Source organism: Pistacia vera, unplaced genomic scaffold (genome assembly GCF_008641045.1).
Source record: "Pistacia vera cultivar Batoury unplaced genomic scaffold, PisVer_v2 Contig660, whole genome shotgun sequence".
Taxonomy (NCBI): Eukaryota; Viridiplantae; Streptophyta; class Magnoliopsida; order Sapindales; family Anacardiaceae; genus Pistacia; species Pistacia vera.
The window spans coordinates 1,169,003-1,283,230 of NW_022196513.1; the positions used below are offsets into that span (position 1 = coordinate 1,169,003).

At 35.6% G+C, this 114,228-nt stretch overlaps 8 protein-coding genes, 1 long non-coding RNA gene and 2 pseudogenes across 10 annotated transcripts; 6 read left to right on the plus strand and 5 right to left on the minus strand.

Moving 5' to 3' along the window:
- Positions 1-2,371: 2,371 nt before the first annotated feature.
- LOC116112340 (F-box protein SKIP23-like) lies at positions 2,372-3,930 on the plus strand. The gene is made up of 2 exons (XM_031398489.1): positions 2,372-3,302; positions 3,725-3,930. The coding sequence occupies exons 1-2, from the start codon at positions 2,372-2,374 to the stop codon at positions 3,928-3,930; spliced, it is 1,137 nt and encodes a 378-aa protein (XP_031254349.1).
- A 4,276-nt stretch (positions 3,931-8,206) lies between these two features.
- On the minus strand, positions 8,207-9,319 carry LOC116112341 (putative disease resistance protein RGA3). The gene has a single exon (XM_031398490.1). The coding sequence runs from the start codon at positions 9,317-9,319 to the stop codon at positions 8,207-8,209; it is 1,113 nt and encodes a 370-aa protein (XP_031254350.1).
- A 22,657-nt stretch (positions 9,320-31,976) lies between these two features.
- Positions 31,977-33,337, plus strand: LOC116112387. Its single transcript, XR_004125239.1, has 2 exons — positions 31,977-32,420; positions 32,619-33,337. It is a non-coding gene; the product is annotated as an uncharacterized LOC116112387 (long non-coding RNA).
- Positions 33,338-37,423: 4,086 nt separating this feature from the next.
- LOC116112355 lies at positions 37,424-40,319 on the plus strand (annotated as a pseudogene).
- A 331-nt stretch (positions 40,320-40,650) lies between these two features.
- On the minus strand, positions 40,651-42,614 carry LOC116112342 (putative disease resistance protein RGA3). Its single transcript, XM_031398491.1, has 3 exons — positions 41,670-42,614; positions 40,775-40,846; positions 40,651-40,695 (listed from the first exon to the last, which is right to left on the minus strand). Exons 1-3 carry the CDS (start codon positions 42,612-42,614, stop codon positions 40,651-40,653), a joined length of 1,062 nt encoding a protein of 353 aa, XP_031254351.1.
- A 612-nt stretch (positions 42,615-43,226) lies between these two features.
- LOC116112343 lies at positions 43,227-45,024 on the plus strand (annotated as a pseudogene).
- Positions 45,025-47,677: 2,653 nt separating this feature from the next.
- On the minus strand, positions 47,678-49,498 carry LOC116112344 (putative disease resistance protein RGA3). Its single transcript, XM_031398492.1, has one exon. The coding sequence runs from the start codon at positions 49,496-49,498 to the stop codon at positions 47,678-47,680; it is 1,821 nt and encodes a 606-aa protein (XP_031254352.1).
- A 13,786-nt stretch (positions 49,499-63,284) lies between these two features.
- Positions 63,285-66,873, plus strand: LOC116112360. Its single transcript, XM_031398502.1, has 3 exons — positions 63,285-64,749; positions 66,402-66,492; positions 66,599-66,873. The coding sequence occupies exon 1, from the start codon at positions 63,439-63,441 to the stop codon at positions 64,615-64,617; it is 1,179 nt and encodes a 392-aa protein (XP_031254362.1). The 5' UTR covers positions 63,285-63,438; the 3' UTR covers positions 64,618-64,749; positions 66,402-66,492; positions 66,599-66,873.
- A 1,639-nt stretch (positions 66,874-68,512) lies between these two features.
- LOC116112359 (cilia- and flagella-associated protein 251-like) lies at positions 68,513-70,506 on the minus strand. Its single transcript, XM_031398500.1, has 2 exons — positions 70,310-70,506; positions 68,513-70,224 (listed from the first exon to the last, which is right to left on the minus strand). Exons 1-2 carry the CDS (start codon positions 70,458-70,460, stop codon positions 68,807-68,809), a joined length of 1,569 nt encoding a protein of 522 aa, XP_031254360.1. The 5' UTR covers positions 70,461-70,506; the 3' UTR covers positions 68,513-68,806.
- Positions 70,507-85,931: 15,425 nt separating this feature from the next.
- LOC116112377 (3-deoxy-manno-octulosonate cytidylyltransferase, mitochondrial-like) lies at positions 85,932-89,200 on the minus strand. Of its 2 annotated transcripts, none has more exons than XM_031398520.1 (8): positions 88,873-89,200; positions 88,461-88,506; positions 87,854-87,928; positions 87,664-87,788; positions 87,253-87,392; positions 87,075-87,126; positions 86,834-86,944; positions 85,932-86,042 (listed from the first exon to the last, which is right to left on the minus strand). In XM_031398520.1, the coding sequence occupies exons 1-8, from the start codon at positions 89,098-89,100 to the stop codon at positions 85,950-85,952; spliced, it is 870 nt and encodes a 289-aa protein (XP_031254380.1). In that variant the 5' UTR covers positions 89,101-89,200; the 3' UTR covers positions 85,932-85,949. The 2 variants fall into 2 exon arrangements, with proteins under 2 accessions (XP_031254380.1, XP_031254379.1); XM_031398519.1 differs by having other exon boundaries at positions 87,854-87,940.
- Positions 89,201-102,187: 12,987 nt separating this feature from the next.
- Positions 102,188-103,516, plus strand: LOC116112365 (thioredoxin-like). Its single transcript, XM_031398505.1, has 2 exons — positions 102,188-102,545; positions 103,017-103,516. The coding sequence occupies exons 1-2, from the start codon at positions 102,302-102,304 to the stop codon at positions 103,328-103,330; spliced, it is 558 nt and encodes a 185-aa protein (XP_031254365.1). The 5' UTR covers positions 102,188-102,301; the 3' UTR covers positions 103,331-103,516.
- Positions 103,517-114,228: the final 10,712 nt, after the last annotated feature.

The following is a 114,228-nucleotide window of genomic DNA, read 5'->3' on the forward strand; positions in this document are numbered from 1 at the left end:
AGTTCTCAGTACATGCATCACTTTAAATAATGATTTACTCAACCTTAAGAATATGTTGGCGGTGCTTAATTAGTTGATATATAGCGTTTCCTGTCTGTTCGAGAGAGAAGAATATATTAGATATTCTCAAATGTGGGCATTCACGTTAAAGCTAAAAAAAAATTAATGATTGATACTTCAATGCATAAACAACAAAGCAAAATTTTGTTTTGGTGGAAAAACCAGCTGGATTGTATCATAAACTAAACTACAAGAAAATTTTGTTTTGGTGGAAAAACCAGCTAAAAAAAAATTAATGATTGATACTTCAATGCATGCTAGCTTCTACATGAAGGATGATTCATAATTTTCCATCCAGCTGGATTGTATCATAAACTAATCTTCTTTATAACTTCCTAAATTCCGTAATCATAAAGCTGTTTGTCACACATTTTGCTCCATGATTCCTCTTGCTCCGCAACAATTACAATTCTCATTCCCACACTTATTGTAACCACCGACTTCCTTAGAGGCCCAAAACCTACGAAAATGAGCTCTTTTGACTTCATGGAGTGCACTGTTTGCTCTATCGAGCCCCTTAACGATACCCAGATAGACTTTGGATCATTCACCTAATAATAGTTCCAAGAGACAATGAAGACCACTTCGTCCTCACCGAGTCCACTCTTCACGCCCTCCAGCCCTTTGACGACGAAAATATATAATATGTAGAGGAATATGTGTTGATCAGTTTATAAAACCCAGAGGAAAATGTTTGGATTGTTAACTTAAAAAGATGGCAAGGGTGGAAAACTCCCAGATTTTCTTGACTGTTTTTTCCAATCATTATCTTGGTTGAACCTGCATTCCTGCTGGGCTGGTTATCTTTAAATAACTGTCAGTGGGCATTGTCCCGACCGCTGTCCATGGGTGACCGTTTATCTGTTTCTTCTCCGTGACTTCATTAGTGGGAATATCCCACAACATGACCTAGTTTTGTTTGAACTTTTCGGCTGCTGCATAATTTTTCTTTTATTAAACTCGGTAAAGAGTACATGATTAGTACTCTCTATAAAGTAAACGGCTGATCTGTAGAGTAATTTTATCTGAATTTTGTCTCCGTTCCGAAGAGAAAATGGCTGATTCGTGTATGCATCCATGCATGGGTCGCGAGTGTGGTGACAACTGAATTGTGTAACGAGACAGTTTTGCATGATAATATATTGATTGAACATGGTGTTCATTATTTTTGCACCCCGAAACTTTATTCAGGCTTAATATGAACTTTCGTTTTGTTCTTTTCTTGCTGTATGATAGTCTGTGGACCTCAAAGTTGAATTACAGGAGTTCTGGAAGCTCTCTCCCAACATTTTGTGTGTCTCAAGGTGCTCTATTTCCGAAATTCTTTGCTTGCAGATTTTAGAAATTGAATACTTGTTATAAATCTCAAGAGCTGATTAAGTCCCATAGTTTAATATTTTTTAACATGGTGTACTTCTTTGTTTTTCATTATAGTCTCTATATGCATCTTCGTATCTTTTTTAGGCATAATATCATCTTTTATTTTGTTTATTTTTATACAATATTTCTTATACAACATGACATAATAAAAGATGATTGACTAATTTTAAATTGAAAATAAACTTTCACATAATCATTTTTTGTCACGTTATGTTATATGTATAGTATTACTAGATTGGACATACTAAATTTTTGAAAAAGACAAAAATCTTCTTAGAACTCCATAGTTCTCAGCAATTGATACGAGTGACAAGTTTGCAAATTTTACAAAGACACCGCGGAGTTTCTCAAAACTTAAAACCCCATCCCATCAAGATTCAAGAAAAGCTGAACATTTATATTTGCTTTCAGTCTTCGTCTTCCTCCTGCTTCTTCTTAGTGCACACATTATTCACCTTTATTTTTTGAGCATTAGAGTTGAATTTTTATATGTATTCGTTGATTCAATTTTCAGTAATGCAATGTTGATAAACCTTCTCACAAACGCAACGTGGTAGCTCATAATTGATAGACTCGCAATAGATCTTGTCTATCTAATAATAGATTTTATTGACCAATTGTAAGGTACCACATCATGTTTATGAGAGAAAGTGACTTGTATAAAAAAGTTTGTAAATACTAAGTTTTCGAAAAATAAAAAATCTTCTTAAAACCCCTTAGTTCTCAGGAATTGCATATGAGTGACAAGTTTGCAACATTCTCAAGGACACCCCGGAGTTTTTCAAAACTTAAAAGCGCATCCCATCAGGATTCAAGAAAAGCTAAAACATTTATCTTGCCTTCAGTCTTCGTCTTCCTCCATCAAGATTCAAGAAAAGCTAAACATTTATCTTGCCTTCAGTCTTCGTCTTCCTCCTGCTTCTTCTTTGCCATGGCCAGAGTCGAACCCGATTGGAGCACACTTCCTGAAGACCTCCTCTTCTCCATCGTAAAACTTCTCCCTACACAAATCGATATCCTCCGTTTTCGCGCCGTTTGTCGTTCATTTCGCGCCACAATTGCTGTTCCTTCAGAACAATACCCATTCCCACACTCGATTCTAACCACCACCGACTTCCTCAAAGGTACAAACCTAGATGAAAAAGACATCTTTGACTTCATGGTTTCCACTGTTTACGTCATCGAGCCCCTCAACAAAACCTCCCAAACCCACGACGAAGAAACTCCACAAACGTGGGTGGTCAAAGTCCAAGAACCGAGCCCAGGTACAGTCCGAATCATTGATCCTATTACTGGTTCAGAATGTCAAAACTTGTCCAATTGGTTACCAAAGTCATTAAATCTATTGGATTATCGGGTTACAGAAATAACCAAGTCATACGAACTTAAATCAACTGTTGAATTGCTTTCAAAAGTGATATTTTCTTCATCTCTTGATGAGAATGAGGATGAGTTTACTGTTATGGCGAGCGATAGTTATGGAAAAGAACTTGGAATCTGGAGAAATTTAGACAAGAAATGGAGTAAAATCGACATTGAACTTAAATTTCCCGAGTTCTTTGTTGAGGATATTTATCATGATCGCAAGTTTTATGCAGTGCTCACCATGGGCTATACTGTAACTGTGGATCCTAAATCTTTGGTTGTTACTCGAGTTGCGGGAAAGGTGCAGTTGTATTACGAATGTGCGATGCTATACTTGATCGGGCTGAATAATGATTTGTTTTTTATTGTTCAGTTCCAGGACGGCGAGGATGATTATGATGAGTATAATATCGCAATTTTTAAGCTTAATGAAGAGAACCAAAAATGGGTTCCAGTTGTGGATGGATCAGAGTTGGAAGATAGAGAGTTGTTTGTGGGTAAAGTAGTTATGCATATTCGTTTTCGATGAAGGAGGTCGCGGCTTGTGTGTAATATGCAGGTTTTAGGTCGATTGCCCATTACCCCGGAAAATATACTTGGATTTGTGACTGCAAAGATCATGTAGTTGGGGAACTCTCTGTTTTTCCAGGCTATTTGAACCTTTTCTAGTCTCCTCCAGCTTGGTTGAAGCAAACATTTCTCTTTTCTAGTCGTTTCCATTCCATTTCCACTTTCTCTGTGTTGCTCAATCTTGTATAGGTGTTGAAATGAGATGAAATCTGTCAATTATCAAGAATATTTTTCTGTGTTTCAACTCATGTGTTCTGTTTCTGAATTTTGTGTCGTTCCGATTTCCGAAGAGAAAACGGCTGATATATATGTGTAAGTTTGTATATATGGTTGTTAACTTCAAAAACAGGCAAGAGCTCACTGTCAATACTGGGGAGAAACAGAGAAGAGGCAGCGGAGATGATAGTGAGGAAACATCCCAAGCTTGTTGCTATGATGGTTAAAGAAGGAAGCATAGTGAACATTTGCGGATATGGTTTGATTGTCAGTCGACAAGCATGGAAGGGTGAAGCGAATGCCGCCAATCAAGCAGAGAATGGTGAAATGAATGCTTGACTTTCTCTTCCTACTTAGTAAGCAACAATTGGTTGTTAGTTTGTATAAAAATCTTGGGGGTTTGATGTTTCAGGTTTTTGTTAAAACACAACTTAATATGCATTTGTAAAGACAACTTAGTTTGCTCAAAATGGATATGGATATGCACCATAACGCCAAATTCTTGGCCAAAATTGGCACAAGCTCGTGGAGTTCAAAGAAAGTTCATGATGTATGTGTACTTTAGAAAATTCAGTAAATCATATATTATATAGTCAAAAGATTGTTTGAGTCGTAAGATCTTGGACAAGATGATTTCATTTTGCAGACAAAAAACGCACCAGAAAGATGCAACATTTTGAGGAGACAGTAATGTTGAGTACACAAATGGAAGATAGAATGTTGTTTGTGGGAGAAATTTGTTGTCCATATTCTCTTCGGTTAAGGAGTTCCCGAGCTTGAAAGAGGGCTGTGTTTATTAATTATTATGCAGGTGATAGTACTGATGATGGTTATCCATGCTAGGAGATCGTGCAGCAAAAAACATAAGTTCGGGATGAACAACATAAAAATAAGATTACACCACATAAAGAAACACGATATTTATATGATTCGACATAATCTGCCTACATTCACGGATGATAGAAATTCACTGTAATTTCATAAATATGATATACAAGAATACACAACACCATAAATCCAGTATATAAAACAGAACGAAAACAATTTTAGTTTCTAACCAGTACCTAGAACAGGAAAGCAAGTCACAAATATCCCAACAATCCGAGACAAGGTACTTGGATTTCTGACTTAAAGAATAGTATGGTCAGGCGCCTCTCGAAATTACCAAGCCATTTAAGCAGTTTCTGTCCTCCACCAGCTTGGTTAATGTAAGTATTTCTTTGTTCTACTTGTTTCGATTTCAATTGAAAATGTATGTTGATAAATTTTGTGTGTCTCAAGGTGCTCTGTTTCCGAAATTCTTTGGTTGCAGATTTTAGAAATTGAATACTTGTTACAAACCTCAAGAGCTGATTAAGTCCCATAGTTTAACATTTTTTAACTTGGTGTACTTCTTTGTTTTTCATTATCGTCTCTATATGCATCTTTGTAACTTTTTCAGGCTTAATATCGTCTTTTATTTTATTCATTTTTGTACAATATTTCTTATACAATATGACGTGATAAAAGATGATTAACTAATTTTAAATTAAAAATAAATTTTCATCCAATCATCTATTATCATATCATGTTATATATATAGTATTACTTAAAAAAGTTTGCACATACTAAGTTTTGGAAAAAGAAAAAAAGTTGAACATTTATCTTGCCTTCAGTCTTCGTCTTCCTAGGGTCCTTGAGGTCTTGACCGGCGAGTACCCGACTCTTCTACTCTCTCTTCCCCAGGCTCACTCACCCTCCTGAGCACTCTAGGAACTAATAATTCTCTCATGGATTTCGTGCGAGGCTGGCCACGTTGACTCATGCTGATATCTATAAAACATAAACACATTGTTTCTAAAAAAAAAACTCATGGACGGAAATAAACTTCATTTAGGGACAAATTGGCATGCGTAAAATTTTCAAAAAAATGCCCTTAAAAATCGAAAACCATGCTCTGATACCAAGTTGACACGACCCGTCCCGAATTTCCTCATCCCGTAGGATCCCAGCGCTCCCACAGGACTCGGATACCCGAGACGTGCCATATAGAAAAACTGTGAAAACTGTTAAAGAACTTACTTTTTCTGAATAACATCATAGTATTTTCATTTCCAACATCTCAAAAAAAAAACGTACACCATCTTTCGTTTTACAAAAGAAAAATTTAGGGAAACCTGTGGTACCAGGTTTTCCACTTATACAACACATTCTGAAACATAAAAAAAAAAAAAAGGAAATACATGATGGGAAACGTGAGTTTTTGAAACGAAAGTCCAAAGATACAATACGAGGTAAATGTAAAACCCACATAAAAAGATGTCGACGCGTGGCACAACCTTGAGCGGTGACTCATTGCTCGGCACGATCTCCTTGTAAACCTGGGGGGAGGAAAACATTTTTTTTGAAAGGGGGTGAGCTAAAATACTCAGTGAGTGGGGGAAAGGGGAAGTTTGCAAAACATTCGTCAAACAAAAGTTATGGTATGCAATGGTTCTTATAAAATACAGAAAACAACATGATTCCATGAACATTCTTTTATGGTGGTAGCTAATCATCCATGTATGCATGCATAACTCATTTCTAATTGTTCTAAGTATTATAATCTGATCAATTAAACTGACAACAATTTCTGAATCCTAGCTCATCACTAAATGCTGAAAATTCTTTTATGAGAACTTAAAGAATAGTTGTAAATGCTTATGCTTCTAAAGACAATGTTTTCTATAAATCATGCTACAAANCTCCAATTTGTGGTAGATGCCTATCTGTTGTAGACATTTCAAAATATCTGAGGCCGATCATTTTTCCCATATTATTAGGAAAATTCTTAAGCCTTGAACAACCAAGAAGTCTTAAGATCTGCAAACTCCAAAGTTTACAAATACTTGCATAGAGTTTCTTCAGACTTAAATTCCAAGATAAGTCAAGACATGTCAAATGTTTCAATGCACCGACAGAATCTGGTAGCCCTTCAAATTGTAGACCACTCAAGCACAACAACCTGCCGTACTTAAAATTAGATATCCATGTGTTAACAAAGGATTCAGAAACCTGCTCAAATTGGATACTTTGCATATTGATGGTCCGCAACTTGTTCGAAATGAATGAAACATTTGGAATACAATTTTCGCAACCAATAAATGACAAATGTCGAGCATTTATGGAACGATAATGGATTGTGAGATCTATCACCTTGCACTCTCTTTGTGCCACTTCCTTGACAAGATCATGAATGAAGTTATACATTTTAAATGTAAAATAATGACCATGAACTTTAATATCATGAAAGAAACACCTAAAAATCAATTCCTTCAAATATTGCAATCCAACATTTTCCAACTTTTCATTTTCATGGTAAGTTGCAACAAAACCATGCACTATCCAATGCTAGACTAGATAATCACTATTATAATAGTAGTCCTTCAGAAATAAGGAACAATATGCCAAACATCTTTGTAAATGCGATGGCAAATGAGCATAACTCAATTTCAACGCTGGTAGGATGCTATTTCCCTCCTGTACTGACTTCCATAGGTCGTGATCTCTGATTAGCAACCAATCATGCTTATTTATGTATCCATAAAGTAGGGTTCCTAAAATTCTTAGTGATATGGGAATGCCACGATATTTTGTCACAAATTTGTCAGCAATTTCATCGAGGTCTAGATTTCTTTCCTCTTCTCCATCGTGAAGGGCGCCTAGTTTACAAACTGGAACCGTGCCCGTTATTGATGCAACTTGGTCACTACGAGTAGTAACTATAATTTTACTCCCATTGGCTTCCTGCGTCAATAATTTTTTGAATTTGACCCATTTCTTTTTATTTTCATTCAGCACATTATCCAAGATGAGCAAATATTTCTTACCAACCAATGCCTCTAGCAAACGGTCTTCTAATTCGTGGATGGATAATTCAGTAGGATTTTGACCCGTTTGCAGAAGTATAAGTTTCTTTCATCAATCTAATTATATCAAAGTTTCCAGGTACACGTACCCACATTTTTAAATCAAAGGTTTCGNTTTCTTTAAATAAAAACAGCTTTCTGAAATTATTTCTGCCCCCCATTTTCTCTAAATTTCAGTTTAACCCCGCCACATAAGCTTTCCCTAGCAAAGATGTCCAAATTTTTCCCTCTTGATACATGCAAACCCATCAGGATTTATTTTTTTTCGATTTCACCCCCTTAACGCAGCTTTAAAAACTGATAGAAATACCCCTATCTTACCACAATACCAAAAATCAAATTAAAAAAAGAATTAATTAACTAAATACAATTCATGATCTAACTAAAATCAGGAATGGGGTTTTACATCTATCACCTTGCACTCTCTTTGAGCCACTTCCTTGACAAGATCATGAACGAAGTTATACATTTTAAATGTAAAATAATTACCATGAACGTTAATATCATGAAAGAAACACCTAAAAATCAATTCCTTCCAATATTGCAATCCAACATTTTCCAACTCATCATTTTCATGGTAAGTTGCAACAAAACCATGCACTATCCAATGCTGGACTAGATAATCACTATTATAATATTAGTCCTTCAGAAATAAGGAACAATATGCCAAACGTCTTTGCAAATGCGATGGCAAATGAGCATAACTCAATTTCAACGCTGGTAGGATGCTATTTCCCTCTTGTACTGACTTCCATATGTCGTGATCTATGAATTAGCAACCAATCATGCTTATTTATGTTTCCATAATGTAGGGTTCCTAAAATTCTTAGTGATATGGGAATGCCACGACATTTTGTCACAAATTTGTCAGCAATTTCATCGAGGTCTAGATTTCTTTCCTCTTCTCCATCGTGAAGGGTGCCTAGTTTACAAACTGGAACGGTGCCCGTTATTGATGCAACTTGGTCACTACGAGTAGTAACTACAATTTTACTCCCATTGGCTTCCTGCATCAATAATTTTTTGAATTTGACCCATTTCTTTTTATTTTCATTCAGCACATTATCTAAGACGAGCAAATATTTCTTACTAACCAATGCCTCTAGCAAACGGTCTTCTAATTCATGGACGGATAATTCAGCAGGATTTTGACCCGTTGCAGAAGTATAAGTTTCTTTCATCAATCTAATTATATCAAAGTTTTCAGGTACACGTACCCACATTTTTAAATCAAAGGTTTCGTCTACCCTTTTGTTGCAATACACCAGAGTTGCAAGAGTGGTTTTTCCCATACCAGCAGTTCTAACTATAGGAATTACAGATACCCTTACATCTTCTCTGTTTGGTTCCGTCAAAAAGCGTACAATTTTTTCATTATCTTCGTCTCTCCCAAAAACTTTGGAAGTACCCACAAAGGAATTGTTCATCCCCATCTCTCCTGAATAAACACGCCTAACCTCTTGCTTATTCTCATCATCTATAGACCTAATATCAGCTGCTTTTTCATCTAATTTTTTCCTAATATCCTTGATTTTTCCATAATATATGATAGCACTGAGTTTGCTTACCTGTTTCGCCAGTACTTCACACTTCAATTCATCCAACACATCCTCAGCGTCATACAACAGTTCTGAAAGCTTTTCAAGCCCAATATGCAGCTTGCAGTTTTGTGCCTGTTGTGCCTCAGCGTTCAATACTGCGTCTTTGACATCGCATAAGATTTGTTTGGCCTTCGTTATTTCTTTTCGAACCCTCGACGACAAGCGTATTTCTGCGAAAGCAAGAAAATCCATCTTCGTCAAAATGTTTGCTGCAATGGTGGACGGAAATGATTCTGCCATGTTCTTTGAGAGGAAGGAAAGATCGGGATAAATGAATTAGCTGATAAGTGAGAACTGATGATTTGGTTTTTTGATTATGTACTAGTTGACTTTTTGTCAACGGCCTGTTTACTGATAGAAGACAACGTACCTTATCAGCTCCAGCGGTCGGCTCACTTGCCTTGTGGATTATCATATCCCTAGAATTTACATATATGTAAAGAATTTAACTATCCTATTAGGCATAGCAAGCGTAACCGTCATTTACCCACCCAGGTTTGGCGAATCTATAGTATCCACCCATCGTTTCATAAATTCTAGATTCCCATCTTTAAATTAATAGACAATCATTTAATTTCATTGTTAAAAGGTAAAATGGTCAGCACACAACCGTCCCACCCCTTTCTCTCCCTCCTTTTACTCCTTCCTTTCTCTCACAGATTTTAGTTGGATTCCAGTCAGATTTTGCACCAAAATCTGGTGTTGATTAAACCACCTGACTCCATCATCATCTTCCCCTCACCATTCTCTTCAAAACCCCCACCAGTAGTACACCAACAGCTGTCATTTCCACTTTTTGCGACTATATCTCTCCATCGTGACACACGCCTAAGTTTGTTGTGTTTGTGCTATGTCCACCGTCCACTATCCACCGCCAACATCAATCTTCTCTCTTCACCCTTGACACACCGGTTACCATCTCAGGTCGCACAGTTTTTCGTTTCCTACTCGCAATCGTCGTTCATTTTCTAGATTTGTGAGTGGGTGGTAGGTTGTTGTTGAATTTGTGATTAATTTGGTGGTGGTTGTTTGGTGGCGGCAGGGTTGACTTTGTGGTTTAGAGGGATTGCGATGGTGGTGGATGGGTGGAATGGTGGTGGGCTCGGTTTGTGGTTGTTTTTGGATGGGTTTGCAGGTGGGTTTGTAGCTGAGTTTGTGGCTAAGTTTGTGGCTGAATTTGTGAGTGATTTGGTGGTGGCTGTTTGGTGGCAACGGGGCCGACTTTGGGGTTTAGAGGGATTGCAATGGTGGTGAATGGGTGGAATAGTGGTGGTGAATTTGGGGTTTTGGTCATGATCGTGTTGGGAGGTGGTGGTGGGTGGTGATGGTGGTGGTTGGATGGTGATGATGATGGTGGTTGGGTGGCGGTGTAATCAATAGTAAAGGCAGTATGGTAATAGCATTGTTTGCAACTGTGTTAGATGTCAAAATTCATTACCAGTGTTAATTTAACGATGAAAATCAAGAATTTATGAAACCACAGTGGAAACTTGCAGGTTTACCAAACCTTGGAACTTGCAGATTTGAGGAAATTTAGCTGCCCGGCCATCCCAAGTTTGCATTTAACAAAATGGCCTTCAAAATGCTTTTCCTTTTTTTTTTTTTAAATTTAGAGAAGTTGACTTGGCATATTTAGGCAGAGTTAAACATGTAAAATGAGTTAAAATGAAAAGATTAAAACATATTTGAGACAAATCATAAATAATGAAAGTTTTTAAATTTTCAAATTTTAAAATGAGCCCCAACTATTCACCTCGCTTAATCAAAACTCATTAGGGCAAAAAGCGATTTCTTGAACCTAATGGAGACTATGCGATTTCCAATCGAACCTGCAAATTTCCACCCATATTCAATCCTAAAATCAACTTCTTAAACCCTAAATGGAATATAGTCGTAATTTCTGGCGATACAGTCGCGATTTCCGATCGATTTTTTGAACCTAAGCGATTTCTTGAACCTAACAGAGACTGTGCAATTTCCGATCAAACCTGCAAATTTCCACACCATATTCAATCCTAAAATCAATTTCTTGAACCCTAAACGGAATACAGTTGTGATTTTCGGTGATACATTGCGATTTCCAATCGATTTCTTGAACCCTAAACATAATCTGTGCGATTTTCGGTGATATAGTCTACATTTTCGATTGAAATTGCAAATTTTGACACCAAATTCAATCCAAAACCATGGCTGACATTGACAATGAGGAGGAAAACCCAACGCCACTTCGAATCCTAGATTCCGGTAGCACAAGCAGTTCAATGGCTGCTGCGGTGGATCATCCGATCAATGAAAGTGGTCCACAGGTAGAGGAGCTGACGACAGCACAACAATAGAGAGAAGAATCGCAAAACGGTTCTGAAGAGGAGGAGTCAGGTGAGAATTCAGGCAAGGAGGAGGAGTCCAACGAGAATACAGGCCAGCAGGAGTCTTCCGAGGATTTAGGCAACGAGAAGGAGGTCGGCGAGAATACAGGCGACGAGGAGGCTGGCGAAGAAAGGGTGCATATGTTTTTTGGGAGTATTGCTCTGCACTGTCGCTTAAGCGATCATTTGTATCGCTTAAGCGATTAATCTCTTAAGTGATTAATCATTTGTTTTGGGAGTATTACTCATGGTCGCTTAAGCGATTGATTCAGTTTACTCTTTGTTGCTTAAGTGATTTCAGATCGCATAAGCGATCCTGTCTGAGGCAGAATCTAGATATAAGATCGCTTAAGCGATTCTTTCAGTTTACTCTTGGTTGCTTAAGCGATTTCAAATCGCTTAAGAGATCTTGCACGAGGCAGAGTCAAGATCTCTTAAGCGATCCGAAATCGCTTAAGTGACCACAGAGGTAATTTTTTGTTGTTGATATTTTGTTTATTAGTTGTTTTGGTTTATTTTTGTTGCTGACATGTTGTTTATATCGATTGTGCAGATTGTGTTGGAGCTTGTAAGCGATAATGTACCCTACTTCCCTGCCAGTGTGACGGTCAGGTCGAGTTGTGATGTTTTTGACAGAATAAAGGAGATTTTAGCTGGAAGTGCAAGAGATTTCGAAGACACTTGTTTCAGTCGGTTTTTAAGAATCGGAACATATTGGAAAAAGATGTTTTGGGGGCAGGGAGTGCATTACATGTTGCTGCACTCAGTAAAATGCAATAAAAATAAAGAAATGTGATTCGTGGTGGGCGGAAAGCCACTACATTTTGGGATGATGGAATATGCCTTGGGGACAGGCTTAGGATGTGGGAAATTGCCAGATAAGCGAGAGGCAAATGCAATAAGGAAGAGTGCGAGAGCCATAAAGTTTTGTAACAAGGTTTTGTAGGGGGCAAAGTCTATTACACGACACGGTTTAGAGGAGAGGCTAGAAACAGTTCGGTTTAATGATGGAGAGAAGATAAAAGTGTGCTTGCTATTGTTTTTACATTCGATCTTATTGGCTGGTGACTCAACAAAAGCTGTTGAGAATGATTGTTGTTGTTTGCAAGCGACTTGGAGTTCTTTAGTTCTTATTCGTGGGGACGGATATCATTTGAGCAAACCAGATATGGCGTTAAAGCAGTCCCAATGCGTCGGGAAGGATAAACCAAGCATGTATAATTTGTTTGGCTTCCCATGGGCAATGCAGGTAAATATTAATAGCTTTTTGTAATATATGTGTTTGAATTATGATATGGATTGTTTTTGTACAATGTAGGCTTGGATGTATGAGGCCGTCCCTGTCTTTGCTTAGGCGGGGGGGAAGGGGAAGAGTTAGGATGTGCCACAGCAAATTCCTAAGATGTTGTGGTAACATGTCGAGAAGTGTACCCATTGGGATTACGACCAAATAGACATTGAGATTGAAGCGGCTGGGGTAAGATTAAAGGATTAAGCTTTTGAATATGCAGTTGCTTTAAAATTTCACTTCAATCTGATTGATTTTATTTCTTATTGCACGGAGTTGTCCGTCCCTTTCTCACCTCTATTGGGGATGAAGCGGAAGAGGACTATGTCACATCTTTCAGTGCACTGGAGGATGAAAGGAATGAACAGATAGACCACCTGATGCGGGACCTATAAGGGGTCAAGTATGTGATGGCAGTTGCAGGGCCACTGATTGACAACGTGGTTGACGTCGAGGATGATGAAGCTCCAATCGACGAGAGGCCCGAGGAGGAGGAGGAGGAGGAGAAGAGGGAGGAAGAGGTTCGTATGCCTTAGCAAACCGGTACAACAAGTACCACTTTACCAAGACATTGGCATCGGTAGAATGAGGTGGTTGACCTCATAAACGGCTTGTTTCAGAGTTTTACAATAGCAGTTTATGACAGGTTTGACCAGATGGAAGAGTGCATGAAAAGGTTGGAGGAAAAAGTGGATAAGCTAGCAAAGAAAGTAGGTACAGTGGATGAGGAAATTGGTGGAGAATTAAAGGCGGTCGAAGCACAAACTGGGCAAAAAAGAGAGAGCCGAAAGAGCAAGTTTGTCAAATTTCCTTACATGATAGTGACACAGGCAAAGAAGAGGAAAATTAAGAAACAAATAGAGGAAGAACTAGAAATGGAGCAGGGTAGGGAGGTTGGTGGAGGAAGTGGGGCAGTGATAATGGAGGAGGGTGAGGTGGGAGGCGAAGGAAGCGGGGATGTAAAAATGGAGGAAAGGGGAGGAAGTGGGCATGCAGAAATGGACTCAAATGTCGATTTGTATAGGTCAATAGAGGAACAGAAAAAACTCTTCTATGCCTATTACAATGAATTAGGAAGTAATGCCCATATAAAGTGTAAGACAGGGGATTATCCCCGGGAATGGTTTGAAAAGTTGTTGACGATGGGCATGTGGCTTGAGGACTCGGTGAGTTATTTTCGCTTAATTTTCCTTATTTTTGCCTATGTTTTCCACACTTATCTTGTTGTTTTTATTTGATGCAGCACATTGATGAGATATTGGCACTGATGAGGCTACGATAGACTAGTGATGGTGATCTATTGTACCCCGACTGTGCTATCACCAATGTGGCATTTGGCCAAACGCTTGTTTCAACATATCGCACTTTAATTAAAAATGCTGTTGCTAGAGGTGCAGCAAAAGGAGCAAAGCAAAAACGATTGGCCCCAGAATAGTTGGATTGCATCCTTGATGATTTTCAGTTTGATGATAGGATTATGTAGTATGTACAAGGGGAAAGGCCCAAATACGGAACGGTTGGGCCTTTGTTAAAAGAGTCTACTGCATCGTCCTCGTCAGAAAGATGCACTGGATAGCAGTCGTTGCACATCTAAATGAGGGGTTGCTGAAGATCCTCGACCGTAACCCAACTATTTGTCGAGACAAGTAGTTGGAGGTCGAGTTGGAGCCACTGTCCAGGTTGCTCCCATGGCTGTTGCGTGACAGCCAGATGTTTGGGCACTTATGATCAAGTGCTAACCAAAAAGTGGCCACTTAAGCACTCTACCGTCCCAATAAATGAGTCAAGGTAAATTTTGTATAAAACTAGCTTACATAATACAATTGTTCTATAAGTTTATTCTAATGCTAATGTCTTCTTCCTATTGTAGTGCTGAATGTGGGGCATATACCCTGAAATTTATTCAGTTCGACATGACCAACACCCCAATGGACGGCTTAAATGACAAAACAATGAGAGACTATCGGGAGCCCTAGGCTGTGGACTGCTTCCATGGGCAGATGAATTCGTTTTGAGTGACCAAAACCCAATCAAAAGATATGAAAGTTGGACTTTGAATTTTGTAGTTTATGTGATGTTGATGTTGATACTTGAGTTATGGTGCTAATGTTGCAAGTGTCATGCTTATATGGAGGTTTACCGAAAGAGACGGACTGAGTGAACTTCTCACCTATCCGCTCTATAACTTTTTTACGTGTTTTTTTTAATTTACAAAACCTGAATTGTCTGCAGGTGTGTGCCGGATAATTTTGCAGGTTCTTGGCAAACAATGAGAGGAAACTTCTCAAAGGCTGGTTGGCAAAAGGAGGCATCCACAATAAATGCTGTTGGGAAGGCATGGTACCAAACAATGATCTTAGACAGGTTGCTGGCAAACAAAATTTGAAAACTTCTCAAAGGTTGGTTGGCAGAAGGAGGCATCTATAATAAAGGCTGCTGGGAATGCATAGTACCAAACAATGATCTGAGACAGGTTCCTGCCAAACAAAATTCAAAAACTTCTCAAAAGCTAGTAGGCAGGTCACAGGAGGGAAATGAGAATGTATGGAAGGGAAATGAGACGAAAAATGATACTTAGAATTGGGTTCTTCTTTGCAATTGTTTGGGTGGAGGACATTTTATTGCAATCACAACTACAGTTAAATGTCTGAGGAATTACTGTGTTTCGGCACTATTATAGATGATTTTAAGTTTAAACTTTCAATTACATTGATGTCTCTTATATTTTGATTTGTGATGAATTACATTGATATAAATTACTTAATTTTGCGATACAAATCCTTTTTGGATTTGGGAGGGAAATGAGTGATGTATAAATGTTTCTTAATCACAATCATTTCAAAATTAATTAACTTAAAGACAGGCATGGTACCAAACAATTACGTATATGACCGACTACATATATCTCTTAAACGACCAAGACTTTTCCATAAATGATTGCTTAAGTGATCTCAAATCACTTAAACGACCCAGAGTCTACTACGAAGCATTGCTTAAGCGATACATACGATCGCTTAAGCGATTACCCATCTGGGCAGATGTTCATTCTGCCTGGGAAAATATCGCTTAAGCGATCCTGAATCGCTTAAGCGATATTTTCCTAGGCAGAATGAACATCTGCCCAGATGGGTAATCGCTTAAGCGATACATAAATCGCTTAAGCGACAAAGACTCTTTTAGGAAGAATCGCTTAAGCGATACATAAGATGGCTTAAGTGATCATAGATCTGGGCAGATGTTCATTCTGCCTCAGACAAGATTGCTTAAGCGATCTGACGACCAAGAGTCTTTTACGAAAATCGCTTAAGCGATACAAATGGATCGCTTAAGCGACATAGATCTGGGCAGATTCATTCTGCCTCGGACAAGATCGCTTAAGCGATCTCAAATCGCTTAAGCGACCAAGAGTCTTTTACGAAAATTGCTTAAGCGATCATAGATTTGGGCATTTGCCGCCGACTAGATCGCTTAAGTGATTATCGATCGCTTAAGCGACCAAGAGTAAAAGCAAAGAATCGCCTAAGGGATACAGATGGACCGCTTAAGCGACCAGAGTAAAAGCAAAGAAAACTTAAGCGATACAGACATATCTCTTAAGTGACTAGAGTAAAAGCAAAGAATCGTTTCAGCGATCCTATGTGTTCGGATATTATTTATTGTATTTCAGAGCATCGATTAAGCGATTAACGCTATGCTAAACATATAGGGTTTACGATTCGTTTAGTGGACCATGACCATTATTATATTTATATTAAACATTTTGTTCTTTTACGTCAGTATGAAACATATAAGGTGTAGAATGTTTACGTCTATGCTAAACATATAGGGTTTACAATTCATTCAGTGGACCAAGACTGTTATTATATTTATATTAAACATTTTGTTCTTTTACGTCAGTATGAAACATATAAGGTGTAGAATGTTTACGTCTATGCTAAACATATAGGGTTTATAGTTCGTTCAGTGGACTTTTCCATCAGTCGACGGCTAGATCTGGCACTGTGAGTAGGTAGGGGTGTATGAAACATATAAAGTGTAGAATGTTTACATCTACGCTAAACATTTGGCCAGATGTGGACTTTTCCATCCATCGACAGCCAGATCTAGCAGTGATCTGGCCTTTTCCGGCCACATCCGTGGTTGATCTGGCCAGAAAAGGCCATATTGATGCCCTATGCGCCTAGGACATGATTGCTTACGCAATTTGAAATATTTTAAACAAACAAATATTTTGGGAATATTTTAAAATATTCCCAAAATATTTGCTTAAGCGATTCTGCCTAGGACATGATTGCTTACGCGATCTGAAATTGCCTAATGTTCCACTCAATGAATCGTAAACCCTATATGTTTAGCATAGACGTAAACATTCTACACCTTTTATGTTTCATATTGACGTAAAAGAACTATATGTTTAATATAAATATAATAACGGTCATGGTCCACTAAAGGAATCGTAAACCCTATATGTTAAGAGTTTGAGCAATAAAATGACTTCACATTTGTGATATGGATAAACAAGAAGATGGTGAAATGTTTAGAGCATTGATAAATATTAAGGCTCCGTTTGGTTCATTACTGGGTAGTTTTTAGAATAATCTTTTGAAAAAAGTTAAATTGGGCGGGTATTACGATGAGGATTTGGAAATTAACAAAAATACCCCCTATATTTGGTTATTTACTAAACACCCCTATAATAAAATTTTAAAAGTTAACAAAAACACCCCCAACCCATCATTAAATACAAACAGTGGCCACCACCGTCGGAGGGTGGCCGGAGTCGTCGTATCAGCGCATGACCGGCTGGATCTTGTTAGTTGTGCACTGATATGGCCTTTTTCGCCCAAATCCACGGTGGATCTAGCTGGAAAAGGCTAGATCTACGGCTAGATCTGGCCATTAACAACCAGATCTGGCTGCATTTGGTTGTCAATGACGGCCAAAGATACAATCGTCGTTGATGGACAACGATGATCATATCTTGGCTGTCGTTGACGACTTGCTATGACCAAAGATTTGGTCATTATTTGGTTGTAGATCTTGCTAAAAAAGGCTAGATCGGCGCACTACCGGCCAGCTTCAGTTGGTAATGCGCTATTATACTAGATTCCAGCCAGCTTCCGACAGTGGTTGTCGGAATTTGGTAAATGTGGGTTGTTGGGGTGTTTTTGCAATTTCTGAAAAAATACTTAGGGGTGTTTAGTTAAATTAATAAATTTAGCAGGGTTTAAAAAGAATTGAAAAATGTAGAATAATATTTGGAGAATAATGACATTTTATTGTTTCACTACAACATTATACATTTCTAGCCATGACGTTCATTGTAGCTAAAAGTATGAATTTGTGTAACTAAATGGTTTAGCTACAAATGCAATGTTTTGTAGCTTATCGTAGCTAGAAGTGGCGCAGCTAAAAGTTAGCCATGTAAGTTTTTACTTACGTAGCTAACAGTTTATATTTTTTGCTATGGATAAGATTAATATGTAACTAAAAACTTAATTGTTTTTGCCATAACAATAATAAATTTGTAGCAAAAACTTTGTCTTTATAGCCATGACAAATAGATTGTATAGCTATGTTTGCATTTTAGCTACATAAATATAAATTATAACTAAAAGCTTGAAAATTCCTGCTACAAAAAATAATACTGGTGGCAAATATATAGACATTTTAGTAAATAACACTAAATTCGTAGCTAAATAAAAAGATTATTTGTCACATATATAGTAAATTGGTAGCTAAATATTAAATTATTTGACGAAAATATAAAAATCATATCTATATATGAAAAGTATTGGATATAATATGTTAATAGCCAAATATTGAAATTACTTGCTATGAATACTTTTAATTTGTAACTAAATATTATAATTATTTGTAATGGAACAAATAATTTATATCAAGAATTTATAATTTATTGCTTCGATTAAAATTAATTGTAACAAATATGCTATAATTAACAAATTTAATAATAATACAAATTTATAGCAATATTTTACATTAAATAGAATATGACGTCTTAAGAAAATTCTATATAAAAAAAAAACATTATAAAGTCATTTTCAACCAAATAATTGTCTATTCATAAAATCCTTCATCCTAGTAATTTAAAATGTTATCAACTAATTTTTTTCTTACAAAATATGAATGCTTCAATGTCTAACAACCTTTCTGCCCATTTAAGAATTTTCATCAACCTGCAATATCAAATTTGAAAAAAATATATAAAGATTAATCATATATACTAATGTAATCATTGCATATCACTTTATATTAATGTAAAAGAAAATTGGTTTTCATAGTATATATACATTTTCAAATAACTTACAATTTCATCATAAGGGATTTGGTTATTTGTTGAAGATTGTTGACCTTGAGTTGTAAGCATCATCATGAACTTCTCTTCAAGTCTATTCATCTCCTCCATTTGCCTTTGACTCTTCTAATTTCTCATTTGCTTCCCTCTTGCGCTCTTCCACCCTTTCATTGCTTCCTTCCTATTGTTTGTACTTGGTTATACCAGCAAAAATACATACATGAACTGTTTCATATCATCATGAACTAGCCCAATGTTCCTTATCGTAACAGCAAAACCAGTCCTTCCACTTTGGTTTCAAGTACATATGTTTCCTCCAATTATTGTCGAACAAAGAAAGTGGAGAAAACTGTGAAGTTGTTGCTGGTCCAGATGACACGCATTTCAAACCCTTCATCATATCCAAAAGCTATACCTTCTTCTATCTTTTTCAATTTGCACCGTAGCATTTCTACGCTTCTGCAATTTTCCCAAACCTCTGCCAAACAACAAAAAAATAAAATATTGAATATTAACATGATTTTTTTTTTCAGAAGAGTTGCATAAGAGGTTAAAATCAAGAATAGTGAGATTTATCATAGCCTCATGACACTGCTTGATTCAACTGCATGTCACAAGAAGTAAATCATGCTTCTTAGTTCCACAATACCCCATAAAGCTTCGTGTGCATTTGCAAACTAATCTTTCCACTATTTCAATTAAATTTTCAATACCATTAAATAGTCACATTGCTCTTTCACAGTTAGGAAAAAGAAACTAATGCCTTGCCTTTACAATTTCCCAAAGTCAAACTACAGTGAGATACTACATTTCTTTAAGCCTAGTTCAGTTTCTTCATTAAAGCATGGATCCTTTGAAGTGTAGTGAAGACATCAAATATTTCCACATATGCTTTAAGAAACCATTCAGTAGTTCTTCATCTACTTTCATTTAATTCATATGAATGATAAATACTTGCTTATGGATTCAAAAAATCTGGTTAGATGTAAAAGGTTACAAAACAAATCAAATACTTTTTTCTGTCTCACCGAGATCTCTTTGGAGCAGAATAAAAGTGGTAAGTGTTATGAAGATCCCTTAACCTCCTCCTAAATCTGAATTATACTTTTCCGATAAATTACAGATAATAATTGATGTAATGGAAGATTAAGGAAGGAAAAAATCTTATCAAACATGACACACATATGCTCAATTCAAAAAGCACTCAGATTTACCCAACCTCCACTAGTAGTCTTATACTTCCAGCACAGCAATACTTAAATCAGAAAACGAAAGAAAAGCGTAGTAAAATGTAAAGAAATTAGGGGAAAAGAATGATAGTTTACTTTGTAAAGTTGATAAGAACATTGTCAAGAGACTCCTGAGAATCATAAGGGCAGAGAAGAAGAAAAGATTTGATCGCCTTAATGCCTCATCTGATCAAACTGTTTCATCACAACTGCCATGTCTTTCAGAGCACTATTAACTGGTCCCAGCATATGCAACCCAGAACATTGAAACTGCCTGCTTGGATCGTTGTCTACCAACTACATTTAAAGAACTGCAAATAGAAAGAGAATAAAAGAACAACATATACACAAGAAGTCTTTCGTTGAAGAACTCTAAAGCAATTATCTTAACAAATTATACAGCGGATACTCTTGAACATTTAGTCTATCAGTAATGATCACCTAAAATTTACCAAAAAAACACATAGCTCTTTTATTTGGAAAATATTCAACTCAGTAAATCATGCAACATATCATCCACTATAAAAACCTGTTCTCTATACAAGAGAAATTGCAGAAGACATAAAACTTCACCATTCTATATTTTTATTTTTCTCAATTTTCCCTTAAACCAAAGAAAGAGCTAAAATATGGGCAACCCTCCTATGCAAAACCCACTTCTACATGAAATTCAAAGATTTTTCTATAATCAATAGGATACAGTGTTTTAAAAAGTATAATCACACAAAATCCCATATTCTTTTAATAATTCAAGAACCAATTGTCATCACAAAATTACTCAAATCACCGAGAGCAAGAATTATAACCAAAGAATCAGAAACTGCTTGAAAACACAAAATCATGGAAATATAAAATAACTCTCTCTAATTTGTTCTAGCACTAAGAAATTCAATACCTTCAGTCAATATATCATTAACAGTTCTATAGCCCCCACTTTCTATCCAAAACTATATATTTCCATAGCCAAAAAAAAATAAAGTACATTATTAACTTTGACTGTTAAAAGTTATCAAAATCCCATATCTGTGGTTCAATTTAGAAGAATTCATTCTCTTTAGTTCGTTCTAACACTAAAAAGATAAAAAACACCCAAAAAATGTATTAAGATTCAAACTAATAACTTCTAAATCATAACCATCAAAACTCTTCTCTCGAGGCATTTCATCAAACACATAACAAGTTATTGCAAACTTCCAAAAATTAACAACAATCATCACCAGCTTCCAATTTCCAAATATCTAGCAAAGTCAACATAAACACACGAAGGATTCGTAACTAAGAAACAAACTAAAGAGAGAGGGAAAAAAAGAAATTTTTAGATTTGGAAAGAAATGCATACCTATACAATCGACGAATTGGGTTCTTTTCTGAGTTCTTGGCTTTAAATGGAGATGAGTGAGAATTCGAAAGTGAACTAAGGTAAGGAAGCAGCTATTGTGTAGGGTTTAACGAAAAGAGGTTGTGAGGTTTATGACGAAAAGAGAAATTTAATTTGATTTTAAGTGGTGCATTGTAATTTGAATTACAAATTTGGGGTCAAAAAGCTCGACGGAATAAACCTAATTTATGGTAATTGGATCAAAGGATTAAACCTAATTGAAAGGAAATAGAAAAACTGACCTTTGAAGACTGAATCTTGCCTAGGAATTCTTCCAAAGGTTTTAGTCGTTGCTCCTTGTTTTATATTAAACACTTCAAAAAAGAAACCTTACCAAAAAATAAAAAAAAGGCGCAATATGAAAATTAAGGAGGGAAAAAAAAAAATCTTTATCTTATTTGAAGTGTAAATATAATTTTTAATTGAAACAACAACAATAAACTTAACCTAATTAAATAATAATAAGGTTATCATAACTAAGGTTAAACAAATTACTATTAAATTAATCTTATAATTAGTAATGTATATAAATTATTATCAAATTATTCACATTTAAAAGATAAATTACATAAATTATGATGAAGAAAATTAAATTCTACAATTTAAGATAAATAATTTGAATTATAAATGATGAATAAGAAAATAATCAATACCTAGTGGGGTGTGTACACAAGCCAAACATAGTCTCATGTGATTCACTAAGTCAATTTATAAGCAAATTTTATCTTATATAAACAATAGGAAAAGATATTGTGGAATTAAATTACGAGTGGTTTAAATCAATTACAATTGAACCTTAAGAATGGTTTATTAAACAATTTATTAAATCATAAGGAGATGAGAGCACTAAATCACATTGCTAAAATCCATAATGAATTCTTTATTTCTTGGTCATAGAACGAACTTGCAAATTGATCTCAAATTATTGATACTGATGTGGAACGTGTAGCAGATGATAATGGAGCGAGCTGAGCATCAGACACTCAACGGATAGCAATATTTTGTTTTCTTATTTCAATATCTACTTTTTTTTATTATTATTAATGTGTGGTTTAATAGTTATTAATTAGTTGAAGAAACATTTGTAGGTTCTTAGGAAAATGAAGTGTTATGTTCGTAATAAAAGTCGACCAGAAGGTTCTACAGTAGAGGGGTACTTATGGAAGAGAGACTAATATTTTGCTGGGCATATAGAAATTGTATTGAAACTAAGCTTGATAATGGGAAAGTATCTTAAGTAGCTATTGGTTGAAGGTTATATATATTGACCTTAGCTGTGTGATTAACACTATTGTTAATTTGACTATAATTATTTAATTCACAAGTAAAAAATATAATACTCATGGGATAAATTAAAAATCATAGCTGCATACTATAAGGATTGTAGCATATTAATTTTCACATTCTTTATTTTGCTACAAATTCAAATAATTATAGCTAATACACACATATAGCTATTATTTAAACTAGTAGCTAATAATGATACATAAATTGTTATTACCATGAAAATAAAATTTGTATAGCTAAATACCTTAATTAGCATAAATTTCAATATTTTATGGCTAATTCCAAATAATAGCTATATAGTTAAACTCGTAGCAATAATGATACTATATGCCAGTAAATTAAATGTTTATAGCTAAATACATTAATTAGCTATAATATTGAACCCTAGCTAATAAATGTAGCTAAATGACTAGTTATTGCCACGATTTTAATAAGTTAAAACAAGAGATGAATATTCTTCGAGGAAGGAAATCTTATCACTAAAATATTTCAATAGCTATAAATATTGACTTTGTAGCTATAAGTATGTATTTGCTACGTTTTCATTCTGCAGCTAATTTTCGTTAGCTGTATGTCTATAATGTTGTAGTGTTTAACTTTATTGGGAACACTAATAATAGCATTCCTAATCGTGTACCAAACGGAGCCTAAACTCTTTTGAGATTCTTCTCGGTCTGATTTTAAAAGAGTTATTATTTTAAGGAGTAAACGAAGTTTGAAAGACTAATCAACGGATTGTTTGTGCAGATAGTTTTGTTCAATTACAGGTCTGTACGATTCGTTTAATAAAGAATACTTTATTGCCAACAACTAACAATTTTATGTACGGAGTTGTAACTGTGCAAAACCATTTGCACAAAAAATATGTTTAATAGTCAAAGGAACTTCGTTTATACAGGGTCACTTAAGTGATCGTAGATATTGCTTAAGCGATTGATTTATTTTTCACTTGGTCGATTAAACGATCATGTGATTGGCAGAATCAAATCTTTCCAGTGCATGATCGCTTAATAGATCCGTGATATCGCTTAAGCGATTCTTGTCTTTTTCACTTGGTCGAGTAAGCGATCGTAGATCGCTTAAGTGATCATGTGATGGGCAGAATCAATATCTGCCCAGATGCACGATTGCTTAAGCAATCCGTGATATCACTTCAGTGATCCTAATTGAAAAACCCTTTGTCGCTTAAGCGATCATGGGCAATATATACTTTTCCAGCTTTTCTCCTGAATTTTGACAAACTAAAATTACCAACACGTATTAATTCCATACTTTTTCCTCAATTTGACAACCTAATTCAAGTGTATTGCTTAAGCGATCATGGGCAATATATACTTTTCCAGCTTTTCTCCTGAATTTTGACAAACTAAAATTACCAACACGTATTAATTCCATATTTTCTCCTAATTTAACAACCTAATTCCAAACTAAAATCATCAACAAATATTTAGGCCATGTAACAAGGATACTAAATATGAAGAATGATTTATTAAAGGTTACAATAAAATTTAAAACATCAATAATTGAAAACACTAACTCATCAACGGTTGGCCTCGGCAACTCTCTGAATTTCATCCTTCTTTGAACCTAATTTTCTGAATTTGCATGTGATTACTTCTTGCAACTGCTTCTCTTGTGGCCAAGTTGCTTGCAAATTGAGCATTTATTCGTCTTCTGGGGAACCTCAGAGGCTGATGGAATACACTTAACTCTTTTTCTCCCCCTTGCTGTCTTCTTGAATGGCGGATGGATGATAATGTCAGCCAACCCTGGCGGCACTACCCACTGCTCTTCTGGAGGCACTGAATATATCATTTTTGAATAAGCTAGCATATAGTGATTTGCCATATAGAGAGGGGAGCAAAGTTCCATGTAAATTCTTGAACCAAAATCTGGCTTCCGTTGGTGTTTCAATGATCATAGTGCATGAGGACAAGGTAAACGTTGAATGTCAAGCACTTTACAGCTGCAAGTTTTTCTAACAAAGTTAACTAGGGCATCCGGACCATAGCTACGTACAGTGAACTCTTGAGCATTAAAAGGATAGGCAAACAGTGCATTTGACAGTTCTATACATTCTCACAATAGTTTTTCAGCTGACGGAACAAGGGTTGTAGTAAAATTATCTGACTCGGTACGACACTCATGGAACCACCATGACAATGTCCTCGGGATTGCATCAAAAAGTGCAACTATTGGAAACTCTCTTTCTATTAACAACATCAAATTTATGGACTCGGCTATGTTTATGGTCATGACATCAAACCTTCTTCCAGGAAAGTACGTTGTACTTCATCACTCGAAACCAACATCATGCTCAAGATACTTAGCAACTCTATCATCCTTGATTCGGATTTGCTAGAAGTGCTCCTCGAACTCATCAATCCTATAAGCTTTTGCTGTCATGTAGTATGTCTGAAGGAGGCCAGCACACTTAAACTTTTGTTTTATGTTCTCACTAAGGTGTCTCATACAGAATCCTTGATGTGCTTGAGGGTAAATAGTGGCAATCCCCTTCTTTATAGAGTTGTGCCTATCGGATATTATGCACAACTAGTCACTGTCAGGCACTATCATACGTAATTGCTGAAAAAACCAAGTCCACTACTTGTCATTCTTAGAGTCAACCACACACCATGCAATAGGATATGTGTGATTCTCGCTGTCTTGTGCAGTGGCTACCAACAATGTACCTCCACACTTTCCCGTCAAAAAGCAACCATCAACAACCAACACCTTTCTCATGTTTACAAAACCCCTTATAGCAGAACCGTGAGCAATAAAAAAATATTTAAACATCATATTCTTGCTCCAAATTAATAACCTTACTAACCTAACTACTAAATTGCATATAGTGTGAGCAAAACTTGATCCCATAGGGAATGATTCGATTAAATCCTATGTTCTAACCAATAACCACAACGAAAACAACAAAAAAATAAAATAAAATCCTAAACGGTAAACATGACAACAAAATAAAGAAAGGGGTTGTAGATAATGCAATCAAAAGTGAAACAAATAAATCTCAAATGGTAGAAAATATCAGATTAAATCAATTCTCGGTTCAAGATCCACATAAACATGAATTGTATATGAACTAACTGTAACATTATTCTATCTCATTATTATGGAATTATTGACCCTAGGAAACAACAAGCTCTGTTACTCGAATTTTCCCTTAATTGTCACTGTTGAAATAAGCTCTTCAATTAGATCCTAACCTTTGAACAACCTAGAATAAGCTCTCTAAGTTTAATTCAATGGCAGCCTTAAGAATTAGGAAAATAGATCAATCCAAGCAACAATCACGCAAGTTCAGATTATTTTACTTAGGTTATGTTATTCAAGACAATAGACTGAAAACTTGTCCATAATCATCTATCATCATGTGTTACTCATTGAATAGAAAGAGGACAATTACATATCACAATTCTTAATTCTAACAGATAAAATTCTGATTAAACAATTTAGTAGGCCATTACTAAATCACCCAAACAAAAATCATAAACAATTAAAATAGAATAACATAAATAATTCCAATAAGAATGAGATTAAGAACAATGTTACTGAAGTTAAATTACACCAATGACATGAATTCAGGCTTCAAAATCCCCTTGAACTGAAGAAGAAAGATCAGCCGCACATCTTAACGTAGAAAGTAAAAACTAAGAAAAAACCTACTGCCCTTCTCTTTTCTGTTTAACCTAACAACTCATAAATAAATAATGTCTTTTTTTACTCAATTACGGCCTAGGAAAAATGAAAATTACTTTCCTAAACCTTTCCTAAATGATAGACTTCCAAAACTATCAATCCTTATCAGATATGGAAAATAGATTTTGTAATCTGGTTTGCACCAGGATTCTCACAAAGTAAAAAGACCTTTCTGGGCTTGATCACTTCATAAAAGTTGTAGTTCTAGATGTGTAGATGAATCTGGGCTTTTGAATCGCCTGTTTTCAATATCTGAAGCTCCAATTAGGCCTATTCGAAGACTCAATACTCAGCTAGGAAATCCTTCCGTGAATAGAATTTCAAGTCTGGTTTTGCAACAACTAATGATGTCCCAAACAAACTCGGATTCTCGCCCATAATACCTTCCTGGAAAGCTTTTCGTCTACTTTATGTTTTCTGAAGAACACTTTTGCAATTGAGAAATCTGACTCCATGAAAAACTTGAAAAATTCAGCACTGGTTAGAATAACAAAAAATCTGGAATTTCCTAATCTTTTCTCAATTATTTCATAAAGTCTATCCAAATATGCCAAACTTACAAAATAAACTCTAATAAACTCAACTAGGCTTAAAGCATAACAAAAAAACATAATATGGAAGGAATATAAATATATAAATTACACTCTTATCAGGTGTCTTCCTCCTCAACATTTTCATTTTGCCGCCCATGACCAACCTCTTCTACAGTGTCTTCCTCACCACCCAATTCACTGTCTACTCTTGATTTTTCAACTAACAAATCAATGCCCTCATAGTTTAAATTAAAACCAGGCAAATCTCTGCCAACTTCCTCGTTATCCCCTTCCTTTGAACCAACTTCCAACGGTTTTCCTACAAAAGAAACCCTTAAAATCGGCCTTGAACCATTATCGGCCACATCAATCATATATAACTTTACACTTTCATCCGACTTTACTATAGCAGGAGGTACCTTATAATGTTCGGGAACTCTACTTAAAACATACTTCACAACTATATCACTACGTGAGCAACTCAAATCACCTCTTCTAATTATTTCATCAATCAACTCATCAAAACTAACCTCTGTGCTCACAACAATTGATATAACTTCTTTGCACTTCCCAATCCACTTCCACCTACTTTCTTCCTCCACCCACTCACCAAAATATTCAACACCCAAAGCAATTTGACCCATGTCTAATAATAGCTAATTACCTATAATGCAAGAAAAAAAATATTCTCAACTGATGTACTAAAGGTTGAAATATTTAAAAAAGCATCTGCACAGTCGCTTGACAGATCTGGTATATCGCTTAAGTGATCTAGTATATCGTTTACTGGATCGCTTAGTATCGCTTCAGCGATCCAGTGTAAATAAGTATATCGCTTAAGCGATCCAATGTAAATAAGCATGATCGCTTAAGCGATATTATGCCATTTACTGATCGCTTAAGCGATTTGCTGCTATACATTAGACTTTTAGTAGATCGCTTAAGCGATCTTATGCCACATACCTGATCGCTTAAGCGATCTATCTGCTGCATTACTAGACGTACCAAATTGCTTAAGTGATACACCAGATCGCTTAAGCGATCCATCATATCCAGAACACTTTTTCGGTTATCTCCACCTACAATCGGTGCTACCACCCCCAGCTACCCATAATGCAAGAAAATTTTGCAACAAATTCCACTCCTTTCAACTTCCATTACATCAAACACAACCCAACAACCTAAACAACTAAATCAGAATCATAACCCAAACCCAATCCATCATTAAATCTTTGTAAATCAAAAGGGGAGATACACATACCTGCACGAAATTTCAGTAGCAGCAAGAGGAGGAGGAGGAGGAGGATATGTGTTGGAGAAGATGTTAATGGTAGAGGAATGCGTTAATGTGGTGGGAGGAAAAAGAAGAAGGTGTTTGGGTTTGTTTGCAAGATTTTCGACTCTTTGGAGACTTATTATAATTTTTAAAAGATTACGCAATTATTCATTAATCCTAATTAACCCCCTAATCATGTTTGATTAAGCTTAATAAAAAACAAGGCCATTTAGTTAAAATTTACAAACTCTATAGCCTTTTAATTAAATTTTTAGTTAAAATGGTGTTTTAATAAAATGCCCCTGCAGATTTACCAAACCTTGGGTGGGTACATGTCATTTACTCAACATAGCTATAACTTCCCCTTCCACACTGTGATTTACGTAAATTTTTGGGCTTGTAAGATATTTAATGGATCCTAGAGATTATTTGAAATGCGCACAAATGGCCTAAATATCCTAATTAACAAATAATAATAATAATAACTTCCATATAATCCTTAAGTCAAGGGTGTTATATACAAACTTACTAATTAAAATTAGTATAAACATAAATAATAATACATGTACAAACTTATTAATTTAATTTAACATGTTATAATATATTTTAACACAAGATATACCTGATTTCTCTCACATTTTATTTTATTTTATTTCTTACAGATCCAGGACAACACTAAGGAGTTTCATCTTTCCCATTATGGCACTAACTGAGTATGAATTGATGATTTTGTGCATGTTCCATTAACAAAACCTAATTTATTCTTTGCACATAGAGAAACAGTCATAGTTCTACTCCATGATAGTTTTTTATTCCTACAAGCTGTTCAGAAACAAGAACAGTACCTGGTGTATCAGAAGGATGAACATAGAGAGGAGAGTTTGAATCGATCGAAGGAACAACTGATTCTTCAGTGAAGGATGTCATTGTCGACGTTGAATTCTTAACAAATCAAGCTAGAATGAAGAAACTGAGAAATCGTAAGCTCTATCGAGCTTAGCAAAGATCAAATTGGAAGCTTGATTTAGTTGATTTTCAAGTTAGATTGCGAAAAATTAAAGCTCTGATACCATGTTGAAGAGTTTTAGTCTCGGTGAACAGAGGGAAATTTGGGGAAAAATTGCTTTATTGGTTCACTTTGTATCGTTACTGTACAAATGCTTTATATTACATTAAGATAAATTAACTCAACTAACTAGTTAACTAACTCAGGTTGTAACTAACTCAAGTGACCAACTAACTAATTGAACTGAAACTAAACTATATCAACTATTTAACATATTTGTTGCAATACTGGACGGTAGCAAGTCTGCCATGTTCTTTGACCGGAAGGAAGAAAAACTCATAAGGGTCGTCTGGTAGGGGGTTAATATGTGATTACTGGGTTATGTCATCTTATATTACTTGATAATCCCGTTTGATTGTCAAGTAATATAAGATTCCGGTAATCTTTAATAATATTGGAGGTAAATTGGATATTACCCTGATGATAGCGTTTTGTGACATTGTTTTTCTGGTGTTTTGTGACTAAAAGGCAAATTGGTTATTTGGTTTAGTAGTGGGCTCAGCCTTAGTACCTGTGTTCATGTGCGCTGTTTCGCAGTTTCCCCTCTTATGGGAACTGTTCATTTCGACATATCGCCCAGGCATTTTCCGCAAGCAAGGCACACGAGTCCTCTACTAAGTGATGATAAGTGATAAAACATATTGAAATTAGTCTCTTTAGAGAGTGTGACTAGATAAGAAAAGATTTGCTCTATTATTTTGAATTCTACTGACATTGCTGTATTGCCATTTTCACATGGGCTGAAATACATGAAACTGTTATTATCACAATCTAGTTCTGATTCTGAATTATCTTAATGTATAGGAGAGCAAATCAATAGAGAGAATGTTGAATCTGACAGAAAACGCATTCTGTGTATCTACCACATGGATTGACAAATATCAATAATAGAACCACATGGAAATAAAGATTGATTATAAACCAATATAGTACAGGCCACGTATGAACAAGGCTATTACTCCGGATGGTTTTAGGCTGCTGATATAGTTTCGAATTGTTATAAGCATGGAATCTTTTAAAATTTTGAATTATTTAGGCCGTTGATATATAAACTTTTATATACAAATTGATGTGGTACAAAAGAATTGACGAGCACATGTAAAAAAGCAATTAAATTAATGTAGATAAATGATATTACAAGAATTGAGTTATGTTCAGTTATTTTGTGGACAAGAATTTATATGTTCAATTTGTACATATATCGACATGCCTATTAATGTAACGTTCACAAGTCTTTCTTTAAAAATGAAATTGGTATCGTTTTATAAAGAAAAAATATATATTAATAGAAACTTAAATTTCACCTTGTTGATGCGTGACTTGTACACTAACCAAACGCACGTGTGAAATGCTGAGTTGGCCTAGAAGACACATATGGACAAGGGAATGAGAGTAAAAAGAGATGAAGAACAGTATTTAAAGTGGTTCGGATGCTTTAAGGAAGCAAGTCCTATGTCCATTGATGTTGTATTAATGATGGCGAACAGGTCACGGTCAGCGAGCTGACTTTATAAGTGATTACAAGAGAGAGAGAGAGAGAGAGAGAGAGAGAGAGAGAGAGAGAGAGAGAGAGAGAAAGCGTATATGCTATTTTTTTAAGAGAGATTAGGTAATCCCTAAAATGAGAGAAGAACTCTCAATTTATAGTGGGATGGATTAAGTTAATGATTACTAAATCTATGATTTGGTAGGATTATCTGGGCAAATCCTTCTTTATGTCCCATAGTCCACTTCCTAGAGTGATTTACGCGATTTGTTGCAAAGATTGGACATATGGAAGCTCTCCAGCTTCTGGCCAGCCTAACGTGCGCCCACTTTACTGACAGGAGCATCTGCTGGTGTCAGTGCGTGACGTGGCCGCATTTGAGTGGCTGCGGTTCTACCTAGGCTCTGACTTTTCATGCTAACTGGACCTTGCGTTAGGCTTACTTTTTCAAGCATAACACAAACTATAAAATGTTACAGATTCACAGTTTGCTCTCACAAATAGAGGTGGAACAAATGGGCCGGGTTAGGCGGGTCAACCCTAACCCGGCCCACAACGAAGAGGGTTCAACCTGGACCACTAATAAGGCGGGCCGAGTTGAACCCAACCCGCCAGCAACCCCCGGGTGGGCTAGGTTGCAAAATGGCAACCCGACGACTCGCAAGTTGCTGTTTTGTCCTTTNATAATTAATTATGAAATGATAACACGTTGAAATTAAAGAAAATTAAAAACCATCAATCTTTTATAAAAAATTAAGAGCTAAGAAAATTTCAAAATTTTTGTTAAAACAATCCAGCTCTCGAGGGGCTGCTTTCTTTCTCTCCTTTTTATGCATGACACTGGAAGGAATCTGAACTTTTACGTATGAAACTCTAGCATGTTTTCTTCTTCTGATTTACAATATATTTCTCGCTAGCTATATATATATTAATGTGTGTTTAATTTGCAGTTCCAAGTAATAGGAAGGAAATACGAGAAACAAGATTGATGCATCACAAAGCACTTCAACTTGTCAAATACTTGTGCGGGAAAATTAAAAGTAGTGGTGGAAGAGATTATAAAAACATTTCCAGCTAAACGGTTACTAAAACCACCGCTCCTTTTAGAGGCAGAATTGGGGGTTTGCGAAGTGGTGGAAGAGATTATAAAAACATTTCCAGATGCAATCTGGTTTACAAATGAAAAGAATCATAGTGTATTCCACTTGGCAGTCTTGAAGCGTCAAGAAAAGGTATTCAATCTCATATTTCAGATGTGCGGTCAAAAACATTTGTTGTTGATGTCCCAAGATGTTGACGGAAATAATATCTTGCACTTAGCTGGAAAATTGGCTCCCGAATATTGGCTCCATCGCATCCCTGGTGCAGCCTTACAGATGCAGCGTGAGTTACAGTGTTCGAGGTACTATGACTGTTGTTATAAACATTATCTATGCATGTTAATGTACTTCAGTCTCTCCCCCAAGCCAAATGCATCCCATATCCATATGTATGCTAAAACTTCTTAACCTATAGCGATTAGTCTAAAAAGGAAACTGTTATTAGAAGTTCAATGTTTCATATTTTTTTAGTTATTTTATTATTAATATTTTTTCTACAGGAAGTAGAGAAAATTGTGAAGCCTAATTACAAAGAGGATAAAAATTCTAAACAAGAAACTCCAGCAATGATATTTACTGAACAACACAAGAAACTCGTTGAAGACGGTGAGAAATGGATGAAAGTTACAGCAAACTCATGCTCAATAGCTGCGGCACTGATTGCCACTATAGTATTTGCAGCAGCAATCATTATACCTGGTGATTACGCTGATAAGGACGTACCAAATTTTTACAGAGAGGCAGCCTTCAAGATCTTTAGCATTTCAGATGCACTCTCTTTATCCTCATCAACTGCTGCCATCATAATGTTTTTGTCCATCCTTACGGCACGGTATGCAGAATATGATTTTCGTTATTCCCTACCCAAAAGGTTAATATGGGGTCTTTTTATGTTGTTCGTCTCTCTTATTACCCTGATGGTAGCGTTTTGTGCCATTGTTTTTCTGGTGTTTTGTGACCAAAAGGCAAATTGGTTATTTGGTTTAGTAGTGGGCTCAGCCTTGGTACCTGTGTTCATGTGCGCTGTTTCGCAGTTTCCCCTCTTATGGGAACTGTTCATTTCGACATATCGCCCAGGCATTTTCCGCAAGCAAGGCACACGAGTCCTCTACTAAGTGATGATAAGTGATAAAACATATTGAAATTAGTCTCTTTAGAGAGTGTGACTAGATAAGAAAAGATTTGCTCTATTATTTTGAATTCTACTGACATTGCTGTATTGCCATCTTCACATGGGCTGAAATACATGAAACTGTTATTATCACGATCTAGTTCCGATTCTGAATTATCTTAATGTATAGGAGAGCAAATCAATAGAGAGAATGTTGAATCTGACAGAAAACGCATTCTGTGTATCTACCACATGGATTGACAGATATCAATAATAGAACCACATGGAAATAAAGATTGATTATAAACCAATATAGTACAGGCTAAGTATGAACAAGACTATTACTCCGGATGGTTTTAGGCCGCCGATTAATGTATAGTTCACAAGTCTTTCGAATTATTATAAGAATCTTTTAAAAATTTAAATTATTTAGGCCGTTGATATATAAATTTTTATATACAAATTGATGTGGTGCAAAAGAATTCACGAGCACATGTAAAAAAGCAATTAAATTAATGTAGATAAATGATATTACAAAAATTGAGTTATGTTCAGTTATTTTGTGAACAATAATTTATATATTCAACTTGTACATATATCGACATGCCTATTAATGTAAGGTTCACAAGTCTTTCTTTAAAAATGAAATTGGTATTGTTTTATATAGAAAACATATATATTAATAAAAACTTAAATTTCACCTTGTTGATGCGTGATTTGTACACTTATCAAACGCATTGTGAAATGTTGAGTTAGCCTAGAAGACACATGTGGATAAGGGAATGAGAGTAAAAAGAGATGAAGAACAGTATTTAAAGTGGTTCAGATGCTTTAAAGAAGCAAGTCTTACGTCCACTGATATTGTATTAATGATGGCAAACAGGTCGCGGTCAGCGAGCTGACTTTACAAGTGATTACAAAAGAGAGAGAAAGAGAGGGCGTATATGCTATTTTTTTAAGAGAGATTAGGTAATTCCTAAAATGAGAGAAGAACTCTCAATTTATTGTGGGATGGATTAAGTTAATGATTACTAAATCAATGATTTGGTGAGATTATCTAGGTAAATCCTTCTTTATGTCCCATAGCCCACTTTCTAGAGTGATTTACGTGATTTGTTGTAGAGATTTGGTGGGATTTTCATGTTGACTGGACCTTGCATCAGACCTACTTTTTCAGGCATAACACACCTATAAAAGGTTAGCTAAACAGTCAGATTCACGGTTTGCTCTCACAAAGTCCAAGGTTTAAATCCTATCATGGACATCTATATAATCAAAGCTCATTATTTTCTACTTCTCAAAGATAATAAGGTTCTATATATTGCGGTTGAACTTATGGATTATAAAAAAAGAAAGAAAAAAAATTTGATGTAAAAAATACTTTTAATTGTAATTGGCTAATCACGTGTTTAGTTAAACGCAAACTTGCTCTTCACCTACCATTATTTATTAGTAATACTTAATGATTAGTCTTTCCTTGGATTAATATAGTGTTAATAATAAGGTAATTGTATTACTCATCCCTTCTATTTAATTTTACTTTATTCTTACATTTACTTGTATAAAACTATTGTAACACAAAAATTTGACATAATCTATACGTATCTAATTTTTGGATTTTGATGGATTGAGACTTCTTTCTTTGGATTAACTTTAGTCTTAACTAGCACGATTCTTTGGTCAATTATCATTAATTACTTCAGGTCACATCTACAAGAAGTCAAGTCGGCTTGTCTCAGGTCGTTATTTGTAGTACTAAAAATAGTTTTATTGATATGAAAAGGAGTAGTATAATTTTTTTTAATTTATGAAAGTTTTATTTTAGATGTGATTTATAAAACTTTATATCAAATAAAGACTTATCACTAAGTGGCAAGAGTCTTATTTAAAACATTTATGGGTGCGTTTGGTTCAATATTTTAGATAAGATTTTGGTAATAATATTGGATAGTCTAGTAGGGTTATGATTATGAGAATAGGATTTGCAGAATATATGTTTAGTAGAGTATTTTGACCTTGATATTTGTGTTGAATATTTGATTGATATATTTTTTTATAAATTATTTATTAATATAATATTTTGTTGCATTTTGTTAAAATAAGGTATTATCATATATATAACTTATCAATTTACATTTTAATAATATTAAACATTTTATTGGTAATTTTGTCGCCCGTAAATATTAAAAAACAAAAACCCATATTAATTTCAAGTACTAATCCAACTATTTAAAAACATCATATTAATACATATATGACAAAAGTACTAATTATCAACCCTTATAATCATTCTTTAATAATTTAAATACATTTTTAATGAAGTTGAACTAAATTAGGATAGGTAGTGATTGCCTATTGATAATAGATGGGTCCTATAATGCAATATTGGGTTTTAAGATTACGTAGATTCATTTGATATTAAACTTTCTCAGGTTTCTTTTCATCTAACAAAATAAATATTATGAAAATTATACAATTTCAGGGTCACAAACTTAGAGAAAATTTTAGTAAAGCATCTGGGTTTCTTCCCTCTTTACTGTCCATGCATTAAAAACTGTCAGAAAAGTTGCAGGATAAGATTTTGAAGATTCTATTGTCTAAATAATGAAACAAACGCTATCTGTTTCAAAATATGGATAAAAATATCCTGCCAAACGCACCCTATATTAAATCTAATAACTAGAAGAAAAAAAAAATTATTATTTTTTATTGGAATTTCAAGACGTAATATAAAAATATTATGTATACCAATTTCAGTAAGTTATTGTAATATTGCTTTCTATTGCTATTTTGAAAAGAAAGAATCTCTACTGAATAGTTGAATAGAGTGAGTATTACAAGGTAAAATTTAAAAATTAACAAAAAAACCCTTAGGTTTGCTAATTTACCAAACACCCTAATATATAAAAATTTTATAAAATGACAAAAACACCCCCACCCACCCACAGTGCAAGATTCCGGCCACCACCACCGAAATCTGGTCAGAAAATGGCATTATGATGTAGACCGGTCGGATCTGGTCGTTCGACATGGCCTTTTCCTTCTAGATCCATTGTGGATTTGATCAGAAAAGGCCAGATCGGCGAATTACCAGCCAGTTCCTGTCATTTATACGCCATTGTGACAGATTCCGGTGGTTGTCAGAATCTGGCAACTATGGGTGAGTGAGGGGTGTTTTTGTTAATATTTAAACTTTTTTCCAGGGGTGTTTAATTAAATTAATAAACTTAAAGGGTCTAAAAGTAATTAAAAAAATAAAGTAGTATTTTCCAAATAATTAAACAAACATGTATTTTGAGAATAGGATAGGGAATAGGGTATGAAATATTAAACTTGATCATCAAGTAGTTTGATAGAAATTCTTGGATGTATTACTCAAGATATCTTGAGTTTGAGTCTCTCATCAACTGTTAAATAGGGATAGACACTAATGCTTTTACCTAACTAGTAGTTCCAGGGTCCCAGATGATTAGTTGATATGCGTATAAACTGGTTTAGGTACCCCGATTTAAAAAAAAAAAAAAATTATAATTTCAGAAGTTGCCAAAATATTGTTATGTAATTACATTAATTCCATGTGTGGTTTAATTCAGTTAGAACAAGAATATAAGTAAAATGTGGAAATGAAGTTATAAATTGATATACAGTTGATAAATTTAAGAGAATTTATGGGAAAACTATTTAATTATGTATTATGTATAATTACTTGTGCATAATGTAGTAAAATTGGATATTTTATGAAACCACCGTAAACCACCAATAATCACCATAAATCACCACAAAATCCCTGCCCATCCACTGCAAAAACCACCTTCAAACCAACCTTAAACCATCACAAAAAATCATCTTACCATGGATACTCACAAAACCTCCGTCAAACACAGATAAAAAAATTAAGAAGAAAACTCGCAATCAAACTCCCAAAGACTAACGAAATGACCAAGCAAATTTCTTGTGGCAGCCATAGGAGCCGGGAGCTGCTCTTAGTAGTGCTGCCACGTAGGTCACGGCCTCCAGGTAAGCTCTTCGCTTCAGCACGCGAGCTGTTGAAATTTCATTCTAATTAGCTGAAACTGAAGATTGGTTGGGTTTCTCGGTTTAGATTACAACTTGAGTGTTCAGTATTTAAGCATGAAATGCACCTCCGTTTCTATGATGGATAATAAGATTTCTTGTATTTTTTTTGCATGGATCAATTATGGGCAGATGTTGAAATATGGGGTTGTTCGAATGCATGACTTGGTACAGGACATAATGAACTGGGAAAGATGTTATTTGAGTGGTCGTCTACAGAAACCGGTGAGCCTTCCTGATTTTTCCCTTTTTTTCTCCTATGTTTCTTCTTTTAACTGTATTATGCAATCGACATTTCTTCCAAGCTGGCTGAAGATCTTGTCTATTTTGTTGGTTTTCGAATTGAGAGCTTTAAAAGGTTTTAGACATAAGTAAATGTGTTAAACCCAGAGTGAAAATTGCTGTGCCACAGTAATCCTGTCTTTCCTCAGTTATTTAGTGCTCAGTACCTAGCAGATTTAACCCTGGATTAACAATTTTTTTTCTTTTAATAATAATCTGCTTGTTTTATCTTTATCTGATTTTGTAGGAACGGGACTACAATAACATCTGCATGGATAAATTGCTAGACGTCATGCCAACTAGTCATTATAAACCACCAATCATTGTTAGTAGCTTAGATATTGTAGCCTGCCTAGCTGCCAAGTGTAATGTTACAAAAATGTACAGATTGACAAACAAGTGTGGTTCTACTTTCTTTGCTCTGCTTTTACCGCTTAATCATGTTACTGCTTTTACAGAAACCGGTCTGCCTTCCTGATTTTCCCTTTTTTTGTCTTTTATATATATATATATATATATTTTTATCATTTCTTCTTAATTGTAATATGCATCAACATTTCTTCCTTGGGAACTAGTGTCATAATTTCAGCAAAGGGACTAGGAAATCAGACCTAGCGATCACACCTTCAAGAGAGCTTCAAAGGTGGCTGAAGATCTTGTTTGTTTTGTTTGTTTTCAAATTGACAGTTTTACAAGATTTTAGACATAGGTACCGTTAATCTAAAGCAAAAGTCGTTGTGCTACAACTATCCTGTCTTTCCTTAATAATTTAATGCTCAGTTCCTAACAAATTCATCCCTGGATTTAAAATTTTTCTTTTTCTATTTAACCTGCTAGTTTTTCTTAATTTTCTACAATAACATCTCCATGGATAAATTGCTAGATGTCATGCCAACTAGTCAATATAAAGCCCTGAAACAATCATTGCTTGAAGCTAAGATGTTGTAGGCTGCCAAGCTGCCAAGTATGATGTTACTATAATGCGCATGACTGACGAGTGTGTATGGTCCTTATGTTGCTTAGATGTCATTTGACATGTGATCATATCAATGATAGGAGATCTTATGTTTAGCTAATTATTCTTAATTCCTCTTCTCCTGAGCTGTGCTTTTCATTAGCTATCTTCTGCCTTCTTTGCACTGATTTTGGTTCTTAATCATGAGCTGAGATCTGAAAATTGAGTTTGTGGTCTCGTATATCAGTATTATTTACCAATCTCAGGGAGCTTGGTGTTGCTTGTGCAGGTACACATACTTGTGGATAATCTGGTTATTGCAAATACAAACTCTTTTAATTTGAGGGCTGCATTGTCTGCTGCTCTTCTTCTCTTGCCCTCCAAGCTCACACAGGTTTGCTTACATGTTACTGCTCATTCATTTTAGAGTTGCTAGAGTTATGATTAGGTCTTTGATCGTGCAGGAAGATCTGTTTGCCAAAATATGTAGCCTTTAATATATGGGAGATTTGCGTATGCTTTTTGCAGAGGACAAAAACAAGGTACAGCTTGATCACACCTGTATAAAATATTGAGAAAATTGATTTGTGGCTTTCAATAGCATTGATTTGCATAGTTCATGGTTGACTCTCTCATGTTGTGAATTTTATGAAAGAGTCCCTCTCTTCCTCCTTTGTTTCACTCCATCAATATATTACAGGCATGTTAATAATAAGAGTTGTACAAAAGTGAACAAGTATATCTTTTGTTCCCCGAAAGTTTCTGGTTTTCATGTATAAAATTTGCCTCAGGTGAATAAGATTGTGCAAGGACAGTTTGATTTATTCCACTCAATGTATAAGCCATTTCTTCAAGAATATGAGGCCAAAGACTTCTTGAGCGTCTCATCATCTGGAACTGGCCAAGCAAATATATCACAGGTTTGTAAAATTTGATTCAATACCCAAATACTTGATTATGTATTGGCCTCAAACCACATATGACATACATATGTACAATTTAGCAGAACCTCTATTTACTCTTGTTACTTATAATCAATTCTTGATAAGGGCTCTGTTATGCATCTAACTTGGTTTTTATTTTCTTTGAAATTATGATTTCTCCATTTTCAGTTCATTGTTCCATTGTTTATTGCATATTTTGTTCTGGTGAAAGTAAATTGTTTTTTCATGATAAATTTAAGAAAAACAGCTTTAAAAACTTGTTTCTTTTTTAAGGAAACTGATGTTTGAACAGCTTTGTTCTCGTCATCTTATGCTTTAAAGCGCCAAGTTCTTATATGTTTCTGTCGCTTGAATCAGGATTGTGGCTTGCCGGTCACTTGCTCCCTTGTGTCTTCTCTTCCACCAGCAATTAGAAGTCAAATGGGGATGAAGCTTGGAGAGAAGAAGAGAATAAATGAATATGGTATGAACTTCAGTTGATATCCACAGGTTAATAGGAAATGTTATTTTCCGAGGCAGTGTACAAATTAAAACTTATTCTGCAACCAATTTTCTGTAAGAGAACATGTGATCGAAAATTTTCATTAGACCTTCTTTACTTAATCCTGGATACTTGAATGATTACATAAAATAACATTTTGCAGGTCGAGCTATAAATGAAGTCATAATCGGTTCAAGAGAAGAGGCAGCTAAATGCATGCAGAAGGTTCTGCGACGAACCGTAATGGTTTCAAGTGCAAGACAGGCAGTGTCTGGTCTACTTGCTGTTGGTGGCATCAATGCTACTAGATATCTTGCTAACAAATTGCAGAAAGCTTGGAAATCCTGGACATAAAACTACCCATTTCTCTTTCTCAATTTTCATGAGGTTTGGTCAGGTAGATTATAACTTTCAAGATGAGAATGCTTCATAGTTGGTTGTTCGTTTGTTGAGGTAATTTTGGGAGCAAGCAAGCCACTCCCTTTGTAATGAACAGTACCATATTTATTCTATGAGCTTGTTTAAAAAAAAAAAAAAAAAAAATCCGAAAACAAGAACAAAAAAACAAAAAACGCCCTTTAAGATGCATTTTATTTTGAGATTATTCATAGTTTTTGAATGGGAACAGAAACGACGAAACAAACAGTAGCATTATCCAGTACGAACATTATTAACATGAATCCAGTCATAACACAGGGAAAAGTATATCTTCCCTTGAGGTTTCATGAACCTATTCAACACGCCCATAAGTTTCAGAAATAACAAATACTCCGAACATAACAATCCATGACATAAATAAAAAGAAAAACATCACAATAAGCAGGAATCGGAATTGAAACTTCTTGCACTTGCTCAAGCCTTTTCACCGAATCTCCAGAATCCTGCCAAAAAAAAAAAAAAAAAAGGTACAAGTTACACAATAAGTAAAAAGTTTAATTACACTTCTTGTTTTAGGATCTAGGGGCCGGAAAAAATTAAAAAAGAGATTCCAGTCTTGTGGTGGGTCGCATGGGGCAAGGAAGGTATGTTATGGAACTTTATACCCGGTAATATTCAATCAAATTGGCGATGTGAGACAAATAAAATTTCTAGTAATTATTAATAAATTTTTTAGTAAAATTCTATTCCACAAACGAGTATCGAAAATCCAAATATCTTTCTTTGAAATCTTCCTACACGACACCTGAAAACTTAGACCTTGTTTTTCTTATACATAAACTGTTAAACTAATTAAAGAGAAATGATTAGAAAGAAAATTATGTTGACATTCAACATCAAATACGGATCACAAAATAAAAGACATAAATTGGCATATGATATATTGGATTAAGAAAATTTATGAGAAGGATTTATACATTAAATATCATAATAAAGTATCAGATTTCACTGATCCATGCAGTATAGTTTACACAGTTTGAATTACAAAGGTAGCAGAAACAATACTTTTCAGGGTCAAGATGAATGTTCTGGACATGATCAATCTTTGACCGATTCCTTCTGCAGCTTTCACTCAGGGTAGGAGATTTTTGTATCTTCAATTCTTTAAGGGCAGTGAGTTTCTCCACCCCGCTTGGCAGAGATGACAATCCTGGGCAACTTACAATCTCAAGTTTTTGAAGTGATGTGAGATTTGTGAGCCATGGTGGTAGTGTTGTGAGACTGGAACATGAATCAATCCGCATGTACTCTAAAGTGTTGGCAGACCCTTGAAGAATCAAATTGGGGTAAATCTAATGCTTCTTCTAGTTCATAAATCATAAATACTTTCAGGTTCAGGCGGCGGTCTTCTTCTTGCAAGTCCATCTTCAGATTAAGGATTGAACAACTGTGTATCACAAGCTTCTCCAATCTCTCTAGATATTTCATATCGTCTGGCAACGACTTCAAGCTATCACAACCTTGCAAAATCAATGTTCGGAGTTCGGTGAGACTTTGCATCTTTCCAGACAAATTTTCAAGATGGTGACAGTGATACAAGTGCAGATATCGGAGAGAGGGCAAAAATTCAAGTTCATTTCCCAGTAGACGCCGCACTTTTGTGGTTATTTCCAAATATCTGAGGTCGATCATTTTTCGCATATTTTCAGGAAACTTCTTAAGGCGTGAACAACCAAGAAGTATTAGGGTTTGCAAATTCTTAAGTTTACAAATTGCCTCCGAGAGTTCCATCATAATTAAATTCCAAGATAGGTCAAGATATCTCAATTCATCCAATGAACCGACAGAATACGGTAGCTCTTCAAATTGTAAACCACTTAAGCATAACAGGCGGATCTGCTTAAACTTCGATGTCAATCTATTAACGAAGGATTTACTAACAGGCTTAAACGGAGAACTTTTTATGATGATTGCCAACAAGGAGCGTGAAACATGTGAAATTTTTTCATCACCATGCTGAATACCATTAAATGACAAATATTTAGCCTGTGTTTTAGAATACGTGACTCTAAGATCCACACTTTGGCAATCATTTCGTGCCTCTTTTAGCAAAAGATCATGCATAGAATCATGCAATTTGAATGTAAAATAATAACCATGATTTACCACATCTTGAAAGAAAATCGCATCAAATAATTCCTTCAAATATCTCTCCCCAATATCTTCCAACTCTTCGTTCTTGTCACCAGATCGAAGAAAATCTTCCGCCATCCAATAATGGATCAGATAATGACTGTTAAAACAAAAGCCCTTTGGAAATAAGGAACAATGCTTCAAGCAAATTCGCAAATCATATTGACACGACCTGCCTCGACCCTCCTTACCCCATAAGCTCCGGGCGCACCTATGAGACTCGGGCGGCCGAGACGTGCCATGTGTACTTTCTTTGCTCTGCTTTACCGCTTAATCATGTTAGCTTTACAGAAACCGGTCTGCTTCCTGATTTTCCCTTTTTTTGTCTTTTTATATATATATATAATATTTTATTCATTTCTTCTTAATTGTAATATGCATCAACATTTCTTCCTTGGGAACTAGTGTCATAATTTCAGCAAAGGGACTAGGAAATCAGACCTAGCGATCACACCTTCAAGAGAGCTTCAAAGGTGGCTGAAGTCTTGTTTGTTTTGTTGTTTTCAAATTGACAGTTTTACAAGATTTTAGACATAGGTACCGTTAATCTAAAGCAAAAGTCGTTGTGCTACAACTATCCTGTCTTTCCTTAATAATTAATGCTCAGTTCCTAACAAATCTCTCCTGGATTTAAAATTTTCTTTTTCATTTAACTGCTAGTTTTTCTTAATTTTCTACAATAACATCTCCATGGATAAAATGCTAGATGTCATGCCAACTAGTCAATTAAAAGCCCTGAAACAATCATTGCTTGAAGCTAGAGGTTGTAGGCTGCCAAGCTGCCAAGTATGATGTTACTATAATGCGCATGACTGACGAGTGTGTATGGTCCTTATGTTGCTTAGATGTCATTTGACAGTGATCATATCAATGATAGGAGATCTTATGTTTAGCTAATTATTTTAATTCCTCTTCTCCTGAGCTGTGCTTTTATTAGCTATCTTCTGCCTTCTTTGCATGATTTTGGTTCTTAATCATGAGCTGAGATCTGAAAATTGAGTTTGTGGTCTCGTATATCAGTAATTTACCAATCTCAGGGAGCTTGGTGTTGCTTGTGCAGGTACACATACTTGTGGATAATCTGGTATTGCAAATACAAACTCTTTTAATTTGAGGGCTGCATTGTCTGCTGCTTCTTTCTGCCCTCCAAGCTCACACAGGTTTGCTTACATGTTACTGTCATTCATTTTAGGTTGCTAGAGTTATGATTAGGTCTTTGATCGTGCAGGAAGATCTGTTGCCAAAATATGTAGCCTTTAATATATGGGAGATTTGCGTATGCTTTTGCAGAGGACAAAAACAAGGTACAGCTTGATCACACCTGTATAAAATATTGAGAAAATTGATTTGTGGCTTTCAATAGCATTGATTGCATAGTTCATGGTTGACTCTCTCATGTTGTGAATTTTATGAAAGAGTCCCTCTCTCCTCCTTGTTTCACTCCATCAATATATTACAGGCATGTTAATAATAAGAGTTGTACAAAAGTGAACAAGTATATCTTTTGTTCCCCGAAAGTTTCTGGTTTTCATGTATAAAAATTGCCTCAGGTGAATAAGATTGTGCAAGGACAGTTTGATTTATTCCACTCAATGTATAAGCCATTTCTTCAAGATATAGGCCAAAGACTTCTTGAGCGTCATCATCTGGAACTGGCCAAGCAAATATATCACAGGTTTGTAAAATTGATTCAATACCCAATACTTGATTAGTATTGGCTCAAACCATATGACCTACATATGTACAATTTAGCAGAACCTCTATTTACTCTTGTTACTTATAATCAATTCTTGATAAGGGCTCTGTTATGCATCTAACTTGGTTTTTATTTTCTTTGAAATTATGATTTCTCCATTTTCAGTTCATTGTTCCATTGTTTATTGCATATTTGTTCTGGTGAAAGTAAATTGTTTTTTCATGATAAATTTAAGAAAAACAGCTTTAAAAACTTGTTTCTTTTTAAGGAAACTGATGTTTGAACAGCTTTGTTCTCGTCATCTTATGCTTTAAAGCGCCAAGTTCTTATATGTTTCTGTCGCTTGAATCAGGATTGTGGCTTGCCGGTCACTTGTCCCTTGTGTCTTCTCTTCCACCAGCAATTAGAAGTCAAATGGGGATGAAGCTTGGAGAGAAGAAGAGAATAAATGAATATGGTATGAAATTCAGTTGATATCCACAGGTTAATAGGAAATGTTATTTCCGAGGCAGTGTACAAATTAAAACTTATTCTGCAACCAATTTTCTGTAAGAGAACATGTGATCGAAAATTTTCATTAGACCTTCTTTACTTAATCTGGATACTTGAATGATACATAAAATAACATTTTGCAGGTCGAGCTATAAATGAAGTCATAATCGGTTCAAGAGAAGAGGCAGCTAAATGCATGCAGAAGGTTCTGCGACGAACCGTAATGGTTTCAAGTGCAAGACAGGCGTGTCTGGTCTACTTGCTGTTGGTGGCATCAATCTACTAGATATCTTGAAGTAAATGTGTTAAACCCACAGTGAAAATTGCTGTGCCACAGTAATCCTGTCTTTCCTCAGTTATTTAGTGCTCAGTACCTAGCAGATTCAACCCTGGATTAACAATTTTTTTTCTTTTAATAATCTGCTTGTTTTATCTTTATCTGATTATGTAGGAACAGGACTACAATAACATCTACATGGATAAATTGCTAGACGTCATGCCAACTAGTCTTTATAAACCACCAATCATTGTTAGTAGCTTAGATATTGTAGGCTGCCTAGCTGCCAATTGTAATGTTTCAAAAATGTACAGATTGACAAACAAGTGTGGTTCATAGGTGTTATGTCTGAAAAAGTAGGGCTGGCATAGAGCCCTGTCAGCGTAAGCGGTCAGAGCTTAAGTAAGTCCAGCAGCTATTCAGATGCAGCCATGTCGCATACTGACGAGAGCGGCATGCTCCTATCAGTGCAGTGGATGCACGCCAGATTGACGAAAGGTTGGAGATGGTCCACGTGTCCAATCCCTACACAAACCGAGGAAATCACTCGAGCAGGTGAGCAATGAGACGCAAAGAAGAATTTGCACGGTATCTACCCCCTTTTTATGGATTCAGTAATCATTGTCTTAATTCATTCCACTATAAATAGAGGGCTGCTCTCCCGTTTGTGGGATTGGCTAATTTCACTCTAGAATTGCTCTCTTGTATTGTTGTACTCTTTAAATTATAAATCAGCTCGCCAAAAGTAACTTGATCTTATACATTAATATAATATCAGTGGACGTAGGTTTTACTTGTTTAAGCATCCGAACCACTTTAAACATTGTCCTTCATCCTTTATTCAATCCATTATCCCCTTATTCACGTGTGTCTTCTGAGTCAACTCAGTATTTCACATGTGCGAGTCTTTGGTGTCAAAATCAAGCATCAACAATAGGTTCCTTAGATTTCATTTGATGTGTGATCACATCAATGGCAGGAGAATATTTTATTTTTGGCTGATTATCCTTAATTCCTCTTCTCCTGAACGGTGTTTTTCATAGCTGCCTTCTACTTTCTTTGCTCTGCTTTTACTGCTTAATTATTACCTTAGATGGAAAATTTGAGGTTGTCATCTCATATATAATATGTTACTCATATACCAATCTTACGGAGTTCAAATGTTGCTCTTGCAGGTACACATACTTGTGGATAATCTGGATACTGCAAATACAAACTCTGTTAATTTGAGGGCTGCATTGTCTGCTGCCCCCCTCTTCCATGTCACTTTTCATTCATTTTATAGTTGCTGGAGTTATGATTAGGTCTTTGATTGTGCAGGAAGATCTCTTTGCCAAAATATGTAGCCTTTCATATATGGGAGATTTGCGTGTGCTTGTTGCAGAGAATAATGATCACACCTAAATAAAAATATTGAGAAAATTGATTTGGGGCTTTCAAATGTGCATAGTTCATGGTTGACGTTTTCATGTTGTGAATTTTTCTGGAGTGGTGGTTAAAACTGAAGTTTTATTAAACCACCAAAAAAAAAAAAAAATTGTTTGTCTTTATGGAGATGGTCATATCCGATGAGTGAGAAATTTGCCGTTCATTGGAGGTATGCAATAATAAATGGTGATCATTAAAAAGTCATACAAATAATTCGTTGATGGGTGTAAGAATACCAACTTTTGCCACAGAGTCCCTCTCTTCCTCCCTCTGTTTTGCTCCATCTATATATTAAATTTACGTTAATAATAAGAGCTATACAGAAAAGAATAAGCATTTTTTTTTTTGTTCTAAGAAAGATTCTGGTTTTCATGTATAAAATTTACCTCAGGTAAAGAAGATTGTGCAAGGGCAGTTTGATTTTTTCCGCTCAATTTGTAAGCCATTTCTTCAAGAATATTTGGCCAAAGACTTCTTGAGAGTCACATCATCTGGAAGTCACCAAGCAAATATATCACAGGTTTGTAAAATTCGACCTTTATTAGTACCCAAATACTTGATTATGTATTGGCCTCATACCAAATATGACATATATATGTAAAATTTAGGTTAACCTCTATTTACTTATGTTACTTATAATCAATTCTTGAGAAGGGTTCTGTTATGGATCTAACTTGGTTTTTAATTTTTGGAATTTATGATTTCTCCATTGTCGGTTCAATGTTCCATTGTTTATACACAATATAATTGTTCTGGTGAAAGTAAATTCTTTTTCATGAAAAAGTTCTAAAAATTTGTTTTATTAAGTAAACTGTTGTTTGAACAGCTTTGTTCTTGTCATCTTATGCTTTGAAGCGCTGAGTTCTTACATGTTTCTGTCGCTTGAATCAGGCTTGTGGCTTGCTAGTCACTAGTCCACCAGAAATTAGAAGTCAAATGGGCAGTGTATACTATGGTTCGTAGTGTATGCCAATAATACGGCTATTGGTTTAATTAATTTTATCCTTGGATTGGTAATGTTATGAACCATTAGGTAAAACCTATGACTGAGAAAATTTTGAACTTAAAATTTTGCATAGAAGGCAGCATGAAGTTAGATATAAATTAATTTCTCTCAAAGCAGTTACCAATATTGAAGGGTATTCTAACAACATTATAAGCTAGGGTATTTAAACAATTTACCAGACTTATATCGAAGGTAATGAGAGATACTTTTACACATACCTGATCATTCATTATTCCAGTCTGTCATTTGATTAAGCTTTCACTCAGGGTGGGACAATTTTGTATCATCAATTCGCTAAGGTTGAAGAGGTTCAGTATCCCATCTGGCAGAGATGACAGTCCTTGGCAGCTTACAATCTCAAGTTTTTGAAGCGCTGTGAGATTTACAAGCCATGCTGGTAATTCTGTGAGCTTAGGACATGAGTCAGTCCGCAGATACTCTAAAGTGTTAGCAGATCCTTCAAGAATCATTTGGGGTAAGTCTTCTAGTCCTTCTAAATCATAAATTATGAAAACTTTAAGGTTCAGACGGAAGTCTTTCCCTTGCAAGCCCATTTGCAGATTAACTGTCGGACAACTGTATATAACTAACTTCTCCAACCTCTTAAGATGTTGTATATCATCTAGCAATGAGTTCATGCTATCACAGCCTTTCAAAATCAAAGTTCGGAGGCTGGTGAGACTTTGCACCACTTCAGAAAGACTTTCCAGATGGTGAAAGTTATACAAGTGCAGATATCGTAGGGAACTGAAACATTCAACTCCAATTTGTGGTAGATGCCTATCTGTTGTAGTCATTTCCAAATATCTGAGGCCGATCATTTTTCCCATATTATTAGGAAAATTCTTAAGCCTTGAACAACCAAGAAGTCTTAAGATCTGCAAACTCCGAAGTTTACAAATACCTGCACAGAGTTTCTTCAGAATTAAATTCCAAGATAAGTCAAGACATGTCAAATGTTTCAATGCACCGACAGAATCTGGTAGCACTTCAAATTGTAGACCACTCAAGCACAACAACCTGACGTACTTAAAATTTGATGTCCATGTGTTAACAAAGGATTCAGAAACCTGCTCAAATTGAATACTTTGCATATTGATGGTCCGCAACTTGTTCGAACTGAATGAAACATTTGGAATACAATTTTCACAGCCAATAAATGACAAATGTCGAGCATTTATGGAACGATAATGGATTCTGAGATCTATCACCTTGCACTCACTTTGTGCCACTTCCTTGACAAGATCATGAACGAAGTTATACATTTTAAATGTAAAATAATAACCATGAACTTTAATATCATGAAAGAAACACCTAAAAATCAATTCCTTTAAATATTGCAATCCAACATTTTCCAACTCTTCATTTTCATGGTAAGTTGCAACAAAAAGTGCAATATTTCTTACCAAATGTTTGCTCGTCTTGGATAATGTGCTGAATGAAAATAAAAAGAAATGGGTTTCATCTACCCTTTTGTCGCAATACACCAGAGTTGCAAGAGTGGTTTTTCCCATACTAGCAGTTCCAACTATAGGAATTACAGATACCCTTTCATCTTCTCTGTTTGGTTCCATCAAAAAGTGTACAATATTTTCCTTATCTTCGTCTCTCCTAAAAAATTTGGAAGTACCCAGAAAGGAATTGTTCATCCCCATCTCTCCTGAATAAACACGCCTAAATTCTTGCTGATTCTCATCATATATAGACCTAATAGCAGCTGCTTTTTCATCTAATTTTTTCCTAATATCCTTGATTTTTCCATAATATATGATAGCACTGAGTTTGCTTACCTGTTTCGCCAGTACTTCACACTTCAATTCATCCAACACATCCTCAGCGTCATACAACAGTTCTGAAAGCTTTTCAAGCCCAATCTGCAGCTTGCAGTTTTGTGCCTGTTGTGCCTCAGCGTTCAATACTGCGTCTTTGACATCGCATAAGATTTGTTTGGCCTTCGTTATTTCTTTTCGAACCCTCGACGACAAGCGTATTTCTGCGAAAGCAAGAAAATCCATCTTCGTCAAAATGTTTGCTGCAATGGTGGACGGAAATGATTCTGCCATGTTCTTTGAGAGGATGGAAAGATCGGGATAAATGAATTAGCTAAGAAGTGAGAACTGATGATTTGATTTTTTGATTATGTATTAGTTGACTTTTTGTCAATGGCCTGTTTACTGAAAGAAGACAACTTACCTTATCAGCTCCAGCGGTCGGGTCACTTGCCTTGTGGATTATCATATCCCCAGAATTTACATATATGTAAAGAATTTAACTATCTTATCAGGCATAGCAAGCGTAACCGCCATTTACCCTTCTAAGGTTTGGCGAATCTACAGTGTCCACCCATAATTTCATAAATTCTAGATTCCCATCTTTAAATTAATAGGCAATCATTTAATTTAATTGCTAAAAGGTAAAATGGTCAGCACACAACCGTCCCACCCCTCTCTCTCCCTCCTTTTACTCCTTCCTTTCTCTCGCAGATTTTAGCCAGATTTCAATTAGATTTTGCACCAAAATCTGGTGTTGATTAAACCACCTGACTCCATCATCATCTTCCCCTCACCATCCTCTTCAAAACCCCCACCAGCAGTACACCAATAGCTGTCATTTCCACTTTTCACGACTATATCTCTCCATCGCGACATGCACCTAAGTTTGCTGTGTTTGTGCTACGTCTATCGTCCACTATCCACAGCCAACATCAATCTTCTCTCTTCACCCTTGACACACCGGTATCCATCTCAGGTCGCACAGGTTTCGTTTCCTACTCGTGATCGTCATTCATTTTCTAGATTTGTGAGTGGGTGGTGGGTTGTTGTTGAATTTGTGATTGATTTGGTGGTGGTTGTTTGGTGGCAGCGGGGTCGACTTTGGGGTTTAGAGGGATTGTGATGGTGGTGGATGGGTGGAATGGTGGTGGGCTCGGTTTGTGGTTGTTTTTGGGTGGATTTGTAGTTGAGTTTGTGGAGGTTTTTTAGGTGGGTTTGTGGCTAAGTTTGTGGCTAAATTTGTGAGTGATTTAGTGGTGGCTGTTTGGTGGCAACGTGGCCGGCTTTGGGGTTTAGAGGGATTGCGATGGTGGTGAATGGGTGGAATGGTGGTGGTGAATTTGGGGTTTTGGTCATGATGGTGTTGAAAGGTGGTGGTGGGTGATGGGTGGTGATGGTGGTGGTTGGATGGTAATGGTGGCTGGGTGGCGGTGTAATCAAAAGTAAAGGCAGTATGGTAATAGCATTGTTTGCAACTGTGTTAGATGTCAAAATTCATTACCAGTGTTAATATAATGATGAAAATCAAGAATTTATGAAACCACGGTGGAAACTTGTAGATTTACCAAACCTTGGAAACTTGCAAATGTGAGGAAATTTAGCTGCCCGGCCATCCCAAGTTTGCATTTAACAAAATGGCCTTCAAAATTTTTTTCATTTTTTTTTTTAATTTAAAGAAGCTGACGTGGCATATTTAGGAAGAGTTAAACACGTAAAATGGGTTAAAATGAAAAGATTAAAACATATTTGGGACAAATCATAAATAATGAAAGTTTTTAAAATTTCAAATTTTAAAATGAGCCCCAACTATTCACCTCGCTTAATCAAAACTCATTAGGGCAAAAAGCAATTTCTTGAACCTAATGGAGACTATACGATTTCCAATCAAACCTATAAATTTCCACCCATAATCAATCCTAAAATCAATTTCTTAAACCCTAAACAGAATAAAGTCGTGATTTTCGACGATACAGTCACGATTTTCAATCCATTTCTTAAACCTAACAAAGACTGTGCAGTTTTCGATCGAACCTGCAAATTTTCACACCATATTCAATCCTAAAATTAATTTCTTGAACCCTAAACTGAATACAGTCGCGATTTTCGGTGATACATCGCGATTTCCAATCGATCTCTTGAACCCTAAAATCGATTTCTTTGCGATTTCCGATGATACAGTCCACATTTTCGATTGAAACTATAAATTTTGACACCAAATTCAATCCAAAACCATGGCTGACACTGACAATGAGGAGGAAAACCCAACGCCACTTCGAATCCCAGATTCCGGTGGCGAAAGCAGTTCAATGGCTGCTGCGATCGATCATCCAATCAGTGAAGGTAGTCCACAGGCAGAGGAGCCGACGGCAGCACAACAACAGAGAGAAGAATTGCAAAACGGTTCTGAAAAGGAGGAGTCAGGCGAGGAGGAGGAGTCCGACAAGAATACAGGCCAGGAGGAGTCTTTCGAGGATTTAGGCGACGAGAAGGAGGCCGGCGAGAATGCAGGAAATGAGGAGGCCGATGAAGAAAGGGTACGTATTTGTTTTGGGAGTATTGCTCTGCACTGTCGCTTAAGCGATCATTTGTATCGCTTAAGCGATTAATCTCTTAAGCGATTAATCATTTGTTTTGGGAGTATTACTCATGGTCGCTTAAGCGATTGATTCAGTTTACTCTTAGTCGCTTAAGTGATTTCAGATTGCTTAAGCGATCCTGTCCGAGGTAAAATCTAGATATAAGATCGCTTAAGCAATCTTTTGCATCGCTTAAGCGATTCTTTCAGTTTACTCTTGGTCACTTAAGCGATTTCTGAATGCTTAAGAGATCTTGCATGTTGTCTCGTGCAAGATCTCTTAAGCGATCCGAAATCGCTTAAGCGACCACAGAGGTAATTTTTTGTTATTGATATTTTGTTTATTAGTTGTTTTGGTTTATTTTTGTTGCTGACATGTTGTTTATATCGATTGTGCAGATTATGTTGGAGCTTGTAAGCAATAATGTACCCTACTTCCCTGCAAGGGTGACGGTCAGGTCGAGGTGGGATGTTTTTGACAGAATAAAGGAGATTTGAGCTGGAAGTGCAAGAGATTTCGAAGACACATGTTTTGGTCGGTTTTTAAGAATCGGAACAAATTGGAAAAAAGACGTTCTAGGGGTAGGGAGTGCATTACATGTTGCTACATTCAGTAAAATGCAATAAAAATAAAGAAATGTGGTTCGTGGTGGGTAGAAAGCCACTACGTTTTGGGATAATGGAATATGCCTTAGTGACGGGCTTAGGATGTGGGAAATTGCCAGATAAGCTAGAGGCATACGCAATAAGGAAGAGTCCGAGAGCCATAAGGTTTTGTAACAAGGTTTTGCAGGGGGCAAAGTCTATTACAGGACACGGTTTAGAGGAGAGGCTAGAAACAGTTCGGTTTAATGATGGAGAGAAGATAAAAGTGTGCTTGGTATTGTTTTTACATTCGATCTTATTGGCTGGTGACTCAACAAAAGCTGTTGAGAATGATTGGTTGTTGTTTGCAAGCGACTTGGAGTTCTTTAATTCTTATTCGTGGGGACGGATATCATTTGAGTGAACCATCAAGAGCCTGAAAAAACCAAACATGGTGTTAAAGCAGTCCCAATGTGTCAGGAAGGATAAACTGAGCACGTATAATTTGTTTGGCTTCCCATGGGCAATGCAGGTAAATATTAATAGCTTTTTGTAATATATGTGTTTGAATTATGATATGGACTGTTTTTGTATAATGTAGGCTTGGATGTATGAGGCCATCCCTGTCTTCATTAAGGCGGGGGGGAAGAGTTTGGATGTGCGACAGCAAATTCCTAGGATGTTGCGATGGCATGTCAAGAAGTGTACCCATTGGGATTACGACCAAATAGACATTGAGATTGAAGCGGCTAGGTAAGATTAAAGGATTAAGCTTTTAAATATGCAGTTGCTTTAAAATATCGCTTCAATCTGATTGATTTTGTTTCTTATTGCAGGGAGTCGTCCGTCCCTTTCTCACCGCTACTGGGGATGAAGCGGAAGAGGACTATGTCACATCTTTCAGTGCACTAGAGGATGAAAGGGATGAATAGATAGACCGCCTGATGCGGGACCTACAAGGGGTCACGTATGTGATGGCAGTTACAGGACCACTGATTGACAACATGGTTGATGCTGAGGATGATGAAGCTCCAATCGGCAAGAGGCCCAAGGAGTAGGAGGAGAAGAGGGAGGAAGAGGTTCGTATGCCTCAGCAAACCAGTACAACAAGTACCGCTTTACCAAGACATCGGCATCGGGAGAATGAGGTGGCTGACCTCATAAACGGCCTGTTTCAGAGTTTTACAATAGCCGTTTATGACAGGTTTGACCAGATGGAAGAGCGCATGAAAAGGTTGGAGGAGAAAATGGATAAGCTGGCAGAGAAAGTAGGTACAGTGGAGGAGAAAGTTGGTGGAGAATTAAAGGTGGTTAAAGCATAAACTGGGCAAAAAAAAGAGAGCCGAAAGAGCAAGTTTGTCAAATCGCCTTACATGATAGTAACACAGGCAAAGAAGAGGAAAATTAAGAAACAAATGGAGGAAGAACCAGAAATGGAGGAGGTTAGGGAGGTTGGTGGAGGAAGTAGGGCAGTGATAATGGAGGAGGGCGAGGTGGGAGGCGAAGGAAGCGGGAATGTAAAAATGGATGAAGGGGGAGGAAGTGGGCATGCAGAAATGGACTCAAATGTCGATTTGTATAAGCCAATAGAAGAACAGAAAAAACTCTTCTATGCCTATTACAATGAATCAAGAAGTAATACACATATAAAGTGTAAGACAGAGGATTATCCCCAGGAATGGTTTGAAAAGTTGTTGACGATGGGCACGTGGCTTGAGGACTCGGTGAGTTATTTTCGCTTAATTTTCCTTATTTTTGCCTATGTTTTCCATACTTATCTTGTTGTTTTTATTTGATGCAGCATATCGATGAGATATTGGCACTGATGAGGCTACGACAGACTAGTGATGGTGATCTATTGTACCCCGACTGTGCCATCACCGATGTGGCATTTGGCCAAACGCTTGTTTCGACATATTGCACTTTAATTAAAAATGTCATTGCTAGAGGTGCAGCAAAAGGAGCGAAGCGAAAAAGATTAGCCCCATAACAGTTGGACTGCATCCCTGATGATTTTTAGTTTGATGATAGTATTATGCAGTATGTACAGGGGGAAAGACCCAAATAGGGCCACAATTGGGCCTTTGTTAAAAGAGTCTATTGCATCATCCTTGTCAGAAAGATGCACTAGATAGCAGTCGTCGCGCATCTAAAGGAGGGGTTGCTGAAGATCCTCGACTGCAACCTAACTATTTGTCGAGACAAGTAGTTAGAGGTCGAGTTGGAGCCACTGTCCAGGTTGTTCCCACGGCTGTTGCGTGACAGCAGGATGTTTGGGCACTTAGGTGATCAAGTACTAACCAGAAAGTGGCCACTTAAGCGCTCTGTCCCAATAAATGAGTCAAGGTAAGTTTTGTATAAAACTAACTTACATAATACAATTATTCTATAAGTTTATTCTAATGCTAATGTCTTCTTCCTATTAGAGTGCTGAATGTGGGGCATATGCCCTGAAATTTATTCAGTTTGACATGACCAACACCCCGATGGACGGCTTGAATGATGAAACAATGAGAGACTGTCGGGAGTGCTAGGCTGTGGACTACTTCCATGGGCAGATGGATCCGTTTTGAGTGGCCAGAACCCAATCAAAAGGTATTAAAGTTGGACTTTGAATTTTGTAATTTATGTGATGTTGATGTTGATACTTGGGTTGTGGTGATGATGCTGTAGGTGTCATGCTTATATGGAGCTTTACCGAAAGGGATGGACTGAGTGAACTTCTCACCTACCCACTCTGTAACTTTTTTACGTGTTTTTTTTAATTTACAAAAGCTGACTTGTTGGCAGGTGTGTGTCGGATAATTTTGCAGGTTTCTGACAAACAATGAGAGGAAACTTCTCAAAGGCTGGTTGGCAAGAGGAGACATCCACAATAAAGGCTACTGGGAAGGCATGGTGCCAAACAATGATCTCAGACAGGTTGCTGGCAAACAGAATTCGAAAACTTCTCAAAGGTTTGTTTGCAGGAGGAGGCATCTGCAATAAAGGCTGCTAGGAAGGCATGGTACCAAACAATGATCTGAGACAGATTCCTGGCAAACAAAATTCAAAAACTTCTCAAAAGCTAGTTGGCAGGTCACAGGAGGGAAATGAGAATGTATGGAAGGGAAATGAGACGAAAAATGATACTTGGAATTGGGTTCTTCTTTGCAATTGTTTGGGTGGAGGACATTTTATTGCAATCACAACTACAGTTAAATGTCTTAGCTAGGAATTACTGTGTTTCGGCACTATTATGGATGATTTTAAGTTTAAACTTTCAATTACATTGATGTCTCTTATATTTTGATTTGTGATGAGTTACATTGATATAAATTACTTAATTTTGAGATACAAATCCTTTTTGGATATGGGAGGGAAATAAGTGATGTACAAATATTTCTTAATCACAGTCATTTCAAAATTAATTAACTTAAAGGCAGGCATGGTACCAAACAATTACGTATATGACCGACCACATATATCTCTTAAACGACCAAGACTTTTCCATAAATGATTGCTTAAGCGATCTCAAATCGCTTAAGCGACCAAGAGTCTATTACGAAGCATTGCTTAAGCGATACATACGATTGCTTAAGCGATTACCCATCTGGGTAGATGTTCATTCTGCCTGGGAAAATATCGCTTAAGCGATCCCGAATCGCTTAAGTGACAAAGACTCTTTTAGGAAGAATCGCTTAAGCGATACATAAGATAGCTTAAGTGATCATAGATCTAGGCAGATGTTCATTCTGCCTCGGACAAGATTGCTTAAGCGATTTGAGATCACTTAAGCGACCAAGAGTCTTTTACGAAAATCGCTTAAGTGATACAAATGGATCGCTTAAGCGATCATAGATCTGGGCAGATTCATTCTGCCTCGGACAAGATCGCTTAAGCGATCTCAAATCGCTTAAGCGACCAAGAGTCTTTTACAAAAATCGCTTAAGCGATCATAGATCTGGGCATCCGCTACGGACTAGATCGCTTAAGTGATTACCGATCACTTAAGCGACCAGGAGTAAAAGGAAAGAATCGCTTAAGGGATACAGACGGATCGCTTAAGCGGCTAGAGTAAAAGCAAAGAAAACTTAAGTGATACAGACGGATCCCTTAAGCGACTAGAGTAAAAGCAAAGAATCGCTTAAGCGATCCTATGTATTCGGATATTATTTATTGTATTTCAGAGCATTGATTAAGCAATTAACGCTATGCTAAACATATAGGGTTCACGATTCGTTCAGTGGACCATGACCGTTATTAAATTTATATTAAACATTTTGTTCTTTTACGTTAGTATGAAACATATAAGGTGTAGAATGTTTACGTCTATGCTAAACATATAGGGTTTACAGTTCGTTCAGTGGACTTTTTGGTCCGTCGACGGCTAGATCTGGCACTGTGGGTAGGTAGGGGTGTATGAAACATATAAAGTGTAGAATGTTTACTTTATGCTAAACATTCGGCCAGATGTGGACTTTTTCGTCTGTCGACGGCCAGATCTGGCAGTGATCTGGCCTTTTCCAGCCACATCCGTGGTCGATCTGGCCGGAAAAGGCCATATCGACGCCCTATCCGCCTAGGACATGATTGCTTACGCGATTTGAAATATTTTAAACAAACAAATATTTTGGGAATATTTTAAAACATTCCCAAAATATTTGCTTAAGTGATTCTGCCTAGGACATCATTGCTTACGCGATCTAAAATCGCCTAATGTTCCAGTCAACAAATCGTAAACCCTATATGTTTAGCATAGACATAAACATTCTACACCTTTTATGTTTCATATTGACATAAAAGAACTATATGTTTAATATAAATATAACAATAGTCATGGTCCACTGAACGAATCGTAAACCCTATATGTTAAGAGTTCGAGCAATAAAATGGCATCACAGTTGTGATATGGATAAACAAGAAGATGGTGAAATGTTTAGAGCATTGATAAATATTAAGGCACCATTTGGTTCATTATTGGGTAGTTTTTAGAATAATCTTTTGAAAAAAGTTAAATTGGGTGGGTATTACGATGTAGGATTTGGAAATTGACAAAAATATCCCCTATATTTGGTTATTTACTAAACACCCCTATAATAAAATTTTAAAAGTTAACAAAAACACCCCCAACCCACCATTAAATACAGACAGTTGCCCACCACCGCCGGAGGGTGGCCGGAGACATCATATCGGTGCATGACCAGCTGGATCTTACCGGTCATGCACCGATATGGCCTTTTTCGGCCCTATCCATGGTGGATCTAGTTGGAAAAGGCCATATCTATGACAAGATCTGGCCATTAACGGCTAGATCTGGCTTCATTTGGTCGTTAACGACGGGCAAAGATACAACTGTCATTGACGACTAGCTACAACCAAAGATCTGGCCATTGTTTGGCTGTAGATCTAGCCTTTTCTGGCTAGATCCACTGTGGATCTGGTCGAAAAAGGCTAGATCGGCGTACTACCACTAGATTCAGCTGGTACTGCACTATTATACCAGATTCCAGCCAGCTTTCGGCAGTGGTTGTCGGAATCTGGTAAATGTGGGTTGCTGGGGTGTTTTTACAATTTCTAAAAAAATACTTAGGGGTGTTTAGTTAAATTAATAAATTTAGAAGGGTTTAAAAAGAATTGAAAAATGTAGAATAATATTTGGAGAATAATGACATTTTACTGTTTAACTTTATTTGGAATACTAATAATAGCATTCCCAATCGCGTACCAAACGGAGCCTAAACTCTTTTGAGATTCTTCTTGGTCTGATTTTAAAAGAGTTATTATTTTAAGGAGTAAACGAAGTTTGAAAGACCAATCAACGGATTGTTTGTGTAGATAGTTTTGTACAGTTACAGGTCCATACGATTCATTCAATAAAGAATACTTTATTGCCAACAACTAACAATTTTATGTACAAACTTGTAACTGTGCAAAATCATTTGCACAAAAAATCTGTTTAATAGTCAAAGGAACTTCATTTACACAGGGTCACTTAAGCGATCGTAGATATTGCTTAAGCGATTGGTTTCTTTTTCACTTGGTCGATTAAGCGATCGTAGATCGCTTAAGCGATTGTGTGATTGGCAGAATCAAATATGTCCAGTGCATGATCGCTTAAACGATCTCAGATATCGCTTAAGCAATTCTTGTCTTTTTCACTTGGTCAAGTAAGCGATCATGTGATGGGCAGATTACGATCACTTAAGCAATCCGTGATATCGCTTAAGTGATCTTGTTTGAAAAACCCTTTGTCGCTTAAGCGATACACTTAGTCGATTAAGCGATCATGGGCAATATATACTTTTCCAGCTTTTCTCCTAAATTTTGACAAACTAAAATTACCAACACGTATTAATTCGATACTTTCTCCTCAATTTGACAAGCTAATTCCAAACTAAAACTACCAACAAATATTTAGGCCATGTAACAAGAATACTAAATATGAAGAATGATTTATTAAAGGTTACAATAAAATTTAAAACATCAATAATTGAAAACAACAACTCATCAACGGTTGGCCTTGGCAACTCCCTGAATTTCATCCTTCTTTGAACCTAATTTTCTGGATCTGCATGTAATTACTTTTGGCAACTGCTTCTTTTGTAGCCAGGTTGCTTGCAAATTGAGCACTTATTCGTTTTCTAGGGAGCCTCAGAGACTGATGGAATACGCTTAACTCTTTTTCTCCCCCTTGCTGTCTTCTTAAATGGCGGATGAATGATAATGTCAGCCAACTTTGGCGGCACAACCCACTACTCTTCTGGAGGCACTGGAATTATCGTTTCTGAATAAGCTAGCATGTAGTGATTTTCTATATAGAGAGGGGAGCAAAGTTCCATGTAAATTCTTGAACCAAAATCCAGCTTCTGTTGGTGTTTCAATGATGATATTGCATGAGGACAAGACAAACATTAAACGTCAAGCACTTTACAGCTGCAAGTTTTTCTAACAAGGTTAACTCGGGCATCCAGACCATAGCCGCACACAGTGAACTTTTGAGCATTAAGAGGATAGGCAAACAGTGCATTTGACAAATCCATACATTCTCACAATAATTTTTCAGCCGACGGAACAAGGGTTGTAGTAAAATTATTTGACTCCGTACGACGCTCATGGAACCATCGTGACAATGTCCTCTAGATTGCATCAAAAAGTGCAACTATTGGAAACTCTCTTTCTATTAACAACATCGAATTTATGGACTCGGCTATGTTCATGGTCATGACATCAAACCTTCTTCTAGAAAAGTAAGCTATACTCCATCGCTTGAAACCAACATCATGCTCAAGATACTTAGCAACTCTATCATCCTTGATTCAGATTTGCTAGAAGTGCTCCTCAAACTCATCAACCCGATAAGCTTTTGCTGCTATGTAGTATGTTTGAAGGAGGCCAGCACACTTAAACTTTTGTTTTATGTTCTAACCAAGGTGCCCCATACAGAATCTGTGATGTGCTTGAGGTAAATAGTGGCAATCCTCTTCTTTATAGAGTGGTGCCTATCGGATATTATGCACAACTCATCACTGTCAGGCACTATCGTACGTAATTGTTGAAAAAACCAAGTCCATAACTTGTCATTCTCAGAGTCAACCACACACCATGTAATAGGATATGTGTGATTCTCGCTGTCTTGTGTAGTGGCCACCAACAATGTACCTCCATACTTTCCCATAAAAAAGAAACCATCAACAACCAACACCTTTCTCATGTTTACAAAACCCCTTATAGCAGAACCGTAAGCAACAAAAAAAAAAATATTTAAACATCATATTCTTGTCCCACTTCAAAGTTGTCTTGCTACCTTGGTTTGTCAACTCAAGCATATAACGGTACGCTTCTAATACTGCGTACCCATGCTCTGGTGTGCCCCTCACAAAATCTTGTGCACGTTGTCTCCCTTTCCAGCATTTCCAGTAACTAACAACACATCCCAACTCTGTGCGCACAAGTCTCTGAATGTTTTTAGGAGATGGACCTTCCCCTTCAACGAACTGACTTTTGACAAATTGTCTAATAACATCAGCAGAGGCTTGTTGATGCTCACCTGAAATATGTCCCAAATCACATGTGTGCTCACGGGTATATGTGCTAAAAATAAATTTTTTGGACTCTGCCAACCTTCTACAATAAACCTGCCACTTACACTTTCGGTCATGACATGCAATCATCACAACTAATGAATTTGAATTTTTGGTGATGAACTCAAAATTACCTCTCATCGCAATAAGTTTTAGCTTCTTCACCACTTCCTCTTTGTTGTCAAATAAATACCCTATGCGCAACTCTGATCCATCCATAAAAACATGAGCTGATTCACTACTACCTGCAATTGCCCTTTCTGAACCTGCATAAATGACCATAGTGTTCTCTTCCTCACAAACTACACTTCTGCATAATTTTTATTTAAAGGAATCTCTACATCTGCGGAAACATGTAGGGGGTTGGTAACGTGCCGAATGCTCCAAATTAATAACCTTACTAACCTAACTACTAAATTGCATATAGGGTGAGCAAAGGTCAATCCCATAGGGAATGATTCGATTAAATCCTATGTTCTAACCAATAACCACAACGAAAACAATAGAAAAATAAAATAAAATCCTAAACGGTAAACATGACAACAAAATAAAGAAAGGGGTTGTAGACAATGCAATCAAAAGTGAAACAAATAAATCTCAAATGGTAGAAAATATCAGATTAAAAACAGTCAATTCTCGGTTCAAGATCCACCTAAACATGCATTGTATATGAACTAACCGTAACATTACTCTATCTCATTATTATGGAATTATTGACCCTAGGAAACAACAAGCTCTGTTACCCGAATTTTCCCTTAATTTTCACTACTGAAACAAGCTCTTCAATTAGATCCTAACCTTTGAACAACCTAGAATAAGCTTTCTAAGCTTAATTCAATGGCAGCCTTAAGAATTATGAAAATAGATCAATCCAAGCAACAATCACGTAAGTTCGGATTATTTAACTTAGGTTATGTTATTCAAGACAATAGACTGAAAACTTGTCCATAATCATCTATCATCATGTNAAAAGCCACACGTGAGATGTTATTATAATTAATTGATCAATTAATTAAGAAGATTAAGACAGATTCCCTTTCTGAGTTTGTGTTATTATCATATTATTATTATTTTATTATTTAAATAAGGTTTTGGCCAAAAAAATTTGTAGCAATATTTTGTTGGAAGTTGTCCTAATCAGAGTTGGTTTTTGGAGATAAGTTTTTAGATATTTATTGATAAATATGTAAAACATCATTTTAATTAAAGATTAAGATTCTCTTTTGTCAGATATTTGTATTGTTTCAAATAAAATAATTAAATTGTATAGTTATTGATTTTAATTATAATGATAATTCAATATATATTTTTAATAAATATTTTTTTTTATAAATTATCTGTCCAAATTCATTCAACTCATTTATGTCAACTCGTCAAAATTTTTTCATGGTTTAAATTATAGTTCCTAAATAATTTATTCATCAATATTATTATTATTTTTGTCATTTTAATTTGATAATTTTCCTTTTTTCTAATCACATTAATATTAAAATCAATTTACATGTACCTCAATTAATTTTTCAGAGTCTTAAAAGTTTGATCGCTTTAAAAATCCGATCCAATAATCCTTTAGTAACCACCTTTATTAGCACTTAAAAAGACTCAATCTCAAAAGCTTAAAAAACTTAAAAACCTAATTTTATTATTCTATTATGGGGTCACCCAATAACAGATAACAAATTCTCACTCCAATTTATCCTTAAAATGATAATTTAGAATTTCCTAAATTTAAAAAAAAAAGCTAAGTAGATAGGGATATTTTGGTATTATTAGTGGTAATTTCGTCAATATAGAGGTCTCTTCTTCTAGAAGAAAGAATAAGAAAGAGAAGACCAAGTCGCTCTCCTGCATTACGCGCCAACGAAGACTCAGCTGTAGCTGCCGCGTGTCCGAGCCTAAAAAATGACTGGGCTTTTGTCAGTAAAATCATCGCTTAATCTCACGTGGACAAACAGGACAAGACTACGCCACGTGGCGAAATATCAATGCACCAAGTACTGCTCTTCGGACTTTGACGCTTTATTGTTAATCAACGGCTCAGATCTCTTCCCATCGGCCGTGTCCACTGCGTGTGTACTGCCTTACCGCGTGTACAAGATTTAGTGAATCCCTATGCTCATCCCAAAACAAATTTATGAAAATGAAAAAAAATATACCACCTATGAACAAACACAAATATTAAAATATTTCATTATAGTTAAAAAAAAAGAAGTATTTATTTAAAAAAAAAAAAAAAAAAACCTTCTACTTACAATTTTGAATGAACTTCTATAATTTGATGGTGTTAAATTAAACAGTTAGGAATAATTATTTTTATGTTTATACAAGATATCTTAATATAGTGAAATTATAGGATAGACAGCCTAAAATAGTATAAAGAATTTACTTGAAAATTAAATTACAGTATCCTAACTTTAGTAATAATATATGAGGATGAATACATAATTTCTTTTTTAATCTAAAGTATTAGGAATTATGATATCTATGGCTAAAAGTAATAATATAAAGTAACCATTATTAAGATAAAATAATGTCATAATTTCGGTAAGACATGTTTATAAATGTGTTATCAATTAAATAAAAGGGTATCTTACTATATTAACTCAATAATATTATTTCATCAAATTCAATTATTTATTATAGTCCCCTCCAAAATAATATGGTATAAAATCATTAGAATTAAGTAGCCAACAAACCCATTTAAACTCATAAAATTTATCACAAATTTTAATATCATTATTTGATCAAATAACTAATTAAATTCCCCTCTAAAATAATTAATAAAGTAATAGTAAATTCCGAATATAGTAACAATAATTTATCCGTTTGAAGAACTTTCTCTTTCCAACTACCAAATTACGCGGTCCGAAACTCCCCCAATAAAATCCCACTCTCCACTTATTAGGGTTCCTCAATTCTCACTCTCCCCTAATTTTCTCACAATTCCACCATTTTCCCACTTCAATTCTCCATCTCCGCACCTCAAATTTCCTTTCTTTCATGTAATCATGCCCGCCACCGACTGCCAGGGCTCATCGGCGGCGCCTTTCTCCAACCTCGGCCGTTCCATTCTCAGTCTCCGCCGCGATCAGGCCGTTCATTCCATGGACAGCGACACCGTCTCCGGTTCCTCTCCCGAGGTCGACCTGGAGTCCTTCCAGCGGAAGATTTCGGACCGGTTCATGGACTTGTCGTCCGGTTCGGACGAGTTGCTCTCGCTTGCGTGGGTTCAGAAGCTTCTCGACTTGTTCCTCGTTTCGCAGGATGAGTTTCGTGTTGTTTTGTTTAATAATAGGTCGCAGCTTCATAAGGCACCGATGGATCGGCTTATTGCTGAGTATTCTGAACGGAGCGTGAAGGCGCTTGACGTTTGCAATGCGATTCGTGATGGGATTGAGCAGATCAGACAGTGGCAGAAGCTTATTGAAATCGTTCTTATTGCTTTGGATGATCGGAGAATGTTATGTGAAGGACAGGTTCGGCGAGCTAAGAAGGCTGTGATTGATTTGGCGATTAGTATGCTTGATGAGAAAGATTCCGGCACGGCTTTGGCTCATCGGAACCGGTCTTTTGGGAGGAATAACTTGAAGGATCATCACAATCGATCCTTGGGGCATTTTCGATCATTGTCATGGAGTGTTTCGAGGTCTTGGTCGGCTGCTCGGCAGTTGCAGGCGATTGGGAATAATTTGTATGCTCCAAAGGGTAATGAAATTATGGCTACAAATGGGCTTGCCGCGTTGGTGTTCACCATGAGTTCGTTATTGTTGTTTGTAATGTGGGCGCTTGTGGCGGCTATTCCGTGTCAGGATCGTGGTTTGCAAGTGCATTTTCCGGTGTCTAGGCAATTTATTTGGGCGGGGCCGATGATGGTATTGCACGAGAAGATTTTGGAGGAGTCGAAGAAACGAGAGAGGAGAAATGCTTGCGGGTTGATGAGGGAGATTCATCAGATTGAGAAAAGCACGAGGTTGATGAACGAGTTGTTGGATTCGATTCAGTATCCAGTGGCCGAGGAGAAGGAGGGCGAGGTGAGACAAAAAGTGAAGGAATTATCAATTGTTTGCGAAACAATAAAAGAGGGATTGGACCCGTTGGAGAGACATGTGAGAGAGGTGTTTCATAAGATCGTGCGCAGCCGAACCGAAGGACTTGATTGCTTTGGAAGGATGCATGGTCCTGATTAGTTTGTATTTGAAAATTTGATTATAGGTGTCAGGTGTGAAAAGTGCAAATGGGTTTCGTTGTATTTTTGCTTTTTGGGAATGCCTGGAAGATAAAGGTAAGAGTGTTGGAGGATGGCACTGGAAATAAACGGGGTAAGGAGGAAAATTTTCATTGTATTTATCAGCATATATTGTGTAAAGAAAGTAGGATATGAAATGGGATAATCACATTTCGCGATGATGATGTCCTTCTTTTGTGTTTCTGTTGTATAATCAAATTTCTGAGTAAATTGCATCTTGGTGCTGTAGTTGATTTTGTTTTGGCAGTTTTTTTCCCCAATTTTGGCTTCTGTACATGCTGTGTATTGGAAAGAGCAAAGTGTTACTGTAAATTTTTGTTATTTCATTTTGTTTTCAATGCAAGTACAAGCTGCATAGAGTATCAATCGAGTGTTCAATGTTTTGATTTTTTCTAAGGTGTATATAGAGTTGCAATGACTTCAAATAATATGTGGCCAAGCTACCTAATGTGGTGAACTTGGTTTTGAAGAGTTGAGGATGTTGGAGTTCATTCTTCTTCTTGTACGCTGACGATTTGTGTCTCGGGTAGGGTTGTTAAATCTGCTGTCATAATTTGCATGAGAGACTATGTTTATAATCTCTCTTTTTTATTTTTGTGACTTTTCTTGCTCATAGAACTTATTACTTCTGCTGATATGAAATATGGGATCCTCATCCTTGTACTCGCGTTTGAGTACTCTACTTGCTTTTGCAGTCTCCAGGAAGATGACTGGCCAATATGTATGGTGCTCTGTTCTTTGTTTCCTACAATATAATATTTTTGAGGAATGAAAATAAAGAAATGTTTAAAATGTTCTCCTTAAACTCCATGATTTATTTTCCATCCTTAATTATCATACAAGATGGAGTTTCTGCTGGTGATATCCCAATGAAGTCATGAATATTCATCACCACGTACTTCCTAATGAAATTTGTCTTGGGTATTCTGTTATCTGTTTTATGCGTAGATGACTTATAGCATTCAATTGTGGAGTTCGATGTCACAAGCAATTGATTTTCTGGTGTCTGCCGTTTACTCTGAATCTGTCCCATTTGGAAGTCAAGAAAATGCTATGTCAACAGAATTTGTGGATGAAACATCAATAATTTTCATTAGGTGCTTGATTTTCTGCTTGGTAGTCCTCTACTCTAAGGATGCTTTGTTGTATTTTTTCCTTGGTCCTTTTCTTAGTGGTTAGGGATAAAGATGGTGTGGTTGATCTCCATGGAATGGTGTTTACTCAACCATCAAGATGAATATAATCATATTACCTGTGTCTTATCTGAAAAAAGAATATAACCATAATACCATATTACTAAATTACATGAATGTTGTAGAGTCCTGGTTCTAACTTAATTTTGGATTTTCAATTGGAATAGTGAATAAGTAACCCAATTTTGCCCGCTTAATGGAAATCACCAGAGAAGGCTATACTATATTGGTGTCAGATATGGATTCAAGTGTTGGTTATGTGGATGTATTTGAGCTTTGTATGTTTAATGTTCATGATGCTAGCTTCAGCATATGATTTTTGCTTCATTGTTGGCTTCCTGTGTCCCCTGCTCTCGAAGTTCCTTCAATTGATTGCGACAAATATCTTGCAATCTCTTAGTATAAATGCTAGAAATTGCTTTTGTTGTCGGCAGAATAATTTATCTACAACCTTGAGAAAGAGCTTAGTTTCATATATACTTCTGCCGTGTCAATTATATTGATATCATAGGCTTGTATGAACTGTTCACAGGTAAATTTCTAAATTCTGCTTATGAAGACTCCTTTGTCGCTGTTTCTAAGCTCTTCTTGAAACAGCAAGGCATCTCAGCTGTACCCAACAGGTATGCGTTCAAAATTCTTAATTGTTAACTCTCTGCCTCAAGTTCATTCAAACTATTGTCTTTATTTCTGTTGGTTAAAAGTGTCCCTTACTCTCTGCTGTCCCAGCATCCCTGACATCGAGCAGTGGCACGGTTGGTGGCACATAACATCCCCACCTGATCGATGCAAATTCTGGCCATATATAATCTACCCAAGGAGCTGGAGATGCTAGCCAGAGCAGTGGCCCTCACCACAACACCTTGTTAGCTGTCATAACTCGAAAGCTTTTAGTAATCAAAAGGGTCTTGTTTTCTTTTCTTGGCTGGAATTGAACATCTCAAATAGAGTCTCAAGATTGAATATCTATATTTTTGCAAGTTCAGCGACTGTTGTCATTGAGATTTTAATTATATGAAAGTGACTTGCATTGTATCTCTCTGTGGGTGTTTGTGATGCTAAGAAAAAGACTTGATTGCTTTTCTATTGAATTTTGTTTCACGAGTTCACTAAAAAGAAAAGAAAAGAAAAGAAAACGCGGGGGATTTATTTTTCTATAATTGCAGATATTCTTCTTTGCTTAACATATAAGGAATTATAATATCATTTCACATCATGCCCAAAATGTCATTTGTGCCTGACTTTTGATGGTCTGATTGATTGGTTGCATATGGAAGATGAATATATCGAAGACTTTCTCTTAGTATTAAAGTAGTGTTCTTCTCTCTTGTAAGATTTTTTTTTATCAAGCCTAACTTTGTTGGATTGAAAGCTTGATCATGGGGCCCTTTATAATTATGTACAAAGGGTCGCTTTGTTTTCAAGTTATTCGGCTTTAACTGCTTTAACGGTTGCAAGTTTGCAGTTCTTATCACGAAATGTTCTGATCCACTAGCATCCACATAACATCACATGAACTGTTCTTGGCTCCCAGGCAACAAATTTTGACTCACTTCAGCTTTTCAGTTAAAAGTTTTACTGAGATTCGATTTTAACTTCTTGTCTTTTTCACATGTGATTTGAGAAAAGCTAAAGCTACCAAGCTTCTCCTCAAGAAAAATGTGCTATTGCTACTACCTTTATAATTATACCAGAGCAATCACATTTCTTTGAATTGCAGGATGTACGATGCTTAACTTGCGTAGCTGTCCATGCAATGACTTACTGCACAAAATGCGCCGCTGATGATTAATACTACTACGACGCCCGAAGTAAATTGAGTAAACACCTTTTTCCACCCAAAGTTTGTCTTAACGACTTTTCACCCAAAAAGTTTCAAAATACCATTTTTTCACTCAAAGTTAATATTTCGTTACTACTTAAAGCTAATTCCGGCTGCGAAAATTCTTTTCGTCACCATCATTTGAACCTGTGGTCTCCTTTATAAAAAAACCCCTTTCGCTTCGATATTTGATTTCTCGTCGATTGTCAACCATCGTAAAGTTAAGATTTCATGTTTTTAGTTGATTTCCTACTTATTTTGACGGTGAATATTTAATCTATCACTACCATTCGATCCATCGGTTTTCACTTTACAAAACCTCTCTCACTCTCACTCTCACTCTTGGTGATTTGCCGAACATCGGTTGATAAAGTGAAGTATATTTTGGGTGGTAACGGAATATTAACTTTAGGTGGGAAAATGTCATTAAGACAATTCTTGGGTGGGAAAAAGTCGTTTAAATAAATTTATTGTGAGCTCAATATCTTTAGGCCCAAAACTGTAGCTGCCTGAACAAAATTTATGCATTTGAGACGTCACATGAAATAGAAACGGAATGTGATTCCAATTCCAGGAAAAAAAAAAAAAAAAAAAAAATAGGGGCAATCTAAACGTTGCTAGAAGGATTGAAAAATATCAGATTCAAGACCTATATTTGATAAATTTGGTTTAAAAAAAATTCATCCGAAAGACTATTAAAAGTTAAAACAATGGGATGCTTTTCATGATTCTGAACAGTTTTAAGTTTTTGTTTATGAAGAAGATTCAAGTTTCAGACTCCACAGGCTAAAATTGAAGAACTTGATCCTTTATGTCATAGTGTGATTAATGAAACTCTGCAACTTTTTATGGTATTAACTCCTTAACTGCAGTGACAACTTAGCGTAAAGATTGAGCGTGTTTAAGTTCTTCAATCAAAATGTTACAAAAATTTTATACAATATGCTAGTTTTGATAAGGAAAAATTGCAGCATCTTATTTGAGAAATGATCTTTGGTATTGTCATATCAGAAAAAAGCAAATAATTGTATTGATTTAACTATAAATAAATAATGTCACAATTTGTATAAAAAATATGCGTGATTGATACAATCCCATTTGGGATGTAATTTGGTTTATGTTTTCTTAGCTCTAATGAAATGGAAAACAAGCACTAAAATAGATACAAGTAAGGCTGATCCTGCAACAACAAGAGGAGGACACATCTTGGACATTTTTTCAACATGCTTCTTCATTTGGGATGCTTCCTCACTCAGATCGTTTTGCTTCTCCAATTCCAGAGATTCATGTTCCTCAACTTTTTCTTTAGATATTTCTTCTCTAGTTTCTTTTTCTTTAATTTCTTTCCCTTGAGTTTCTTCACTAGTTTGATCTGCCAAGTTATTCAGATTTGATGTTTCTTGCTGCTCAGGTTCCTGATGGGATTCAGGTTTTGTTGATTCTTGAACTTCTTCTCCAGGTTCCTGCCTCGGTGATTCTCCGGGCTTTTCATTTTGCAGTTGATGCTTTTCTTTTGTAGTTTCTTCCTCTTCAATCTCATTTGATGGTGAACTTGGAGGTTCAGTTGGCGCAGTCATTTGATCATCTCCAGGGATTTTAGATTCAATGTTCTCCGGACTAGGAACTTGTTCTTCCAATTCTTGCACCTGTGCTCTTTCTTCAGGATGATTTTCTCTCTGAGTTTCTTCGGTTGGTGGTGATTCTGTTTTCTGTGGGCGATCACTCTCTTTCTCGGCTGCTTCATGAGGTTCCACAGACCCAGTTGCTTGATTCATTTCAGTACTGGCCTGAGGCTCAATTTCTGGGCCTCCAGGTGATTGCTCCACAACCTGATCATTTTCTTCCAAGCTTTTAACTTCAGGCTCTTTGACTCTTTCAGGAACCTTTTCAGCTTCATTTGAAAATGTCCTGGACTCATCTCCGTCAACCTTTTGCTCTTCCGAAGCAATTTCTTCCGTGAGTTCTTCAGGTGTTTCCTTTACAGCCTCCCCAGCATAGTCTCCTCCCGGAAACTCTTCAGCTTTTGTTGCTGCAGGTTGTCCCTGATCACTTGCTTTTTCCAAAACCTGACCAGAATCCTCCAAGCTTTCATTCTTTTGCTCTATAGTTTCAGGAACCTCTCTTTCCACAACCTGGTCAGTTTCTTCCTTTTCTATTGGCTTTTCAGACTCTTTCTGAATTTCCTCTTTTGCTTTCTCAATTCCGGGAACTTCCTCAGCTTCAGTTCTCCCTCTATCTTCCTCCTCTTCCTCCTCTTCCTTCACTTCCTCAATCCCAACCCCACAAATTCCCTTGTCCAATTTCGGCATAACAATTGTCAAGGTTGATGTTTCATCATTAAGCTTGGCCTTAATTTTATCTAATTTCACCCTTTCCGGAATCCGAAAAACTTTCCTGAAAGCCTTTACCTCCACCTCTTTCCTGACCATAATCCAACCCAGCAACACCATCTCCTGAACAGGCTTCTTCCCACCAATTGCAATTCGATTCCCGGCTTCATTTATCTCAATGTCAATGTTCTCCCTTCTGAAACCTGCATTTTGTTTAATTAACACTAAAATAAGAATAAAAATGGAAAATGTTGCAATGCAAAAATGGAATGGAAATTGACAAGAGACCTTTGAGATGGCCAATGAGGATGAACTTGGAGTCAGTTTCTGTAGACATGAAAAGAGGGCCAGAGGATTCTTTTGTGATCCTGAAATCAGCCATTTTGGAAGTCAAATCATCCCTGTTATGGGTGATCTTGAGTCCCAATTCAAGCTCCATTGCTATCTTTTTTTTTTTCTTTTTTTTTTCCCCAAATTGTAATGTTCTTAGCTAGTAATAATAAGTTGAGAAATGGAACAGAAACATGATGATCAAAGGCATTTTAACAGGTTTAGTTAACAGAAAGCCCTGGTGTTTGTTCACAAGAGAAAAGCATATATTCATTGCTTCCCAAATTATATTTTTTTTGCCTTTAGTGGGAAGTAATGGCATTTTGTTGATACCAAAACATGATTTCTGCTGTACTTCGTTATATTGAAATCGATTTGTTTAGGATTTTTGTATAAACTATTGATTTGGTGAAAAAGCCCTTTAAAATGGATGACTTAAGAGGCCTTCAAAGGAACATGCAACGTTATTGCAAAGAATATCATATGCAGAAGGCCAAAGCAAACGGTCTTGAGGTTTCCATGCAAAATGAAACGCAATGCAAAATGAAACAACTTCATCAATGTCGCTTACCTTTTCACATCCGAGCTTGAACCAGTTTCATATCTCAGAAAATTCTGAACCAAATATATATATATATACACTGAACAAAGCCGTCTCAAGAACATTTGTGACCCTAAACAAGAGTTACTTTAGAGGCGTACAAATAATATAAGAATAAAGGTAGATTGATAAACATTTGTCATAATTTTATTTTACAAACAGTGACATGACAGCTCGTAATTGGTTAGTTCGTATTTGGTCAGGCGAGACCCATTATAAGTTGACCAATTACCAGCTGACACGTCGCGTTTGTGAGAGAAAATTAGCGAGAAAGATTTATGAGTGTAATACTATTGATAATATAAGCATATATTAAAAAATTGTTTCAAATTTATTTTTCAACGCAAATAAGATTTTATTAACTTTAATTTTGAAAAACTTCTTTTTGTTGAACCTACAGTAACATGAATAGTTAATAGTATTTTATAATCCATCCATGCATTTGGAAAAGAATTCATATTTTTTTTAAAATCTAATATCTTAAGTGGTGTTTTAATTTTCACGTTTATATTTTCTTTTAAAATTTTTAATTCTGAATATAAATCTAAACTATCAATATAAGGGAGCATGTCATATTTTAAAAAAAATTTAAGATTTAAACAATTTTTCTTCAAATTATCATCATCAAGCAATTTGAACTTTTCTATATTATAAAAGAAACCAAAATTATCACTATATATTTCAAATTGTTCAAACCTAGTTTGAAGTGAGGAAATGGTATGATCAACTAAATATGTGAAATAATTTATTCTAAAAGATTCTTCAGTGGACAATTTCATCTCTTCGTTTTCATTCTTATCAAATTGTTTTTTTCTCTTTATTGTACGTTTTTCATGAAATTTTGGTTCCATATTCATTTGCTCTACAATCTGTTTAGCAAAAATCATAAAAGATGTAAACCTAGTCTCTCTATATTTTTCAAAAAATGAAACAAGACCTTTCAACTCATCTGTTGCAACAACAATGTCCATATTTTTAGATTGTAGATATTTTGCTAACCGTATTAACAACAAATAATATTTCATACCAAATAATCATGCCTAATAGAAATTCAAAATTTTCAATCTCATATGTTACTAAAGAAATAGCTTCATTTTTTATTTTAGGATCTTCACTAGTTTCTGCTAATTGATATAAAACATCTCTTATTTGTGGAGCTTGAAATTTTATTTCTTTAACACTTTCAACACGACTTTCCCAACGTGTTTGTGATAATGGCTTAAGTGTGAAATTAGAAACATGATCTTGCAAAATTTTCCATCGTTTTGTAGAAGAAGAAAATAATGAGTATATGCGTTTTGTCACTCCAAAAATATAATAGCATTAGCACATGAATTAGTCATATCACAAAGAACTAAATTAAGATTGTGACAACCACATGGTGTATGAAATGCTCTATAATTTATATCTACTAATCTTTTTTGCACACCTTGTTGTTGACCTTTCATATTAGACCCATTATCATATTCTTGTCCTCTCACATTATTTACATCAAGTTCAAGATTTTTTAGTTTACTTGTGAGTGCATTAAAAAGACCTTGACCAGAAGTATCATCCACTTTTATAAAATCTATAAAGTACTCTTCTATTTTTATTGGACTTATTGAAATATCTACACATCTTAATATAAGTGACATTTGTTCTTGATGACTTGTATCTAGGGTACAATCAAGTATAACTGAAAAATATTTTGATTCTTTTATTTTTTTTAATAATGGTATTTCTTATTTCTAATGCTAAAATATTTATCAACTCATTTTGTATATTATGACCAAGACAATGAGTATGAAGTTCTTCATTTTGAATACTACTAAGGTGTTCTTGCATTATTGGATCAAACTCAGCAATAATTTCAATTAAATTAAAAAAAATTCCATTATTTTCTTGACAAATCTTCTCATTTGTACCACGAAATGTCAAATTATTTTTTGAAAGATTTTTTACAACCGCTATAATTCTTAATAGTACATTCTTCCAATGCTCTCTCTTTATTTATTTTCTCTTGTAGACATTTATCAATTGTTTTGTTTTTAAGCAATCTCATCTCAACATCAACCCAAATGTTCATATTTACATCATGTTCTTTGCTTGTTTTGTGGCTTTTAAGTTTGGCACTAAGATTTTTCCAATCATGTGCTAATTGAATTGCATTTTATTTTAAACTAAATAATTTACAACAAAAACAAAATACTTTATCTAATTCTTTTGAATATATATATATATATATATATACACTGGCCATTTTCTATCATGTTTTTCTCCATTTGGTAATTTTCAAATGTAATGAATTGTAGAAAAGCGTCTGGAATGTTCATCTCTTAGAAAATCTAAAACTTGTCTAATTGTTAGACTTGGCAAAATGGGCGGGTGGACCGAGTTCGGGTTGTCACAGGTACGAGTCATATACGGGTCCAAAATATTGGACCTGTACCCTATCCTATATAGGTACGGGTGGACCCGAGGGTGCCCGTTTTTTCTCTCTCCATGTTTTAAATTTTGCAGTTTCACCCCCAATAGTTTTCAATTATGACAGTTACACCTCCAAAATTCCTGCAGTTTTAATTTTTTACATTTACACCCCCAAAATCAACTACTCTAAATTCAATTCAATTTAGAATATAAACAAATAGGAACCAAAATAAACAAATAACACATAAACAAACACAATAAGTCAATAACATATAATACAAAACTATAAATACCAACCAAAATAAACAAATACATAATCACTAATAGTAATACAAATAAACAAACACAACAATCAAGTCAATAACATATAATACAAAACTACAAATACCAGCCAAAATAAACAAATATATAATCACTAATACACATAAGCAAACACAATAAGTCAATAACATAAAATACAAAACTACAAATACCAATTAAAATAAACAAATACATAATCAAATGTTTAACAAAAAACATCCTTGGGTAGCAAATGTTCATCCCATAGTGGGGGCGATAGAGTCTCTTGATTCCACAGTCCCGGAATTAGTTAATGGCATATCAAGATCATCATCCGAATCATTATTCACATCATCATCTATAAAACAATGATCAACTACAAATATTAATAAATGTAAATAATAAAATATATGAAATATAATGTTAACATGTTACCTGTAAACTCATATCCATATAGCCAAGTCCAAGTGCATATCAAAGATTCTGCATTTTTAGGTCGAAGTGAGCTTCGATATTTGTTGAGCACTTTACTGCCAATACTAAAAAGTGGATTTCGAAGCAATATATGTTATCAGTATTGCCATGATATCACGAGCCATCATGGCAAGTACCGGATAACGATCACAATTGTTCTTCCAATGATCGAGGATATCCAAATTCTGATATTTGAGGCGATCAAACTTCATTTCTTCCAAATAAAGATCTAATTCAGATTTCTTAGTGGAAATAAAACCATTCTCGTAGTTGTCAAAATCCTGCACCATTTAAATAGTTAAGTGTCAAAAGTTAAAATTAAACAATAAATAATACTTTATTTATCATAAGAATATAAAAACTAAAAAGTATAGTGACTTACAAAAGAATTATCTACACGCCTACCAAGAGTAGGACCACTCACAAGAGAAACAACTGAAGGTAAGGCAAAAACTTCTTTGGAACATTGAGTCTCGTAAGCTTGACAAAGCTTTTGCAAGTTATTCTTAACAACCTCCAACTTTCGTATGGCAGTAGTTAAATCATAAACTTTCTTGAAAGCATACTCCACAAACTGAAACTTGAGACGTGGGTCAAGAATAGTTGCAATCGTCAACACAAGACTATAAGAATCCTAATATTTTTCAAATTTTGGCATCATTTGTTCCGCCATGCTCTTAACAGCTTCATCCTCACTCATCCTCTCTTCAATTAAACGCAATTGAATTTCCCACACACATTTCAGGTACAAGTTTGCTGTAGGATATTTGAAACCAGAGAATAAAGTCGTAATATCATAAAATGGTTCCAAGAACTTGCATATCCTCACCCGCCCTATCCCATTTGTCATCTGATAGACAAAATTTATAATTTAGATCTATTGTTGATAAAGTCACAAACACAGGACGATATATTAACGTCGTTTCAAGCATTAAAAATTTGAATTCTATCTAGTGGAAACATCCAATCTCAACCCCTTTGAGCTTTTCTCTCCCATTTGCACAGCAAGGTCTCCAAACTTGATTCTTCTAGCCTCAGTTGCTTTAATATATTTCACACTATCTCGAATCTTATTTAAAGCGACACTAGTAGCTTTTAACCCTTCTTGAACAATAAGATTCAAGATATGTGCAAAACATCATACATGGAAAAATTCACTCCTACATAACAAAACATTCTGCACACAAAGTTGGTTCCTCAAGATATCCTCCATCCTATCATTACTACTTGCATTATCCAAAGTAATTGAGAAAACTTTCTTTTCAATTTCACACTCTTGCAAGAAATTCATAATATTATCTGCCAAAACAACCCCTGAGTGTGGAGGAGGAATATGGCAAAAGTTCAGTATTTTACTTTGTAACTCCCAATTTTCATCTATATAATGAGCTATCAAAGAAATATATCTCTTAGTTGTAGCAGAAGTCCAAACATCAGAAGTTAAGCATATTCTACTAGTAAGCCTCCCTAATTCAAGCTTAGTTTTTTGCTTAATCCTTTCATATAATTTTAAGCAATCCGCCTTAGCGGTGTTTCTAGAATAATGCTTAAGCTCCTTACACACATACAAAAAGACTCTCCTAGTTCCTTGACTCTCCACATATGAATATGGATAATTATGTTGAATAATTGATAAGGTCATATATTCACGATAAGTCTCTTGACTAATCTTTCTACTTTGCAATCTATGATCATGATCAGTCAATAATTGCCCTATATCATAGTTGCCACGTTTTGGTCAATTTCCCATATGATGCTTCAAATTTTTAGTCCCATGTGTGGCACTATCATATGCATAAGTTTTATTGCATGCTTTACGCCCAACCCTCTCATTCTTATTCTCATCAACATATGTCTCAAAGTAATTCCAAATTTTTGATGTTTTTATGTTTATTTCTAGAACTAGTTGCAAGAATGCTAGAATTAGAAGGAGGTGGCATTACCCTAGAAGCATTGTCACTTGCTCTCACATTAACCATATTCGTATTTATAGTTTCAGAATCTGCCATGTCAATGCTTGAGACTACCAAATATATATATATATTAGTGATATATGATATAATATAAGATTTAATAATTTAACATGATTTGTAAAGTCTGTGTCTATGGACAAGAGAAAAATCCAAAATATAGAAAAATTATACCACTTGGCTGTTGACTTGTTGTGCAATTTTGATGGGTGTATAAGCTGGTATTCTTTAGATATAGATCAACTGAAACAAAAACATCAAATTGTAACTATCATTAGAGAAAAATCTATTAAGAATGAATAAAGTTGCTATAAAGAGATGCATTGCACCACAGAAAATTATTGTGCTTTGAAATGTACACGAGATTAGGCCAAATTTGCTGAATAACTTCTACATGTAACGGAACAAGGACAAGACTGATCAAAGAAATATGAGATCTCTTGCATTCTTTAATTTGCTCATATCCAGATCTATTTGATTATAATTATGTGATTACATCAAAAGAAGAAATTCATTAAGTAAATGCCATTGAAACAGCTTTGGAAATACTTATGCTTGGCTCGGTAAAGGAGAAATTTACTACTACTATAAGTTACAGAATTTATTTGCTTGTATGGTTTGCCAGAGAGATGAATACTCTAGGAATCTTTATGCCTGAACTGTAACATAATCGATATTTCCAGACTTTGTTAGCAAGTTACTGAAACATAGCACTAGAGAACTATCAGTAGGCAACCTTTAGAAGAGATACAAAGTAAATTCATGCACAAAATACTACATTCATAATCCTGCCCACAAAAGCATGTATTTTGATAGGGATTTGAGCAAGTAAAACATTTCTGCTGGTTGCTTAGTAAAAGAAAAACTTCTATGTAACAGAACAAAGACAGAAAAAAACAAGGGATTTTAGACTCCACGAAAAGTCTCTAAATAAATCTGTGCTGAAATACATTCTTTAATTTAATGTCAATTCTCTACAAATAAAAAGTCAAAGTTTCAAGGAAAATCAATCATTTTCAAAACAAAATATAAAACTGTCACAACATATGTGGATGGAGAAATCAGAAATCCAACTGGTTCTTAAAGTAGAACACTCAAGTTGTCCTTCAATAGGTTAAAATTAATCACCTAAGCTTCAGATACCTTTCACAAGCATAAAGCAACCAAATTTACTTGAGAACCCTCTCTTCTTATACAATGCCAACACCTAATTCCAGTTTATAAAATCTGAACCCACTTCAATTGAAGAAAAAAATGTGCAATGTGCAAGCTTACACACACCAAGCAAATTTGACAATAAGCAGACAAAACACGCTAAAATTGTTGTTAAGGCTCTAACATGTGCCAAATTGCTAAAACCTAAATTTGTGAGCAACAAATATCTATCAATGCCACTGCCAGGTGCAACAAAAGAATGCGAGTAGGACAAAAAGAAAGCAAATGGATTCTATTTAAGAATACAATAAACATGAAACCCCAACTATAGATTAATAAAGAAACAAGATTACAAAAACCCCAACAAAATTTTTTGCCATACCGATGATCTTCAATTTGCATCTTCTAGAATGTGTAATCTGTTCCATCAAACTTGTTTATCACAGATGCAAATCCTCCTTCTCCAACCATTGCTTTCTTCCTCAAACATTTCTCTGATACCAGTTGTTGGGGGGATTTAATTGAATACTAATAAATCCTAAATCCCTAAAAGCGAAAAATAGTGTGAACAAAGGACACAAAATAACCACATACACACAAACATAAGATTTATAGTGGTTCACTCTCCGTATGAGAGCTATGTCCACTTTGCCGCTACAGAATTTCACTATGAAGAAGAAGAAGAAAATTACAAGAATCTCTCAACCCTCACAAATTGGCTCATTCACTAAACCCTATTTAGTGGCTCTCACTCTCTAATTGTGGCTTTACCTTCTATCCAATCTGTGATATCTAACTGTAGGACTTAACCCCTTTTTATAGGTAATACATGAGACATTATTCCTAATAGGACTCAAATCCCATATCCTAATAGGAATTATATTTTAATTCCCAATACGATTGTAATCCTATTCCTAAAGGAAAACAATTCTACATAAACACATATTAGGAAAACCCATGAGAAATGATAGGCTTACAAAGAAGAATACAAAGAAAAACATACAAAGACAAATCCTACCCTTAATCTTCATAATTGTCTTTCTCTCTCTCTTTTTTTCCCTTTTTTCAAGGGTAGGATTTATCTTTGTATGTTTGTCTTTGTATTCCTCTTTGTAAGAGTAGCATTTCTCAAACCCATGTCATAACCCCACACAAATTTGGATTGAATTTGGCTCTACAATCTCAACAATATTAAGGGCTCTAAATCATTTTACTCTTAGCATTCTCAACTTATTTTACTTTATATTTGATCAAGTGAATGTGTGACTTACATTATTATTTTTATGCAGGGTAATAATATAAGATTTTACAGTATTAGCACAGTAAAAAGCAAAATCAAGAGCATAAGACAGGTGCTAAAGTTCCTTCTTAATTTTTATAATTATTTTTATTTTAGCAAAATAATATTAAGGGCTCTAAATTATTTATTCTTTGAATAGAAATGTCTACTAGGAAGTATGAATCTGGATATGAAAAATGTAAGAAAAAAAAAAAAAAAAGAATAGAAGAACTAATTCAATCCCAAAAAGGTTCACTTGATAGATTTGTTATTAATACGAAACACCAAATGCTAGAAAAACCAAATGAAGATTTAAATGAAAAATCAATTGAAAATTGTGAAGAACTTTTTAAAGATAACAGTTCAAATTCATAAAATACTAGTGAAGAATATCACAAAAATTTAGAAGAAGAATTCGATTCAACAAGAATGAAAATATTAATGATAAAGAATATTAAAGATGAAACAACTATTTAAAATATTTATGATCTAGCACACTGGAATAATTTAGACACAAGCTTATGTGATTTATTAGTTGAGAAATGTCCAATTAGTAGACTCGACAAAATGGGGCCAGACCCGCGGGTCGACCTGTACCCAGGTAAAAAATATAGGGTACGGGTTTAATGTATTGGACCCATTTTTCTGGACCTATACCTGGCTCGGCCCATATAATCAACGGGTTATACGGGTAAACCTGCGGGTACCCGTTTATTGTTAAAAAAAAAAAAAAAAAGGATTTGAAAATGAAATCCCTAAATTTGTGAATCACTTCGACTCTAAGTCTCTAACTCTCATCTCATTCTCATCCCACCGTCGCCATCTCTGATCTCCTCTCTGTCACCATCTCCTCAGTCCTTTCTCTCACTATCGCCATTTCCTCTCTCTCACAGTCGCCTCGCCATCTCCTCTCTCTCACTATCACAACTCACCGTAAAGGGTATGATTGTGATCTTGTTTATCTACCTCTCTTAGGAGAAAAACCCGAAAAGATGTTAGATAAAGATTGGGCACTCCTTGATAGACAAGTATTAGGAGTCATTCGGTTGACATTGACCAAGAAGGTGGCAAGTAACGTGGTGAAGGAGACAACCACAATAGGGTTGATGAAGATCTTGTTTGATATGTATGAGAAGCCTTTTGCGAATAATAAGGTACATCTTATGAAAAAATCATTTAATCTTAAGATGAGATAAGGTGCTTCTGTGATAGAGCATATGCATGATTTTAATACAATTATTAATAAATTGTTGTCTGTAAAAATTGATTTTGATGAAGAAGTTCGTGCCCTAATTCTTATGGCCTCCTTACCAAATAGTTAGGAGCCTATGAGAGTAGCAATTTGTAATTTAACAGGTAGTGCGAAATTAAAACTCACAGATATCAGAGACAAAATTCTCATTGAAGAGGTCCGTAGGAAAGATTCGGGTGAGATAACATCGAATGCTTTGAATGTTGAAACAAGAGGCAAGGGCTATGATAGAAATTCAAATTGAGGCAGAGAAGATCAAAATTCAGAAACGGAAGAAGCAAGTCCAGGTTTGGGAAAAAAATAGAGTGTTGGAATTTTGGCAATAAAGGTTACATACAGAGGAATTGCAAAGCACCAAAGAAAGAAGAGAACAACAATAACGACGCTGCCAATGTCGTAACTGAGGAGGTACAAGAGGATTTACTTTTATATATTGATAGTTCTATTGACTCTTGGGTTTTAGATTCAGAAGCTTCATTCCATACCACTGCACACCGTGAATATCTAGAAAATTATGTGACTAGAAATCATAGAAAGGTATACCTAGTAAATGGAGAACTTTTGGATATTGTAGGTATGGGTGATGTTAGGTTGAAGATGGCAAAAGAATCTATGTGGAAAATTCAAAAAGGCATGTACTGAAATTAATGCACAATCTAATATCAGTTGGGCAACTTGACGATGAAGGGCATATTGTGTCGTTTCTGGGTATATGGAAAGTTACTAAATGAGCCATGGTGGTTGCTTATGGAAATAAAATTGGAACTCTTTAAATAACTTCTATTTGAAGAGATTCAGTTGTAGTCGTAGATGCTAGTGTTACCTCGAGTTTGTGGCATTGTAGACTTGGGCATATGAGCATAAAAGGAATGAAGGAGCTTCAGCCAAAGGGAAAACTACCAGAGTTGAAGTCGATTGATCACAGTTTGTGTGGAGGTTGCATCTTTGGTAAACAGAGAAGAGTAAGTTTTTTCAAAGTAGCAAGGGAACTAAAGGAAAGAAGTTGGAGTTGATTCATACAAACATATAGGGACCTGCTCCTGTGTCATCCCTTAGAGGCTCAAAGAATTACATTACGTTCATTGATGATGTGAGCAGAAAGGTATGGGTTTATTTTTTGAAAAATAAATCTAATGTTTTTGATACTTTTAAAAAGTGGAGAGCTATAGTTGAAAATAAGACAAACCTAAGTGTGAAGTGCTTGCGATCCGATAATGAGGGAGAGTACATTGATCAAGGGTTCAGAGAATATTGTGCCAATAATAAGATCAAGATGGAGAAGACCGTTCCTGCAATTCCTCAACAAAATGGTGTCGTCGAAAGGATGAACAGAACCCTAAATGAGTGTGCAAGAAGCATGAGATTACATGCTGGACTACCACATACATTTTGGACTAACGCAATTAATACTATAGCCTACTTGCTCAACAGAGGACCTTATGTACCTTTAAATTGTAAGATCTCAGAAGAAGTTTGGAGCGGCAAAGAGGTAAATTATTCTTTCTAAAGAATGTTTGGTTGTTTAGCATATGTTCACATTGACTCTACTCTTAGAAGTAAGCTTGATGCTAAATCTAACAAATATTTTTTCATTAATTATGGTGATGTCGACTTTGGTTATCGTTTCTGGGATGACCAAAACCGCAAGATTATAAGGAGCAGAGATGTCATATTCAATGAAGAAGTGATGTACAAGGATATACTCAAGATGAAGTTAGAAAATCTAAACACTGAAGTGAGGAAGCAAAAGGTAGTTCCTTTAAAAGACTTCCCAAGGACTGACATGGAAGACAATAACTAAGAAGATCAAGAGAATACAGCTCTAGAAGTTGAACTATAAACGCCCGTGTTTGAACCTAAAAGATGTTCCAAGACTATAAGACCACCACAAAGGTACTCCCCTTCATTGAATTATATTTTACTAACTGATGATGGTGAACCAGGATGTTACGAGGAAGCAATGCAAGTTGATGACTCAATCAAGTGGGAGCTAGCTATGAAGGATGACATGGACTCATCATTAACAAGTCAAACCTAGCAGTTGACAGAGCTATCACAAGGGAAGAAGGCATTACAAAACAAGTGGATTTATCGTGTGAAAGATGAACATGATGGCAGCAAGCGATATAAAGCAAGACTAGTCATGAAAGGATTTCAGCAGAAATAAGGCATTGACTACACTAAAAATTTCTCTCTAGTTGTCAAGTTGACTACAATAAGAATAGTACTTCGGTTAGTGGCAAAAGAAGACCTTCATCTTGAGCAGCTAGATGTAAAGACGGCGTTTCTTCATGGAGAACTAGATGAAAAAATTTATATGCAGTAGCCACAGGGTTTTAAAATACAAGGAAACGAGAGAATGGTGTGCAAACTTCAAAATAGCCTATATGGGCTAAAACAGGCACCTAGCCAGTGGTACAAGAAGTTTGATAGGTTTATGTGTAGTAACGGTTTCCTAAGATGTCAAGCAGGCCATTGCTGTTATTTCAAGAAACTTGGTAATTCCTATATCATCTTATTACTATATGTAGATGACATGTTGATTGTCGGGGCTTGTAAACAGGAAATAGACAAGCTAAAAAGGCAATTGTCAAAGGAGTTTGCTATGAAGGATTTGGGACCTACAAAACAAATCCTTGACACGAGGATTACCAGAGATAAAGCCAAAGGTTTCTTGAAGTTGTCACAAGAAGAATATGTGAAGAAAGTACTCAATAGGTTCAACATGGATGGAGCAAAGACAGTAAATACTCCTTTGGCTAGTCACTTTAAACTATCCAAAGATCAGTCACCTGCCACGAAGCATGGGCGAGATGACATGGCTAAGGTACCCTATGCATCAGCGATTGGCAGTCTTATGTATGTCATGGTGTGTACAAGGCCAAACATAACACATGCAATAAGAGTTGTGAGTAGGTACATGAGCAATCCAGGAAAGCAACATTGGGAAGCAGTAAAATGGATTCTCAGATATTTGAAAGGTACTACAAATTCAGCATTATACTTTAGAAAGTTACACTTAGAGCTACAAGGTTATGTGGATGCTGATATGGCTGGTGACATTGATAACCGCAAGAGTACCACAGGTTATGTCTTTACATTAGGTGGTACAACAGTCAGTTGAGTTTCAAAGTTATAGAAGATTGTTGCTCTTTCTACTATAGAGTATGTTGCTATGATAGAAGCTAATAAGGAGCTAACATGGTTACAATGGTTCCTAGAAGAATTGAGTCAGAATTATGAGAGGAGCGCTTTGTTTTGTAATAGCCAAAGTGTGAAGAACCTAGTCTACTATGCTAGGACAAAACACATAGAAGTTTGTTACCATTTCATACGCTCAGTTTTGAAAGAAGGAGTTATAAATCTCGAGAAGATTCAAAGGGGTAAAAATCCAGCTGATATGTTTACAAAGGTGGTTACCATTGAGAAACTGAAGTTGTTTACAACTTTAGTTGGACTTCTCACTTGAAGAAAGAAAAGTTGATGTTGTTACTGATGGAAGTGAAGAATTGAAGACATGTTAAATTAGTCACCAGGTAGGAGATTGCTGAGATTGTGGAGCCAAATTCAATCCAAATTTGCGTTGGATTATGACATGAGTTTTCCTAATATGTGTTTATGTATAATTGTTTTCCTTTAGGAATATGATTATAATTGTATTGGGAATTAAAATATAATTCCTATTAAGATATGGGATTTAAGTCCTATTAGGAATAGTGTCACATGTATTACCTATAAAAATGGGTTAAGTCCTAGAGTTAGATATCACAAATTGAATAGAAAGCAAAGCCACAATTAGAGAGTGTGAGCCACCAGATAGGGTTTAGTGAGTGAGCCAATTTGTGAAGCTTGAGAGATTCTTGTAATTTTCTTTTTTTTCTTTTTCTTCTTCTTCTTCATAGTGAAATTCTGCAGCAACAAAGTGGACGTAGTTCTCATACGGAGAGTGAACCACTATAAATCTTGTGTTCGTGTGTATGTGGTTATTTTATGTCCTTTGTTCGCACTATTTTTCGCTTTTAGAGATTTAAGATTTACTAGTATTCAATTAAATCCCCCTAATAAATATTACCCTGCATAAAAATAATAATGTAAATCACACATTCACTTGAGAAATTTTCATCTATAGAGATGAGAAAACTGATAGACAAGAGATGAGAAAGCTGAGACTTGAGATTAAAATGAGCTGAGAATGCAAAGAGTAAAAAATGAGAACATTGAATTTTTTGAGTAAAATGAGGGATAACCGAATAAGTGAATTGATATAAGAGATTATCATTTGGATTTGGGAGAGAGAGAAGATTGTGATTTGACATTTGAGAGATTGCAGCAAGCAAGGTGTCTTAACATAAAAATTGAGTTGACAATGTGTTTCAACCTTAGAGAGATAGGGTAGGATTGATGGGAATTGGGAAATTATAAAGTAAACGACATATACCCACCCAAGGTTTATTGAAATCATAGTTGGTACCCTTGGTTTCCTAAATTGTAGATTCACACCCTTAATGGCTAAATTCCAAACCACCCCATTCTAATTTCCAAACCACCATCCAGCCCTTCTTCTTTCCCAACACCAGTCGGCCAAACCACCATCGGTCGACCACAACCAAAACCCAAACACACCAAAAACAATCAATCAACTCCAGATCTCATCCCAAACAAACTACTCCAATCAACCAATTACCAAAGAGATCACCATTACCCTAAAACGCAAAACCAAAAATCATCAACAAACCCAATTGAAAAAAATCGAAATTGGTATGGAGAGGTGGACGGTGATCGACGGGCTAACAGGATCAGGTAAGTGAGGGGTTTTGGAGAGAGGGCTGAGGGGAGGAAGATGGTGGTGTCGGGGAAGGTCAACAACGCTGGATACATGTCGAAAAGGTCGGAAATGGTTGTTGCACGCGTTGGAGATGGGTTGCAAAAATCAGCCAAATTGGGGGTTATCAAGGCTGGGAAAACACCTGGGAAATGATAAAGTGATGATTCCAATCGATTTTAGTGAGAAAATCGATCGGAATCATCACTTTAATGCCGACAGCGGCACTACAACGATGTAAAGGGGTGAAGATGAAATGTTTTTGTCATTTTAAGGATAGAATGGGTATTTTAAAATTTTAGACATGTAAATGACTAGTTTAACCTTTGTTAATTTAGGGGTGTGAATGGAATGTATGAAACTAGAGGTATAAACTTGTCATTTCTCCAAAACATGGTATTTTTTGTAAATTTATGTAAAAAAATTATAATGAATTTGGGCCTTTTGGCTTTTTTTGGGCCCTTTGGGCTAGCTTAGATAAAAAATTATTGACCTTTTTTTTGGGCCTGATGGTATTTTTGTAAATATATTTAAAAAAAAAACTTTTAAAATAATTTTGGACCCCTTTTTTACCCTTTTTTTTTGCCCCCACCTGCCTACTCCTTGGGCGGCCCTGATACTAAATCAAATTTCCTTCAAGAATTACCATTTAACCTCTGTTTCTAAAATTAGTTAATTTGTGTTAATATATGCTTCTTACATTATATACCAAGTGTCACGAGTTAAACGGTTACCAACTATCCAAAAGACTAGCTTATTAAACTTAAGGGTGTGCAAAAAAAACTGTTAACCGAACCGATACCGAATTTTCAGGTACCCAAAAATTCGGGTCGATTTCGGGTATTTATTATGTGATACCCGAATTTTCGGTTCGGGTATCGGATATTTATTTTAAGATAACCGGGTACCCGGTTTATTAAGAAATAAAAAATAAAAAATCTAGTTTTTAAACTTATTTTCCTTTAACTTTCAAAAAGCAAGAGACAAAAGTCCAAAATCTTAAGTATTTAAGTTATTAAATTAAAAGTTGATTTAGTATATGAAAGGAATTGTATTCACAAATTGAAATTTGAAATATAAAAAATTAAAATTCATACAAAGTTATGCAAATTCGGGTACCCTTAAAAGCGGTTCGGTTTGTGGGTACCCAGTTTTACACAGCCCTAATTAAACTATATTGTTTACTTGCCTTTGTAAGCCCATGTTATTATCTCACATAATCACATTGAATAGACATGGCCCAGTTTTGCACAGCCCTAATTAAACTATATTGTTTACTTGCCTTTGTAAGCCCATGTTATTATCTCACATAATCACATTGAATAGACATGGNATGATCTGATTCTGCTGTGGAAAACTAAGACAAGTTTCTCTCACGCATAAATGATTCTATTTTCTCAACATCTTCAGCAGTATCAACACCATGGGCTTCATGGTCAACCTTTATCACCTGCAAAAACACATATGGTTCAACTTTTGGGGTTTTGTATTCTGACAAGAAATGCCCCAATTTTGTATTCTGACAAGAAATGCCCCAAAACATTCTGTGTAATTCTTTAGAAGACTCATTCATGAAAAGTAGTATGATTTTGACGGCAGTGCAATCAAAGAAGTACTAAACCATGAGAACATCTTGATGGCCTGAAAAAGAAGATACAACCCCATCTTCCAAATTTCCAATGAACTGGCTTATATATTATCAAGTGCAGCAAAGAGAACGATTTCCAATACAACAAGATGACATCAATACATATTGCAATGTTAACAATGAGCCCATATTTTTGGGCATTTGAATAACCTTGCTCAGACTACATAATAACTGATTGCTTTTTAAAGATCCAAACCTCTATGAGTGGACCAGAATAAATATTTACATTGAACACTTATAATATGAACATATAGCCATTCTTGCAAAGCAGTATTTCAAGCCACATGGAATGAAAAATCTTTCATATAAGTTAGGCATATTAATATTACTCCACCTTACACAATGCATTCGCCAAACAGGTTATAACGTGAAATAAGGATTAAAACCTATGTGGTCGTAGAAATGATCAAAAAGAAAATAGTTTACTAGCAATGCTATTAAGGAGACAGCCAAACGATCAGATTTCCGTGACACATCCAAACACTTCTAACAGAAGGTTTTAAAAAATTGATGCATTACTGAAATTATCGTTTGATGACTTAATATAAAAGAAGTCCCTCAAGGCACAAGCACAGAAAAGAAGTCTATTATACCTTCATCTTAAAACCATTCTCAAGAACTTTCAGCTGTTCTAGATCTTCTTCTAGTTGAAGTGGGGTAGGTTGAAGCTGTGGATATATCTTCAGAAACTTTGAATCATAGCTCTGGCCCAACAATAAAACACTATAAATTCACCGGAAGATAACATAATAATGACAATAATGTTACCATCAACAAGAGGAAAGTTTCTTTTTTTCTTTCAAGAACAGGAAAAGGGTGGAGCCATTTTGACACCTGAATTCCAAGATGAAGCATATATGGAAACTGTGGATTAACCCTTCCTGACCTGTGTCAAGTAGTAGGCAAGTTCATCAACCAGCCCAAGAAGTTATAATAATAATAATAATAATAATAATAATAATAGTAATAGTAATAATAATAACATAGTACACGTATAGATATATATTCTTACTTGTTATATGGAATCAGTCCCCTTGAAAAATAAATTGCATAACCACGATTATCCACCACACATTTCACTCGATTTGGATCAAATGCATCTTCAGGTTTTAAAGATGTGACAGCAGTGCTAAAAACTGCATCTGGCGCTGCCTGCAGCAGAACAAGTCAACTTCAACATGAACTCAAGGCATAAAGTATTATGTGAATATGATAACACAATCAAGAGATCAAACTACAGATTTGTAAAACATATAGTCAACCTCACTCAACCTATATCAGGATGACAAAGTAAGGTCAAAGGACACATCATGTTGTTCAAAGAAACTTTCTCTGAATTATTTGGATTATGATGGGCCATATTAACTTCTTTTTCTTAATTAAATGCATATGCATGCTAAAAAAAAAAAAAAAAAAAAAATACCTGCAGAGCTTTAACAATGCCATCTATTATCTCTGGTTCAATAAGAGGCTCATCCCCTTGAATATTGACTACAATATCATACTTCTTATCAAGTTTTTCTTGTGCTTCATTGCACCGTTCAGTACCTACAAGTTAAACAAGATTATTAGCAAATCCAATCATGACATAAAATTTGCAGTGAAATTATTACCATTTCGGCAAGATTCTGAAGTCATTATCACATCAGCGCCAAATCCTCGGCAGCATTCTGCAATCTTTTCGTCATCTGTTGCCACAACTAGATCATAAGAGCACAAAATGAGACATTAGAAAAACAGACTGCAGCCATAGGAACAAGCACAGACATAAAATAAAAAAATAAAATCTAAAACACCAGAAGCTCGAAATGATTTGCTAGAACTAATATTAAAAGTTGTAACATCAGAATACGCTCTATCTTTTATAATTTCAGCTATGTTCAAAACTATATCCAAATGAACTTTGAAAAACATTGTTAACCTAAGGATGTCTCACCTTCAAAATAATCGTACAACGAAGAGAGGGGAAATTTTCTACAAAAGGCACTACTCGTATCTAGATGTGATGCAAACAGAATGTTGAACTAACAGAAGCTAGCAATTGAATTTAGGATCCAGAATCAAATTCAAAAACACCTTCTTCACGAGTATTCACTCTGAATAGCTCAAAGCAATACCAAAATATCTCAAAGACAAAGTTGCTATTACATGAACCACAAATTTTAACATAGTCCATCATTGAATTGACACAAAAATCATGCAAGGAAATATATACAATACCCAAGTGATCCAATGTGGTTGCCAATTTGGATCTTTCCCATGTTCTCTGCAGGACACCATCGAAAACAGTGAGTCAAACAGCTTCAGTTCACTAGATCCTAAGGTACTATTATAACCTATAATTTCACACAAATAACCAAAATCACCGAAGCTTTTTCATTACAAAACTAATGGATAAAAAAAAAAAATGAAAACTTTATTATGGAATTGTTTTTAATACTGCCGCCGCCGCGCAAACCCGCCCCGCCCCCCCCCCCCCCCCCCCCCCGGGGGTGGCGGTGGGCCCAAAAGCAATATTGCAATTCAATTCAATTTGCATGCACATATTCATATTAAATTAAAAAGGATTGAAATTAAAAAAAAAAAAAAAATGTTTTGAAGAGGGATCTAATTGATAAAGCCAAAAGGGAACCTGGATCATAGGCTTGCCGAGGATATTAACGAGGGGTTTGCCCTGGAACCGAGAGGAAGCGAAACGAGCGGGTATGATGCCCACGACCCGACTACGCAACTTCTTGGATTGAGCCAGATAAGCGCGTGCTCCGATGGCTACAGCAATGGCTGCTCCGGCCACAATGCCGTGCACGATCCATGATTTAGTTGAGGAAGATGAAGATTCAGATGATGAACGAATTGACATTGGGCTCAGATTTAGCTGTCACACTCTCTTTGGGTCACTTTCACTGAAGTATTGTGTTTGTTTTTACTTCTTCTTGTTACCTCTCTTTCTATTTTCTCCCCGGCAGCAGCAGTTGTAATGCCGAGAAGCTTTTCTGGGCCGACGGGCTAGTGGGCTTCCAGCCCGATCCACCGGAAACCGATGCCCAATTGGTAATCGGACTCAAGCAGCGAATAAGAACAAAACAAATCTCGTCAAAAAGATTTAATTACATTAATCTCCCTGAAATTTAATTAAATAGCAAAAATTTATATCAAGTTTCGGAAATAATGTAATTCTTTTTATTGATTAAGCTTTCATTGTTAAAATAAATGAGTAATTCGAAATTATATATATATTATGGGTCCGTTCTTTAATGTACAATAATTACTAAATTGTGTCTTATTTATTTAAAAAATATTTTAATAATTGTATTAATTAAGAATAAGATTTACTAAAAATAAAATTATGTATTGTACTCTTAAAAAAAAAAAGCGTTAAATAAACATATCAAATGTAAAATATTTGTGAATTAAAAGCAACGGCGTTACTAAAGCAAGTAAAGCTTCCCTCTCAAAGCTCTAACAAACATAGGCATGCCAATGTTTCCCAGAATTTCGGGGACCCGTCCCGCCCCGCCCCATATGGGATGGGGAAGCCTTGGTTTTTTCGGGGATAGGGGCGAGGGTGGGGGGTGTTTTAATCCCCGTCCTCAGGGATGGGGCAGGGGTGGGTGATGCCTTTCCCCCAGCCCGCCCCGTATATAATATATAAAATTAAAAAAATGTATATATATATTTACTTTTCACTAATATCCTTATATTTCACCTAATTACACAATTATCCTACCTATATAAACCCATATTTTCCTAATTTCCCTCACCCTAAACAATTGAATAAGAACAAACCCTGAACCATATTTATGTATAATTAATTATGTTTAAACGATTAATTTAAGTGTTTATCATGTGGACGAGGATTAACTATTGCATTTGGTAATGCTAAATTAATTTATGTTTATATAAAATTAACGAGACGAGGATGGGTCTCCAATATTTCTCTTTGGTGAGGGGAAGGGAAATTCCTGTCATCCTTGTAATGAGGATGGGGCGAGGGTAGAAAATGATTTTGAGGATGAAAATGGGTACGGTGAATGAAATCCTCGCCCCGTGCCGCCACATTGCCATGCCTAAATGGACAAGTACTCGAACAGTATGGGATGACGTTACCCACTGTCCACTGAACTTGATCGTGACATTCATGTTGAATGGAAGGGCACACAGATTTCAAAGGCCAAGAGAATGGCGCGGGACAGGAGAATATATATGATATATCAGACCCTGACTGACACACCAGTCAAACTCATTAATGGCGCTACTTCTTGAACGTTAACTACAAGATAGATGGAGACATCAACTTTGGAAAAGCTAAAGGCTGAAGTTATAAGACGCCTCTACCTAACATCAGACACTACAACACTACAAGAAGACCAAGCTAGCCACGCTCTCTCTCTTATTTTGCCCACCAGTTTTAGTAAAAGATTTGCGATTAGTCTTTGGATGGAAACCCAACATGATTTTCTGTTTGCCCATTCGCGTATTGTCAGCTGCAGTGTAATCAAATCACCATCTGGGGTTCAAAGTTTCAAAATTGATTGTGGAGTGGAGGTCTGAAACTTTGATTTGATTTTCTTCTCACAGCCGCTCGCCATTATTATGGTTCTATGGACCACACTTGTATGGGTAAACATTTCTTTGCTTAAAACTCATTCAGAACAAGACTAAATTTAATTCCTAAAACAGAATGCTTTACAGGTTTCTGTATTTCTTTGGATTCAAACAAATACTTGTCTGAGTTTAAAATCATTGTTGAAAAACACAAGATCATGAACAATTTTTAGCTCCAAAAAAAAAAAAAAAGAAATAGATACAGAAGGTGGTTTCTAAAGACCGTAGACAGAGCCAATTGTCCTTTATCTTCATAAGCTGAGTTCATCTCCATTTCTGAGGTGCTATTTCTCAATATGCATGTTTTTTAATGAGTAAGTGACTAAAATAAGATTGAACTTTAATGCAAAAAACAAAAACAATAGAGAAAATAATCAAAATCTATTGGTAAGAACCTTGGACAAATTCAGACTGTATGCTACCAAAACAGCAACTTTAGACAATTCCATTGAAGTTCATGTGAATGAACATTTCAAGACAAACCGCCTATCTTGACACATTCAACAATGGTCACTGTTTCTTTTCCAAAAGAGAATAATAAGAAGGACAAAACTAGTTAAGTTTCTTTGATAAGCTGAACTTCTGTTTTGAAGAGGAGAACACACAACGAGTCAAGCGAGAAGTACATAAACCCGCCGGGCGAATGAGTCACAAACGACCCAAAACTCTTCCCCACCACGCAATGCCAGGCCGGCCCGTACGCTAAATCAAACTCCTACGATAAAACAAACGACGAAACATTCATTCAAACAGACTTTGTTGAAACTTGAAAGAAGGAGAGAGGTTCAGAATACAAAAACAAAAAAAAAACAAAAAACAAAAAAAAAAAGGAACCTTTTTGAGGGCACGAGCCAGGTGGGTGGGATTGGGGCGCGAATTTTTGGGGGCTGAATCAACGAGCGATCTGACGAAATGCAGAGCACGTTGTTGCATGTAAACCGGCATGTCGGACGATCTCAACCGCACGTTGAGGCTGATCGCGGTGGCGGCTAACTTCACCTCCTCTGTGGCGCACCTTTCATGGGGTTGTTTTGCATAAACTTGTTTTTCCTTTTCCATTGAAGAAGGTTTGGCAGTTGTGTGAGAGTTGTTGAAGAAAATGTATTGATTTTGGTTTGAAACTTTGACCATGTAAACGAGGGGGAAACACTCACATACAAGGAAGTTTGTGTACTGGCTGCGAGGTGGTTAACTTTTGTCCATTCAGATATGTACACGTGTCGTACGATGCATATTGATTAGGCACTCTTTTGTAAGTTTAATGGAAATGGTTCGGATATGTCGGGATTGTGATTTGTGAGTACAAATACTGACACGAGGAAGGCATGGAAATGGTATGGTTTGATTTTGTTGACCTGAGTCAAAATCAATTTCTCATGTTCCAAAATTCGTTTATTCAATGTTAATTTAGGGGTGAGCACACATAGCGGGTAGGACCTAAATCTCAAGTAGAATCAAAACCAAAACCTACTCAAAACTGATATTATGTGGGCAAGTTTCAGTTCTGGTTTCGATTTTTACCCAAAACCAAAAGTTGGGAAAAGAATATAAAGTAGGTACCCGGTTTAGAACTTGTTTGTGTTTTAGTTTTGATTGAGAAATTTTATGTGAATTGTGATAAATTGATTGAATTCAAATGTTAACTGGAGATTAGAGGATTTATGAGTCACATTAGACACAAATGAATGAGTAATCAAAAGTTGAAAACTACTAAATGTAGGTTTTATTATTTGTTAGCGGTATATTTATATACTTTTAAGGTATTTTTGTCATTTTTTAAACTAATAGGGGGTAATTAATTTTTTACAGGATACCCGGGTAAGAAACCATAAACTGTATTTCAAGTTCTGGTTCCTTGAATTTAAGAACCGGAACCTTTTGATTTCAATTTTGGTTCCTTTTTTTGAAAACCTGCACTATGCAGTTTCAGTTCCGGTTCCCCCAAAAAATGTAGGGTACTTGAAACCGTTCACCCCTACTTATTAAATATAAATAATTTATGGCAGGGATGACATTTTTAACCCCAATTTATCGTGAAAAGACATTTTTGCTTCGTTTCGGAAACACCAGATATTATTCCAATTTTTTAATTCAAGCATTAAAACTTAAATTGTAAAAGGACAATTTTGTCAATTCATCTCACATATATAATACTATGAAATAGTGATGCTATTGACCCCCATGTTTTATTTTTTAGACTATATTTTTAAATTACATTTTATTCTTACTATTTAAGACATAAAAGAGTTGTGCATACGGCATAAACTCCACCCATAATAAATCCTTGTACTATAAATCTAAAAATTTTATTTTCTATTTTAATCATAAATCCTAATTTGGTTATAAAAAAATGGAGATGAAATTTATGGAATAGAGAAAGTTTGACCAACAGCATGTAAGTACTAAATTCTTTGTTTTATTAAATTCCCTTTTTTTTTTTTTTTTTTTTTTTTAATGACCAAGGGTAGGGGTGTGCAAAAAAATCTGATATATGACATCTAGTCCGTATCCAATCTGATCCGATCCAAAAAATCGGATTGTATTTGGATATCAATTTTTGGAAGATCCAAATTTTTGGATCAAATGCTGAATCGGCTCGAAAGAAACCGGATATCTGGATCTGATCCACTTTTGTCTATAACTACAAGTTTTAAGAAGTTATTTTGAGGTCCTATGTGAAAAGTGGTAAAGTATGTGGTAAAGTATGTGGACTGTTTAAATACAATGACAATTTTGGAGGTCAAAATGTAATCAAATTATGATGTGTTAGGGATACTAAAAATAAAGCAAAATTTTAAGGGGCAAATTGATATTTTCCATGCAAATTGGGATAAATCTAGATATCTGGTTTATCCGATCTGAATATTTGGCTCGGATCAAAATCGGAATGGATTCGGATCAGGTTTCATCCTGATTTGAATTTTCGAATCGGATATCCGGTTTTGCACACCCCTAACCGAGGGTGTCCAAGTTAGTTTACGAGCACTTCAACTAATCTTTAAACCTGGGACCTTGGAACTACCGGTCCAGTAAGAGCTTGATTCCCTTTTTTTTTTTTTTTTTAATAACCGGAGGTGTTTGGTCAGTTTACGTGCACCTCAACTAATCCCCTGAAACCTTGAAATTATCGACTAAGTAAGAGCTCCAGTGGCTACACCTATTAGCAACCTGGAACTACCGGTCAGGTAAGAACTCCAGTGGTTACCCCTATTATCAACCGTAGAGGGACTCGAACTCAGGACATTTTGAGTAATACACCTAAGAGTCCCTATCAAAGCACTCGATCACCTAGAGGTAGTTAACTTCATCCCCCCTTCTTAAAACTTTATAAACTATCTAATGCATTTAAATTTCTTTCTTATTATTCTTAGTTTTTTGGAGCAAAACACATGTTAATGGATCAATCTTTGAACATTGGATTCAAAACACATAATAAATATTGGTTATTTCATTGAAAATCATTTGGACATGTGGGTGTCAAAGCTTCTCAAGTGATGGACTACATGGTTGATCAAGTTGAGAGGTTTTGCTACAATCGGTTTTACAAGAAAGGATTTGCAAAATAGTCTGGATTGTCATTGTCGTGCTCAAATTAAAGACATTGATTCAGAGACTACTATTGCCTACTTAGCTGCAAAAGCAGAAACAGATCGTGGATTATGTTTTGAATATACATTGGTTGATGAAAATAAACTACTTTACTTATTTCGGACCAATGATGGTCATCGATATGATTATAAATGTTTTGAAGAGTAAACGACATGTGTAAGATTTCAATTCATACAGTCAACATGTATACAATTACAAAATTTCAATTCATATATAAGTTCATAATTATTTATAAAGATAGCGGAAGCAAATCAATACTACTAAACTTCTGCCATAACAAATTGTTGTAGATTGTCTCTTGGTCTTCACAATTTTGTCTTCTCACAGTCTGCAAGTTCTTCCAATTCAATGTGATTTTCCAATACGATGGTTTTGGAATAAAATAAATCGCTTGAATTGGAGACATGTAATTGCTCCCTTTCATGCAATAGTCTTTCCATAAAAGACAATTGCCAAGGGATAACTGCTGCAGTTTAAAAAATATAGTGAAATTACAAATAAAGGTTTTGGACCAAATAGTAAATATGGGTAACTAGAATTTTAATTAAATTAAAAATTTTAACATTCTCCCACTTGGTCCAAACTTTTATTACACAGTCCACACATAGTAATTTTACATTCTCTATGTTTAATCAGAAAAATAAAATTGCATGGATCATAGCGGTAAGTCCTTTTTAAACAAGTATTATATTCCATGTATTACTATGCAATTTTCTTCTTCTAAATAAACTCATTATTGTGGAATATTACTCTCTATGAACAAACCTCAAATGTTTATTCCAGATCCTCTAGAATGTTTGTTATTCTCCAAGTAACATGTATACAACTTAAAGAGAAAAAAAAAACCAAAATATAAAGTTTCAGAGAACGAAAGTATTACCTTTCAAAGTGACAAAGTGGGACGTAGTCCCATTTGAACTACAAGATCCTTGAACGTCTTTGGTAGCATGCCTTTTGTTAGAGGATCAACAATCATATGCTCGATATGTATGTGTTCAATGAGCACTTATTTGGCTTTAATGTGCTCCCTTATTGCTAAGTACTTAATGTCGATGTGTTTACTTCGACTTGCATTCTTATTATTCTTAGCAAAGAACACAACAGCTGAATTGTCACAATACAACCTTATTGGCCTAGAGACAGACTCAGCAACTCCAAGCCCAAGAATGAAACTTCTCAACCAAATACCATGTGTAGTAGCCTCAAAATAGGAAACAAACTCAGCTTCCATGGTAGAAATGGCAACCAAAGATTGTTTGGCCTTTCTCTAAGATATAGCACCTTTGACTAACATAAAAACATATATGGATGTTGATTTCCAAGAATCAACACAGCCAGCGAAATCTGAGTCTGAATATCCGACAGCCTCCAAAATGTCAGACCATCTATATGTAAGCATAAAACTTTTAGTTCCTTGAAGATATCTCATGACCTTCTTTGCAGCTCTCCAATGATCTAAACTTGAATTACTTTGATATCTTCCTAACATGTCAACTACAAAAGCAATGTCAGGTCTAGTACAAACCTAAACACATATTAGGTTTCCAACAGCTGAAGCATAAGTAATGGTTTTCATTTGTTCCTTTTCAATCTCAAGTGTAGGACATTGGTTCAGATTGAACCTGTCACTTTTAACAATGGGTGCAACACTGGGTAAACAGTCCTTCTTCCTAAATCTATCAAGAATTTTATTAATATAAGCTTCTTGAGATAGTCCCAAAACATGTTGAGACCTATCCCTATGAATCTTAATACTAATGACATAAGATGTCCCACCCATATCCCTCATACAAAAGTGTTGAGAGAGAAATTGTTTCACCTCATGCAGCAAACCCAAATTATTGGTTGCAAGAAGAATATCATCTACATATAACACAAGAAATATGATTTTGCTCCCACTAACCTTGTGGTATATACATTGATCCATAACATTCTATGCAAAACCAAATAAAGAGATAACAGTGTGAAATCTTAAATACCACTGCTAGAAGGCTTGTTTAAGTCCATAAATAGACTTCTGAAGCTTGCAAACCAAATGCTTACCATCACTTGAAATCAACCCATCAGGTTGTTTCATATAAATCTCTTCCTCCAAATCACCATTGAGGAAAGTTGTTTTCACTTTTCAAATCCATTTGATGTAAATCTAAAGCGAAATGGGCAACTAATGTCATAATGATGTAGAAGGAATCCTTTTTAGAAACTGGAGAAAACGTTTCTTTATAATCTATCCCTTTCCTTTACGTGAACCCCTTGGCAACAAGCCTAGCCTTATATATCTCAGTGTTGCCTAATGAATCCCTTTTGGTTTTAAATACTCATTTATAACCAATAGGTTTTTTTCTAGTAGGTAACTCAATAAGGTCTCAAACTTTATTATCTGCCATAGAATTCATCTCGTCGATCATGACATTACACCATAACTCAGATTTACTACCATTCATAGCACGTGAAAACGTGTCTGGGTCATCTTCAACACCTATGTCACAATCAGACTCTTGCATATACACTACATAATTAGTAGGAATTATTGATGAATGACCAATCTTTTACTTGATGTAGGAGCATTATTTGAAACATCACTTTTCTCAGAGACTAAGTCTCTGAGTTGATCACTACCACTGACCACGTCATTCTCAAGAAATTTGGCATTTCTTAATTCAATAATTCTATTGGAATGGTTCGGACAATAAAACTTGTATCCCTTGGATTTCTCAGCATATCCAATTAAATATGCACTAATAGTCCTAAGATCTAACTTCCGTTCTTGTATATTATAAACTCTAACTTCAACTGGACAACCCCAAACGAGTAAATGACTTAAACTCGATTTCTAACATTTCCACAACTCGAATGACGTTTTGGGAACCACCTTAGTTGGAACTCAGTTTAATATATACACCACAGTTTTAAGAGCTTCGATCCACAAGGAATGAGGAAGTTTGGAGTTACTTAGCATACTTTGTACCATATCCATTAATGTTCTATTTCTCCGTTCTACTACACCATTCTGAGATGGTGTGCCAGGCAAGGTGTATTGACCCACAATACCTTACTACTGAAGAAATTTAGCAGATAGACCAAGTGTTTGTCCTACACCATCAGATCTCACAATCTTAATTTGTTTTCCATATTGTTTCTCTACTTCTGTTTTATATATTTTGAAAGCATCCAATGTTTCATCCTTGTGATGAAACAAATAGAGATACATATATCGTAAGTGATCATTAATAAAAGTGATGAAATATTTCTTACCACTAAGCTCATGTCAGGGCAACAAATATCTGTGTGTATGATTTCTAAAAGTTCAGAACTTTTCCTAGCACCTTTCTTGGATTTGTTAGTCTGCTTTCCCTTAATGCAGTCTATACAAGTATCAAAGTTAGTAAAGTCAAAAATTTCAAAAACTCCAGCATTTACCAACCTTTTAATCCTATCAATAGAGATGTGTCCTAATCTTCTATGCCACAGAAAAGAAGAGTTTTCACTCATAGCAGTACATTTAATACCAGTACTAGCATGTGAAGTCATTAAACTATAAGGAACGGTATCACTTAAATGAATTTTAAACAAACCATCAACTATAGTATCATTTCCAACAATAGATGAATTCTTAATTAAATTAAAAGAACTACCATAAAAGTTGAAAGAGTATTCACAAGTTACAAGTTTAGAAACTGAAATTAAATTCTTAGAAAAACTAGGAGTATAAAAGGTTCGTTCCAAATCCAAAATAAAATTAGTACTTAAAATAAGTCTAAATGTTCCAACAGCTTTAACACGTGAAGGCAGCTTGTTTCCTGAATAGATGCTTCATTCACTTCCCATCAATTTCCTTTGATCTAGAAAACCCTGTATGGTATTAGAAACATGGATTGTAGAACCAGAATCAATCTACCAATCATTATGAGAAACACAAATCATATTAGATTCATAACACACAAGAGATGTGAGGTTACATTTCTTGTTAAGTCAGGCATTTCTTTTAAGACAATCCTTCTTCATGTGTCCCTTCTTTTTACATAAGAAACACTTGGTGTTGTCCTTATTTCCTTTGCTCGCAACCTTATGCAACTTGCCTTTTCCCTTCCACTTCTTTTTCTTGCTTGAAGTGTACTTGACATTTCCGGTCACTAGATGTGCAGTTTCACTAACTTCCTAAAGCAATCTCTCCTCCTCTTGAAGACACATGGTTAAAAGTTCATTGATTGACCATTTAGCCTTTTGTGTGTTATAGGACATCTTGAAAGAGTATAATGAGATGTGAGAAAGTTCAGGACACAATGCGTCAGAAAATCATCATCAATCACTATCTGAATGAGTCTCAATTGAGCAGCAATGTCCCTCATTATCATTATGTGCTCACGAACTCCTTTAATACTGGTGAGCTTCATAGATGTCAACCTATTCATAAGGGTGTTGCCTAATGCCTTATCTGATGTTTCAAACTGAGCATGAATAACATCCATCAGATCTTTGACACTCTCACACTCCGGTATCGACCCACGAATACTACTCATAATGTGAGATTTGATAAGCATCATGCTTAAACGGTTGGATCGCTCCCACTATTCATACAAATCAATCTCAACCTGAGTGCTAGTATCTGTAGGTGCAGGTGGCTCTTCCTTACAAAGAGTATAGTTAAGATCAATGTACCTTAAATGAAGAAGGACAGTCTCCCTCCACTTTTTGTAGTTGTCACCACTTAAATAAGGAATTTTGTCCTCAACCATCATCAAAGTTTGATCAATTGTATATACATAAACATATATGTTTACTAAATAAATTATGAGGCACAAGCCATCAACAAAAATTATAAGTTACCAATGTAAAACAAATAACTAATTTTAAATAAATCAACATATCATAAAATTTTCGTGTGGGTAAAGACATTACATATTATGATTCATTATCCTTTAATGATGAAACTAAAAATTATTAATATTTCATAATACATGTGGGCTAATTAAGAAATAAAAATAATTTCTATTTCATCCTAATTAATCATGAAAATGTAACATTCCCCGTGAGTAAAATGATTATATTAACATGATTAACTACAAAACAATGTCATTAACTTTAATATGATCATAATTAGTATTACTTAATGCATATATTATCATAACTAGATGTTGTGGCCACTCTAAATTAATCAAATATATACGATTATAGGACATCACAAAATGACATAATCTATTATTGCACATAACACAAAATAATATAAATTAAAACAAGAATAGTTCATTATTCATGCCTAAAAAGACCCACAAGTGCCATGACAACCTCATACGATCTGTCACGCACCTCTAGAAACCCACTCACGCACCCACATGAACCACCTCACCCCACTCACGCACCAAGGTTAAAATCGGGTTAACTTTGACCATTTACCGTTAACTTTGACAATTGACTATTAGATTTAACAGTTGACCGTTAGCTTTAATAGTTGACTGCTAACTTTGACTGTTACGTTTAACCATTGACTTTGACCACCAACTCTAATTAGGTCAATTGACTCGGTTCGGTCTCGGGTCATGTTGACCCAATTTGGTTTCGGGTCGAGTCATGTCGGTCCAACTTAATCTTGGTCCAAGTCGGCTTTGACCCATTTGGTTGTTTGATCCAATTTGACTCTTAAAGGGCTGGATTAACCAATTTAAGTGGATTGGATTGTGTGAGATAGGCTAACCAATTTAAAGAAATTGGGCTTAATGAGATGGATTGACCAATTTTATTTCTCGGCATGCTATGATTGTTTGGATGGCTATAAAAGGAAGACTTCCCACTAAGGATAGGCTAATGAGGAATGGTGTTACTTCTAATGCTAATTGTTGTTTTTGTAATATGGGACAAGAATCCTTGGATCATCTTTTCTTTGCTTGTCCATTCACTGTATCCATATGGTGTAGTATTCTTGAGTTAGCTCATTTGGGGTATTTAGTAGGACCTTGGCATGATTATACTTTATATCTTGCTAGAAGATGGAAAGGAAAAAAGCTCAATTATGCTATTGTTAAGCTTTGTTTGGGAGCAACGGTGTATTGAGTTTGGAGGGAGAGAAATAGTAGGATGTTTGGGGGAAAGTGTAAAGATATATGTTCTATTATTGATTCAATCAAATGCATTGTGAGAAAAAGAGCTATGGACTTTAAAAACTTCAAGGCCTCCTTTACTAATAGGACTTTAGCGGACTCGTGGGGCCTCCCTAAGGCTATCTTCAAGTTCTCTTCCTTTATTCCTGCTATGGTCGATTGATGCCTTGAATGAAGATTAAGTTGTTTTGGGTTCTTCTTTTGACTTTCGTTGTGTCTTCTTTTGTTTTGCTGAGCATTGTTGCTAACTAAGGGCATGTCTTGAGATTGTAAAACAAGAGGAGTGACTGTTGCTGGGCAGCCTTGGTTAAGGTGTGCTTTCATTGTTTGGTTTTGTGTTAGTGCTTTGTTTTGCTTTTGGCTTTAGTGTCTGTTTAGTTTTTTTGTTAGTCTTAGTGATTACTTGATTCTTTTGAGCCTAGCCTAGGGCTTATCCTATAGTAGGTTGACCCTTTTCATATAGCCTCTTGTAAATTCTGTCCTTTTCTTATAAATACTTACCCACAAAAAAAAAAAAAAAAAAAAAAAAAAAAAGATGGACTAACCATTTAGAATAAATTGGGCTTACACATTTTAATTGATCAATTGGGCTTGCACTTTATTTCTCAATATAATAAAATTGGACTAACTTTAATGGACTGGGTTTTGGGTTGGTAAAACCCAGAAAATTAACCCGTTCTTTGCAAATTCCAGCCGCTATTTTCATGGCTGTAGAGGCTGATTTTGGCCAAATTTCCGACAACTCATGGGTTGAAAATTTGGCGTGAACTGATGGTCTCCACACACATGAACTATATCAATTTCAATTTATATTATCAATGGCAAAATCCATCAAATATGAAGAATCAAATAGCACTCAAAATCGTACTTTATAGTGCTAAATTTATATATTCTAAATATTAGCAAATATTATAAATTTGCTCTAAAACCAAATGTAAGATTTCAATTCATACAATCAACATGTATACAATTACAAAATCTCAATTCATATACATGTTCGAGATTATAAATTTGCTCTAATACCAAATGTAAGATTTCAATTCATACAATCAACATGTATACAATTACAAAATTTCAATTTATGTACATGTTCATAAGTATTTATAAAAACAGTAGAAGCAAATCAATACTACTAACCTCTCGTCATAACAAATTGTTGTAAATCGTCTTTTGGTCTTCACAATTTTGTCTTCTCGTAGTCTGCAGGTTCTTCCAATTTAATGTAATTTTCTAGTACGATGGTTTAGAAAATCTTGTGAAATTACAAATAAAGGTTTTGGACCAAATAGTAAATATGGGTAATTAGAATTTTAATTAAATTAAAAATTCTAACAACTTGTTCCCACGCAAGCTTTAGCCAAACTAAGGTTACCACCTCAATTTCATAAATCCTATATTCTCACCCTCAATTTTATTTATGGAAGATTCGGGAAACCTTGGCTGAAAACATGCTTGCATTGCAATCTCACACAAATATTACAAATTATAAAAATATTTGACATCAATAATAATATTCTTTCAATAACGGAATTATTCTCGATAATTAAACGTTGAGGCAAACGTGGCAAATCTTTATTCGCCACTTGTCCAAACTGCAGAATATCCACCGGAGAAAGTCTCAACATCATCCACAAACACACTCCTCAACTAAAGTCCAAATAAACTCCAAACAGAAACCACACACAACACCAAAAAGAGAGAGAAAAATCTCTTCGTATCTCCTGTTAACTAGACCTCCGATCATCTCCTCCGATGGCGGCCGTGCTCGAGTGCGTCAGCGTTCCACGCGCTTCGGCTTCTCCGGCTGTTTCGCCGGCCAAACTTTCGTCTTCTTCGGTTTCTTCGATCTCTGCTCGGCGGAGATTGCCGCAGTTCAAAGGCCTTAAAGTGGTTCCTACTCGCTCGTTTGGATCGGTGAGTCATCGTCAGAGTTCGAGCTTGAAACTTGGCCGCGGTGGACGAATCGTTTGCGAGGCTCAAGAAACGGCCGTTGAAGGTCAGGATAGTGCTTATTTTTTATTATCAGTTGAATTATTTATCTTTTCAGATTTTAGTTGTTAAGTATCGGTTGAATTATTTATCTTCTCCGGAATATGTTTGTGTTTTCTTAAAATTGAAAAGTGGAAAATTTTCCACTTTTTGTGTGCTTGTTTTGGATCATAATATCCAAAATAGTTAATTAGAAACGTAACTCGCTAATAATTGTTTGTCTGTGAATGATGATGGAAGATAGAGAGAATTTTGTAAAAGCGCTTTCTGTAAAAGCCCTTGAATGCTTCTTACCTAGAAAGAGCTTTTAAGATCCAAAAAGCGTTTATCAAGTGCAGTATTAGCTTACAATCATCATTATCATCATGTGTTTCTTGATTTTATTTATTTATCATTTAGTTAAAGCAACTTTACAACATTGTGAGAAGAATATCACTAATAAAAACAAGTTAATGTATTGTTTTCTTGAAACTTACAGTGCCGGCAGTCTCTGATTCAACATGGCAATCACTTGTACTGGAATCTGAATTCCCGGTTTTGGTTGAATTCTGGGCTCCGTGGTGTGGACCCTGCCGGATGATCCACCCGGTAATTAATGAGCTCTCCAAACAGTATGCCGGGAAGCTTAAATGCTACAAAGTGAATACTGATGAGAGCCCTTCAATTGCTACTCGATATGGGATTCGGAGCATCCCAACCGTTATTATATTCAAGAATGGGGATAAGAAAGATACAGTCATCGGTGCTGTTCCTAAATCCACTTTGACCACCAGCATTGAGAAATTCTTATAGACATGATAAGGAAAGAGCACCTTTGCTGGAAATTCTCGCTTTGTGGCATTTGTTTGTTTTGGGTTGTAGCTTCCAGTGCCCTGAGATGAGATACTTTGCTCTGACAATAAAGTTCTATCTGCACCTGTATAGTCATTAGATGCAACTGTATGTTTTGATTTCTTAGTAAAGTTAGTTGCTTATATATTTTCTTAATTATATTATATGATTGTCTCTCTTTGAAGTTTCTTCTCATCTACATGGATGATTGCTCTAGCTACTCGGCTTATTTATGTTTGCTTCCTGTTGAAGATCTTGGTTAGTTGTGATTGGGAGTTTGGACCTCTGGATTTGTAAAAGGGTTAATTTGGACTTAATTGTCATCTCTGCTTATACAGTGAGCAACATTTACCTAAACTGAAATAAAGCTGTTTTAGGAACTGTCTTATATGTGCCAAATGTGGTAGAATCTCTGCTCTAATTATTTCTTCTACTTCTGTGTATGTGAGAGAGAAATGCGGAGGGGGTTGGTTAAATTATAGATAATCATTTTTTGGTTCCTTTGTTGTTGGGAGTCCTCATCCCTTGCAGCCCACTTCCTCTCTTAACGTTAAACATAATTTTGCAGTTCTTTTTTTTTCCTTTGGCTGCTTAATTTCTTAAAAATTATTAGGATTGAGGTGAATTCACTTAAGATGTGTTGGATGATTTGGATAATTTGCAATTTTGTTTGATAAATGGGAACGAAGAAGACGGGCAGGAGAACACTAGAATTTTTATTTATTTATTGTCAATGATAATTTCCTCTGTTGAAATTTGTTTTCGTTGTGTTGTGGTGATTTACTAGGGAGGACCAAAGTCAAACGACTTTCATAGGAAATTGATGATAACTAATTAGTTCGCTTGAGAGCATCCAGTGCTTTATAGTTTTTATTAGTCATGGACTTGTTCTATACTTCTATTCATATTTTGGTGTGTGCTCAAACAAGGAAGATAAAGGATTCTATTTGGGTTTACTCAGAGGGTAACCCGTCCTACACAAATGAACTCTAAGACTTGAATTTTTCTTTTCCTTTATTAATGTCTAAGGCCACGTTTAAATACATAAAAGTAAAATAACTGACAGCAAGATTTTCTCAACAAATCTGAGCAAGTCTAAGGGATTATTGCCTACTTAAAAGTGCAACTAAGCTAACAATATATCTCAACAACTTGAGAGTATTGTCTCTTTGACTTATTCAAAAAAGAACAACTACGTGGAATAAGTGGGAAAATTAGGTGGCATAACAAGAGTTGCTTGTACACATATCAGACCCTCCCTGTCAAGGAACCTTGTCCCCAAGGTTCAGATCTGAAATTCCCTTTTTAAGTCTAAGAGTCTTTCCCATGTAGCCTCATTCGTACTAGAGCCAGACCATTGAACTAGAACTTCAATGATATTACGCCTTCTATGTTGGACTATCTTTTTAGCCAAAATTTGTTGAGGAACAGGTTATAGCTCTCCAGTGCATGCAATTTCTGGCAGATTGATCAATGGAACCACTGTACTGCCAACCTTGGGTTTGAGCTGCGAAACATGAAAGATGGGGTGTATTTTGGAGTCTTCCGATAGTTCTAATCGATAAGCTACGCTGCCAATTCGTTCAAGGACTTTATAGGGGCCATAAAATCGCGAGGCTAGTTTCAAAGAGCGACGAATTGCCAATGAAGTTTGTCGGTACGGTTGTAATCTTAAATAGACAAAATCTCCCGGATGAAACTCCCGATCAGTACGCTTAGGGTCTGCAAACAACTTCATTCGATTTTGTGCTGCTGAAAGATTTTCACGCAATCGGTGGAGAATCTGCTCTCTGCTCTTGAGGTGTTCAGCCATGCTGGAGGGAAAAATGGTGTCTCCTGAATAAGATGAAATTAGTGGGTGATATGAATTTCTACAAACTCAATTCATATACTACCCCAAAACAACCACTTTTGACTCATCCTAGGCTAGGTTTTCTTCCAACTCTTTATGACCATTCGGCTATCACACTTCATACACATTCACAACCATCAAATAACTAAAAACAACTCCTTATATCAAACTCCAGTCATTCACAAAGTCATTTATGTTCAAATGCACCACAAATGGATTCATACACACCATGCAAAACAAAATCCGGAAAATGAGTTTACTTGAGACTAAAGGAATATAACTTACATTAGAGATGACCAAGGACTCAATCAAGCCTAAAGGAAACACCACCAGCTTGAAAGATACTCCACCACCAAGTTTGGCCGAACTTGGGTAAAGGAAACAAGAGAAAACTCTTTCTCAAGACAAGTCACTATTCATTCAATATTCAAAGTTACTTTACAAAATGATCAAGTGGCCTTTATATAGGCTTTACAAAAATTAGGGATTTACCCTAGCAAATATTACATAATGAAAACATTAAAATATTACATTTAAATACATAAACAAAAGTCCACCACACATGCTAAAATTAAGCCATAACCATTTAATGATCAAGTGGGCAACTTTTCCCTAATTTAAGGACCCTTGTCCTTAACAACAATTTTTAGGGTTTTTCCTCCAAAAGTTGAATCAAATGACACCCAAAACTTGGGCTTGGGCCAATGAAACTTGCTCCCACTTCTTGTACACGTTTTAGGTCACAAAATTGGGCTTGAGCCGTGCCTTGTAACCTTAAGACCTCTTGGACAATTTTGTGAACTTCCTTGAGTGCTTGGGATGCTTGGGCCGAATGTTGATCTTCATGTTGTCCTTGAGTCTTCAATGAAATCCCTAGCAATTGTGATTGGCATGATGTGTTAGGATTCTCATCAGTGGGGGTGGGTAGCCGTAAACTGCTTCAAAAGGAGAAATATCAGATGATAAGTTGGTATTAGTGTTGTGCCACCATTCTGCCAATGGTAACCAGTTGCTCCAATCTTTAGGACGAAGACCTGCAAAACACCTTAAATAGTTTTCAAGACAGAGATTAACTACCTCAGGTTGTCCATCGGATTGAGGATGGTATGCAGTGCTAAAGCAAAGATGAGTCCCATTGAGCTTAAAAAATTCCTTCCAAAAAGAACTAAGAAATAGTCTATCACAATCAGACACAATTGATTTAGGCATCCTATGCAGTTTGAATATATTATCAAGAAAGACCTTGGCCACAGATTGGGCTGTATAAGAATGTGCCAAAGCAATGAAGTGGGCATATTTGGATAATCTGTCAACAACATCCATGATAACATCATGACCATTTGATTTAGGGAGCCCCGTTATGAAATCCATTGAGATATCAGTCCATATTTGGGTAGGAATTGGCAAAGGTTGAAGGAGTCCTGCTGGACTTGTATTCATGGATTTTACTCGTTGGCACAAGTCACATTCTTTGACAAAGTCACGTACTGAATTTCGCATCCCGGACCAATAGAAATTTTGCCGCAGATTTTGTAGAGTTTGATGAAATCCAGAGTGTCCAAATGTAGGGGTAGAGTGGAACTCATGAAACAATTTTTCTTGAACAGGAGAGGTGGGGCCCAAATAAATCCTTTGCTTATAAAAAAAGAATCCCATTACGAACAACAAATTTCACTTTATCAAGAATTCCATCCTCATATTGTTTGAGTTTGGTTTGAACATCTTGATCATTTGCATATGAGGCACGTATCTCATCTAACCAGCTTGGGATCACTTGTGATAAGGATAAACAAGTTGAAGAGAATTCCCTACGTGATAAAGCATCTGCGGCTGGATTCAAAGAGTCTTTTCGATATTCAACCTTGAAATCATATCCCAAAAGTTTAGTTAACCACCGTTGTTGTACTGGCGTACCCACTCGTTGCTCCAGCAGATACTTTAAACTGTGATGATCTGTCTTGATAATGAATCGATTGTTAAAAGGTAAGGACGCCATTTATTCACTGCCAAAACTAAAGCAAGCAGTTCCTTCTCATATGTAGAGAAAAAAACATTTTTCCCTTGCAATTTTTGGCTAAGGAAGGCAAGAGGTCTCCCTGCTTGCATTAGAACTGCCCCAATCCCAGCACCTGAAGCATCACATTCAATAATAAAAGGCTTTGAAAAATCAGGGAGAGAGAGAACCGGAGGATTAACCATTGCTTGTTTGAGTGCATCAAATGCTTGGCGTACTTCATGATTCCAATTAAAGGAATCCTTCTTTAACATATTTGTGAGAGGAGCTGCCAACTTACCATAATTCTGAATAAATTTCCGGTAATAGCCAGTTAATCCAAGAAACCCACTTAATGCCTTAACAGAACTAGGTAATGGCCAAGACTGTATGCATTCAATTTTCTTATTATCCACTGATACTCCATCTGAACTGATTGTATGCCCCAAATAGTCAATTCATTGGCATCCAAATCAACATTTTGATAGCCTGGCAAAAAGCTTATGTTGACAAAGAACTTCAAGTACAGTTTGAAGATGCACCACATGATCAGAGAGTGATTGACTATAAATCAGGATATCGTCAAAAAATACTAAGACATATTTTCTCAAAAATGGACAAAATATTTCATTCATTAGAATTTGAAAAGTAAATGGAGCATTTGAAAAACCGAAAGGCATGACAAGAAACTCGTAATGCCCGTCGTGGGTGCGGAAGGCTATCTTATGAAGATCCTCTGGTGCAACTCGAATTTGGTGGTAGCCTAATCGAAGATCCAATTTTGAAAAAAAATTTGATCCATGTAATTCATCAAGAAGCTTGTCCACCACCGGTATAGGAAAGCGATATTTGATTGTGACATTATTAAAGGCCCTATAATTAACACACATTCGCCAACTTCCATTTGTTTTTTGCACCAAAAGGACTGGAGATGAGTATGGGCTCTGGCTAGGCTGAATAACACCATCGTGAAGCAACTTTTTGACAATTTTCTCAATTTCAGCTTTTTGAAAATGTGGATAACGGTATGGCCGCACATTTGTAGGTTGAGCTCCTTCAAGAAGCAGAATTTTGTGATTATGGGTTCGGTTAGGAGGAAGGCCCGCTGGAATGGAGAAAACATCATGAAAATCATTTAGGACCTTTTGAAGTAATGGGTGTGGAGTTGGATAGGTGTCAAGTTCTTGGATGGAGCATAAACTAACAATTACTCCTGTTTTGGAAGACTTCTCAAAGGAATGACAATCTAAGATAGATATGTCTTTAGTAGTAGCTCCTGTGAGAGTGTGTGAATTACCCTTTAACAAAAATTTCATGCTTAGACGGGAAAAATCCCAGACAATAGGCCCAAGTGTTTGAAGCCAAAAGGTTCCAAGTACAATGTCACACCCGCCCAAAGGAAGAAGATAAAAAATCTGTAACTATAGGAATGCCTTGAACTGAAAGCTTTGTGTTTGACCATTTACCTTCACTAGATAGTTTATCCCCATTGGCTACCATAACAGTGAAGTTGGTGGTTTGAGAAATGGGTAGGTTGGCTTTTTTAGCAATCAACAGATCCATGAAGTTATGGGTACTGCCTGAGTCAATTAAATAAAAGCAGAGCGGTTAGCAACGATGCCAGTAACTCGCATAGTTTGTGGCATTTGTACACCTGAAATGGCATGGAGTGAGATTGCTGGGGGCGGACTAACTGGGCTATCATCATCTGAACAATCTATATCACTATCTTCTTGCCCTTCCAAAAAGAAAAAAGTAAGTGTCTTGCATTTGTGTCCTGGCCCCAATTTTTCATCACAATAATAGCACAAGCCCTTGTCTCTTCTTGCTTTCATCTCATCATAAGAAAGTCTTTGAGGCTTGAGAGAAGGTGATGGCTTGGTGGGTGTAATGGCAACAAATGTAATGGGCTTATTGGGAGTTGAGAAGCTTCTTCTATCCTTACAATGGTGTTTCTCTTGCAGTCGAGCTAGGCCAATTGCTTCTTTCAAGGATGTAGGACGAAGTAGTTTTACCATCCCTTTAATATCATCTCGTGGTCCACTGACAAAGGTACGATCAAGGAATCTATCTGGAAGTCCATCAACACGTTGGGCAAATTTCTCAAATTGAGTTTGATACATCGCAACTGTAGAGGTTTTGGCGTAACTTAGTGATTTCACCCTCAGGATCTTCATATTCAGTGGGGCTGAACCTTTTTTCTGGAGACTAAACCAAGGATGCCCAATCAGACAATTCTCCTACATGTTGGAGATACTTGAAATAAGATAGTGCTTCTCCTTTCAGATAAAAAGATCCATAAAGGAGTCTTTGGGGAGTAGGAATTTGGTACAAGAGGAAGAATTGATCTGCTAGTAATATCCATCCCAAAGGATCCTCAGTACCAGCATACTTGTAGAGATCAATTTTTGGGGTTAGTGGTTAACGATAATTATCGTCGACAAATAATGGATTGCGAGTGGATTAAGAAGAGGGACCTTCTGGTTGCTCAAGGTGAGGGGCCTTTAAAAGTCTCTCTAGAGCAAGAGTGATGGAAGTGAGTTGTCGTCGAACATCATTTAGGGAAGATTTTGTGTTGTTGGAGCTTTCCTCTAAACGTTGTAAGGAAGCAGTATGATGGGCTACCACTTTAGAAAGTTCGCGATAGCAAGTACGGGGAAGATCTTGCTCTGCCATGAAAGCAGGATTCGACAGCTCCGATACCACTTTGGTGTGTGCTCAAACAAGGAAGATAAAGGATTTGATTTGGGTTTTACTTAAAGGGTAACCCGTCCTCCACAAATGAACTCTAAGACTTGAATTTTTCTTGTCCTTTATTAATGTCTAAGGCTACGTTTAAATACATAAAATAAAATAATTGACAAGAAGATTTCCTCAACAAATCTGAGCAAATCTGAGAGATTATTGCCTACTTAAAAGTGCAGCTAAGCTAACAATATATCTCAACAACTTGAGAGAATATTGTCTCATTGACTTATTCAAAAAAGAACAACTACGTGGAGTAAGTGGGAAAATTAGGTGGCATAACAGGAGTTGCTTATACACATATCATATTTTTATAGGGTTCTTTTAAACTAGTGCTTTAAGGGTTTATTTCTATGAACATTGGCACTGTTTGCATATTTTACATGGAGTTCCATGGCTAAAAGAAAAATTAATAAGAAATGTAAGCAAAAAGATTTTCTTATTTTTTACAGATTTAAACAATTGCAGATGGAATCAAAGGAGGGGGATTCAAATGAGGTTTCTAGTGTTACGGTTAAGAGTTTTACATTTAAAAGACTAACCTATTAGATTGAGGGATTTTCTCCTTTTATAAGGCCTAGAGTCCAATACGTTTTCGATGTGGAATTCGTTACATTTTTCCCCACTCAACAATCCTGTGAGTCTATGATGTCGTCGTCATATGTGGGCCCCCTGTTTATCTTATTTAGAATTGTCATATCATTTATGAAAGAGTAAACCACATTTTCCCACCCAAGGTTTGGCGAATTTGCAAGTTCCCACCCCTAGTTTCATAAATTGTAGATTCCTACCCTTAAATTAACAGAAAACTATTTAATCTAACAGTTAAATGGGTAAAATGGTCATTTCAAAGATGAAAATTCCAAAACAACCCTTCACTTGTCAAATTCACCCCACCGAAAAATTTTAAAATAACCCTTCACTTCTTAAATTCACCCCACCAGCGATTCCAGGCCATTCTAGCCTATTTTCGGCATAATCGACCCCTACCGACACCACCATTATAATCCCCTCAAACCCCACATGAAAACCCCTAACCTCCCCGCCTAATTGAACCCCCCAATCATCGGCCATCGCTTTTAGTGTCAATCGGCGTTTCATCCAAATTCCGACAGGTCTCAGCACCGAAAACCACCCCCAAGACCACTAATAGCATTGCAGGCTTGCCCCCACCAAAACCCTCAACGTTGCCGATTGCAATTGCCCGCCAATCGTCGCCGCCGCCTCTTCCTTAGGTTTTCGCGTTTTGTTGCCCCTTTCTATCCAAATTCTGGCACCTCGCCGAGGTGCAATCGAGTGGAAAAGTTAAGGCCTTAGGCGTTTTGGTGAGGAGGATAAGAGGATGCTGATGGTGGTGTAAGGAGGTCCAATGGTGTCGGAATCAGGCCAGATTTTTGGCTTGGCCGAGATCTCCTTTGGAGTTATTTGAGATATAGGGGTTATTTTGAGAGAAAAGTAACGGTGTTAATTTAAGGGTGGGAATCTATAATTTATGAAACCAGGGGTCTGAACTTGCAGATTCGCCAAATCTTGGGTGGGATAATGTCGTTTACACTTTATGAAATTACTAATTCATTTGCATTTCAGCACCACATAGGATCACATATTGCTTAGGACGACAATATTGGGATAAATAATAGAGTAATACTATATTTACAAAGAAATTTTACAAATATCTCCATACAAAGTGATGTGGTAAAAATTGAATGGAAAAGTGAATTGAATGAGTTTGACTTTTTGTTTCACTCTTCCATTCATTTTTTGTCTCATCACTTTGTATGGAAATCTTTGTAAGATTTCTTTGTAATTATAGTATTATTGTAAATAATATTATTGTTTGACAAGTTGTATGATACTTTGCCTATCGGTAGAAGATATTGGTTTCGTTGGCCAAAGATTAATGAAAAAAGAAAATATTGAACTAATAATGATTTTGATATTTTCTCAACACTTCGAGTTTCTCTGCATATGCATGCTTATTGTTTCTCTTATAGCACATTCAACAACTTGACCTTTTAACTTTAACATATATCATAAGGCTAAAATCAGAGAAAACTGGAGAAGAGATGACTTCACTTGTTATCATTCAGGTTTGGGGTTTACTGTTTATATCTGCGTTTCATGGTGGATTTAATTACTTGAAACCCTGTAAAAGAAACATAACTCACCCATTTTTCTATTATACTTGATGCTGCCACCGGAATAATGACGATAAGAAAACTAAAATGGGAGTCCCAACTCTCAACTATTAACTAGCCACCTAAAAAAAAGTGATCAACAGATAAAATTATAATTATATCTGAGTAATTGGATGATTCGATAAAAACTTTTGAATATATTATTTAAGAGATTTTAAGTTTGAGTGCTAATAAAGGTTCTACTATAATTTTTACCTAATCCATAGTTTTAAGATTTTAAAGATTAATTAAAAATCATGAAAGTTGGTCAAAATTTCTCGGTTGTAAAAAAAAAAAAAAAAAAAAAAAAGTGCTAAAATTGTCCCCACCAGAGTCGATATATGATTGTAAAAGTTGCTAATTAATGATTTGTATACGTTGAAAATTTAGAGTTGGGATAAGCTCGAATATGTGACAGGTCATCCCTGTTTTGTTTTACTAAAAGTCTAAAACGCTTTTGGGTTTTAACTTTATTATTATTTTTTAGAAACATTTTGATTTTTTCTAATTTAGTGCCAAAATTGTCAAATAACGTTATCCATATTGTATTTTAGTCATTTAAGATGCGAAAACACGCAACAGATCAGATTAAATTAAAATCAGAAGAGTTGTGATTATTATTTATAAGGTAATATTATTCTTATAATCTAATCTCATAATTTTTCTTTTATAATATCGACGTGATATCTTATAATTAATTAATTTATAACTAGTGTGATAAAAAAATTCATTAGAAATCAATTACAAGTTATCACGTTAACGTTATTAGAAAAAATTTATGAGATTAGGTTGTAAGTATAATAATACCTAATAAATAATGACCTCAACTCTTCTAATTTTAATTTGATCTTATTTCGTGTTTTCACTTCTTAAATGACTAAAATAAATTAAACCCTACTTGATGAATTAAATAAATTCTGATTGGATTAAATTTTAATTTTTGAAAACATAGCATTTCATGAATTATTAGTAGACCTATAAACCGACCATTATAATTGTGCTAACATTAGGTAATGATAAAAACCATGCCCTTTTTGGATTTTTTTTTTTTTTTTTTTTTTAACTTAAGACTTTATTTTAGTAAATCACTATTAAATTAAATATCTCTAATGAGTATTGATATACGATTTTACAAAACGAATAATAATAATTAGTAACAAAGGAATATTAAAAACAGTTAGGAGACAAATGTTTTGGTAGCTAACAAAATATATGTCAGATAATTAAAACAAAAACATTTTAATTTTCTGAAAACCTTTTCAATACCAAAAACAATTAACGTATTACTAAATAAAAAATTAAATCTCTTACTATTGACAAAATAACAAATCATCTAGCCTTAACAGATTAGTCTGACAGCCGTTAAGGAGATTTATTTTCTTCATTGAGTTTCTAAGTTCAAGCCTTAGAGTCATCTATTACATTATAATTTACCTAGTCCTTTAGGTTTATAAGGTGTTTAATGGATCCCGATGATTAGTTGAGATACGCGTAAACTCGTCTGGACACCTCAGTTACCAAAAAAAAAAAAAAAAAAATTACAACTCATCTAAGTTCCTTCAAAAAGTCCTTTGTTTTTAATTTTTTTATACGTGTATACAAAATTAATAATATAGTGAAAATTTCATATTTTGTATAAACATGTGATTTGAGTTATTAAGAATAGTAATACTAAACTTACCGACTTTTTCCTACCGATTTTCTATCCAGACTGACGTGGTATGTGCTATCTCATCTGCCACATCAATCCACATCAAATCTACCTCAATAATTTCATGCCACGTCAGTCTGGATAGAAAATCGATAAGGAAAAGTCGGTAAGTTTAGTATTACTGTATTAAGAAAGCAATGTTAAAGAGGTGATAAAAAAAAGAAGAAGGGAGATTGTCGTAATTTGACACTCAGTTTGCTTCAACACAACGACACAATTATTAAAAAGTGGAGAAAACTCTTGAAAGGTCAACATTGTCGGTGGGCCATCTTCAGATTGTCCAAACTTTCTCAGTCAACCGTCACGATCCTCACGATCTTCATCGTATTATAAAAATAATGCCACGTATATAGGGCGTACCATTCTTATCTGCACCGCGAC

What these genes read in the sequence shown, in the direction of transcription:
- LOC116112340 (XM_031398489.1), top strand. Translation starts at nt 2,372, where the DNA reads ATGGCCAGAGTCGAACCCGATTGGAGCACACTTCCTGAAGACCTCCTC. An exon ending in AGATAGAGAGTTGTTTGTGG is followed by an intron (nt 3,303 to 3,724) that starts GTAAAGTAGTTA and finishes CTTCAAAAACAG; the next exon opens with GCAAGAGCTCACTGTCAATA.
- LOC116112341 (XM_031398490.1), bottom strand. Translation starts at nt 9,319, where the DNA reads ATGGCAGAATCATTTCCGTCCACCATTGCAGCAAACATTTTGACGAAG.
- LOC116112342 (XM_031398491.1), bottom strand. Translation starts at nt 42,614, where the DNA reads ATGGCGGAAGATTTTCTTCGATCTGGTGACAAGAACGAAGAGTTGGAA. An exon ending in CCCAATTTGATTCTTCAAGG is followed by an intron (nt 40,847 to 41,669) that starts GTCTGCCAACAC and finishes TTTTTTTGGCAG; the next exon opens with GATTCTGGAGATTCGGTGAA. An exon ending in CGATTCCTGCTTATTGTGAT is followed by an intron (nt 40,696 to 40,774) that starts GTTTTTCTTTTT and finishes CGTGTTGAATAG; the next exon opens with GTTCATGAAACCTCAAGGGA.
- LOC116112344 (XM_031398492.1), bottom strand. Translation starts at nt 49,498, where the DNA reads ATGGCAGAATCATTTCCGTCCACCATTGCAGCAAACATTTTGACGAAG.
- LOC116112360 (XM_031398502.1), top strand. Translation starts at nt 63,439, where the DNA reads ATGCCCGCCACCGACTGCCAGGGCTCATCGGCGGCGCCTTTCTCCAAC.
- LOC116112359 (XM_031398500.1), bottom strand. Translation starts at nt 70,460, where the DNA reads ATGGAGCTTGAATTGGGACTCAAGATCACCCATAACAGGGATGATTTG. An exon ending in CCTCATTGGCCATCTCAAAG is followed by an intron (nt 70,225 to 70,309) that starts GTCTCTTGTCAA and finishes AACAAAATGCAG; the next exon opens with GTTTCAGAAGGGAGAACATT.
- LOC116112377 (XM_031398519.1), bottom strand. Translation starts at nt 89,100, where the DNA reads ATGTCAATTCGTTCATCATCTGAATCTTCATCTTCCTCAACTAAATCA. An exon ending in TCGGCAAGCCTATGATCCAG is followed by an intron (nt 88,507 to 88,872) that starts GTTCCCTTTTGG and finishes GGTGTCCTGCAG; the next exon opens with AGAACATGGGAAAGATCCAA. An exon ending in AACCACATTGGATCACTTGG is followed by an intron (nt 87,941 to 88,460) that starts GTATTGTATATA and finishes CTTATGATCTAG; the next exon opens with TTGTGGCAACAGATGACGAA.
- LOC116112365 (XM_031398505.1), top strand. Translation starts at nt 102,302, where the DNA reads ATGGCGGCCGTGCTCGAGTGCGTCAGCGTTCCACGCGCTTCGGCTTCT. An exon ending in TCAAGAAACGGCCGTTGAAG is followed by an intron (nt 102,546 to 103,016) that starts GTCAGGATAGTG and finishes TGAAACTTACAG; the next exon opens with TGCCGGCAGTCTCTGATTCA.